We start from the raw sequence: 112,087 nt of genomic DNA on the forward strand, positions 1-112,087 counted from the left end.
AATGTTTTCTGAAAGGCATGCAGTTCACAAACAAACAAAACAGAAGAGAAACCCCCTTTTACTAAAAAAAGATAAAAGGGGGCTACGTAAGGAGAGGCGAGGCGTGGGTGGGTTGTTTCTCCAGTACGGTACAGTACTGTATGTACAGTACAGTGTAAAAGAAAGTTCGGGCATTTTGCCATAACAAACATGGCTGCTTTAGCAGCCGGCCAACGAGGCTGGAGGGATAGACGGGCTCCTATCTGCGGTGGTCATAGCAACCGGCCAAAGAGTCTGCAGGGATAAACAGGCTCATGTCTGCGGTGGCCATAGCAACCAGCCAACGAGTACGGAGGGATAGAAGGACCCACGTCTGTGGTGGCGATAGCAACCAACCAACGAGTACGGAGGGATAGAAGGAAGCGCGCAGTTCGCTCCTGCGCGTGTTTCCTTAGAAATCTGAGTTCGGTCCGGGTCTTTCCCAAGTCCAAGTACTGTACATAGATAGGATCGTAGTTCCTGAGGGGTTGCCGACCTTTCAAAAAGTGGCGTTTGCTGCTGGGAATCTGAAGCCTTCTATCCCCTTCTACAGCAACAAAGGAAGCAAAAAATGCATAATTAGGTATCTCCCTGGGCTGACTGCCTGTGTTGCGCGTGTTGTGTTGTTGTGTGCAGCCCGTGCAAAGAAGGGCTACATTTAAGCCCCCCAGGAGTCTTCTGTTGGGTTATGTGGGCAAACTTTATTTTGCGGCGAATGCTAGCTAGATTCATTGGGGGTTATGGTATATGCATATTCAGTGTTAGCCATTTGTTTTGTAGTGTGCAGCATTGTTGTGTTTAAATGGTTTTATTGTACACCACCATGATGTTCGTGGTTTATAAATATTCTGTTTTAGGCAGAATCCCCCCCCCCCAATTCCCGACAATATGAACACGGAAGATTCATGTTCTTGTGGGACTGCAGCTGTTGTTACTGAGCCACAGTTTACTCAGCTATTCAGGTATGGCTACAGGTATTAAGAGGTGGGGTAGGGGAAATGAAATAAATGCTTACGAAAGGTACATTCATGCATGTGATCAGTAAACTGGAGGTGCTATGTTGATGGAAGTGAGGCTTTTGTAGAAATGAACAGACCTATTTCTCAGTGGTTTAGGATTACCAGTGGCAAAGAGTCAGACTTATTTAGCTCACAATGCCTTGATTTCTCTGAGGGTACCACTTTGCTTTCTCAGTGAGAGTTACCTTTTACTCTTATGTCTGAAAAGGGCAATGCCCATGGGCGGGGGGCCCAGAAGGCACAGTGCGGCGGCCCTAGGCTCGCGCTCCCCACGCGCCTCTGGAGCTTCACGCAGGAGCGGGAGCCTGGAGGCGCCGCGCTGCGCTTCTAAGCTGTTTTTTTTTTTTTGCTTCTAGGGGGGGGGTCAGCAGCCCCCCTAAAAGCAAAAAACAGCTGAGAGGCGCAGCACCCGGCAGCCAGAGGAGAAGGTGGACAAGGTCGGGGCCTCTGCAGCGGCGGCTCCGCGTCCGTCCGGGCTCCCGGCCGGCCTCCTCGCCATGCTCCTGGCCAAGATGCGCCCCTTCCTTGCCGCCTCCTCGTCCCTCCTTCCTCCCCTCCCTCCCTCCTTCCTCCCCTCCCTCCTTCCTCCGCAGGCTCCTCCTCGCGCCCCGCCGCACGCGCGGGCGACTCGGCGGCAGCTGCGGACGCTGCTCCTGCTGCGCTTGCAATTGCAAGCCGAGGGGGCCCATGGGGGTGCCAGGGCGCCTGGCCACCATGGGGGCGCCGTCGCTGCCGTTGCCACGTAAAAAACACAGAGGCCGCCTTAACCGCTTTGCTCCTTTCCCGGCGGCGGAGCCTTAAGCGAGGCGGCAGCGGAGGCTTCGGAACTGCCTCTGTTGAGGAGCGGCGCCCGCTCAGCCCAGCCCAGCCACCCGGCGCCGCGCGCTCCTCAGGGCGCAGATTGCCGCGCCTCCGACAAAGCCGACTGTGCGCTGGGCAGTTGCTCTGCCAGCCAGAACTCGGACTTGCTGGACTCTGAGATTATTCTGTTGTGCCCAATTTCTTCTCCCGGGGGCGGGGAGAGGAAGGCAAGATGAGACTCCCTTGTGATCTCCTGCTGCCTGCAAGGAATTAGGGTCGCGGGAGCCTCCACCCTCAGCAGCGCCCGCGCGCCTTTCGAAGCTGCAGGCAGCAGCTTTTGCGCCTTAGCGGCCAGGCAGCGCGAGTCACGGGGGAGAAGGGCCATTGACAGTAAGAGCTGTTCGGCAGTGGAATTTGATGCCAAGGAGTGTGGTGGAGTCTCCTTCTTTGGAGGTCTTTAAGCAGAGGCTTGACAGGCATATGTCAAGAATGCTTTGATGGTGTTTCCTGTTGGACTGGATGGCCCTTGTGGTCTCTTCCAACTCTATGATTATATGATGCTATGAGTTCGAAGGCATGGGCAACTTTTAAAGTGTGGTGGAAGCGCTGAGCACAGTTCACCGCCCCCCTCCCTCCCAGGAGCCAAGGCTCTGCCATCTCAAGTTTTGAAATCACGGTGCCTAGGTGAAACCGGAGTCAGTTTCACCTGGCTCCGTAGCCCCGCCCACATTCCCACTTTGTGGCCCCTCCCCTCCCGTGCCTTGGCTCTGCCCCTCCCCCCTAGTCTTGATCCTGGCTACGCCCCTGGCAATGCCAAAAGTGAGGGTTTCAACCCAGTGCTGGAGATCCTACCCATTGCTAACGGGGATCTGTAGGGAAAGGAAGAAAGACTTACCGATAAATAAATACAGAGAACTATGCATTTGCCTAGTTATATGTTCATTTCACCAGTGCACTTGCCCTCTTCCCAAATCCTAGTCAAGAGATACAATTTTAGCATGAGAATGAGGAACCTCAGGCCCAGGGACTAAACGCAGCCATTCTTATTCACCCTGGTCATACCCTTCCTAGCTTTCATTTGGCTGGGACACACGTTTGAAATTTAATAATGCCTCTTGATGAGAGATGTGTGTGTAGTAACATCTGAGTGTTGTGTGGCCTACAGCACAAGGCACATTTGTTGCTTCTTGCTCCATGCACCATTGTCATATGGCTCCTGGAAGGTTGCTCATAAGGGAATGTGATCCTCAGTCTGGAAAAGGTCCCCCATCCCTGCAGTCTAGCATCTTTTCTCTCCATCCTCCTCAGCACATACCTGTTTCCCCAATTCACAGTTGTGAAGCACACAGGCCTCATAGAGGCTGTTTGGATACTCAGGCCAGACAGTTCTAGTGCATCTCAGAGGCCAGAAGGTTTTTCATCTTCTGGGCCATGAAGCCCAGCTGCCCCCTCCTTGGGAATCATGGCACGATACTACTTCTGACAGAGCTGACAAAGAGCTTTCCCTGCCCTCCCTCTTGGATCTTCTTCCCTGCAGCAATAGCAAAGAATTCCTGTAGCTTTAGTCGATAGCCTTTTCTGGGAGCTCATCAGGTTGTTGGTTTTACAGGAAAGTTTTACAAAGAGAGGGTTTCCTGGACAGCAGTTACCGTGTGCAGAAGCTTCCTAATGGTGCCATAGCCTTGCCTGTGTTGGGTCAAAAGCTCACAGCAGAGCACCTGCATCAGCTGAAGGAAAGTATCCTGCCTGGGAAGACCTGTGCTCTAACATGGATTCTGGTGAGCCAAGTTATTGTTGGCAGGTTGCTTTTATTTCATGACCAACGGGCTTGTCACTGCACTTGGCAATGACTGTTATCAGGCCTGCCTGCCTGCATCCCTCTTTTCTTGCCTTTGGCTTGTCCTCTTCTCCACTTCCTACCTGCTTCATTTATTTGATGCCATCAGTTGATGTCTGATGCCACAGTATGACTGGGTGGTAGTGGTGGTGGGGCCACATGCTGTTATTATACTTTGGGAATCATTTAGGCTATAAAGTGAATATTTTCCAGGTGTTGATCTGCAAAACAATTTTTTTAGATTTTTTACCATAAAGATGGTGCTTGCTGCCAACTGATTTGTATAGGGTTTGAAAGTGGTGTGTGGCATGTGTATGAAACAGGAAACTGGCTAATCATTTGCACCCCATTTGCAGAATCCCGTTCCTTCAAAAGCTGCCCAATTCCGACCTCCCATCCAGAAACTGTATGATGAGTTGCGGTGCCTGATGTTGAGCCATGGAGTTGCCTGGTCAAAAGAATTGGAGAGAGATCTACCACGCTCCTGGCAACGGCACGGGGATCTGGTTCTGTTCAGTGAGGAGAGCTTCAGAGAACCGCTATGGGGAGAGCTGGGTAAATTACAAACACAGCATTGTGCCAGACCATTCTGAGCTTCTTCCTTTCTCAGCAAACCCATCACAACTGTTCTCTTTCAGGACAAGAGCTCTGGGAGGTGGTTGCTGGTGCACTCGGGGCCCAGCGTTTGGCAAAACGTGGACGCGTGCAGTCAGATTTGTTTCGATCCCCAACAGTGACCTTGTTGCTGGGGGAGGATGGCTGGGTTGAACACGTAGAGAATGGAATTCGGTAAGGGAGAGGTGCAGTGTAATATTTTCTCCACCATACTATCTTCTTTCTTTGAGTTCACTGAAAAATGGAGTCTAATCAAGACTTTTTCAGTTCTAGAGCTTAAGCCTAGAAAGTTGAAGGTGTTTAAGGAGTGTTCATTCACCCCAGTCTTTAGCCAGAGCAGCTTACAAGGGTCAGCAATGAGACCCAGCCCTCAGGCTTGATCTCTCAAAAAGAAAAGGGAGTGGGAGGGAAGAGGAAGAAGAAAACTTATTTTTAGTTACAGAATTCTTATAATGGCTAGCTGCAATGGAAAGAATTCAAGGAGAGGAGCCAGAAGTTGCTGACTTTTCAACTGAGAGGCCCAGAAGTCCCATCCCTACCTCTGTTTTGGCCTGATCTTATGCTGAAGTAAATGTGCCCATCAAAAATATGACAGCTATTTCTTCCAATGAATTCTAAAAAAGCAAAGGATGAATTTGAAGTCTGCAGTAATTTTCATGTAGTAAGATTTTTGAGTTGGCTCTGGAAAACCCAGCTGGTATTGGGTGAAGATTGGATTGGGGTAAGGGTATGGTGAATGTTTCACTTCTCAGGGTGAAAGGTAGATAAGGCTGCAGTCCTATATATACTTATCTGTGAATGAGTCCCATTGCATTCAGTGCTTATTTTTGAGTAGATGTGTAGGCATTGCGCTATAATAGCTTGTTTGTTTGTATATGTGCACAGTATTTAGAAAAGTATCCTTGTATGCTCTGAATTTCCTCCCACCCCAAATAGGGGTTGGTTAAGAACTACAAGTACTTAGCAAGTACAAGCTTGATTCCTTGGGGACATCTTCTGATTCGGTTGCCTCCGCAGGTACATGTTTGAGGTGACACAGTGCATGCTGTCTCCAGGAAACATCACCGAGAAGCTGCGAATAGCATCTCTCAACTGTGCTGGGGAAGTGGTGGTAGACCTCTACGCTGGTAAATACTGCGATACGAGGGAGAAGCAAAGCGGCTGCTGTCTCTTTCTGCAGCCCTATTTGGGGCACAGCCTATTTCTAAGTAGTTTAGCCATCCAGAGATGGGTCTTGAAGCCGGGTGGGCACCTTGGGCCATGCATAGAAGTAGCATGAACTCAGTTCGCTTGATTTCTCCGTGGTGTTCCTTGGTTCCCTCTTCCAGGGGTCTAGCCCTCCTCAAGTTGAACTACATTTCCCATGCATCCTGGGTTGTGATTGGCAGCATGGTTCTCTAGCCCTAGCAAGAAGCATTTGACCCATTGCTTTGCCAACTAAGGCTTCTAAAGAGAGCCCTGCTGGATCACACCCAGAGCTCATTAGTCCAGCATCCTGTTCTCTACATTGCGGCCATGGAGGTTCCTCTGGGAAGCCCACCAGCAGGAGAAGAGTACAGTAGCACTTACCTGTGCACCACAGCTGCTTGTATTCAGAGGCACACTGCCTCTGGTTGGGGAGCTAGTAGCCATATCACCCTATCATTTGTCTAACCCACTTTTAAAGGTATTCTATAAGATAACGAGCGGCTCTTCTCCCCCTTGTCTTCAGGGATTGGCTATTTCACCCTGCCGTACCTCATTCATGCTGGTGCTGCCTTTGTCCATGCCTGCGAGTGGAACCCACATGCTGTGGAAGCACTGCAGAAGAATTTGCAACTGAACCGTGTGCAGGATCGGTGCCTCGTTCACCAGGGAGATAACCAGAAGGTGAGCAAAGAGGGGTAGAAATGAATGAATTAATTATCAACTCCCGTCACCTCTGACCTTTGCCCGTGCTGATGGGAGTTACAATCCAACAATATGGAAGGGTCACCGAAACTGAATGTTGGAAGATTAACAGCAGACAAAAGAAAGTCTTTCTTCACACAGTGCATAGTTAAAATTAGAAAGATGGCTCCCACAGGAGGCAGGAATGACTCCCAATTTGGATACCTTTAAAACAAGTTTGTGGAAGATTGTGCTATCAGTGGCTACTTAAGATGGTTGGATGGTGCCTTGTATGCCTCCTTCCAGAAACTCCTGCAGCCAAGCTGGAGCCAATCATATTGCTCTGCTTTCTTTTGGACCGCAGCATTGAGGCCGATAAGGGAGGTCTTATTGGAGCAGCCCAGAACCTCCCTACATACTGCCCAGGCTTGTGCCCTGGGGAGGTCATTTTGGTGCTGCTAATGCAGTGGTTTGACTTCACCCTGAGAGGCACACTCCATTGTCTCTTGAGACAGACAGATGCCAACAAATGGCAGCATTGATAAATCCTGCAAATACAGTGATAAGACACACTCTCCTCCCTCCCATCACAACTACTCATGAAAACTCTATTTGGGCACACTTTTTCAGAACTTTGCTTTTACTCTGGTTCCAGCTGCTGCTTTTATAGTTGAGTGACATCTACTTTTTCTTTTTTAAATGGTTCTACTTTTTAAAAAAGGTTTTACTTAATTACAAGGTTTTGCTTTTGTATTTTGTTATGTAAGCTTTTTTATGTACTTCAGTAAAGAGTAAATAAGCAGGAAATAAAATAATAATTGTCAGGGCAAAGCAGGCAGGAAGGAGGTCTGGCAGCTGGGTCCAAGGAACAGGGCCTTTTCAGCTGGGTCCTTGCAGCTATGGAACTCTCTCCCCTTGAAATACACTGTCCTTGGTAGTTTTTAGGGAACTTTAAAAAGTCTTGTTTGTTTGTTCCGCATTGCTCCAGATGTGGGTGTCTAATAGGCAGCAGCCTCTATTTTTAGTCTAACACTGGTAGCTGGCTGTGATGTATTGATCTGTAATTTGTTAATTGCTGCTGCTAGGATGGTGATTATGTTGTATAAAACCACTTAATGTAGTTTTAAACGTTACAAGCCACCATAGGAAAGTATTGTCATTTGAATGGTGCCAATTTATTAAGTGCATAAAGGATTCAGGGTCTTCTGACTTCATTGGCCCTGACAAGGGGGTTGATCTCTGCCTCCTGTTTGTATTCATGAAGTAGAGTTTTATTTGTCTCTGATTGTCCAGCAGTTCAGTTTCTCACTTGTTGCCCTCTGAAGCAACAGAGTGAGAATTGCTATATAATCTGTTAGAGCAGCCCAGACTGCCCTTTGCTGCCTTCTCTAGATTACTCTCTGCATCTCAAAAACTTTTTAAAAAAGAAATAAAGTCTCCTCTCACATTTTCCTTCTGTTATGCCTGTTCTTATTCTTCCTCTTCCATTCAGTGATAGATTATGTGCTTTGTACGCCAAAGATCCTCTGTTCAATCCGTGGCATTTCCAGTTAAAACAATTTCAGGAAAGGCGCACAAAAGGCCAGTCTCCTGCCTGAGCTGCGTGACACCCGCTGCCAGTCAGGGAAGGCGATGCGGGACAAATCTCAAACTTGCAAAACACAACTGTCTATGTTTTTTCCTTGTTTGCAGCTGGAACTGTGGGATGTGGCTGACAGGGTGAATCTGGGACTGATCCCCACATCGGAGGCAGGATGGCCAATCGCCTGCCGGGTTTTGCGGAAAGATGTGGGTGGGATCCTGCATATCCACCAGAATGTGGAATCCTTTCCAGTGAATGCCCTTAGGCTGCACCACAAGCCACATCAACCTCGTGAGCAGCTTCCAGTGCAAGTGGTGTCCAACGTACAAGAGGACAAGGTGACCCTTGGGGACCACAGTGTTCTGCAGGAAGCAGGAAGGAAGGACCTGGCCCTCTCAGGCAGGGACGAGTGGCAAAGGTGGGCAGAGGCCACAGCAACCCAGATCAGGACTTTGCTTCAGGATTTGGATGGGAAGCAGTGGAGGACAAAAATCCTGCACATTGAGCAAGTGAAATCTTACGCCCCTCATGTGCACCACCTGGTCTTGGATTTGGGCTGCCAGCCCCTTATGTAGTTAGTTGGCTTTCCTACAGGAGCAGCACTAGGAGAAAGGTCCCCCATCTTTATGGGCCTGGGGGCACATTTGGGAATATGAGGAGCTGTCATAGGCAGCACAAAATACCCATTTTGCAGAAGTGAAGACTGGTGAGGCTCAGAACTTCTGACCTAGACAGGAGAAACAACTGCAACCTTCCCTCCTCAAGCCCCAAGTAAAACACAGACACAAAAGGAGGAGGAAACTGCTTCCCAAACAACAAAAGCAAACAACAAAACAAAAAGAACTTGCCTGATGAGGGCTTCCAGTGTGTTGTGGCATTGGGGAATCTAGCTCCAGAACATGGTCTTTTCTTCATGGCACTAGCAGAGGAAACAGCTTTGGGTTTGGGCAGCAGAAATGCATGTTGTTCTTTTGAATCTGCATGCAATTCTTCACTGCCATCCTCTTTTATCCCTAGTGATATGCTTGCTGTTGTTCATCTTAGGAGTGTTCTGGCAGGAAACGGCTGACGTATCTCCCCAAACCTTGCTGTGAGCACTGGGTTTTCTCCAACTAAATTATACCCTGTTTTCAATGGACCAGCCTGGTGTAGCTTTTCTAGAAAAAGAGGTGCCAGAACTCACCATGAACGCCTCCATTGTTCTCTTAGAATTGCAATGGTGCCCACCTGAGAGGTGCTGGAACTCAGTTCCAGTAAGTTCCAGCTAAATAAAAAAAGCCCTGGACCTGCCCATGAATTTCAGTAGGTCTACTTAGAGTAGGACTAGCATTGGCTATAATCCAATCTTTAGGATGCTGTTGCATTTTCACTCATCTTAACGTGAGGTCACTGACAATCTGTACATCAGAGGTCACCAGCTTTTTTGACCAGGGAAGTTCTTTCTAGGCATATGTGTGCCCATGGGAGCCAGGTTGGCAACCGCTGCCATACCCTGTATTTACAGGACTTGGCAACTGTGAGCAAGGTGAGGTCTACAGATGACCACTTGCTGACCCATTAATCCTTGATGCCATCTACCTGCTTCCTCTTTTCTTCCCATTTTGCCCCTGCTCACCTTTGGAATATCCTGGAAGAAACCTAAAGGACCCCTCTGTCCTGCAAATGGCAGAGGGAAAGTGCTTTCACAGAGGAAGCAAAGGCATGGGAAGTGCAGTGGGGGTGAAATACTTGATTCAATCTAGTGCCCACATTGCTGGTGCTAAGAATACCAAACTTTTATTGTTTTCATTGCCTTGGCAGGGTAGCATATTTTTTTATTTGGCTGCCAGCCAGTTTCTAGTACAAGGATGTCTCTGAGTAGATCAGGGTGAGGTATTTGCCCTAGGGGCCTGTTCAGCCCTCGGTGCTTTACCCAGGCAACACCTCTTCTTTATATTGTTTTTATTTTATCGGGGTTTCATTACTTTTCAACAAGCATCTTTTAACTTTTTGTAGTTTATCTGTATAGTTTTTTTGGTTTTTTAAAAATAATTTTTATTGGAGATTTTCAACTTAAAACACTTATCATAACAACATAACATAAAAATTTAGAAAAATCAATCAACTTTACCAAAAGGGGGGAAAAAGAGAAAAAAGAAAACAAAAACCACAAAAGGAACAAAAGAAGAAGAAGAAAAAGAAATAACATCAATCTTATCTATATCATTATCATGACTTCGACTTCCCCGTCCTACCCTTCCCGAGTCCATTTTGTACCCAACTTCAGCAGTTTTCACCATCATCTAATAATACTCATCTAATACTCATCTAATAATACTTCCTATAGCTTTACATAATTTAATACTTTTAAATCCTAAAAAGCTCTGTATAGTTTTAATTTGTGTAAGTCCTGGTCTAGGAAAACGGTGGGGCACAAATAAATAATAAAAACAAATTTTTTTATTGGCTCTGCTCCATGCCCTCCTTGAGTGGCCACCCCCTTGGCTACGCCTATGCCCCTGGAATAGATCAATCGCATGTGAATGTCTTGGCGCAGCTTTAGAAGAGTGTTTCATTTGTATGGGTTTAAACTAGAGTAACATTTCTGGGAAGTTACTGTGCCTGGAAATTGGGGAGCAAAAGGGAAGTGCAGGTAAGCCCTGAATAAATATAGGCCAGGATTCCTGTTTCTGCTCCGTGAGGCATCGTCTCAATCTGGGATGCACAGCCTTTGCTTTTTTGCTTCAGTCTAATCTGCCTACCTGCCTGCAGGGTAGCAATGGGAGCTGTGAACTCATTGGGTGGGGTGCCTGCCTGCCAACACTAAAGCCTGTCATTTTTGTTATCATAGCTCAGAGATAGAACCCAGAGAGCAAACGGAGCATGAGTCATCATTGGTCAGCTTTCCATTTGTTCTGGAAGCCACCTCCTGGGTAAGGAAGCCTCTAAATCAGTGCCAAGAAGCAGCAGCAGCAAAGGTGGTTGCCAAGAGGAAGATCAGAAAACCTAGAGGCTAGGCTAAAGGAAGCATTTAATCACTGGATACAGGAAGAGACTTGGAAATCCTTGCAGGCAAGAAATAAAAGCCACTCTCAGATCTGGGGCCTGTACAAACCAGTCTGGTCTGACCCCACCTACGTTATCGCCTGTTGAGGTTTTTGTGTATTCTTGGGGAGGAGTTCAAATGCTGTAGCTGGTGATGACATGTAGCCAGATAGGTCACCTGCGTACTTTGGACCAGGACCAGCCCACCTCTCCTTCACACTAGCTTTCTGCGGCAGTGCTAAATTTGACAGTAGCATCTGTGTCACCCTTTGTGCCAAGCAGCAAGCTGGGAGAGATCGTAGTTTTGGTCTGATTCAGCAGGTCTCCTGTCTTCAATAAGGTGCAAGTAGGAGCCTAGGAAGCTAGCTGCCTCATACTGTGCAGTCAGACCCATAGGTCCATCTAGCTCAGTACTGACTAATGAAAGACCGCCTCCTACCCTCCACACTCTGGTGTTAAGATCAGTAGAGGGGGCTCTCTTAGTAACTCCATCAGAAGTTCAGGTGTGTTTGTGGCCGTGTGGCCCAGGAGAGGGCATTATCTGTGGCAGCCGGTGGATTGCTTTCTTCTGTGCCATTCCATCTCCACAGAGATGCATCTGGTACCTTCATAGTAATAGTTTATGCCATATACTGGAGAGTCACCCTGGCTTTGACACTTGAGACGTGTTTTCAGGACCTGCCCTATTCAGGAAACTCTCATTTCTCTTCGATGTTTTAAATATTAGCTAGAGATCATGGGAGTTGTAGGCCAAAACATCTGGAGGGCCGCAGTTTGGGGATGCCTGGTATATATGATACAGATATTCCTTTGCCTGAGAAGCCAGGAATGCCCCTTTTTCTAATAATGCAGTTGTTGCCATCAGTTTTTATAATAGGCTCAAGTTACTCTTAGTAGTACTGCATGTTCTCAAAGCAGTACTTATGTCCAGTAAAAGCAGGGCCTTTATTGTGGTGGCACCGGTCATTTGGAATGCGCTTTCAATGAACAGCAGTAAACACAAAGGTTGCGTACGTTACTCATCATCTAGATAGCCTGATAGGTAGTGCTGGAAAGGTATTGGTGGTCACGGTGCATGTAAGCACCAGTGACAAGGAAATGTAGTCTCGAGGTCCTGGAAGCATAGCTGTCAACTTTTCGATTTGAAAATAAGGGATCAGCAGCAGCCTCACCTGTCCTGGGGAGACTACAATATATCTAACAATACAGGATAGCAGCAGGAAACGGCACTGGAATAAGGGAATTTCCAGCAAAAAAAGGGAAGGCTGATGGCTGTGGCTTGGAATAAGGGAGTTTCCTGCAAAAAAGGGAGGGGTTGACAGCTATGCCTGGAAGCCAAATTTAGGATGCTAGGTAGGGTCTTTTCCAGGGAGTCTTCACTTCTCATGAGGTGGCCAAAGTATTGGAGCCTCAGCTTCAGGATCTGTCCTTCCAGTGAGCACTCAGGGCTGATTTTCTTAAGAATGGATAGGTTTGATCTTCTTGCAGTCCATGGGACTCTCAATAGTCTCCTCCAGCACCATAATTCAAAAGTGTCAATTCTTCGGCCTTTTTTATGGTCCAGCTCTCACTTCCATACATCACTACTGGGGAAACCATAGCTTTAACTATACGGACCTTTGTCGGCAAGGTGATGTCTCTGCTTTTTCATATGCTGCCCAGGTTTGTCATTGCTTTTTTCCCAAGAAGCAGGCGTCTTTTAATTTTGTGACTGCTGTCACCATCTGCAGTGATCATGGAACCCAAGAAAGTAAAATCTCTCACTGCCTCCATTTCTTCCCCTTCTATTTGCCAGGAGGTGATGGGACCAGTGGCCATGATCTTAGTTTTTTTGATGTTGAGCTTCAGACCATATTTTGCGCTTTCCTCTTTCACCCTCATTAAAAGGTTCTTTAATTCCGCCTCACTTTCTGCCATCAAGGTTGTGTCATCTGCATATCTGAGGTTGTTGATATTTCTTCCAGCAATCTTAATTCCAAAGACAACAGGCTGTACAATTAATCAGGGGCATATGCCTTCTCAATAGTGGCACCACAACTGTAAAAATTGCTGAAAGGAACCTAAAGAAAAGCCCTGCTACATCAGACCAAAGTCCTCTTGGGGTACCTCAAGACATTATTTTGTGAGAAGGATTCAAGCACATACCCAAAATTTATTCCCTGTTTTAGGAGACCCTAATCCCCCCAGGTGGCGCTGTGGGTTAAACCACAGAGTCTAGGGCTTGCTGATCAGGAGGTCGGCAGTTTGAATCCCTGCAACGGGGTGAGCTCCCGTTGCTCGGTCCCGGCTCCTGCCCGCCTAGCAGTTCGAAAGCACGTCAAAGTGCAAGTAGATAAATAGGGACCGCTCCGGCGGGAAGGTAAACGGCGTTACCGTGCGCTGCTCTGGTTCGCCAGAAGCAGCTTTGTCATGCTGGCCACATGACCCGGATACTGTCTACGGACAAACACAGGCTCCCTTGGACTATAGAGCGAGATGAGCGCCGCAACCCCAGAGTCGGACACGACTGGACCTGATGGTCAGGGGTCCCTTTACCTTTAATCCCCCCCTCAAAGAGCTATCCTTTTCATAGTGGTTTAACAACCAACCCTTCTTCTCAGGAAAATGTAGCTCTGTGTGGAAAATAGGGTAGTAGTACTAGGAACTCTCAGTCCCCATGATTCTTTGGCCATGACTGTTTAAAGTGGCATACAGGGTAAAGGGACCCCTGGCCGTTAAGTGCAGTCGCGAACGACTCGGGAGTTGCGGCACTCATCTCGCTTTACTAGCTGAGGGAGCCGGCGTTTGCAGACAGCTTCTAGGTCATGTGGCCAGCATGACTAAGCCGCTTCTGGCGAACCAGAGCAGCGCACGGAAACACCGTTTACCTTCCCTGGTAAACTTAAGTTTTAGCGCTTAAAGTGGATTGAAGTGCCCTATTGCCTTTTTTTTTTTTTGCTGTTAGTGATGGAAATGCTCTGAAAAGTGTGGTATGAATGAATAACAGTGCGATGTGTAAGGCACCCTGTAAATCAGAACAAACACTCATTGTTCTGCAACTGTCCTGCAGACAAAACTGGAACGAATGCTTAAACAAAAGCCATAGTCTAATCCAGGGGTCAGCAAACTTTTGCAGCCGGGGGCCAGTCCACTTGTGGGGGGGCGGACTATATTTTGGGGAAAAAAAATAATTTCTATGCCCCACAAATAACCCAGAGATGCATTTTAAATAAAAGGACACATTCTACTCATGTAAAAACATGCTGATTTCCAGACTGTCCGCGGGCCAGATTTAGAAGGCAATTGGGCCGCATCCGACCCCCGGGCCTTAGTTTGGGGACCCCTGGGCTAGAGGTTGTAAGACTACAACTCCCATTGTTCTTGACCATTGGCCTTGTTGGCTGGGACTGATGGATGTGCATAAGCATATGCATGCATACTTCATCAATGGAACCACTGAAAAAGCTAAAGACTGGGAGAAACAAGTGGAACATGCACCCAGAGTCTGCAGCACTGGTGTTCTAGCCAATTGTGCCTTTTCCTAGGGTACTCCATCCCACCCCCAGCCTGATCAGGGCTTAGACATAGACATTCCACATTATGAGCGAATAGAATAGACATTCCACATTATGAGCATTATGAGACTGTCCGTGGGCCGGATTTAGAAGGCGATTGGGCCGGATTTGGAAGGCGATTGGGCCGCATCGGGCCCCCGGGCCTTAGTTTGGGTACCCCTGGTCTAATCTCTGTGTCACCTTTGTGCAAGCAAATCAAGACGAGTGCTCAATAAACAGGTCATCTGGAGGAGCCTAAAGTCCAGCATCCTGTTTCTCAAAGTAGCCAACCAGATGCTTATGGGAAGCCTGCAAGCACGACATAAGGACAATCACCCTTCTGTGGGAGACTTGCCAGACTCCCGCACTTCCTGCCTCTTGAGAGATTTTTTTTTGGGGGGGGGACTTCTAATTTCCATTTGTTGAGGATGCTGGGAGTGATTAGGAAGCCTTGTTCCCCTCGTAGGGCTGCAGTTCCCAAAGTGGTTTAACGACGAACTCTTGAGAATGCTAGATCTCCAAACAGCTCTCAGCACCCATAACAAACTGCAGTGTCCAGGATTCTATAGGAGAAGCTATGACCGTTTAATGTGGCGTGCTTTGTATGCATAGCGCAGATGAGACATAATGTCCAGCTTTATGTCGAGGAGCTTCAGAGCTTGTTGGTTTTAGGATGCTCTTGAAAATGTTTTTACTTCAGTACTGCTGACTATTTAAACGTGCGCGCGCGCAACCCTCCCCCACCCCCGGCAAACACCCCTTTTAGTCCATTCGAAAGTTTGCAGTAGATAAATAGCAACCGATTAAGCGATACTGTGTTTGGAATAAATCCTGATCTCAGCTTTAAGAAGTTGGCAAAAGGGCGCGGTGCCTTTAAGGAAACGGCTCCTCCCAGGTCAGGGAAAATTTCAAGCTGTTCCTGCAGCAGCTGTGGTGGTTAACCGCGACGAGAGCCGGGGAATCTGCGGGGCGCGCTGCGTACAGGTACCTGTACCCCTCTTTTTCCATGCCATTTTCTCCTCCGCCCCCACCACCTCGCCCCGCCACCGTGGGAGGACTCAGCATTCCACCTTCCAGCTCTGGGCCCCTTTCTAAAGTAGTGGTTTTGCACCACCACCAATTCCTGTCCTCGATTGCATCCCCGCCCTAGTTCGCAAGCCTGTTTTGCCTGCTTTTAAAAGGCTAGCGTGGCATTAGTTAACCACCTAGGGGACAGGTGCCATTCCCCATCCCAAAGTCCTGCTTGGGTGGTCTGGCCTGCAGGTCCTCCCTGGTGTGCAAAGGCTGGCTGGGTTTAGAAAGACACTCTGCATGTGCTTTGAGGCAAGGGTTCCAAGTAAATACTGTTTGGGCTTACTTGGAAGTAACGCACGGGAGTCCTCGGTGAGGGGTCTGCCCAAAGTTCTCTCGTGAGGTGTGTACCCATTGTTCTTTCGTCCTAATGTTTTCATGGACTCGCTCTGGTTTATGAACTCTGTGCTTCCTTTATCAGATGCAGGGCCTTGCCATTGTTTAGAAACAGCAGACTTTGCTATTAAAATTTTATGTTAGCTTCAGGGATTTAACTTTTCCCCAAACCTATTTGAATTGTATATGTGAAGGTGTTCATATGGAGAGTCTTCTTGAGCATGTGCAAAGTGTTTCCCCCTTTTATCAATTCATTTAGTTATTAATTGCGTTTATATCCTCCTTTTCCTCCAAGGAGCTTTAGGTGGCACACATGGATCTCCCCCTCTCCATATTATCATCACAACAACCTTGTGGGGTAGACTAAGCTGAGGATTGGTGACCCAGTGAGCTTGGATTTGAACCCTGGTCTTGGCATAGCAGAGTAGTTGCAGCTTGCAGGAGGAAACTTTAAGTTGGTTGGCATAGCCTCAAGGCAGACTCATGTTCTTGGGCGTAAGGGAAAGAACTTCATGCACATTCAAAGGTGTTGCCTCTTACATTGCAAGATCCAGGGCTGATCAGCTGACATTACAAGTGAAGGGCCTCTCCAGTCTGGGTTTCATTTTGCTTTTTTGACAGGTATAAGGTATATTCTGTAGCATAGCAACAAGGCAATCATATTTATTCATTTTTATGTACTTAACAAGATTTGTATAGCACTTGGATGTAAAAATAAGGAAGTTAAAAGCATGCAATATAAATATTTAAAAGATAATTAAAATTAACTGTAAGCAAAATGAGATTTTAAAATGTGAACACCTACACACGTCTAGATAGGCCTGCCTACACAAAAGTGTTCTAAGCAGGCACCGAAAAGACAACAACAAAAGGTGCATGCCTGGTGTCAGGGGTGATATGATAGCCATGTTCAAATATATAAAAAGATGTCATATAGAGGAGGGAGAAAGGTTGTTTTCTGCTGCTCCAGAGAAGCGGACACGGAGCAATGGATTCAAACTACAAGAAAGAAGATTCCAGCTAAACATTAGAAAGAACTTCCTGACAGTAAGAGCTGTTCGGCAGTGGAATTTGCTACCAAGGAGTGTGGTGGAGTCTCCTTCTTTGGAGGTCTTTAAGCATAGACTTGACAGGCATATGTCAAGAATGCTTTGATGGTGTTTCCTGCTCGGCAGGGGGTTGGACTGGATGGCCCTTGTGGTCTCTTCCAACTCTACGATTCTATGATTCTATGGTAGGGGTCCCCAGACCAGACTACGGCCCCCGGGCCGGATGTGGCCCAATTAGCCTCCCAATCCGGCCCGCGACGACCCCCGGCACCCGCTGCCGCCGCCCGCTCTTACGGCGCGCGGCGCCGATCTTCAAAATCGGCAAAAAATCGCCGAAAATCCTTTGTGCGCATGCGTATGGGCCTCTCCCGACCCAGAAGAGGTCATTTCCGATGCACTTCCGGGTCGGGGGAGGCCCATACGCATGCGCACAAGCGATTTCCGGCGATTTTCCCCCGACCGTGTGCGTGTGCGCATGCACACGGGCGCGCACTCCCCCGCCCTCCGGCCCGCCGCGCGCGCACTCCCCTGCTCTCCGGCCCACCGCGCGGTCGGCGCAGCGGGCACCGGCCCGAAGCCCGGTAAGTCTGGGGACCCCTGTTCTATGGTGTCAATGGGCAGGGAGTTCCAAACTGTAGGGCAGCCACCCTAAAAAATTGTGGGTTTTTTCTTTTTAGAATTATGGCATACTGGTCTGCCTATACACCATTCTGCTTTATTAGTTTTCCCGCAGTACTTCCCCAAGGTTGTTACATTATTGGCATCTGGAAGCTCTTGAGCTATTGTGCAAGAAAAGCAGGCACTCTCCCCACCCCCCAAAAAAACTTACAGGATCTCCGCAGGAAGTTGCACTGAGTGGAAATGAAGCAGTATGCCATCTCTGAAAACAGAATCGCATATGACAACCCTGATACCATCGTGAGCATAAATCATTATGAATGCACAGCAAAAGGGTGGCTCACTCATAGGCTGGTTAAGATCAGTATGTTTTGTCAGCTATGTAGGGCAAGAACTATCTCATTTCTCTCAAGGGAAACATTACAAGTACGGTAGTTGTTTGAGGAAAGGCTTCCTCCTTCAGAAGTGGAAGGGTGTGCGTGTGAGAGACCTAACCAGGCATATCAGCTAAGTGGAGCACTTCGCATTGTGTGCTGTTTTTCTATGGTTAGTGCTAAAGAGTCCATGACCATGTGTTGATAAAAGTTTTCGAAAATGTCATGTGTTCTTCCACAGGATCCTGTGGAATGGTATGTTGCTGCTGTTTCATAGGAACCAACTCCTAGGGGCCGAGGTCCCTTCGAACCCTCCCCCCCCAAAAAATATTTGAGGGGTTCTGGTGCCCCCAAAGTTGATGAGTTTTGCCATTCAAAGAGTGTGAATGTGACATATCCTGTTTGACTATGTGGTGTGGGACTTACCTGCCCCCCCCCCAATATTTTATTCAAGCTGGCACCCCTGGCTGTTTTGTGTTTTAATGATTCTTTGCCAATTCAAATATCCCGAACAGCTTTGGAAGCCAGCTAGGGGTCCTTCAGCCTGTGGCATAGGAAGGGTGTGTGTGGTGGGTGCGCGGGTGTCATCACTGGGGTGTGTGTAAAAAAATGTGTTTTTTTAAAAAAGTAAAAATTGGGCTCACGGCACTTTTTTTCTTGATAAAATAACTCCTGCACCTCCCTCCTACATCACTGGTAGCTAGGTGAGGCAGGGGGCACTGGCCGCCACACCGCGGGGCCTATAGCATGCCTGAGCAATGCATCTTTCCTGAGGGGGAGGCGGCGGGCGGACTGCCTGCAAGCTCCACACTGCTTTTTCGAGCAGTGCGGGGCTTGCGTCTGCCCACTGCCTCAGCCACCCTACAGCTGGGGGGGAGGCTGTGGAGATGCTCCACGCTGCACACGCCACAATGGGCATGCTGCTGCTTTCGGCTAAGGCACACTCCTGATCTTGAAACATGAAGCAAAACGTTTGGTGTGGGTGCACTTGTACGCAGGACAGGGGACACCAGGTAGAGTGGAAAATAGGATATTAAAAATCCTATCCTGGTATCCCAAGAGGTATTTGTCTTTCGAATACCAGAGCTGAGTGTTTTTATCAAACATGCTTCCTGTTTGCTGTGGGAAAATGTGGGACAGCTAAGCAGGAAATTAAGTGTGTGTGTTTAAATGCAGGGGAGGGAAGACTTCAAGCTTTGAGGTCTTCCAGCAGGAGCCAAGTGCAAGACAGTGGTTAATTCATTTCCTTAATTCTACATGTATCTTGGCCAAGGGATTTGTTTTCAGTAGCAGAAATGTGATTCCACCTCTTTCACACAAAAACGCAATGCTGTTTCCACCCATGCTTCCTTCATTTTAACAGCCTGGAATATGCGGGGAAAGCCCTACCTGGAGATACAAGGGATTGAACCCGGGGCTTTCTGCATGCATATCAGATGTTTTTATTGCAGAAAAGTGGCAAATTTCTGGGTGGTGGTGCAGTTGCGTCAGCAACGTTTTCTGGCTCCCACTCGAACAACAACAACGAACAGGCTTTGCTTCATCAACTCTTTTAAGGGTCATCAACACTCTGCTTGCCCCAGGCTTTGAGCAGTTTTCTGTTTGCCTTTTCCTGGGAAAAGCTGCTCTTCATCACCGAATCGGAGCAAGCATCTATTTGCGGAAACCCTGATTTATGTTTGCTGCAGTTCAGCAGTAAAGAGTGGGTTTTCCTGTAGAGAAGCATCCAGACAAGAGGAAGTGTGGATGAACACTTAGTCCCCCTTGTCTCAGCCTATCCTGTCTCACAGGCTTGTTGTGAGGATATGATAGGGAGTGGGCAAATTTATGTATACCACCCCGAACCCTTTGCATGAAAGATGGGATATAAAGGTAATAAATAAATAAGTTTAGAAATCTACTCATGATGCCTGTTTTGGTTTGTAGGTGTGAATTTATTCCCCTTTGCATGGCTTATGGGGTGCGCTAGGTAATCAATACTATTCACTGCCTGCCCAAACCATCATTGTGTACCTTCTTCAAGTTTGTAGATCTCAAGAGTCTTTTAGGCCATGTACATACCATGTATTTAAAAGCTTGTTGTCCCCAAAGAATCCTGGGAGCTGTACTCAGGTAAGGGTGCTGGGAACTGTAGCTCTGTAAAGGCCTAAAGTTCCCAAGATTTTTTTACGGGAGATACTGTTGTTGGCATCCTTCTTTCTCGAGATAATGGAGTGTCTCTCCGGGGGTGAAGTCAAACCGCTGCATTAGCAGCACTGAAGTGATCTCCCCGGGTTTGAGCCTGGGCAGTATGTATGGAGGTCCTGGGCTGCCTTGCTAATGTGATCCAAAGGAAAACAGAGCTATTCGTTTGGTATAAGCCTGGCGGCAGGAGGTGACAGAAGGAGGCGTACAAGGCGTCATCCAACCGTCTTGGGGATCTGAGTAGGGTTAATTCCTTAGCTTTTTCTTCTCCCAAAGATATCCTTCAAGGCAGCAGAAGTTTAGGACCAGAGTTTTACTTCTCCTACATGGCCTCCCTTCCCAGGTTGACAACCCCACCTGCCCCTCACTTCCCTCTACACTGCATGTAGAGCATGTATGTTTCCGAGCACAATTCAAAGTGTTGGTGCTGACCTTTAAAGCCCTAAAAGGCCTCAGTCCAGTATACCTGAAGGAGCATCTCTACCCCCATTGTTCTGCCCGGACAATGAGGTCCAGTGCTGAGGGCCTTCTGGCGGTTCCCTCGCTGCGAGAAGCCAAGTTACAGGGAACCAGGCAGAGAGCTTTCTTGGTAGTGGCGCCCGCCCTGTGGAATGCCCTCCCATCAGATCTCAAGGAAATAAACAACTATCTGACTTTTAGAAGACATCTGAAGGCAGCCCTGTTTATGGAAGCTTTTAACGTTTAACAGACTATTGTATTTTAAAATTTTGTTGGAAGCTGCAAAGTGGCTGGGGAAACCCAGCCTGATGGGAGGGGTATAAATATGATGATGATGATGATGATGATGATGATGTGCAAAAACTGCCTTCTTGGCCATTGACATAGCTGTCAACTTCCGGATTGGAAAATAAGGGATCAGCAGTGGCGCGGCACCGGAAGTCGCTTCTGCGCATGTCCAGACATGTGCGGAAGCGACTTCCAGTGCCGGGCTGCCCATGTCCGCATGTCTGGGCACCAGAAATCACTTCTGTGCATGCCCGGGCATGTGCAGAGGCGATTTCCGGCAGCACTTGGCAAGTGAGCAAGCAGCCAGCCGGGAGCCAGGACATTTACGGGGTATTTTACAATCCGAGGTTGCAGCGGGAAACGGATTTAAATTCAGGGGTTTCCTGCCAAAAATGGGAGGGTTGACAGCTATGGCCATTGGACCCACTATTGGCCTCGTCTGCCCACTGCACTGGAGCCTGTCTTCACAATGCAGGTGAGAGCTGAGTGCAGGGTGGGGACCAAAGGTGGAGAAATCACTCCAGAAGGAACACAACATGTCCCCCATCAGAGGTACTACCCCTCTCCTAAGACAACATGTGGAAGATAATGTGCTTCAAATGCATGGTGTGTGTATGCAGCCACCGTGAGGAAAAAAACCCAGTAGATCCACAAGCCTGAAGTCTCTGCCCCCACCCCATGCCATGTTTCCAATATGAAAGGGCTCAGTGGCAGAGCATCTGTTTTGCGTGCAGAAGGCCCCAGGGTTAACCCCCAGTGTCTCAGAGTAGGGTTGAGAACATCTCCTGCCTGAAACCCTGGAGAGCCTCTGCCAGTCAGTGTAGACAATACTGAGCTAGAGGGACCAATGCTCTGACTCAGTGTAAGGCAGCTTGCTATGTTTTGTTATCACGTGCATTGGGCTTTTCACCATTTTTCACTGTTAATTTTATTTTATTAATTTTTTTTGTAGCCTTGTTTTTACTACCTCAACCCTTCCTTCACTGCTTTTGGTTTTTGATGGTGCCCCACTTTCCACACCACGAAACCTCAGAGTAATACTGTCAAAACATAGAGCTGAAATGAAAGTTTGAGATTGGCCGGAATTGTCCAGTTTTGCTGTTCCTGTTTCAAATTTAAAACCTTGAACTCTCAACGTCAAGGTCTGCATTTTGAACATGAAATTTTACTTCAGCATTCCAGTGCTTGATTCTGTCAGGGTAGGATTCACTGAGTCAGGTGGGTATAGGACTTTGGTATAGGACAGTTTCTCGTGTTCCTACAGCACTTCACCAGCTTCCCCTTCACCAGAAAGGCCGAACACATGGTGGAGGCTTAAAAACTATAGGGCAGGTAACTGACACTATCAGCCCCCTCAGCTGGTTCAGCCTCATTCTTCAGCTTCTTGGTGACATAGGACTGTGGAGGATGGGGCCCTGGTCCATACTTTTCATATCTCTCCCAAACGGCTCAGGCTGGTCTGCAGCCTTGTCTCTTTTCACTCTCTCACAACGGTGTAGTCCCATGGCCACAATCCTCTCCTCAGACCTTCTGGGGTCTCTCTTCTGAGGCCTGCTCTGTTAATAATGGGTGTCTTGCATGGACATAGCCAGGATTTTTGTTGGGTGGGGGCAGGCCTTTTGTTGGGAGGGCAGGGTCAGAATCTGCTAGCTATGTCTTTTTATTGATTTGGGGTGGGGGCAGCTGCCCCTCCGTGCCCCCTCCCCGGCTACACCCATGGTGACTTGGCATTGATCAAGTTGGCACCAGGCCAGATACCATAAAGCTCAGTACTGTACATGGGTTTTTTGTTTTTGCACGAATGTTAGTGCATTAACTGCTAGATAATTTTAAAAAAATAAAAAGTAGGATGTTTTTGAGACTTTTGTGAGGATTTCTTTGTTTTGGAGGGCAAAATCAATATGGAATCCCTATCCCTCTGAAGCCCAAGTATTTTTGTGGCGTCTGTTGATTTCACTGTCTTTGCTCAGAGCGATTCCCCCTGGCCTTTGACTTTTAATTCAAAGCCCAGGTATCAAAATGCTAGAGATTTTAGGCTCTTCTCTTCTCTCTTTCTCCTCCTCCCTCTGCTGTGCCAACATTCAGATATTGTCTGCCTGGAATAAGATCCTATGTTTTTCGCCGTAACCTTTATGCCAATTGGATCCCCACTCTAATCCTTTTAGCAAATATTGCAGCTGATCCCACTATACTTCAATCGTCTTTGAGAAGCATTGTTCTGTCTTGTCTTTTTCTTTCTGTTAGTCTTTCATTATAAGTACTTCTAATAAAGAACTGAGTTATGGCATATATATAGCTAAAGCAGAGCTTCTGAGAGACTAGAGAAGAAACTCAAACATCCGCAGAAATAGAAAGAAAGTGTATTGGAGGGAACTTAATGGAGCAGCTTCTCTAGAAACAACCAGATGAAGACTGAGCATGCTCATAATGTGGAACGTCTATTCACTGGGGGTGGGATGGAGTACCCTAGGAAAAGGCACAATTGGCTAGAACACCAGTGCTGCAGACTCTGGGTGCATGTTCCACTTGTTTCTGCCAGTCTTTAGCTTTTTCAGTGGTTCCATTGATGAAGTATACATGCATATGCATCAGTCCCAGCCAACATGGCCAATGGTCAAGAACGATGGGAGTCTTACAACCTCTAGCCCATATGATGTAGCTTAGAATTGTTATTTACAGAGCCTCTGCAGTATAGCAGATACAAGTCAGAGCTATAAGTCAGGGAGTTCCCAATTTTAAATCTCATCTCTCAGGTGGACTTAGGCAAGCCTCAGTCTTTCTTGACCCTGGTTTCCCCACTGCCCCAAACTGCAGTAGAATGCTTTGACCTTTTGTAGGCAACTAAATTTGCAGGAAAACAATGCAAAAAGTGTGTTTTGAAACCAGGCTTACTTTAGCTAATACTGTATAGCAGGTCAGTTGCCTTCAGAGTTTTTGGTTTGCATTGGCTCATGTCAGCAGGTTACATCAGAAATGCCGAGCCTGTGGCTTTCCAAATGTTGGGACTCTGAATCCCATCATCCATTAACTTTGGCTGTGCTGGCTGGGGCTGATGATAGTTGGAGTCCTGCAACATTTCTGGAGGGCCACAGCTTCCTTATCCCTGGGTTAAATGAACCTGTAGTATTCTTGCTCAGCTATGCTAAACTCTTAATCTTCCTTCTAGCTCTGAGAACTCTGCAGCCAGGGAACGGGAGCTGCCTTCCAGCCTGAGGATAACGATGGAGGCTGTTGATTTGTCCTTCCTTTCGGAAGCTGAGAGGGATCTGATCCTCCAGGTCCTGCAACGAGATGAAGCACTGCGGAAAGCAGAAGAGAGGAGAATCAGGTGAGAACCCAAATGGCTCAGGGGTCAAGAGGGAGGCAAGAACACCGCTGCGCTTGCTTTGGAGAACTCAGCTGGCATAGGAATATAGTCCAAACCTTTGCTGCTTGCTTAAGATGACAAAAACAAGGGTGTTTTCAGGTTCCGATTGGTCTGCTTCAGCTTCATGGGTTGTGCATTGTACAGGCCTGCCCTGGAGAAGTCAGTCTGGGTAATAATAAATAGTAAACCTTTATTGTCACTACACCACCTGTGTGCAGTGAAATTAAACGAGCCCCCCTCCCTCCCCATACACTCAGTCTTGTTTGCACTCTGTGTGCTTGTCAGAAGTCAATTTCACCACTATTTTTTTCCATTCAGCAGCCCAACAGCCCACGGATTAAAAAAACCTGTTCTTTAACCTGTGGCTGACTATACTTCTATATCTCCTGCCCGAAGGTAGGAGATTAAAGTCGTCCCCAAGAATTTTCCTCGCTGTTCTGAGGCAGCGGTCTCCTGCGATGTCATCTAGTGAACTCAGGGGACAGCCCATGATATCATGTGCTGTATTCATCACCCTCTGTAGGGACTTCCTGTCCATGGTTGTCAAACCAGCATATCACACTGTAGTACAGTATGAAAGGACACTTTCTATTGTGGACCGGTAGAAAGAGATAATCAATTTTCGTTTGACATTGTTCTTACGCAAGACCCTAAGGAAATGGAGTCTCGGTTGGGCTTTCCTAACCACCTGCCCTGGAGAAATCTGGGTGATTCAGAGTAGTTTTCCCATCGTAGGGATCTGCCTTATACTGCACCAGACCATTTGTCTGTCTAGACCATTTGTTGTCTTGGAAGCTTTCTTCTGTTTGCAACCTTTGGGATCCAAAGCACTGTTTGGGGTTTGGGGTGGGGAGGCACTGTCCACATGCCTGAGATTGCCCATCTCATCATCTCCCTGCTCATTGCGAAACTCTGTAAAATAGTCCGATTTTTATCTTTTCTTCCTCTTATATTCTGTTTTGAGGCTCTGCTGCCTCTGTCTCTGCACTTACATGGGCTAAGCTAGTGAGAAATATTTTGCTGTATTCATCTCTTTGTAAGATTTGTTACCTGCCCTTCACCAAAAGGGCCTACAATGAAAAGTATGATTATAAAAAACAAATTGCAATTATGAAAGATATAAAACAATTCCAAATGAAACAGAACAATTTATTAGCATAGAATCATAGTTGGAAGAGACCACAAGGGCCATCCAGTCCAAACACCATCAAAGCATTCCTGACAGATGGCTGTCAAGCCTCCACTTAAAGACCTCCAAGGAAGGAGACTCCACCACACTCCTTGGCAGCAAATTCCACTGTCGAACAGCTCTTACTGTCAGGAAGTTCTTCCTAATGTTTAGGTGGAATCTTCTTTCTTGTAGCTTGAATCCGTTGCTCCATGTCCGCTTCTCTGGAGCAGCAGAAAACAACCTTTCACCCTCTTCTATATGACATCCTTTTATATATTTGAACATGGCTATCATATCACCCCTTAACCTCTTCTTCAGGCTAAACATAATCAGCTCCCTAAGCCGTTCCTCAGGCCTTTGTTTCCAGGCCTTTGACCAATTTGGTTGCCCTCCTTTGACCAATTTGGTTGCCCTCCTCCTCCTCCAGCTTGTCAGTATCCTTCTTGAACTGTGGTGCCAGAACTGGACACAGTATTCCAGGTGAGGTCTGACCAGAGCGGAATACAGTGGTACTATTACTTCCCTTGATCTAGATGCTATACAGTCATTCCACGGTTTAAGTACGCATCGGATTGAGTACTTTCAGTTTAAGTACTCCGCGGGCTTGTCTGGAACGGATTAATCCACTTTCCATTACTTTCAGTGGGAAAGTTCGCTTCAGGTTAAGTACGCTTCAGGTTAAGTACAGACTTCTGGAACCAACCTCCTTCTTTGGAGGTCTTTAAGTGGAGGCTTGGCAGCCATCTGTCAGGAATGCTTTGATGGTGTTTCCTGCTTGGCAGGGGGTTGGACTGGATGGCCCTTGTGGTCTCTTCCAACTCTAATGATTCTGTGATTCTATGATTCTAATTGTGTACTTAAACCGAGGTACCACTGTACTCTTATTGATGCAGCCCAGAATTGCATTGGCTTTTTTAGCTGCTGCATCACACTGTTGACTCATGTCAAGTTTGTGGTCTACCAAGACTCCTAGATCCTTTTCACATGTACTGCTCTCAAGCCAGGTGTCACCCATCCTGTATTTGTGCCTTTCTCCCCCCCCCCCAAGTGTAGTACTTTACATTTCTCCCTGTTAAAATTCATCTTGTTAGCTTTGGCCCAGTTGTCTAATCTGTTAAGCTCATTTTGAAGTGTGATCCTGTCCTCTGGGGTATTAGCCACCCCTCCCAATTTGGTGTCATCTGCAAACTTGCTCAGGATGCCCTCAAGCCCATCATCCAAGTCATTGATAAAGATGTTGAATAAGACTGGGCCCAAGAGAGAACCCTGTGGCACCCCACTAGTCACTTCTCTCCAGGATGAAGAGGAGCCATTGATGAGCACCCTTTGGGTTCGGTCAGTCAGCCAGTTACAAATCCACTGAATGGTAGCATTGTCTAGCCCGCATTATACCAGATTCTTTACAAGAATACCATGGGGCACCTTGTCAAAGGCCTTGCTGAAATCAAGATAGGCTATATCTACAGCGTTCCCTTCATCTACCAGGCTTGTAATTCTGTCAAAAAATGAGATCAGCATAACTCTTTCTCTCTCTGATATACCAGTTAATTACATTAGACTTGGAGCTCGTAGTGTTTATTTCACAAGGGACATTATCCATTATGTTATTTCTTTTATTCATTGCTTATTACAAAAGAAAGTGTCTCAAGGCAGCTTAAAACAAATTAAAAATGCAGCAAGTAACCTAAGCAAAATAACTACATTATTTATTATTGCATTCCCCCTCCCCCCTCTAAGGAGCACAGTGCTTGCCCCCTACCCCATTTTATTATCACAGCAGCCCTGTGAGGTTGGTAGATCTGGGTTTGGGCAGAGGTTTTCACAGGCCTCCTGCTACTTAACCGAAAGGGCCAGGCTAAGTCCTTCTGCATGCAGATCAGCTTCTGTGACATGGCCCTTTCCCAGTCTGCAGAGGTACAGCCCATGTTCCTTAGCTTCTCACTCTCAGCTCCATGTAATACTCCTGATATATAATTTCCCCTGAGAGGCATTCAAGGTGGTTTACAGATAAAAATAAGAACAGCTTAAAACATGGGGGGGGGCAGTAATTAAACAATGAAACATTAGTAGAATTAAAACTGTGCAAATAATTACAGGTGCCCCCCCTTACATGGGGGTTACGCTCCAGGCCTCCATGCACATAAGGGAAAGTTGTGTAGGTGGGGTGCACCCTCAAAAATGCCGTGTTTTCCTGCTCTCCAGATCTCTCTCCCCACACAACTCTCCCTTCAACTAGAGTTGAAGCTCTGGGACCAGTTGGAGGCTGGAGGCTGTACAGAAAAGCAGCTCCTCCTCCTGCAGCAATGCACACATCGGCTGTTAGGCAGGGAGGCTGAGCAGAGTAAACAAAGCCCCACCACTTTGTTTCTTTGGGGCTTCTTCTGCCCTCACTGATGTTCTCTTTGGACTCTTTGGGGAGAGTCTCCTCGCAAGCCACGAGACTCTCCAGCTCTCTCCTGCCATTGCCTGGTATGGTTCTATTTCTGCATTTACCTCCCAGCGCTGCACATATGTGCGGTTGTGCACAAGTTGATCGTGTGTATGTGTGTGGGACGCCTATACGATAAAAACAGCATGCCATCATTAAAAGCAATCGATTCGCCAAAGCCTGTGGGGACGAGGAGGTCTTTACCTCCTGGCGGAAGGACAGCAAGGAGGGAGCCAGTCTGGCTTCTCCAGGGACGGAGTTGTAGAGTCTGGGAGCAGCCACTGAGAAGGCCCTCTGCTGCGTCTGCACCAAGTGAGGGTGGCGGGACCGAGAGAAGGGCCTCTCGGAACCTGATCAGGTTCAACTGAGGGCATACTCTCTTTCAGATAGATTAGACCAGGGGTCCTCAAACTACAGCCCGGGGGCCGGATGCAGCCCATGCGAGCCAATTGTGCGGCCCCCGCCACCCGCTCTTACTGGTGCGCCGTGGTGTGGTTGCCCATCTCTAGGTCGGTGCGGCACCAGAAATAGCATGTGCACACGCGCGGGCCGGAGGGCGGGGGAACGCGCTCCCATATGCATGCACACAAGCTATTTCTGGTGCCGCCCCGCCCCGGAAGTGCACCGGAAATGACGTTTGTGCATGCGCAGAACCCATGCGCCAGAAAACGCGAGTATGCGCGCATATGGGAGCTCGTTCCCCTGCCCTCCGGCCCACCGTGCGATCGGCGCCAGAGGAACCGTCTCGAAACCAGGTAAGTTTGGGGACCCCTGCCTTAGACCTAAGCCTTAAAGAGTACCATCTTCACGGATGCAAGCCTTAGCTGGACTAACCAGCACCTGGATTTCTGGAGCGGATGCTGTGAGATGTATGGGAACTTAGGCTCAATTCCCTTGTATGAGGTAGTCCTTAGTCATTCCTGCTTTGTGCTCCTTGCAATAGGCGCCTGAAGAATGAGCTGCTAGAGATCCGCAGAAAGGGAGCCAAGAGGGGAAGCCAGCGCTACAGCGAGAGGACGTGCGCCCGCTGTCAGCAGAGCCTGGGGCGGATCAGCCCCAAAGCCAATACTTGCCGTGGCTGCAACCATCTGGTGTGCCGGGACTGCCGCTCCTATAGCGCCAACAGTTCCTGGCGCTGCAAAGTCTGCACCAAGGAGGCGTAAGTTCGGCAGCTTGAGTTTGCCAGTGCTACTTCCTGTCCTTGTACTTCCTGTTCCTTGTCTCTTCCAGCTGCGTCTGTTTCTTGTCTCTGAACCCACATGTTTGAACCCAGTTTTCAATGTACAGCTTAGAACCAGCTTTTAATTTAAAGGAAAACATGCAAGATTCTAGCCCTCAATGTTTATGCACAACTTGTTTTGTCTAAAGGCTTTAGGATTCAGGAGTTTTAACTGTCCTGCTCAATAATTTAATCCTCCATGCATTCTTTTTATTTTCCTTCGTAGAAAAGCGAGGCGAATACAGTTAGCAAGGCTGGGTTCTTGCCACCAAGGCCATGAGACTGGTTCAGGATTTATTGAGCCAAGAATGTTGCTGTGGAATTGTTTGGGCAGAGGGAGGGCCCCATATGAACACGCCCTTGATAACTACCTACAGGGGAGCTTTGCTGTTCCTGCTGCAAACTTGTGTCTACAAAATCCCAAAGTCAGCAACAAAACATCAATAGGTTTCTAGAAAGTGTTTCCCCTGTACATTAATGAGGGCTAGAAACCTGAGGTGTTTATTTTAATGAAACAACAACTCAGCAAGTCAAATTCTATTATACATAGTTATGTAATAATCCATGCTTCAGGAAAACTGAGTGGTGGTAAAAACTAAACATAAGTGATAAAATGGTTACAAATGGTATTTTGCAGCACTCTTCTCTCTCTCTCTCTCTGCAGGGAGCTGAAGAAATCAACTGGTGACTGGTTCTATGACCAAAGAGTAAATCGATTTGCTAGCAGGCTGGGCAGCGACATCATTCGAATGTCTCTTCGGCGCAAACCACAGGGTAGGATTTGACAGTTCTTGGTCTGAAGAGGAGCAAAGAGTCTATAGTTGCTGGTTCTTATGCATGATTTTTGTTTGTATTTTCCAATTAAACATAATCAAAAGTTGCCCCAAATAACTTATTAGCTGGCAATTCATGTCCTGGATGCGAACTCTTTCCATTCTCCACACTCTCTCCACCCTTATAGAAATCTAGCTTGGCTTGCCTACTTGAGCGATTTGTATCTTCTCAATATCCTGTGTATTTTCATTCTTCAGCCATGGTGATGGCATGGGCTGCTGAGAAGGAAAGGAGGCAAGCAAGCAAATGTCTATTTTTCCCCGACTCCCTCCAATAAATATTTTGGACATTAATTGGCCCAACCTACTCCTGATACAGTGGTACCTCGGGTTATGAACTTAATTCATTCCAGAGGTCCATTCTTAACCCGAAACCATTCTTAACCTGAGGCACGCTTTCGCTAATGGGGCCTCCCGCTGCCACCGCGCCATCAGTGCACGATTTTTGTTCTCATCCTGGGACAAAGTTTGTAAGCTGAGGTACTATTTCTGGGTTAGCAGAGTTTGTAACCCAAAGTGTTTGTAACCCAAAGTGTTTGTAACCCGAGGTACACCATACTGCAGGCATCCCCAAACTTTGGCCCTCCAGATGTTTTGGACTACAATTCCCATCATCCCTGACCACTGGTCCTGTTAGCTAGGGATCATGGGAGTTGTAGGCCAAAACATCTGGAGGGCCGCAGTTTGGGGATGCCTGCTATACTGGGTAAAGTGGCAGAGCCCTTAGGTGTGGGGTAAATGACAAGGCCTCGGACCAAGTTTTTCTGAAACAAATTACTATTTCACTTACAGTTTTAAGAAAACACCAAGTTAAACATCATTTGAGAAAATGAATTTTTTGGGGGGGTGGGGTGGGGTTTTAAAATCCAGCAAATAAGCAGAGAGAAACTCTGTCAGCTACTGTATTGTACTCTTTTGTTCAGCTACTGTGTTTTATTCTGTATTTATCCATTTACATTGCTCAGTCCAGCTTCTGGGTCCCTCAGAATCCCCCCCACCCCGGATCCTTTCTGCTGCAAGGGTCTCTTAAAACTATTCAACTTTCTATAACACTGGTTCCACAATAACTGCATTAACCAGTTTTCTAGCTTATAGACAGTGACCTTGTTTGCACATAACACTATGGCAAACGATGCTTTAGCCTGTAAGGCAGGCATCCCCAAACTTCGGCCCTCCAGATGTTTTGGACTACATTTCCCATCTTCCCCAACCACTGGTCCTGTAACCTAGGGATCATGGGAGTTGTAGGCCAAAACATCTGGAGGGCCGCAGTTTGGGGATGCCTGCTGTAAGGTATAAGAATAAGATTTGGAAATTACTAAAGATGATATACAATGCAACACATCTGGAAGGGATATGAGGAAGTCATTAATATTAGACTAGATATAAGTTGAAGATTTTGTATTTTTGTATTTTTTGGTATTTTGTATTTTTGTATTTTGTAGTCTGTATGCTTTTTGCTCTTGTGTTTTTGTTTTGTTATAAAAATAATAAATATATTTGAATAATGATGCTTTAGCCTGAACAAGCAAGTGTGCTGGTGAACTGTCAGAAATCTGTGGTTGTTTTGCTCCTTCCCTGTTTGTATTGCTGCTGCACCACTGGAAGCTAAGCCATGGTTTGGCACACCTGAGCCTGTGCTTATGGTTTGTCTCCCCCAAACAAATTGTGACCGGAAGCTCACAAATAAAATATTGAGCACAGCTTGTGGTATGTCTGGAACGAGACAAACCATAAGCCTGAGTACAGATGTAATGCTAACCCAAACCATGGCTTCATTCCTGCTAGTGTGGCAGCAGGAGGAACAGGGAGGAGCAAAGCAGCTGCAACCCCCCTCCCCCCAATACATCAACTTGTTTGCTTGTTCATTCACTCCTACGTCATGGTTTGCTTTGGTGTTAACAATTAATGAGGCCAAAAAATATATTTGAAAAAATTACTCCCTCACCCAAAGATTCCAGCTTTTCAGAAGTTTCCATTTCCTCTTAATTGCCAAGTTCCTAGGATGATGGGAGTGGCATTTTTGACAATATATGGAGGGCTACAGATTGGCTAACTGTGCACTATATATAGCCACCGAGAGAACTGGGTTTGACGTGGGTGGCGCTGTGATCCAAACCACTGAGCCTAGGGCTTGCCAGTCGGAAGGTTGGCGGTTCCCGTTGCTCAGTCCCAGCTCCTACCAACCTAGCAGTTCGAGAGCACATCAAAGTGCAAGTAGATAAATAGGTACCGCTCTGGCAGGAAGTAAATGGCGTTTCCGTGCGCTGCTCTGGTTTCGGTGTTCTATTGCTCCAGAAGTGGCTTAGTCATGCTAGCCACATGACCTGGAAAAACTGTCTGCAGACAAACGTCGGATCCCTTGGCCAGTAAAGCGAGATGAGTGCCGCAACCCCAGAGTCGTTCGCGACTGGACTTAATTGTTAGGGGTCCTTTACTTTTACCGTTACCTTTATATACAGTGGTACCTCGGGTCAAGTACTTAATTAGTTCCGGAAGTCCGTACTTAATCTGAAGCATTCTTAACCTGAAGCGAACTTTCCCATTGAAAGTAATGGAAAGTGGATTAATCTGTTCCAGACGATGAAAAACACCCCTTAAAACAGCAATTTAACATGAATTTTACTGTCTAATGAGTCCATTGATCCATAAAATGAAGGTAATAATCCATGTACTGTACTATAAAATAAATAAGACAGTATTTTAGATGAAAAAAGTAACTTTTTTTTCTTATGTGTACTGATGATAGTCAGTTTGGATGGGGGACTTTTATCCATTTCTGCAGTCACACAATCAACCAGTAGCTGAACTGGGTTCCACACAGTCACAAAAACAAGTCACAAAAATGAAGTCACAAGCCACAGTCACAGAAGTGAAAAACAAAACCAAATATAACTTCTGTGTTGTGTGGGTGCTCGGGACTCAACAGCTAGCAGACTCAACAGGAAGCCTCTGATTAGCAGCGAGGGACTCAACAAATGAAACACATTCAACAGGAACCAGACGATGAAAAGCGACCCCTAAAGCAGCAAATTTACAGTGGTACCTTGAGTTAAGTACTTAATTGGTTCTGGGGTGCCATTTTCACCCTGAAAAGTACTTAATCCGAGCAGCGATAGCGCGTGGGTGTGAAGTGCGCAGATTACTTCTGTGCATGCATGGCGGAACCGGAAGTAAACACTTCCGGGTCCGTGGAGTACTTAACCTGAAAGTACTCAAACTGAAGCGTGCTTAACCTGAGGTATGACTGTAAATGTTAATTGTTGAATGAACCTATCTCTCAAGGTTGTTGGCTGGGTGGAGGATGCATCCTGTGTACAACCTTGAGCTCCTTGGGGGGGGGGGGAAGGTGAGGTGGAAATGTCGTGAATAAATGGGGACTGCTCCCAGTATGTGAGTGTTGACCCTAAAAGGTTTGTTATTTTTATCCCCTCTCTTTTAGCTAACAAAAGGGAGACAACAGGGCAAGCTCTTCTGCAGAAGGCCCAGCTCACCGATACAAAAGGTTCCCCCAAGGCAACACCAAAGAGTCCCCAGCAGCAACGCAAGGAACCCAGGTGACTCTCTCTCTCTCCCACCCACCCCTTCTTGCTCCACCATGGCTGGGGCTCTTGCAGCAACAGGAGTCTGTTTCATCCCTCTCACTACTGGCAGTGAATATCAAAGCACATGAAGGGAAAATATCAACGTACTTAAATTCCTTCAAGTATGCAGGAAGTGTATATGCCAGAGGTTTTCAACCTTTTTGGGTCCACAGCTCCCTTGGCCAACTACTTTCTTTCTGCGGCACCCCTGCAGGGCTCAGGAGCCCAGTTATATTACCCCTTGCCGACAGAGCCAGCAGCCCCTCACTGCTTTTCAAACACCCTCCCTTGTTGAGTGTTCGCTCAGCCTCTCTTCTCCCTTCTCCTTGGGAGTCCTCCAAGCAGCCACTGATGCCACCCATGATCTCTGAACTGCCCACCCCGCCCCCAAAGAGAGGTGCTTCCTCACTGCCCCACAGGGGCCTGGGAAGCAGTCCCTGGCCAGCGCCAGAGGCACCATTCGCCTGGGGAGCTTGTAGCCAGGGCTGCTGCAACAAACAGCCATGCAAGTCTTTGGGAGGCAGAGATGTGGGAGGGCGTCAGAGGAAGGGAGGGAAGGAAAGAGGGACAGAGGCCAGTGTTGCCACGGCACATTGGTTGAAAACCACTGGCCTATGCATTTTGCATTTGCAGGCAGGCAGTTTTCAGGATGCAATTGCAATTTTTTTAAAAAAGATTTTTATTAAAGTTTGAGAATTTTTACATACATTATATTCTCTCCTTCCAATTTTTAATTTCCCGTACCATTTTTCCTTTCTCTTCCCACCCCTCCCCCACCCATAATCCATTGGAAGGGTTCAAACTGTTGTCCTCAGCCACGGGCACAATATCTTTAATTTCCACTGAATGTCTTCTGATCCAGTAGTTGTTATCCATTGAAGATAGGGGTTCCATCTGGTCCTTATAATAGCAGACTTGGCCCTCCATGTTATTTCCTGTGACGTTACTGCCATAATGTCTGACTGAATAAATTCAAACAAATGATTAGTCCAGACCTCTACTGTCCATTTTTCTCTATCTTTCCAACCTAAAGCTATTGTTGCCTTTCCTGCTAGTATCATTGCTTTGAAGGTGTGCTGGTCACCTTTCTCTATGGCCATGTTTCCTAGTATCTTTTGGATCTTTTGGATCTCTGTTTGGTTTTAGGATGACCGTTATTTCTGCCTTTCTCCATGTTTCTGGGGCCTTTTCCCCTTCTAGTATGCTATTAAAAAGTTGTTGTAATTTAGGGGCCAGAATTTCTACTATTTCCTTGTAGAATTCGGCCGTAAAGCCATCTAGTCCTGGTGATTTGCCATTTTTCAATTCCTTGATTATGTCCTTTATTTCTTTTATTGCAATTTTGCTATCTAGTTTACTTTTCTCAGACTGATCCAGTGTTAAATTTATATTCTCCTGAAAATTTGCTACCTCCCTTTTTTATATAGATTTTTATAAAAGCTTGCAAAGGCCTCTTTAATTTCCTTTGGGTCTTGCATTTTAATACTGTTTATTTTTATACTTTTAACTTTTTGTTTCTCTTTCCTTATGTTAATATAATCCTTATATTAATATAATTTACAAGTCTTTTTACTGATTTTATATTGTTCCTCTGAAAATCTTTTCTGACCATTACTTCCTTCTTCCACAGCAAAGTCAGATCTAATTCCTCTAATTGTTTTTTAATCTCCTTAATTTGATTTTGGGTTTTGGAACAGTATCTAATAATTTGTTTGTTCTGTAATATTTCTAGTTCCTGAATTTTTAGCAATTGCATTTTAAGACTGGAGGCTTAGAATAGCTGTAAGAAGGCAAGTTCTGCTGTTCAGATGTGCATTGATAAAATATGCCACACATTTAATGGAAAATAGCCTTATGTATGAGTGCGTTGTATGTCTCCTCATCCCCCACCTATTACTGGGACAGAGACCCCCAACAGCTTTTCTACTGAGATCATAGAGCCCTTCTTGTGCAATGTTCTCCACATCTGGTGTAGACAGTGATGAGCTGGGTAGATCAATGATTTGACTTTGTATGAGACAGCTTCCTATGTCTTTGTGTTCTGCTGCCTGATCCTTTGAACTAGAGATGCCAGGGATTGAACTTGGCCCCTTCCACCAAGCCCCTTATTGCCGTTCACCTGTCTAGACTGTTTCTTCCAGTTTGACCCCTGATCACTTGGAGCTTCGAGATGCAAGGAGTGACACAGAATCCACTGAGAACATGAGTCTGGATGGCTTCCACACTGTCTCTTCTCCTACAGCTCCTGGCCCCAGGTTAGAAAAGACCAGTTCTGATTCCTATAAGGTGTATATCCCAATCTGTAGGGGAATCTCTGGCTCTCCAGGAGTTGCTGGACCACAACCCTAATAATTTCTGACCATTGATCATGCTGGCTGGAGCTGATGGGAGCTGGAAGTCCAACAACAATGCTCTCTAAAACTAGTTATTTTCTCCAGCCAGTTGATTATCACTAAAACCCCAAAACACCACTTTTCAGAATGAGCAATCATTTTTATGCCAGCAGTTTGTGACATGATGCAATTCACTGGTTTTCTGTAGTGCCTTTTGAATGTTTGAAAAGAGTCTTACGGTGATGGAATCCAAAGGTACTATAGGACAATTCCTGTGCAGTTTGAGCAGTGCTTTCCACCAGAGTTAATCTTTTATTTGCTGAGATGGAGGGTGCACACAGCTTGCCTTTATGTGCCCTTCAGCTTTTTCTCACATGGTTTGCTTGTAGCAAGCTAAACGCAGAGAGATCTATATCAACTTCATGTAAATCTCCTCTGCGATATGACTTGCCATGATAACCTATGAATGTCACTTCTGTTTAGTGAACTAGTGGATGGCCTGGATAATGGAGGTAGCATTCTGCTTTTACCCTATCTGGTTGGATAGCCATCTGTGACGTTCTAGTTGAGATTCCTGCATTGCAGGGGGTTGGACTAGATAGCCCTCAGGGTCCCTTCCAACTCCATGATGCTATGAACTTCTGGTGGGAGGGTGGGGGTGGGAGGGAGCCACAACTTGCCCATTCTTGTTTTAGAATGTGCTACTTTAGAATCACAGGAGCATTCTAGGCAGTTAAATCTGTTGAGTTCAACTGAGGGAAGAGAGAAGAGGTTTTATTAGAGGGAGAGGGAGAGAAAAGGGAGGTAAGTTGGGGAGGATAAAAGCCCTTTTCAGACTTTCCTCCTTAACCCTTCCATAGACCAAATGCCTGGGGTGGGGGTGGCTTGCTGGGAGTTAGAATATTGCCTGCAGAACCTCTGCCTTTGCTTTTGGGGTGGTCCTCAGTGAACTCATGCTGAGAAATAACTTTATGCATGATGCAGAGAAAGAATGCAGAGTTTTATTTTCTGCCTCCAGTAATACTACAAATCAAGCATTGACCAGCCTCCTTTCCCATTCTGACCTAGCCTTCCAGATATTGTTGGACTACAACTCCCATCAATTCCTGATCTTAGGTGGGGCTGATGGGAGCAGGAGTCCAGAAACATCGGGGGGGGGGCACAGGTGGGGGGTGGCTGAAACAGACAAAAGGCAAGATCTATTGACCCAATGCACTTCTCAATTTATGGAATTCGCTGCTGCACAACATGTGGCAGTTGGCTAAGGTTTTAAAAGGGGATCGCCTAAATTCATGCAAGTTTACAGCTGTTGCTAAATGCAAGGGTTAGTGGTTTTTCTTCTGCTGTGCCTCAGCTGATCTCATTCTCAGTGTGACTGCAGAAATTTCCAGGCAGACATACTGTTCCATTTCCAATCCTCGCATATAAGCTTCCTGCTTTTCCTCCCACAAATGTTCCAAGAATTTCTTATTAGTTCTGCTTTGGCTGTGCTATAGAGCAAGAGCACCCTTCAGATAGCAGTCATGTGATAACATCGAGGAAGCAGAGCAGAGCTACTAATAAAGCAGAACAATGTGCACATCACTAATTCCCTATTATTGCGTTGATGATGTATTGCAGAAAACAGTCTGGAGGGTACCCTGTTCGGAGAGATGAATATCCTTGCTCTGCTCCAGGAAAGATGTTCTTATGATCTCCCTGCTTTTTGTTTCTTTGCAGCCCTCAACAAGAGAGGACAAAAGCTACCAGCCCTTCAGGGTCCAATGCATCCAGCCTGACGCTCCCCAGCCGCTTCAGAGAGGCCCTCCCCTCCGATTCAGATGGTGTAGGTTTGCACTACTGCTTTGCATGTGGCTTGCTGAAACAACAGGTTTCTTTGCACGTGCTTGGGCACTGTCATATCGTGGCAGGGTGTCTTGGGAAATGCAGGACTTTCCCTTCCCAAGGCACCCCATCCTTTTTCATGGGAGTATGCACATTGGTCCTTGTTGGTTGTATTGATTGGCAGAGTATGGTATTGGGTGGGCTGTCTTAACTCATCTGCACATCTAAAGCTGCTGGACTCAAAAGTGCCAAAACAGCCTTTGGCGCTTGTCCTAAAGCTTGGGCTGGCTAATGCTTTTGGGAATCAGATTTCCTTACTCTTTCTACCTGCAGTCCAGTGTGTGGGATGGTGGTTGTGTGAGGGTCTTGTTTATGTTTTTGTGATGTTGGCATATTCTTTCCTAGGATGCTCGTTTGGGGATCCAAGGTGCAGCTTCAGCTAATGATAATGAAACCTTGTTCAAGAAGAATCCCAGGAGAGTTCAGAGGCCTTCAGGTGAAAGACGCTTAGATGCAATGTTATGCTGGCCAGGGTGGTGCAGTGGTTAAGCTGCTGTATTTAAACTGAAGAGATCCACATTCAGATCCTAACTCAGCCATGAACCTTCCTCAAAGGAAGTTTGGGCAAGCACCTGTTTGGGACAATCCTCTTGGATTGGGGGTGGGTGGGTGGGTAGTGGTTCTGTGGCCTCTTGGCTCTGTGATGCTGAAAACTGTAGCTCTCTCTTCTCCTGACCTATTTCTGTCACAGAATACACAAAGTCAGTGATTGACCTAAGACCAGAGGAGCCTGTCATTGAAAGTGGGCCTCTAGGAGACAGAAGCAAATCAGTCCCAGGCCTCAACGTTGAAATGGTGAGTCTCCCAAGGGAGTGCTGGGAGCCTTTTTAAGCCTGAGGCCCACATTCCCTTCAGGGGAGCCAGGTGTCAGTGGTAGGTAGGCCCAGAAGCAAAATTTGGCAGAGCAAAAATATATATGTTAATTTTGCCTTTATAGAGTAGGCTAATTCACCAGAGACCCCCCAGAGGACACTGAACGTTTTTAGGTTGGCACGCCTATGGCAGAGCCATGCAGATTTGCCTCCTCCTGTAGGAGAAGCCCCCGACTGGCTGTACCTGTAGCACTCACAGGTGATGCTGATTTAGTGCTTTTAAAGCCAGAACCTGAGATTTTGGTTTTTTCCTTGGGTGTCAGCTCCCATTCCTTCCCTCACGCTGCTGACACTGTTTAGGTAGGAAGGGGGGGGGTTTCCTCAACCTTAAAGGGTGGGGTTTCTTTTCTTCCCCTTAGTGGTGATGCACCTTGTCTCCTGCCTTTTCTTACACCTTACAGAGATTCAGGTTACTGAGTATTCTGCTGGAGTGCACTCCACTGAAGCGGTGTGGCTTGGGGAGAGGAGGTGTGACTTGAGATTTCCCACACCAGTGTTAAGGAAGGTTGTTCCAGAGTCAAATACTGAGAAGTGCTCTCTGCGTCCTAGGGATATTTGATGTAGGGGTAGTATTAGTGGACTTCCTTGAGTCTAACAAAAATAAAAATCATTATGGGACATAAAGGGAGAGGTGGCTCCTTAAGCAGGACCAGCCCAATCATAGAGGCAACCCTCACAACCACCTGGGGTGCTGAACTTCCAAGAGCTCCTGCTGTGGCTATGTCAGTATTTGGTGAAAGAACCTCTGCCTTTGGTTTTGGGGGTTGGTGCATAGAGGCAGCTTGGCAGCTCATTTGGCTGGGTGGTGTGTCATTTCATAGGACACAGTCAAGAGAGCCTTTTGAGCTCCAATGGCCACCTGGGGGCATAGGCACAGCTCTAAAAAGAAGTGATGGTATGCAAAATAAAGATGCACTCAATAGCTCATAATAAAACAAGACACAGGAGGAGGGCGGTGATGAGCTGTGGGACTTTTGAACTTGCCTGGGGCTCCAGATGGAGCCAGCAGTCTTCCCTTTGGGAAGTTGTGCTGATGCTGTTTAGGATGAAGCCCAGCTGTGTGTGTTTTCTTCTCTAGGAAGAGGAAGAGGAGGACATAGACAGCCTGGTAGAGATTCACCGGAGAAGGACAGCCAGATGCAGCATGCGTAGCGGTACATCCTCGGTGGGTCCCGGTACCAATGCCTGTTGCCTAGGACTCTTTTGAACAAGGGTGGGGAACCTGTGGGACTCCAGCTCCCATCAGCACCCAGGCAGCATGACCAATGGTTAAGGTTGATGGGAACTGTAGTCCCAGCAATCTCTAGAGGGATTGGGTTCTCCATACTTGGTTTACAGAGCGTAGTGTTCCTTCTTCTGCATTCCTATCAAGCCCAAGATATTTATTTATTACATTCTACCTTTACAAAAAGAAAAAGTCTATATCATCAGCATTAAAGGGGGGGGGAATATATCGTGGTGGTGAACAGCACAAAAACAACAGTAGAATTTCATTCATAAAGCAAATGCACCGTAACTCAGTGGTTCAGCTTAATATGTCACAGGAAAGCTGAGTCTGACCACTGGTCTATCTTGCTCAGTGTTGTCTACTACACTGACTGGCAGAAGCTCTCCAGGGTTTCAGACAGATATTCCCAATCTTACCTAGAGATGCCTGCAAAGCAGATGCCCTGCCACTGAGCTACGGTTCTTCCCCCGTTAGCGCAGCTGGATTAAAATAGGTGATCTACAGAATAGGGGGCTTCTTTGCCTCCATTGCTGTCAGATAGGACAGTCACTCTACCTATCCATGCAGGAAGTGGTGGAATTCAGTGATGGGATTGAAACTAAAAACGAAAGCTGTGTTGGGACCTTAAGGTTAATGAACAGATTTTTAAAACAGCATAAATTTTCAGGGAACAGAGGCCTTTTCACCTCCTGAAAAAATTGTGCTGTGCCAAATTAATATGATTGTTATTACTATTTATATACCACCCTTCATCTAAGGGTGGCTCACAGGATAAAAATGCAAGGTAAAGACACAAGCAAATAATTAAAACAATACCCCCCCGGTATTGAACGCTGCCCCCACTTTATAGATGGAATTGTAGGTTGAACATTTTGGTTAAAAACCTTCCGGAGTTGGTTACAGTAGCTGGTCTGCACGTGCAGCAGAATCTCATGGTGACATTGGTTGAATCTGGGCCAGGAAGGCAGAATTCAGTGGATGGTAAACAAACGATGCTGCTTCTTTTCTTTTCTCAGAGCACTTTGGGAAGCATGGTCAGTATCTACAGCGAGGCGGGCGACTTTGGCAATGTCTGTGTTACGGGAGAAATTGCTTTCTCCCTGAGCTATGAGCAGAAGTTGCAGACCCTCTTCATCCACATGAAGGAGTGTCGCCAGCTGGCCTATGCTGATGAGGCCAAGAAGCGCTCCAACCCGTGAGTGTGCATAGTGTTGTGCTGGATGTGTGGGGAGGAGGGAACATGGGACAACCTGTAGGACCAAATTAAGTGGGTCGGTTTGGACATGGTACAGATTAGTAGTTGAGGAAGCTTGACTATAGTTTAGAAGTGTAATTGCAGCATCAGTTGCTCTCCCTCCTAGAGACAGGAGGTAGAAAGCAAAAGCAGACAACCAATTGTAAACCATGTGTTTCCTAGATTTATTTGAAAGCTCAACTGTGGGCTAGGTTTGGTTCTAAATTAGGGTGAATGCAAACAATGTGTGTGGTTTTGTTTTTGTTTTTAATGTGATGCCCGAAATTGAGTTCTGGTGTATTCATGTGTACTTTTTCATTTGTATAATTGTATAAATTTTATAATTATATAATTTTTAATTTAGGAGGGATCAAAAGCAGGTGTAAAAACGCTTTGAATGAACGAACATATATTTTAATCAAACACTCTTTTAGCATAGTTAAAGATGGGCTGCTTTTGGGACAAAATTGCAGTGCTGTGCTTCCAAGACAGAATAGTTATGCAAGAGGAAGTGTGTGCAGCACCCTCAAATGCATTTTTTTTAAAAAAAATAAAGGCACTGTATTATATTTTAAAATATGCCAATTTGAATTTATGGATTTATCACTTTATTTTATCCTGCCATTCCTCCAAGGACAGCTAACAGTATTCTTTCTTTCTTCTCCACCCCTTGCCCTATTTTTAGCAAAATAGTTTAGGCTGAGATGGTGAGTGATTCAAGGCCACCTAGTGGTTTTCATGGCTGAGGCTGCAGGGGTTTTAACTCTGGTTTCCCCAATTTTAGCCCAATGTACTACATTAAGAGTAATCATGAGGAGGGCTGCAATCTGTAGTTGAAGTGTTTCACACACCAGTGTGAACTATCTAAAAATATGGGTTTTTTGGGGTGGGTGTGGGTGGGGGTGACCCTCAGCAAATAGTTGTTTTTTGTAAGGACTCACTGTGTGGATACACCCCGCCTCTCAGCATACCAATGCAATTGCACGACCACTTTATCCAAAGCTGCCTGCTTCGCCAGTCTCATCACCATTAAACAGAGGAGTGTGGGACCATGGAAGGAAAGGGAGATAACTGGGCAAGGTGTAACCCTACATGTTTTGTTTCTTGCAGGTATGTGAAGACATACCTCCTCCCGGACAAATCGCGCTCGGGGAAGCGGAAAACCACCATCAAACGGAACACCGTTAACCCACTGTACAACGAGCTGCTCAAGGTGTCTGAGAGTTGTGGGCAGGGGGCTAGCCAGGCTTGTATATGTTGTGCTCCTCTGTGGAACCTATCCTTGCTAAATACACATCCTCTCTTTTTTCATTTTCTTGCAGTATGAGATCAGCAAGGCCCTCCTGCTGACGAGGACCTTGCAGTTCTCTGTCTGGCACCATGACCGTTTTGGCCGGAACACTTTCTTGGGAGAGGTGGAGGTCCCGATGGACACCTGGAACTTTGAGAGCCCGTTGGAGGAGTGCCTCCCCCTGCATGGCAAGGTTTGCCCTACCCCACTGCTTGCTTCCGTGGTCCTCCTGTCATGTAGCTTCAGCTGAAACAGGTTCTTGGGAGCTCCAGGAAGTCTTGCTAAACTCGGTTCTCAAGCTTCTAGTTCTGAACCTCTGTGTTCAGCTGCAGTTTTGGTTTAAATAACAAACAGGGAATCTTGCTTGCCACCCATTTTGTGGCAATTTCAGTTGCAGGTGAAGATCTGTCCCATTTTCACACATTTTCAATCATTTTAATTGCTTCTTTTCTCAATATTTTAGTTCATTGAAGCTGCAGCAGATTTTTTTTGGCCCAGGGATTGTTCTATAATGTGCTTGGTTCGATTACTTTTTAAAATATGTTTTGTTTGTTCTCTTTGAAAGCTGTCCTGGGAATGCCAATTTTGACACTGAAAGGGTGCAGGAATCTGATTGGTTGTACAAACCTTTTATTAATGGTGTGCTAATATCCTAATATTTATCATTGCCCATTTCTGTCCTAGAATGCTGCAGACTCATCTGCTTCTCCTCACTACAAAGGCGAATTGGTGGTTTCTTTGAAGTTCATTCCACCTGCTAAGCATGCCAGTGCAGGAAACGGAAGAAAAGGTGGAGATTCAGTGTAACACAACCAGTTTCCCCCTGAATGCAGCAGAAACCATACACGTGGCACCTGTCTGTTTTTTCCTCTTTATTCGTATCCAAACCTTTCCCCAACTCCATAAGGTCTAGAAACTTGACTTAAATTCTGATAACAATTGGCTTTTTCCAGTTCTGTGTGGTTGGTAGGGTGGCTTTGGGATTGGGGAACTCCTGCCATTCATGCTCACCACAGGGGTCTCTTTGTTAGGCAAAAAGGAAGACGGAGGTGAACTTCAGGTGTGGATCAAAGAGGCCAAGAACTTGACAGCAGCCAAATCTGGAGGGACATCTGACAGCTTTGTCAAGGGGTGAGCAAATAAGAGCTTGCTAAAACTCTGTGATGGGTGGAAAGGAGGCTGGAGACTGAGGGTTTACAGTTAATTGTTGCCCTGCCCAGGTACCACAGGGGTTAGGTGTGCATCTGATTATAGAAATAATAATTTACATTTCATGTGGTATCCTGCACAGTGATACGAAACAAGTGTGCTTGGCTCTGGGTAGCAATTGATTTGGGTCTGTGCAAATCCTTCTGAGTTTTAAAAAGGGCTGGATCTTATTATTATAGAAGAGAAGCACTTTGACTTTGAGCTATGCAATACAGTGCATAGTTCTGCGTTTACAGGTCACAGGAAAAGCACTCGCAGGGTGCCCTCTTCTGGCTGCTGATAATTCTCTCTACAGCTTCTTAAGCACAAGAAATTTGCAGAGAGATCTTCAAAAGATGCTGAGTTTTCTACCCCTCCCCCCCCCCAATTCAAAGCCACCAATTTCTGCAAGTCCTGGTTGCAGGAGCCTCTTTAATAAGAGAGAGGCGTTTCCTCCTCCCTGGTCCACAGGTATTTGCTCCCTCTGAGAAACAAGGCCACTAAAAGGAAGACACCAGTCGTGAAGAAGAGCCTTAGCCCCCACTACAACCACACCTTGGTCTACAACAACATCAGTCCCGAAGAGCTGCCGCACATCTGCCTGGAGCTTACTGTGTGGGACCGGGAGCCTCTTTCCAGCAACGATTTCTTGGGAGGAGTCCGACTCGGCGTTGGGAATGGTGAGGAATCTTCTTAGGGCATGCATATGTGTTTGTGTGCGTGCTCATGGGTGCACCTGTCCCATCAATGGAGATTATATTTTTTAGATGGTTTATTCCTCCCACTTGCTCAAAAAATGGGACCGTGCCAATCACTGCAGACAGTTAAGCTTCCACTTAAGCTAGAGGCATTCCTGAACCCTAGCTCCCAGCTCCAGTCTAGCCTCCTTCGCAGCAGTAGGGTTCTTCTAGGGCAGAGTTTCCCAAATTTGGGACTCCAGCTGTTGTTGCTTTTTTAAACTACAACTCCCATCATCCCTAGCTTGGCAGGGTCAGTGGTCAGGGATGATGGGAATTGTAGTCCAAAAACAGCTGGAGACCCAAGTTTGGGAAACCCTGTTCTAGGGGAAAGACCATAGTTCAGTGGTCGGCGCACTGCTTTGCATGCAGAAGGTTCCAGGTACCATCCCTGACATCTCCTTTATTAAAGGGCTGGGAAAGGTTCCCTGTCTGAATGCCTGGAGAGTGTTCTTTATTTCAAATGGTATTGCCTTCTGTTCTGTGTACAGGGGAAAGGGTCACTGAAATAAAGTTGTGGAGCTAGAGGCTCTGGAATTTAAATATCCACCACTGTGCAGTTTTGATTCCTGGATGAAATACCACCACCTGCCTTGCATATAGAAGATCCCAGTTTCAGTCCCTGGACTATCCTGATATGGCTAGGAATCTCCCCTGCCTGAAACCCTGGAGAAACACTGGCAGGCAATGTAGATATGACTGAGCTAGATGGACCCAATGGCTGACTCTGCATAAGGCAGCTTCCTGCATTCCTAAGTTCTTGCTCCTTCGTTCTCCTTTATAAGGCCCGGTCTTTTCAGCCATTGCTTTCCATCCATGGCTCCAGTCAGTTTTATGTTAGTTGATGGGCTGCTTTTCCACAGTGAACTCAACGCCTGAAGCTGATCCCAATAAAACATTTAACTTAATTATCAAAAATGCATAACGTATGCTTGTTACAGAACACTTCAACCCAAGTCAGACAAAATAAACACTTCAGTAAATGTAGCATCCACTAAACATTACAATAAAACAACCTAAATCTTGATACATAAGAAGCAGAGAGCTAAATTCGAAGTTGATGGGCCAAAAAGTAGATAGGAGAAAATAAATATGCACAACTAGTACTTGTCTTAGAATCATGGAATCATAGAGTTGGAAGAGACCACAAGGGCCATCCAGTCCAACCCCCTGCCAAGCAGGAAACACCATCAAAGCATTCCTGACAGATGACTGTCAAGCCTCCGCTTAAAGACCTCCAAAGAAGGAGACCTCACCACACTCCTTGGCAGCAAATTCCACTGTCAAACAGCTCTTACTGGCAGGAAGTTCTTCCTAATGTTTAGGTCTTGCTGCCCTCCCAAGGGGCCACAGCAGGATAAGGGTGGGTCTTCATAGCGGTTGCCCTCATTTCTGGCCATTTCTCTCTACAGACATCCACAAGGTCTATTTAAAGCACTCTTATGCAATTTTAAACAGTCATAGCTCCCCGCAATGAATGCTGGCAACTGTAGTTTGTTAATGGTGCTAGCCTTGCAGAGCTATATTCCCAGCACCCTTAACAAGCTACCGATCCCAGGACCCTCCATGACTGTTAAAAGTGTTGTAAGATGGCTTTAAGTGGGGTGGATATGACTCTATCTCTATTGTTTTACTGTGAAATTTTGTATTGAAACAGAGTTGAAAAACAGGCAACGAAAGGGAAGAATGCCACATGGCATTAAAACAAGAGGACCCACAATTTAAAGACCCGCAGTTTATCTGAGGACAGCTCTATTAAGCAAAATCCAGTTCTTTCTGAGGGAGTGTTACTTGAGTAGACAACATTTGGGGATGGAGGTGCGACACACGTGGTGGTGATTTCAGCCTTTTCGGTGAAGAAGACAGAACACAGCTGGGCACCCAAATAAAACGCCAGGTTTAGCAACGCCCTCACAGATTTTGTAGCTCATGCTAGCCTAGTGAATTCCTGGTGCACGGCTTATACTAGTGTAAGGTATTACACATGTTCATTCTAGTGGGTTTTTTTTTAAAAAAAGTCTGTAAACATTACACAGAGATGATTTACCTGTCCTGTGACTCTTTTTTGGGGAGGGAGGGGGGGAATAACTAACAGGAATAGCACCTGCTTTGCATTCAGAAAGCCCTATGTCCAGTCCCTGGCATCTCCAGCTAAAATTAATTCGGTAGCAGGTGAAAGGTGAGGAAAGACCATTGCCTGAGTGCCTGGAGAGCTTCTGCCTGCCAGAGTAGACAGTACAACTCTAGATGGGCAGGGCCTGATCTGCAACGAGAAACATGCTCTTGGGACTCCCATTATTCCCAGCCAGTATGGCCAGTGGGGACAGAGTTGATGGGAGTTGTAGCCCGGACAGCACCAGGAGGGCCACAGATTCCCCCCACTCCTGCTCTGTGGCTTTGCTAGGGATACTCGGATAGCCAAATCAGTTCCATCAGTTGGTCAGGATGGTGAAAATGGGCCTTGGCTATTTTGTGCACTTGGCTGACCTCGCCTTTTTTTTCCCCTTTCAACTACTTGTCCTCTCTTCAGGGATGAGCAATGGCCAACTGGTGGACTGGATGGATTCTACCGGAGAGGAGATTAGTCTGTGGCAGAAGATGCGCAAGTACCCCGGGTCGTGGGCAGAGGGAACCCTTCCCCTTCGCCCCACAATGGCCAGGGCAAGACCATAACTTTGTTCCAGCTGGCTTTTGAGATGGGGCACAGGAGGCAAATGATGGCCAAGTTCACTGCACTAGAGAGTTTGTGGGATGCAGCAGCAAACTTCCTGGCTTTGTACCACCTGTACCAATAGAACTAACACTTGAAAGGGCCCTTGAAGCTGGCTTGTTCTGGAGGGAAATTCTTGGCAGTCTGTTCCAAGGATCTTTTGTCTTATGACCAACTTTATTGGACCCTTTCCGGGGGGGGGGGGTGTCCTGCCAAAGTGCCTTTTAAAAATGCCTTCTTTTCCCTTATTTTCTTTATCCCTCAAACTCCCTTTCCTATTTTTTACCACCCCCCTGAAGCCTTCTGCAACATACTGAATCTCTGCATCCTGTTCTTGATTTTAAATGTTAATACCTTCTGTTCTGTTCTGTGCACAGCACAAAGGGTCACTGAAATAAAGTTTGGGTGTATGAAGCTGGAGGCTGTATAATTTAAATATCTACTTTTTATTCCTTTATTAGCAGAATATGAAGGCATGGTGCTCAATGATATGGACAGAAAGGAGGGGGAGGAGGAGGTGCAGTTCAAGTAATGACCAGCCTGCTGTTCCATTGTTTGGTGATTGGCTTTCCCCCATTCAGTGATGATGGTATGGTGGCATGGTGAAATGCATATTTGGGGAAGAGGCATAACTTAATGGCAGAGCATCTGCCTTGCACATAGAAGGTCCCATGTTCAGTCCCAGCATCTCCAGGTAAAGTTGTGAGATACATACTCTATCTAAAAACCTAAAGAGCTGCTGCCAGACAGCATAGACCACTTGCAAAACAACATCAAACCTTGCATTACATGAAATACATTCGACAAACACACAAGATGTAACCGGCTGTGCATTCACATAAACAATACTCTTCTATATTTTCTCATCACAATATCAAATGTTTATCTTGCACATAAACAACACATAATATAATGTTCATATATAGTATATCAAAGTTATGGAACTCGCCCTCCTGGGCTTCATCAGTTGTACATCAGTTGTACATATTCATATATGAAGTATCAAGATAATAGAACTTATAGTAGTTTCTGCATGTACCACTGATGAAGCCCACGAGAGTGGAACAAGGCATTATTCTGGAAATCCTTGTGAACTCTGTGGAACTATAGTAGGCTCCAACTTGTACTTTATGAACAAATGTGGGTCTTTATGAATGAACTGATCTATTGGGACTTCCGTCTATATTATTTCATTTTATGTGTTGTTTATGTGCAAGATAAACATTTGATATTGGGATAAGAAAATATAGAAGAGTTGTTTATGTGAATGCACAGCTGGTTGCATCGTGTGTGTTTGTCGGTTGTAGACAGTGTACACCAGGCATGGCCAAACTTGGCCCTCCAGCTGTTTTGGAACTACAACTCCCATCCTCCCTAGCTAACAGGACTAGTGGTCAGGGATGGTGGGAATTGTAGTCCCGAAACAGCCGAAGGGCCAAGCTTGGCCATGCCTGGTGTAGACAAATGCTGGGCTAGATGGACCGTGACTAGGTATAAGGCAGCTTCCTGCATTTCTTTAACGCTTAGCCAACATCTGTTTTCCTTGTTGTGTCTACCCATTAGCCTCCAGGCCTTCATTCCGTAGCAAAAGAGAATAAATTTGTTCCATCTTCTGTGTAACAGCCATTCAGATTTTTGAAGGCGGTATATTAAGAAGAAATTTGATAAGAACCCTTTCGCTTGTTATATAGAGAGTGTCTTTTGTTTGAGAGCAGGGTTTTTTTTGTGTGTGTGTGTGGAAGAACATTCAGCTATGTGAGCCTTTTACCCCTAGCTTGGAAAGGTTAGAACCCAGAACGCATCTTTATCATCACAGTGGGAACTTAGGACGAGAAGATCTGCACTGCTTCATGAGAAGTCCTGAGAACAGGAGAATAGATACTGCTGTTTCAATTTTGAGCAGGGGATTTGGATATTTTTAAATGCTCCCCACACCACAATAACCACCCTCTCTGCTGGGAAACCAGCATAGCAGGGAGATAGCCTAGCACCTTTGCCTTGATGTTCTCTGAGTAGACCAAGTCAATGGGACTCCCAATACTGAGCTGATCACTGGCTGAATGTGCCTAGCCTTTTGTTGGTTCATGAGCACCATGGAGGTACAGGGGGAGTGGAGACCCGCTGGTCTTACAGGACCATGCCCCCCCAATTGATTTAAACCCATTATTTTAAGGGCTCAGGTATTCCAGGGCAGCCTTTGCCAACCTGGTCCTCTCCAGAGATGTTTTTGGACTGCTTCTCCCACCACCACTGTGGGAGTCCAAAAGTAGCAAAATACCTCTTTAGAAAGTACTGCCCTCCGCAGTTTCAAAGTTTTGGCACGTGTTCTGTTCCTCAGCTGGAAAAAACCGGGGTGTGTGTGTGTGTTGTTAAATAAAAATAGGTTTATATTCATTCCACCTGCTGTAGAGCTTCCAAATTCCTAGGTGTTCCAACTAGGATGCTTTTAATTCTCAGTATATTAACTACTGCATTGACTGAAAGGAGGTAAGGAGTGAGCAGAAACATGTATACTCTTTAAAGGAGAGAAGGTGCCCTCCACTTAACATAGTTGTAACCAGAGCAGGACCTTCTCCACATGGATTGCTGGCTTGCTCTTGAAAAAGAGAGAAGAGCTCTGATTCTGGGCAGTCCTCTGGTTGTGATACCTTTACACACACACACACACACACACACACACACACACACACACACACACACAGTGGAATGTACTTCTTGTCTAGAAACGGGTAGGCACAAATAAAAGACATCCTCCTGGATAATCCCTACAGGAACAGTTGTGATTATTTTCCCCTTTCTTAATGTGGATGTGGCTGTGGCCTGGGGCGCTGCAGGTTCTGCTGTCCTTTCCTGCAATTTCCTCCCTTCTGTTCCACCTCCAGTTCAATGCTGAAAGGGAAGTCCTGGCTCTCCCTTAGCAGGCAGGGCATGTTAGAGGTCAAAAGGTGTCCACTGTGACTCCTGTGGATGGAGCAGCCCATTATCACTCGCATGTGTCCCTGTTTTGTTCCCTCTGGAGCACTTCTTGGTTGCTCAGCAGGTAGGTATCCACAAAGGAAAAGAGCTCGTCCGGTGTCAGAGGTTGGATGTAGCGCTCACGGTCCACGCCTTCTTTGTCGACCAACACTATGTTGAAGCGGGAGCGGGTGATATGCAGGAACTGCCTATAGAAACAGAAAGTTGGCTGGTGGCCAGTTTGCTGGAGACCTTAAGAGCTCATGAAGGGTAGTGGTCTTAGAGCAGGGATGGGAACTGCTTTTGGCCAGAGGGCCAGATCTGCAATTAGCTAACCCTCCGTGGGCCACATTGACAGGCAGTTGCAGCTGCTCACCTGTCAGGTCACCTGACCCTTTATGCCGCCAAGCATTTCCCATGAGATGTAGGAAACACCAAGCCTCAGCTCTTTTAAGTGCGCTCCAAACCTTCCTTTGCAGCAGCTGCAGCAGCAGCTTGAATTTTCCTGCTCCTGACACTCTGTGATGACAGATAAGGGCAAAGCCATACCCAACTTCGCCATATCTAGAGGCCCTGGGGAGCCAGCATGTAACACGAGTGCTTGCACTGACTGACAGCTTATGTGTTTCCAGGCCAGGTTCAATGTTTTTGCATTATTTTATAAAGCCATTGGGAGCAGGATAACTTAAGGGCTGCCTGAGCCCTTCTATCTGCCTGCAATCTTGGGGGGGGGGGTGTCTCTGTTGTTGGCTTCCCCATGGCTCACAACTACTAGAAGCCGCCAGTTGCCAGTTTTTACTTTTGGCTTGCTGTTCCACTGCACCTAAAGCCAAGGTATCTATCCGTATCATGGAGTGAGAGTGTCAGTGGATACAACAGGGTCAGAACTGGAGCAATATAGGGAAAGGGAAATATGCCTCAGGGTCCACCACATTTTATTCCAGACCCCAGTTCACTGAGATGAATGAAGGATCTGGTACCATCTTCACAGCATCAGATCAAAGCTCCACTTAGTCCACCATATTGTTTCCAATAGCGGACACCCAAATGCTTCTTGCAATTTCACAAGCAGGACATGGAAACAATAACAGCCCTTTAATTGTTCCACAGCTACTGTTCCTAAACCTGGAAGATGCATGTAGCCAGATTGGCTTGTACTCACTGATAGTTGGCTTTAAAGATTTTTAAATTCTAAGTTGACCCCACCGCATTTTGTGGCAGCTGAATTAAAAATTACAAATGTGGAAAAAGCAAACTCCCTCTTCATTTTGTTTTGCCTTATCATGCACACTCTTCTCTTTGCAACATCCCAGCAAGTGGTCGCCCAAGGCCAGTAACGTTCGTCACTGAGCAGGGATTTGAACCTGAACCTCTGCCAGCCACTCTGCACCACTAACCTGAGCCCTTCAATGATGTTCTCTGAGAGTCGGTGCTCACGGATCCTCCCCACCTCGTGAGGCGGCAGCCCCACCAGCTCAATGACAGTGATGTGGCGCAAGTCCAGCCCACATGTGGCTTGCTGCAGTGAAGAGAGAAGCAAATGGTTGAAGGAACCCAGTTGCTGGAGATGGGAAGGGTGTGAGTTCTAGGATGGAAATTCAAGAGGAAGGGCTTACCTGCAGCATGCTGTTCTGCATCTTATAGTAGCGGTCAGAAGGATCAGGAGCAGAGATGATGAGCAGCCGGCGCTTTTCATAGAATTGGTCCAGAAGGCCAGCAGCAGAGTTCACATCCACATTGATCTGCATGGCTGACAGCAGAGCATGAGAAAACACAGGGTTTTAGCATGGTTGGTGTTAACATGCTAGATGGGTAGCAATATGAAGAATGGAGAGCAGTAATAGCGGCAACAGAGCCACCTGCCACACTCTAGGAATGGATACTAAGGACATCTCTTGAGTGTCCCCTCAAATGCCCCCTTTCTGCCATCACTGCTATTACTTTTCTGGGGAGTGGAGCCAGATTACTAACCTTGCTCACAATAGGTCAAGGGAACCTGTTGGACTCCACCTCACCTCAGTCCCAATCAGTATAGCTAGTAGGCAAAGGCTGATGGGAGTTGTAGTTCAATAGCATCTGGAGGGCCATAGATCCCTTGCCCCCACTCCTTTGCTAGGGATACCCAAATTGGGTATCTCAGATACCCAAATTGGTTCACATGGTTGGTCACAATGGTGCAAATGGATCTTGTTTACACTTTGTGCTCTCAGCTGAGCACACACACATTTACTTCCAGTCCCTTCTCTTCAGGAACACTAAGGGGAGTTGCCCTACAGCTAGTGAAAAGGCTTGGTTCCCTGTAATCACTGCTCTTAAGCTGGCAATGCAACAATATGCTCAGAAGGCCCATGGTAGGAGAAGATGTTATTCATCACTGCCCCAACAGCCATTTCTTCCAGGTTCTAAGCTGAGGATGAGGAAACACTGGTCCTCCAGCTATTGGACTCCAGTTCACATCAGCCCTAGCTGTAATAGTCAATGGTCAGGGATGATTGGAGTTGGAGTCCAGGAACATTTGAAGGAGCACGGGTTACTCTCCCATGTTCCAACAATGCTGAAATGGGGTTTCCAGTTCACAGAGTTAGAGACTTGCAGCATTGGATTCTGCAGGAATTTGCAGCCATCCCATATGGGGATCAAACCTGCAACCTTAGCGTTATCAGCACCACACACTAACCAAGTGAGCTATCTGAACCAAAGTTCAGAACAAGCCCAATGAAATTTGACAGCCCAGAGTCCACCAGTGCTATTTCCTTCAATATCTATAATAATTTTCTGCCATCAGTAACATTTTCAGAACACTTGTAAAGAACTCCAGATCATATATCTAGAGGGCCAGGAAAGTGTAGAAAAGCATTCAATAGATTCTTACCCCTTGTTTCCTTTTTTGTATAGGGCACTTTCAAATACAATGCCCCCATGCCAATAACAGCAAAAATATGTATAAAATAGTAAGAAACTGGAGTTAGGAGGTTTTCTACAAGCAAGCAGTAAATTTTCCATATATGATTTAGATAATCCCAAATCACACATCTACATATCCAGCAGTGTGAGGTGACATTGAATTGCATCTGGCTCAAAGGTTTCCTTGGGTGCAAGCCCTGTCTAGATAAGTCATGCCTCCTGATTGCGCAGAGGTTTCAAGCATTTGCTTAGAAGCCCCATTCAGATGTTTAGCAGTGGAAGGCCAAAGGAGCATTGAGATCTGGAATACAGTGGTACCTCGCAAGACGAATGCCTCGCACAATGAAAAACCCGCTAGACGAAAGCATCTAGCAATTCTTTGTTGCCTCACAAGATAAAGCTTTCTGAGGCCGTGTCTCGCAAGACTTTTTTTTTGGCCTCCCCCCCCCCCGTCTGCCGTTTGTTTCCGCGAGACGAAAATTTTCGGAAGACGGCACGACCTGCGGAACGAATTATTTTCGTCTTGTGAGGTACCACTGTAGCTTGTGTGCCTGCATCATCTCCTTCGTTTCCATTTCTCTATTCAAAAGGAGAACTGAATGGATACTGCACTGTAAATGTAGCAATGATCTCAGGTCTCATTTATGTCATAAAAGTCCCAGTGGAGGAGAAGCTTCACTCTGTGTAACCTTAGGCAGGATTTTTGAGAATGTTTGGACCTCAAAGAAGCTGATACTTAAGCATCTTTAATCCCTATGAAGGGCTAACACTAGGAAGTGGGATATACCTTTAAAACTAAGACATGCACCTGAGATCAGAGTCCCCCCCCCTCATATTTTATTTCCCATTTTCCCATTCAACAGCATTCAACAGTGGATATAAATCTACACAAATCGAATAATATTTTCTGTGACTTCCTCCCTTTCTGCATTTCTTATTTTTCTGTCATTTTCTTACTGCCTATCTTAATTTATCATTTTTTTTAAAAAAAACAAATTTATCCTTTATAATTCCTTTAAATTTCTTGCTGCTTGTGTTTAGATTAATTTGCGATTTGTTTTCACATATTCAATAAATTCCCCCCATTCCCCCCATTCTATTACATAAAGTCTATCATCTTGATCTATTAATCTTCTAGTTAGTTTTGCCATCTCTGCATATTCCATCAGTTTTAATTGCCAATCGTCTCTTTGGGGGGCCTGTTCCTCTTTCCAATTTTGGGCATATATCATTCAGGTAGTCATGGCTGCATACATAATATGTGAGATCCCACACAGTGATGCTTCTAGCATGACATCACTGCTCTGAGCTCCAACTGACATAATCTCAGTTGTTTCTAATTTCTATCAGCAGTTGGATCAGCTGGGGAATAACTGAATTGCAGAGAGCATTCTTAGGTTCATTGTTAGTTTAGCTAGGCATTGTATATCTATCTATCTATCTATCTATCTATCTATCTATCTATCTATCTATCTATCTATCATCTCCATAGTGTTTTAGGTTGTCCAACTATTAGCAACTTAAAAATGTAAAAGGTAAAGGACCCCTGACAGTTAAGTCCAGTCACAAACAACTCTGGGGTTGTGGTGCTCATCTCGCTTTACAGGCTGAGGGCGTTTGACCGCAGACAGTTTTTCCGGGTCATGTGGTCAGCATGACCAAGCCGCTTCTGGCGAAACCAGAGCAATGCACAGCAACGCTGTTTACCTTCCCGCCAGAGTGGTACCTATTTATCTACTTGCACTTTTTGGCATGCTTTTTAACTGCTAGGTTGGCAGGAGCTGGGACCGAGCAACGGGAGCTCAGTGGTTTAGACCACAGCGGCACTTGTGCCCCCTATTAGCAACTTAGGGAGTTATTTATTATAGGTTTTCTGCATAGATGGTAAGTAAATGCATTTAGGAAAATCTGGATTCTCAGCCCATGTTACACACACAAAATCTGCCCACTAAGCCTTTTGTATCTTCTCTGACAATTCTCCCTTTCTGGGGATGCTCCTGTGATGCTTGCTAATGTTCGTGTCCTGTTTGCTGGTAGGAAACACCCCAAGACACACAAATAATGTCCAACCTCCAACTTCTCTTGCTTGGACATTTACTGCCAGCAAGCCAGGCAATATTCCTGTCTACTAGTTGCTCTGTGTGTGTGTGTGTGTGTGTGTGTGTGTGTGTGTGTGTGTGTGTTCCACACTCTTGTAGCACGAATGAGGCATATACATTTAAAACAAATACTTGGGTTAACTGTGTAAGATCTCAGTGATGCTTGCAAAACAATGCTCTGAGCTGAAGCTGATGTCACCAAACAGTGGCTGCTTGGATGTGTTTGTTTCTAACTGAGCTGTGGGTGGAGTTAGAGAGGGTTTTTGGAGCTGGCTAATTTTGAAACAATTGCTTGCTTTGTCTGTAAATACAATGCCTAGCTAATATAACAATGGGTCCAAAAATGCTCTCTGCAATCTGGTTTCTCCCCAATTGACGCAGCTGCTGTTAGAAATGGAAAACAGCAACTGAGATGATGTCAGTTGGAGCTCAGGGCAGTGATGTCATGGTGGAAGCATCACTGTGATATCAGAGGCATGGCTTAGTTTTAAAGGTATATCCTGCTTTCCCCTCAGCAGCAACCTGTGAGGCTGCTTATAAGCTTGCATCCAGTTAAGTTCTACTTGAGAGCAGACCCCTTTTAAATCAACAGATCTACATTAATCATGCCTATTCATTTCAAAGGGTGCACTCTGAGTAGAACTATTTTGGGTACAACTGTTGCCTCTTACCCTAGCTCTTCTGCCCTCAACCCCAACACACACTTACGAATGCACGTGGGCTGAGAGCCAGACCATTGGCGGCTGGACTGACAGACCCTCAAGGGGGCACCCTGGCGTTCATATCCTCCATCACAGTGGTACTCGCAGGTAGCTCCATAGTTGTTCCCTGCTGAGGTGCAGCTGACATAACCGTGCTCTGGTGGCTTTAGAACAGGACAGCGACTCACTGTGGAAGGGAAGGTTAGGAATCAGAACCCAAAGTCTTCCTCACCTCCAACACAACACAGGGCACACCCACACTTGTGCATTTAAACTACTGTGACGTCACTTTGACAGGCATGGCACCCCCCTAGGGTATCCAAGGGACTAATCTGTTAAAAGTGCTGAGTGTTGTTATGAAACCCCTAATCCTCTCAGAACTACAATTCTCAGAGTGGTTTAACCACCTGTTTCCAAGGAACTGGGAACAATCTAAAGTTATCCCACAAGTGAGTGGATTCTAGAAGAGGTAGTCTGGCGACAGAAGCTTAGAACTCCTCAGGCTGCTCCCAACCTTGCTCACTCAGAACTATCCAAGGTCCTGCAACTCTGCCTTGCCTCATTCCCCATCAGACCCGGCTTCAGAACAGAACATGGCATTTGTAGCAAGTCACAAAACGTCCTGGTCTGGTGCTATTTTAAATGAATGGTTTGAACTTGTATCTTCCAACTCCCTGGCAGGAGTCATGGAGGAATGGGGCTGGATGGGGAGTTGATGCAGATCGGGACTGCTCTTGCCAAAAATATCCCACCTCCACCTGCCAAGCTGCTATTCTCTCCAACTGGAATGTTGTTATTGGCAAACAGAGCTCTCAGAGGAGAGAATTTCCAACGGGACCATGGCCTACCCATGGTTGAAATCTAAACCATGCCTCTCTCACTGCTCCTATTTAAGAGAAGAGGCAAATATGTACGCAGCAACCTCACATTTAATGCCTTATTCAGTTTGGAGATATGAGGGAAGGTCCTATCCTTTACCTTGGATGCGCACAAAAAACTTGCAGCTTGCTCGGTTGTATGCCTGGTCATAGACGGTGTAGCGGATAATGTGTTCTCCTTCAGAAAACTCGGATCCTGGTTCTGGGCCCCGGAGTGTCATCCTGGACTCAAAAGACAGAGAGATATGTCAGGATGTAAATATGAGGGCTGGGTTTGAACTTTTTCTTCCAAAAAGAATCTTTAGAACGGTGCTGAGCAGGGCCGGCTCTAGGTAGAGTCCTGGTGGCGCGGGGCGTCAGGGTGCCGGGCCGGTAGGCAGGGCGCTGCATGGCAAAGCCGCGTGGAAGCCATGCTGCGCCCTGCGAGGGTGGAGCGCCGGAGCGATCTCCACCCCTCAGCGCCAGGGCGCGCGACCTGCTTGAGACTGCCCTGGTGCTGAGACCCCAGTGCAGCCTCCCCCAAGCTTACTGTTTGATGACACCATCAGCAGAGTCCTTTGCCCGAGGTGGATCCCAGTACACAGTGGCTGTCAGCTTGTTGGGTTCTGCCATTCGCTCTCGAGACTCGGGACATTGGATTTTCGGAGGCTCTATGTCTGCTTGAGTAGAATCAGAAAGGAACTCCATGGAAACATGCAGCAACTAGGAGGAAAGTTTCCGTCTTGGGCCTGAATGACAAGTGACTGGCCACATCCAAATTGTCAGTATTTTGCAGGAGGGATTCAAGAGCATTCCAGAAATGTTGGTTTGTGCCATTGAACTGGATTAAAGTGCTCTTTTCCAACAAATCCACTTTTTTAAAAATGGACTTTTTGCAGATGGGAAGGTGACATGGAAATGCACTAGAAACTTTGGGATAAAACTGTTGAGGTTGGACCACTAAGGCAAATGGGAGCCCCTCAGGGCTATAAAGCATGATGTAAGTATTCCTAAATAAATACTTTAGGTTGTGGTTTGAATAATTGTGTAGCTAGCTGTCCAAAAGACATATCCCCAGCTGGTTTAATGGCAGTCTTTGGAAACTGTCTTTGGAAACCCTTAGCAGTCTTTGGAAACTGTAGTTCCACTGTTGTGGCCAGAGAGATTTCTGCACAGAAGATTCTTAGGGAGTTCTCAGGGAGTCCAACAATGGAAAGCCAGTTTAAATATGCCAAGTACATGTACATTGGCAATTCCCCCTCTCGTTTCTGTTTCCATCAGAATTCTCTGACATTCCTGGTAGTGGCAATGGCAACTTCTTCCATGCAATATGTGGTTGGCTCCGGGAAGAATTTACCTACACAAATTGGCTCGCTGCCACTCCAATGTCCGTCTTCTGTGCACACACGGCTGCGATCGCCTTCCCGGTGGTATCCAGGCCGGCAGGTGTAGTCACAGTGAGAATCGACCTTGACTCCATCTGAACACTGGTACGATCCATGGTAGATAGCCGGCAGTGTAGGGCACCGAATCTCTGTGCACAGAAAGAGAACTTGAAAGTTCCCCAGTCTCTTCATGTAGTTACAACCCCCTGGACACCAGCTTCAAAGTGTTTCAAGCTTTGTAGCAAAAATACTAAGGTCACGCCTGCACCATGCATTTTAAGCAGATTTTTTTAAAAAAAAACATCCTGGGAACTGAAGCTTGTTAACATCTCTGAAAGCATCCTGGGAACTATAGCTTGTTAAAGGTGCTGGGAATTGTAGCACTGTGAGGGTGCTTTGGGGGGAGCTGATCCATGCAACTGTGCGCAGCAGGTTAATATAAGAGAGTAGCATGTCACAGAGTCAAACTTTTACTCTCGCAAGATTGAATGTATTGCCCTTGGCTGTACTTGAGGGACGATTCCAACAGATTTCACACAAAAAACATTTATGGCAGTACCGAATCAGTGGTGCATGCCCTTCTGGCTTGCACTCTTTATAAAGACTTGAGGAATGAGATTATCACCCCTCTTTTATTGTCCATTCCAGGTTGCCCAACCACTGCCACAGTGTGCTTTCTCTTGGCAGATCAAGATGAGCAGGTGACAGCAAAGGTTGCAAAGTTTTTAGCTGGGGCAATCAGAATAAGAACCACTATTTGACTACTGATTCAAAACCCTGAAATGTATTTTATATATAATTGCCTTCTTATTTCTATTTCATTACTATGGCCAATGGCTGATGCAAATAAAGATTCATTCATTCATTCATTCATTCATTCATTCATTCATGCCACAGAGTAGCCAATTGAGCAGGAATCCGAATTCAGCTCCCCGCTTCCCCTATGCAAGTCCAATTCTTCAACAATCTGTGCCAGGAACCAGCATGATCCAAAGAGGGAGAGCTTTGCTACGTTGACAGGTTACTCAGACTAAGGAAGCAAGCCTGGAACAACAGCCCCCATTGGCTCCTTAGGTTGCCTGGTCTGCCTGGGCTAACAGAACTAATTCTGGTGTTGCAGCATAGCAGGGATCAGGCCGGACGCTTCTTCTGCCTGAGAGCTGTTCTAATGGTGCAGGATTAATATGCCTGGACCCTTCTGTGAAACCCTTGGTCCTTCATACTCAGTCCTCCCACAAACCTCCTTTTGCACTTGATATAAAGCACTCTTGAAACCAGCGGTGAAAATCAATACAGTTCTGAAAGGTTCAGCCTGCTTTCTTGATTAAAAATGATGCGTAGCTGTATCGAAGCATAGATTAAAATCTCATTGGTCTCTGGAACAACGAGCAGGCAAAGTTTTATGACAATATCTTAAGAGGTGTCAAAATCTACAAGCGAACAGATAGTTTTCCAAAATACGTAGTAGATGTGTATGTCTGTTCTCTGCCATCAATTACTTCTGATACATAGAATCGACCACAAGCATGGGCATAGCCGGGGTTGGGGACAGGGAGGGGCAGCTGCCCCCCATCAACAAAAAACATTTAAAAATACCGTACAAAGCTAACAGAGGTTCTGCCCCCCCCCTAACAAAAATCCTGGCTATGCCCATGACCGCAAGGGTCATCTTGTCCAACACTCTGCAATGCAGGAATCTTTTCCCCCAACATGGGGCTTGAACTCACAACCCTGAGATTAAGAGTATCTTGCTCTACCAACTGAGCTATCCTGCAGGCTCATCTTGGGTTATGTTGATGGCACCCTATGTTGGGTACTTTAATGGGGCTTCCTGAGGATGGCTGTAATGTGGAGCAGCCTCTGGGCACTGGCGTGACACTTACGTCTGCAGTAGGCATGGCCTGACCAGCGACGGTTTAGCAGGCACTGTACGGACCTCTGGCCAATCAAGCGGTATCCACGGTCGCAGGAAAGCTCACAGCGCGTCCCCAGGCTGCTGCGGTAATTACCTCCACGAGGAGAATAGCACGTAGCCTCCCCGTGATAAATGCTCAACAGGTGACACCACTGGGGAACTGAGAGAGAGAAAGAGAGAGAGAGCCTCAGCTAGGTATTCTAGCTATCAAGAGCAAAAGCTTTCGTAACTCAAGGGGCCACCTGCTCTCAAATATACCTGGTCATGCGTTCAGATCTACCATGGGGAATCTGATCTGGGTCGTCCCCCCCCCCATTGTTTGCAATAAGATGAGTGGCTGTGAAAGGATGAGGCTTTTTCACATGAAACGCAGAAGATGTAATACCATCATGGTATTTATAATGGCATATTTATCGGGCGTTTATTTACCCCAAATAAGTTTGTCCCCAAGTTCAGCTGAAATTTAATGCTTCTGTGGCATAATCCCATTACCACTACTTCTGCCCACTCTGGGACAGCAGATAGTATGTTTTTGTCCTTTTCTATCCAACATCTCTTCAGCAGTAAGAAGATTTCTATCATGTCCACCTCTTGACTTCTCTTTCCAAGGCTAAACACCCCCAGTTTCTTTAAACTTTAATCATAGGAATTGCTTTCTGTACCACAGACAATCTTCATCCTCCCCCCACTAAATTCCTTTCAATTTGTACCCTCCTTAAAAGGGTGGCCCACAGAACCAGGCTGAGTTCTCTGGTTAAGGTCTGACTAGTATGGTTAGTTATTTGGCTATGGAAGAAAGCACTCTGTGTGTGCTCAGCGGAATTCTCTTTGTTATTGTTCCTTAACAAGCTCCAGGCTTTGAAAACCAGATTCAGGGGGCCAGCCCTGGTGAACAATAGCACAGCCTTGGAGCTTCCCCAACTAGCTGCCCCCTAATTTTACATTTCAGGCAAACTTCTGAATTCAGGAACTGTGGTAAATTAATTTTGTGCCAGCTGTTTCTCTGTCTTTACATCAATTATTTTAGTCAGGGCCGACCCAGCCACAGAGCAAAACAGCAGCTGTTGGCTGTCCCCATAGGACCCCATGGCTAGCATTATCCAGGCAGGTCAAGGGCCTGTTGTGTGAAAGGGAAAAGAGAATATCTGCCCATGATGGTTGCCTAGCACTGTTTACAAACTACAGTTCGCAGGATTCATTAGGGGAAGCCATGGCTGTTAAAGTGTTATGATACTGCTTTATAGTGCAGGTAGGGACCTAACATTGTGGTGGGCTCTTCTGTTTCTAAGTTTTCCAGTTTGAGCAGGTGAGTTACCTACATGGCCTACAAGGCTCCCCTCACTCTCTCTGACCACAACTATATATTTAGCACTCTTATACCACCTGGGAACTGTGGTTTGCTAAGGGTGCTTAGAGTTGTTAGGAGACCCCTATTCTCTTCCACAGAGTGGAAAGTTCCCAGAGTGGTTTAACAAACAAATTCATTTTCCCAGGGAACTCTGGGAATCATAGCTCTGTGAGGGGAATGGGGGGCGGTCTCCTAAGGGGGTCTTCTAACACCTCTCAGCACCCTTAGCAAATGACAGTTCCCAATACTCTTTGGGGAAAGCCACGACTGTTACAGCGATATTATAGTGCTTGAAATGCAAGTGGGGCCTAGGAGTGCGCAGACACCATACACCAAACATGTGAAGCATGCCATTAATGAGAATATGCTCACCCAATGTTTGAGCATACAGGGCTCTTCCTCACAATTGGGAACCTAGATGCAGTTCCATGTAAGACCCCTATATGCCTACAGTCCTTGCTCACTAATGCTCTATGTTCAGCCCCTGAGAAGTATGGCTAGTGGGTGTATGGTGATTGCAGTGGGGCTAGTAATTGCGGTCCCATTCCCTCCTCGCACCTCCAATCGATGTGTGTATGTGGGTTCCTGACACCCTTACTGCTTGCCTCTTGCATCCCTCAGGCTGCAGGAGGGATGAAGAGCCAAAAAGATGGAGCCTTTCCAAGGATGCCCCAAACTGCCCCTTCCCCCAGAGAATGATGTATGTGTGACCTGGGCACAGCTGGGCCTTCCAAGAGATCACATGAGAATGGCTGGCCTCCATGTGTCAATGGAAACCCAACTCCCATCAGCCCTACTCAGCCTGGCCAATGGTCAGTGCTGATGGAAGTTGTAGTCCAACATCACTTGGATGGCAGTGCACTTTTAAAGATTATTTAGCTCTACCAATCTGAAAATGCTTACCTCGATATTCTGGAGCAAGAACATGGGTGGTTTCTTCAGCATACACCTCATTGGTTTGCCTTTCTGCAGCGGAGTAGCCAGATCCTGGCACAAAGGAGGGGAGAAACAGAATGCTCATCTCCAGATTGTCTATATCAGGGGTAAGCAAACCTTTTCAGAAGGGGTCCCTCAGACCTTGTGGGGGGCCAGACTATATTTTTTTGGGGGGGAATGAACAAATTCCTATGCGCAACAAATAACCCAGAGATGCATTTTAAATAAAACGACACATTCTACTCATGTAAAAACACGATGATTCCCGAACCGTGTGCAGGCCGGATTTAGAAGGCAATTGGGCTGGATCCGGCCCCCAGGCCTTAGTTTGCCTACCCATGGTCTACATCCTTGTCCCCTTGTTCTAGAAAAACAGGTGCCGGAATTCACCATGAATGCCTCCCTTGTTCTCTTATAATGGCAATGGCGCCCACCTGAGAGGTGAGTTCCAATGAGTTCCGGGTGGGGGAAGCCCTGCTTGTTCCTGTCCCAAATCAGAGTAACATCGCCCCCACAATGATGCAGACTCTGCCAAAATGGTTCCGAATCTGTGCCAACAATGCCATTGCCCAGGGGAAGTCTTGAGTTTGGTTCCTCCTCCCTAGAAATCATCCCGGTCCCTGATCTGTCTGTTGGGATTTCTTTTGAAATTTTGCTACTGATTACACAAATGCACAAGACGGGTAGACGTGTTTGTCCTGGGTGGGTGGGAGGGGAGGCAGGTCAGGGGCAAAAATCCAGAAATGCAGGAAAATGTATTTAATAGGACTGACTGAAATGTCACAAGCGTTTGACCTCCAAAGGTCTTCTTCAGGCCCGATGTTAAGAAAAAGAAACAAAGGGTGTCCGTGGTGGATCCTGAGGTCTCACATTTCAGTGGTGCCCAGTGTGAGACATCAAAATTCAGCACACACACACACACACCATGCTCCAGTCTAAATCCTAGCTGCGCCACCCCCAAGGCTCCACGCTCAATGTGACTGAACTGGATGCACTGCTCTAAATCTGCTTCTGGTGGGGTTGGTGAAGGGAGAGAAAGAATTATGGTGGAAATGATTAAGCTTTGGGACTTTTCTTATGCCTGCTTCAGTTCTGCCTGTTCTGCCTGCACATTTGCAAATCAATAGATCATACTAATACAGCACAAGTATCCAGCACTTTTTTCCTCACAACCAAAGTGATCTTATAAATGTCTCCAAAGCCGTCTAGTACTTGAGGAGAGGCATTAAGAAGTTGTTTTATGTTAGGATCCATCATGCAGGTCTTGCAAGTCTTGGTTGCAACTTGTCGTCTTCTGAAACATCCTTGGAAAGGGCACCGAAGTTGGTGAATACGGCACCTAGAGAGGTGAGGCTCTACCTGCTAAAACCTCTTTATGAATAGCATCTGGTGTTGAATTCAGTAGGTCAAGGGAGTGGAGGGGACGTACATTCGTGAATTGGGTCCCCAACCTCAAAACCAATCATTAGAGCATATACTCTCCGAAAAGAGTTCTTGCACAAATATTTCCTCCCAAGAGCAGCCTGGTTAGGGCTGCTGGCATGAACCACCAGACTAAACAGTTTTTTCTGCCAGGTCTGTTAAATGCAGGAAGCAACATGGAGATGGCATGGAAGCAGAGATTGCCAGAGTACAACTTAAATCTATTAAGCCTTTTTACCAGCTTCAGTTGGTAAGGCAGCTGCAACTATTTCCGGGTTGGGCTAGCCTGACCACAGTCAGCCATGCACCGGTAACCTCCAGGTTGGATTATTACAATATGCTCTGTGTGGTACTGCCCTTGAAGCTGGCCCAGAAGCTGCAGCTAGTGCAAAATGTGGCAGCTCAGCTGCTCACTGGGGTAGAATATCACCATCTTACTACCTTGCTGCTGAAATAATTGCACCTAGCTACAAGGCGAGGTTCAAGGTGCTGCTATTGGTGCACAAAGCAACATACAGCTTGGAACCAGGATAGGCTTGGGACCTGCTAGGACCACCTCAGCTGCTACATACCCAACCAATCACTGCATTCTGTAGGAGAGAGAGCCCTGCACTTACCATCCTGTTAGGAGGTCTATTCTGCACAATAATGGAATCGGACCTTTTGCATGGCAGAACTCCCTCCCAATGCATATCACACAGGCACCCCCTGTATTGTCTGTGAAAAAAGTTCACCTTCCAACAAGCCTTCTGAAACCTTTATTCCACTTGGTATCTGAACTTGGAATCTGAACTGATTTTATCTATATGCTGCTGTCTAAAACTTTTTTTTATAGTTAACAATCATTTTTAATAATTGAATCACTTTGGGGTGCCTGCCTCATGGGAAGTGATTCACAAATGCAAAGAAATAAAATTATAGCGAGGGTGTTGATGATGAAATATTCACTGGCTACTGCAGCAGAAGACTGCCCCCAAACCATTCCCTCTACTAGCTCATCCACACGTAGACTTGTCCCACGATTTCTAGGTATGGATTTGAGAGGTTCTTCATTTGTCCTGCCACTTTCCACAGGAAAAACCCACCGTTTTCTGCATATTGACCTTTGTTCTGGGTCAGTGGTAAAAAAAAGTGGGTTTTTCCAGGGAAAGTTGTGGGGCAAAAGGAAAACCTCTCAGACCAATGCCTAGAAATTGTGGGACAAACAGAATGAATCATGGGACTAACAGAAGTGTGGGTGAGCCTTATTTCTGATGTTTAGGCTGTAAAGCTCTTACGCAGTGAAAACTGTATCATCCACTCCCTTGGTACCAGCAGGCTTGGGGATGCCCAAGGTTTGCAGATGCACATTATTATTTTTAATATATATAAAACATCACCCTAAGAGAGAAACCCTCTTCCTGAAACAGCTCATAAGGACTGAGTATGCTGTGCCCCCGGAAATCTGCCAGCCTGTTGCTTTTAGCTGGGAGGAATTGAATGAAGTGACTGGAATCAGCAGCACTTTACACGGCAACATTTTGTTACACGTCTCATTTGTTTCATGAAAAACGGATTCAAATTGCTTTCTTTGAATCAGCATCATGCAACCTGTCTGTGAAGGCACAGACCAAGAGAATAGCACATGGGGCTTTGTGCTACCACGGGGTTTTGTGCTGTCGCTGTCTTGACACCCGCATGCCAATTGAGTTCAAGGACGAGTTTGGAGTGGGGCAGATGGCTGCCTCCCATCGCCCGCCCCATACAATTCCCCAGGAAGGGACTTCACACTAGGATGTACGGTTACTCCCTGGAAGCGTTTTAGAAGAGGCGCTTTGTTTGTTTGCTTTTACTGTCAGGTCAGCAGCTTAAAATATTTTAAAAGTAGAAAAGAAAGGCCACCTTGTAAGTGCAGTGCAAACCATGCTTGGTCTGTGGAGCATACACCTCTCAACCTACAGTTCCAATCCACACACGAGTCTGAGGGGGCCTACATGCCTTCACCCAAAACGTGTGTAGGGCACCTGAACCCTCCCTAACCTATTCCTAACACAGATTCCTGCCCCCCTCTCTTTACACCTCTCCATTATTATTACTACTTTCTGCTCGCTGCTCTGTAACCAGTTACTGATCCATAAGAGGACCCCCTGTCCCATTATCCCATAACTGCTAAGCTTCTCAGGAGCCTTTGCTGAATTGAATCTCCAAGTGTCTAATATCTGCTGGATCACCTTATTCATATGCCTGACCTAGTATAAGGAAGTTTCAAGTGTTCACTATGATGTAATGCTGGGCAGGCTCAGGATGCCTTTTCCAAATGATCCTTTGGGTATCCAACATGTGGAAAGCTTGCCTTGCAATGAGGTGTCTGCGTAAGTTTTCAGCAGCAGCCTCTAAGAAAAATCTGGGATCCTACTTGTAGGATTATTGTCCTTGGAAGAACGGTGATGCTAACATAGGCGTAGTCAGGATTATTTTTGGGGTGGGGGTGTTGACAGAACCAATGTGATTGGTCAGTTAAATATTTCTATTGTTTTACTTGATAGTGGGGTTGGGGAGTAGCTGCCCCCCTGCCCCCCTTGGCTACGCCTATGCATGCTAACCAAACCCTCCCTAAAGACACGTTGGATCATTTTGAAGGCTGTCTTTTCCTGTGTATGTATGCCAGAAGGATAGATTGCAAGCATCTCTTTACTTTCTTTGCTTCAGACAAAACAAACGCAGGGTTGTGTGTGTGTGTTTCCCCAAGTGTTTTCCCAAAGATCAGTGAAAGACAAATGTGGAGACAAAAATAACTTTTATAGTGAATTGGATCCCAGATGAATGAATAAGAGCTGGCATTCCAACCCAGTTAGGTCACATTTCCACTGGGTTCCCTCTAATTCCAAAGGCCACAGTTCATTCCCCCCCCCATCACCCAGGCACTCTCATGAATCATTCCTGTTCCTGTTTGTGAATGGACCCACCTCTTAATTTTAGCACCCATGCTTGAAATGAGGCACAACGTCTGCTGCATTAGTTCTGAAACCACATCTCTGCTAAGCAAAAGGCCAGATGTTTCCGTTGCTCTGCTTGAGAGCATCGCTTCACGTCTATAAGAAGAAGGGCCCTGAGAGCCCAAGGCTGGCTAAGTGCAAAATACCTAGGATGGAAAAGCTGCTCCTCACCCACCCACCCACTCCCACTGCCAATGATGACTGGGATGCAGGCTGCACATGCCCAGAGACACTGCTGCCTTGTATGTTTCAAGAGAGGCGGCCTAGCACTAAAGGCCAGTGTCAGGAATCAGTGCCATTGAGCTTCTGCCAAGGCCCACAGACTTGCCCAGCAGCGTTCTTGAAACCAGTTCCTGGAACCCCCAGTCTTTTTATTTGTGCTCCTTCCTGTTGCTGCCTGTGCAGTGTCTGACCTCTCTCAGTGTGTGAGCACTGATGGAAGTGAGGAGGAAGGAGGAAGAGCAGCTCTTGCTCACCTTCTCCAGGTTTGGATGAGGCTTAGAGGCAAGGGCTAATTGCAGCTCCTGGTATCCTGGGGCAGCTGCCAGGACTCCACTTACTGATGCTTCCTCTGGTCCCTATTACATTTATTTCCTTGGTCCAGTATTTTGATTCCCACTTCATTGGGAATCTTAATGGTGTGTGGACTAAGCTGCTTGAAGCGCTGCCTCTTTCTCTGGCTAGCAAGCTTCCCATTTTTTGCAGTGGGAAGTAGTCAGGAGAGAGGGGCAGGGAGAGGATGAATACTAGTCTAGACAGCATCTCCATGGAGAACGTGTACACACCACACACAATGACGTCCTGTGGGGTACTGCCTTCCCACTCATAAATTGTCCTTCTCCAGTGTCATGTTCCTGCACCACCAGCCTCTAGGGAAAGTCTGATGTATGTCTAACCATCTCCTTACAAGGAAAGGGCTGAGTCAGCCTTCATAGCCCATAGTAGTTGTAGCTCCAGCAATCACAAATGTGGCCACACTTTTCCAAGATGGAAATGAAGAAATCTAAACCAACTCTTTCACCACAGCTCATAGCTGGGGGTTGAGAGATAGACCAGCCTTGTCTGAACCAAACCTAGCATTGGTGTTGCAATGTGGGCAGAGTTATCTTAAATTCACAAGGCACAAGAACTGGCCTGAAACAAATTTGCCTATCATCCCCAGTGTCTACTGGCAATCACGTGCTATCTCTGCTGTCAGAGGCAGGTTGTTTCAGCTGCTGGGAATCATAGAATGGTAGAGTTGGGAGGGACCCCGAGGGTCATCTTGTTCAAACCCCCCCCCTGCAAGACAGGAATATGCAGCTGTCCCGTACAGGGATCGAACCTGTAACCTTGGTGTCACCAGCACCAAGCTCTAACCAACTGAGCTAGTCGACTGCTGTTGCACTCAGGGGTTGTTTTGGTGCTTCCTATGGGCATCTGGTTGGCCACTGTTAAAACAGGATGCTGGATTGATCCAGCAGGACTCTTCCTATGTTCATAATTGTTTTGGGGTTGTTGTTGCTTTTTAGAGAGGGTGGGGAAAACATTGCCTGCTGAAATCCTTTTCTGTCTTGTTGCCATTAAAGGCACAGAAGTCTGGCCCAGGAAAAGGGCCCAAGCTTATACAGGCATGGCCTCTTAAGCCTCATGCACATGTGGCAAAGCACATCTGTTGCAAGGTTTCCCAGAAACATTTAGACGACTGCAATAAGAACTGGGAACTGTGTCTCCTGACGGTATTTGCTTGCCTAACAGTGACCAGGCAATGGATGGACTTTTAGTGGAACACATGAGAGCCAAGATGCATAAGAAACTCAGTGGAGGAAGGAAAGAGGCTTACTCATTGCCAGCCCCTCACTCCCTGTCGACACCCCAACCCCACTGCTTACTGTCTGAAACTGCTCCAGACAAACCATTGCTTGCCAAGTGGTCTCCTCATCAGCCAGAGACAGAGACATGTGGAAAAATTTAGCTCCTGCTATTGCAGGGGGCAGAGGAGTGCGGAATTATATTTACCTAAATCTAGGTATGGCCCTAACCCCAGATGCGTACCTGTCTGCCCTTCCTTGCCCCCAGCAAAGCAGGAACCACAGTTAGTTCCACGATGGGTTATTAGTTGCAATGCTTTTGTGGCGAAGGGGTTGCAGGATGTCTGGCTGCTCCTCCCCCTTTCCCATTGCCTATCCCTTGGGGGCCTCTTTGACAAAGATACCCTACTATGTACAGACTGACTGTGGTCTTGCTCAGATGGCAGCTCAGTGACCAAAAGGAGACCACAGCTAATTACAATGTGTATAAAAATGGATGTGCCTGTCTTGGGCCAAGTCTGCATGACTTTGGTACTGCCTTGTCAGTGCTTACCTTCATACCATGTGGAGGAGACCATTTTGGCCCACAGAAGCAGCAAGAGGGGGAATGCTCCTCGGGGCATCTTAGCATGCGAATGGAGATTCCAGATGGCAGGGTAAAGATGAAGGCAGAGCTGCCTGAGAATTCAAGCTGAAAGCCAGAATAAGAGGCAGGACGTCAACAATCGAAAGCAGCAAGGCCAACCCCAACCCTTGCTAATCCTTAGACCAGGCATCCCCAAACCTTGGCCCTCCAGATGTTTTGGCCTACAACTCCCATTATCCCTAGCTAACAGGACCAGTGGTCAGGGATAATGGGAATTGTAGTCCAAAACATCTGGAGGGCCAAGGTTTGGGGATGCCTGCCTTAGACATACACATGTAGACTCTATATGTTTATTTTTCTTTTTAAAAAAAACCCCTAAATGTTTGGGGGCAGAGGTGCAAAAGAAAGAAAACTATTTTTCTTTTTGAAACTGAAGCACATTTTATTTTATTTTATATTTGTATTTCACTTTGGCAACGGCCAGGCTGAGCTTAAAGCAACTCATTCATTACAGTAACAATGACGAATTAAAAATATTTTCCAATACGAAAGAAACAATCATACAACAAAGCTGCAGTAAATACAACAGAAGAATCAAATCAATAAGGAGCAGGAAAACCACAAGATACACATAAATCACATTGGATATATGTTAAGAATGCCGGCTCACCCTGCTGAAACCACCAAACGAGTCAACTAACGTGCAGGACTCTCGCTCATATTTGTTTGTAAATTTTGACATTTTTTTAGTTTTGATTGAAAAAGTAGTGAATGTGTCTCGATACAGAATTCCTAGGGCACCTGAAGCAGGTTGCATGTGAAAATATACCTGGCAAACAGCTGGTAGACAGAGTGCTGATCACCTGCTTGGAAGGCAGGCAAATACCAGTTCCCTGCCACCACCTGCACAGAAACAACTGGTGCTGCATACAGTGGCATCTCAACAGGGGGGTGGGCGGTGCGCCCCGGGTGCCATGTCTGCAGGGGTGGCAAGAAGTCACCCCATGGGGGCTCGTGGCGGCATGAGCAGCTATCGCACTGCCGCAGCCGCACGTAGAGGATGTTAGAATATTGGGGTGTAAAGCCCTATATTCTTTCTCTTGCCACTGGCTTCGGTAAAGAAGACAGCAAACAATCGTAGCTTTTAACTACGTTTATTAGGGAGCGATGGTTAAGTGTATTCGCCATCACTCTCATTCAATCAGAAGTGAAAGTAGAAACAGAACAAAGAACATCACATGACAGGAGATCAAGTTACACTGTCTCCTGTGTGTGGGAAAGTTACAGCAGTCTTATAATGTAAACAATCAGTCACATGCAGCTTTTTTCCCTTGCATAGGATTTATGCTAACAGAGGATCCTCCGTTTGCGGCTGCAGCTGTGAGCACAGGATCCCGGCACTGTCCGTACGACACTGGAGTGGCGCTGCCGGCAAACCGCTATGTACAGCGCATGTGTGGCATCGCTACGTACGGCGCATGCGTCATATGTAGCGACGCTGCACATGCGCCCTACGTAGCAACGCCCGCCCTGGGGGCCCCGGCGCCTTCCTTTGCCCCTGGCTGCATAGGCTGCAGATGAGGAGTGGTCCCCCGTGCAGGGACCATCTTGGTTTGACACCCCTCCAGGCTGGTGTATTCAGCAGCATGCCCTTTACACAATAACAGTGGATTAGTGGCGGATTTATTCTGCCTTCTATTCTGCTCCATTCAGACAGCACTTTATTTGCTGCTACCTGGCTGTGTACATACTCCTGTTTACTCTGCATCCAGTGTGCTCCCCTTGTTAGTTTGGGAAGCCAGTGTACACGCAGTGTACACAATCAGTATCAATATCAGGTATATATCCTGGTTTTTCTCTTATGCAATACTGTATTTTGGTCTGTTTTCCCCCAGCTTCAATCCAAATTGAGGAAAGGAGCAGCCGAGCTGCATTTTAAGCCAGTACTTCGTACATAGAACCTTCCAACTGGTTGTTTGCATATATGTATTACGCATGAGCCAAAAGTGTCCATCTGTTAACAGGGGAGGAACAGGCTGGAGGCTCAAGAAGGGGGGGAAAGTCTTTGGCAGAGAGGCCCATGACAGGCACTACCAATTAATAGCAGGCAGACCAAAAGAAGCCAATCTTAAGGTGAAGAAGCTTTCCACCGCAGAAGGACAGAGATGTATTTGTGTTGCTTGCATTGCTTCTTCAATCTTCAGGCTCTGTATCATCATCTTATGAGATTCAGTTTGCTTCTCCCTTCCTAATAAACAACACTGGTGATATTTAGTTATAGACAACGGGCACTTTCAGAGGACCTGTGCATTGACCAGTCATCCTGCTCTGTTTCCAGGGAGATTAGATGGCATTGGCTATTTAATGAGCATTTGTCTCAATTTGTTTGCAGGGAGGTTAGATAGTGTTGCATCAAAGCAAGAGTTATTCCATACCTTCCCCATCACTTTCCTTACTGTAAAAAGTCCAATCTTTAGAGGAAGCGGGTTTGTCAGTCACACAAGACCTCACAATCTCCTATTACAAGACCTGAATTTGCCGTTATGTGATTGAATTCCCCTGAAAATAGTGACAGGTCTGGAAGTGTGTTGTATCTCATAACAAAACAGATGCTAACCTTAAGGTTTACTATAGATTGGGAAAAGTGACCTCCAGGTGCCAAGAGAATATAATTTGTACATCGGGGGGGGGGGATGTACTGCTGATAACATTGGGGGACATGTAAACAAGGGACAGAGGAAGGAAGGAAGGAAGGAAGGAAGGGTACGTGGTTGGCCGGGAAGCAGGAATTATTAGCAAATAAACATTGAGTAAGAAATGCCTTGGGGTGCGGGTGGCACTGTGGGTTAAACCACAGAGCCTAGGGCTTGCCAATCAGAAGGATGGCGGTTCGAATCCCCGCAACGGGGTGAGCTCCCGTTGCTCTGTCCCAGCTCCTGCCAACGTAGCAGTTCAAAAGCACGTCAAAGTGCAAGTAGATAAATAGGTACCACTCCGGCGGGAAGGTAAACGGCGTTTTCGTGTGCTGCTCTGGTTGCGGCTTTGTCATGCTGGCCACATGACCTGGAAGCTGTATGACGGCTCCCTCGACCAATAACGCGAGATGAGCGCCGCATCCCCAGAGTCGGTCACGACTGGACCTAATGGTCAGGGGTCCCTTTACCTTTTAAGAAATGCCTTGATGAACACACAGAAGGAGGCTCACTGACAAATTGCCTGATAAAGCACGATTAAAAAAATAAATAAAAACAAATTAGAGAGTCCAGTGGGTAAAATAAAACTATCCAGTGTGTTCAGCTGGCACATCATTATTGGTGCCTGTTTTGCACTGCAGGAGAAAAAACAATAAATTCATATTTACTAACTAGTCTTGCAGAGGGCTTTTCTTTTTATAAAGGGTCATCCCTTTCCTCAATATCATAGAGCACAGGGCAGCCTGTTGAGCTGGAGGTAACTTTTCTGTACTTGGCCCTCTGACTGTGGTCTGCTTGGCGCTCTGACTGTGGTCAGGCAGGTCTGGCAGGATTGGGGTAAGGAATTTGTGGCCCTCTAGATGATGGTAGGCTCTCAACCCCATCAACTTCCAACAGTTTGCTAAACCACTATAGGAAGCACCTCCCACCCCCAGTTAAACAGCTCCCCTGAAGCAGTCTGCTATTCCTCATGCTGCAGTTGGCAAGGCCGCATGAACTTCAGAGTGTTATGATGTTTTACATTTTTATGTATATAGGAACACATAACCTAAGCAAGCCATCAAAATTTGATGCTACCATTACAACTATGTGCTGGGCAAAATAATAATAATAAATACTTCCATTTGCCTGACCTGAATTTCCTATTCTTCAGTTTCATTGGATGATATGGGATTCCAGTATTATGATAGAGGTGTTTTTTTTAAACTCCCTAGCCACTTGCTTGCTCTCCCATTTTAAAGCCAGGGAGTTGAGGCTGAGAGGTAGTAATTTGCCAGAGATTAATCCCATTAATAAGTAAGTTTTGAACTCAGCACTTTACCAAAAGGAGCAGCATGCTAAAAAGTTTTGCAGCATATATTCTTCCCCCCACTCTGTCTCAAGGTGGAAGGACTATTCTACAATCAAATGCATTAATAAGGAGGGAGGTCAACTTGTAGAAAGAGTTTAGCAGGTAATTTTGTGTCTTGTGTCTACCAAATCACCAAAATCCTGCCCCTGCCTTCTACTGGAATGATGTACTGAGCAAGAGACAGTGGCAGCCAACATGGTCTGTGGACTGCAATTCCCATCAGCTCAGCCAATCTGGCTATTGGTCAGGGAAGATGGAAGTTGTATTCCCACAACACCTTAAGGACACCGTGCTGGCCACTCCTGCTATAAGACTGGCAGGAACACCTGTCTTCATCTCTGGCTGTTTCTTCATCTCTGTGTAGTTTTATCACCTTCTCTCCCTCACCCTTGCCTGATGGGCTTGTGTTGTTGTTGTTTAGTTGTTTAGTCGTGTCCGACTCTTCGTGACCCCATGGACCATAGCACGCCAGGCACTCCTGTCTTGCACTGCCTCCCGCAGTTTGGTCAAACTCATGTTCGTAGCTTCGAGAACACTGTCCAACCATCTCGTCCTCTGTCTTCCCCTTCTCCTAGTGCCCTCAATCTTTCCCAACATCAGGGTCTTTTCCTGATGGGCTTACTGTGTCTTGATCATAGTAACTTCTACCAAATGGAAATGCAACAACATGTGCAGCTTTCCCTGCTGCGTTTCAGCCTGTCACATAGGTCTTAAAAGACACAGGACCCTGGCCAGGAGGGACAAGGGAAGATACAGTATCTAAAGGAAGACACCATGTTTTTGTCTTTGGGGTAGAAGTCCAGGATGCCACTCAGAATGAACAAGAGGAACCCTCAAACACATCAGGGCTGGCTTGCCACATTTTGAAGTAAGCGTATAGTCCTGATTTATGAGATCCCAATTAAGTAAGAGGAGATATCAGGGCTTGCACCTGACATCTTTCTACAGGCAAAGCAATGCTTTAGAGATGATACAATTTGATAATGTTAGAATACCAGTAAAAGTAGACAACTCTGAGATAAAAATATCTGGTTTCAGACAGAAATTGAAAACTTCATTTCCCCCCATCCAGAATGTGTTTCCTACTTTTTTTTTTTTACTGTTCCCTGCATTTAAAAATAAAACAAAAGCCGGTATGTGTTACTATTGTCATATGCTGATGTTTACTGTTCTCTACTGTTGTCACATTACGTTTTAATCATGAGCCACTTTGAAAAGCTGGTCTGGGGAAAAACAGGGTACAAATTCTTAAATAAATTAAATAAATAGATAGATGGGCCAGTCATCTGATGCAACTTCTTAAAGCAGAAAGGCAACCCTGTATGCTCAGCATCTCTCTCACACACCCCAAATGACACACAAGTCACCGGTTTCCATTTGTGCAAAACGGATGTAGATTTATAAATATTTATTCATGCCACAATCCTAGGTTTGGCTACTCAGAAGCAAGTTCCAACTCCCCAGAAAAGTGTGTACATAGGATTGCAGCCTTAGGGTTGTAACCAACAAAGTTCAGTATATCCACTGAAATTAATGGGCTTATGTTAGTCCTGCTCATTAATTTCAAGCGGTTTACTCTGGGTATGGCTAACGTAGCATACAGCCCATATCCACACACACACACAGCCCAATTATGTAAGTCGCTTAGAGAATCTCAGCGCAAGAGCGGCTAATAAATTCATTGAAAAAAAATAAAATAAAAAAGCTGCCCGTCTCCCCCATATCTTTTCGGTCTGTTGCAAACAGAGAAGCAAAGGACTTCTTTAAAAAAAAAGAAGCAGGTTCTCTCTTACCTGCCTTGCCCGTGGAAAGGTGTGCAATTGTGCCTTCTGTCTCTCTGTCTCTCTCAGTCCATACAGGAGTCCTCTTCTTTAACTTTCTCAAAACAAGTGGCTTGTTCTTACCGGCTTCCAGACTCAGCTAATGCTGCCCAGATGTGGAGTAGCTTGCAGTTGCCAGATGTTTATTTAAAGCTGCTCTCTCTCTCTCTCTCTCTCTCTCTCTCTCTCTCGTCGATGAGGAAGGGGGGGGGTTGAAAAGAGAGATCCAGGCTGCTTAGAAAGAAATCTTACTCAATGACTCACTGAGTGCCGAACATGCAACCCCGCCCCCCCAAAAAAGCAGGGTTAAAGCAACATAAGCAGCCCCCTCTACTATCCCCAGATGTACGATACTTCAGTTTTCATGAATCGTAAATTCATGGTTTAAAAGGAAGGCAGTCAGTAAACCATGACACTAGCATGTTTTCTCACCAGACTTTGGTAGGGCAAGGACAATGTGCTGGGATTTTAGCATTTTGGTTCTTGTGTGGCTGTGCACACGCCATGCATTTGAAGCACCCCCCCCCGAGTTCTGGGAGTTGTAGTTCTGCGAGGGGTGAACTACAGTTCCCAGGATTCTTGGGCAATAAAGCGCTTTAAATATCAATGTGCCACTCTTAAAACAAACTATTCCTATGGCTTTACCCACACTTGCCTTTGCTCCAGTCTTTCCAGGCACAGTCTGCACTTTAAAGCCCTGTGTCTGAACGTGCCCCCCCCTTGCAGGAGCTTTCTCTGAGAAAACCTGCTCTTTAGCACTCAATTGCAGAAAACCCCAACCCCAACCACGTTGAGGGAACAACTTTGGGGGAAAAGAGACCTCTGCAATTATGAGGCAGTCATGCAAAAGCCAGCATGGGGGTACCCAGGATCAAAACTAGGGGGGGGGCACACCAGCCACACACCCAGCCACCCAATTGGCTGGCTGGCTATGACGTGGCTATGACGTGGCCAGGATCTTCGTGGTCTTCGTGGCTATGACATGGCTATGACGTGGTCTTCTCCATTCCTCTCCCTCCTCCCTGGCGCGCGCTGCCTCTTTGCAAAACAGTAGTGTTTGTAAACAAAGCGTTGTTTTTCGCGGAAGCTACAGTTCGCGTAGTTAAAAATGGACCGTTGGTTAAAAAGTGGTTCGTTAAAACGACAAAGGCCTACAGATGAAGAGGAAGATAATGCATTTGATGTTCAAGCAAGTAAGTCAATTAATGGGGGTCCTTGTCACAATAGCGGCTCAATGAGGGGTCCTCGAGAAAATTTTGTTGGGAACCCCTGCACTACCGCTTGCACTCCTGCCTTGCCCACTCCTTTAATGACAGTGGTGACTAAAACGAGAGCAGCAAAGCTGCCGCCATTGAAGGAAACCTGGACCTGGAGCTGGGCTAACTTCAGTCCACATTCTTTCAAGTCACAGTGAGCACAGCACAGAAAGTGCCTTGACAAAGGCAGCTTCGCTGCCGCTGCTGCCATTTTGCTTCAGCCAAGCAGGCTGAGGCGGAGCACAGCAGGCAGCATCCCTGCCTGTCCTCTCCAGCTGCCCTGCTTCTGGGGGGGGCAGCTACCCCCCACCCCATGCTGGGTACGCCCATGCAACACCCTACAGTTCCCAGGATTCTTGCCGGGATGGTGGTGTTGGAATGTGCTTTAAATGCATGGTGTGTATTCAGCGCGGCATCGTGCGAGGTAGGGAGAAGCTGCACCTGTTTAATTCCTGCCTGACATTGCAGCTGCAAAGGGGCCTTGCTATGCCACGAAATACCGGTACTGTACTGAAATCATTCGCTACTGGCTAGCTGGCGCCACCTGCTGGCACGAATTAGGCATTCCCGGTCCTCCTCCGAAAAAGACCAAAGCGAATGAAGCAGTTTCTCCCAGGTTTCGGTAATCTTCGGCTTTTCTCGAGCATGCTTCGGAGAACTCAGGAAAAGAAGGCGGGGCTGAAGACTCTCCAGGGGGTGGGGTTCGCGACAGGCTGGGGTGAAGAGAAATAACTTGGTCTTCTTTCGGCAAGTTCCGGAAAGGCTCGGTTTTATTTCGGCCGCGGCTTTTGGGCTATGGTCTCCTTTCGGAGATTTTCGGAAACACTCGTGTTTTCTTCCTAACCCCACCCCCAACCCGCGACGCGGATTCGGGAGCTTCCGGAAAAGCCCGGCTCTTTCCGGCTGCGCAAGCGTCAGAGCTAGCCGGAGTCCAGCTGCTCCGCTGTGCGTGGCGGGTTTAAGGGAGCGAGCGAGCAAAGGAGGGTCGCCATCGCAGGGTCTTTCTGGGTCGGCCATGGCGTCCCCGTCGCGGAGGCTGCAGACCAAGCCGGTCATCACTTGCCTCAAGAGCGTCTTGCTCATCTACAGCTTCGTGTTCTGGGTGAGCCCCTCTCGGGAGGAAGACCCCGCCCCGAAGCCCACCTTGCATCTGGCCGTCCCACTGAACAATGGGTCCCTACAGCCCATTGGGCTCACCCTTCTCCAACCCCATAGACAGCAACGGGGCACGCTGCCCGTCCTGTCCTGGGGTGGGGGGGACAGCACTGCATATTGCACGCTCCCCCTTCCTATTCTCATAGGTAACAGGTGGGTAAATGCCCTCCCTTCTGAGACACCCCCACACTAAAACCTCAAACCCACCCTCCCACCCCGTCTTTGCTGACCCCACAGATGTCGCTTGCTGTTCCTGTGTATAGCATGATGTATCGTCTCTGCTGGCCCTACAGAGAACAATGACTCCCCCCGCCCCGCACTCCAATCTCTCCCGTCCCATTCAGTGTTATAGAACAGATGGCAGCTCCCCCCCCCGTCTCTCCCCCTTCTGGCAACCCTATAGACAACCACAGGGCAGGCTGGTTCCATATGCATTTGTGTAAGGGCGTAATGGGTCGGGGGGGGGGCGTAATTGCAAGTTTTGAAAACTTTGTAGCGGTGTGATTAAAGTTGTTATAACCTGCCCTGGAATCTTAGGGTGAAGGGCGGCCAATGAATTAAAAGAATAGCGAGGATGATGTAATCCTGTCCTATGCATTGAGTATAATGGGAGCATAGAGTTTTCTCTTCCGCTCTGCAAAGTCCATAGATACCTAGCAGTTGGGTAAATGCCCCCCCCCCCCGCCTCCAATCCTGTCTCCCTGAATACCACATTTTTCTCTTACTAGAACACTGTATGACAGAAAATGCTTGCCTTGTGCCTCTTTATCCTAAAGAGGACAGAGCCCTTACTCATATAAAGCATTCTGCTATGATTATTTTTTAATATATCACCTCACTCTCTCTTACACCTTCCCCAGTTTCCCTTTGGAAATAACGACTGCTCTCTCCTCCTGCCCCTATGGTTCCCCTAACCTTATATGAGCCGAAACATGTGATATACCCAAATGAAGGGTGGCTCTCCAGATACTGTTGTTCTCCAGCTTCCACCATCTCTGACCATTTGCTTTGCTGGCTGGTGCTGATGGGATTTGGAGTCCAGCATCATCTCGAGGACCACTGGTTAGTCACCTCTGTTGTAGAGAAGAATGGGGCACAATTTCAGCCCTATAAAGGTTTTAAGGTATATTCGTGCAATTCTGCCCTCCCCTCCGAACAATGACCTTTCCTATAGTTGATAACTGTACACCTGGCTCCTCCCTTTCCTATATAGTGCCTCTGAACCTGTAGGAAGAGAAATGAGACACACAGACACACACACACACACACCCTCTGCATCTCATAACTCCATAGAGATTAATGGGGCAGGGCCACTGTCTGTCCTATACTCCAATCTCAGCTCAACCCACAGACTCTTCACCTGTAGGAAGAGACATACTCTTCGCAGCCTCTACTCTTGTTTCTAGCGATCCAATAAAAAACAATACAGAAAACTGATATTAGAAAGGTTTGTCCCCCTAGGAATGTTCCCTCCCTCCAGGCCCACTGAGAAGAACTATGCAGCAGTCAACTCTACGTGGACTTACGGTAGTTGGGGTGGGGGTGGTTGGGGAGAATGTCACCTCCCCAGCTTCTTTTAGCAGTCTGACCCTCACGTTGTAGGAAAGAGCCTCTATCTCTCATAACCCTTCAGTGATATAATAATAAACCCCAATTTTCCAGCACTGCTCCCGGGGGGAGGACGGAGGACTTAGCAGTGTGAGCATTGCACCTGTGTCTGTGGCACAGATGGCATAATGTGTGCTGGTGCGCTGATGTGCCTTTTTGTGCCAATAAACCCTGTGGCAATTGGTTCTCTTTCCCTTTGCTCATTTTTTTTTCATTTGCCTTTTTTGCTTTGTTGGCCCTTTTTGGTTAGTAGCAAATAACATGTGGAATGCATTCTGTAATCCTGTCCTTTCCTTTCATCACTGCTGCTTCAGGCTTCTGAATCAGGTGAGTGTGGTTTTCTCAAGGAGCAGAGCCACTTTTCTCCTTGAGGCATGCAGGTTCCATACTCTCTCTCTCTCAAAAATAATTACAAGGTTTTGTTTTTGTGCAAAGGAATAAAAAGACACGTAAAGAATGCAGAAAAGAGAAAACAAGACCAATTCTCCATGGTTCTGATACAATACTAGAAAAGTTTCTGTTTTAACGAAAGTGAATTTTGCAAGCCCACATAGAGCCAGCCATAGAATTGTAGAGTTGGAAGGGACCCCAAGGGTCATCTAGTCCAACCCCCTGCAATGCAGGAATTGCATGGAAGGGGGGGGAAACCCACCCACTGTCTATAATGCAGTGGTCTGAGGACTCATAGCCCAGGCTATATTTGAACATCCGGCTTATAAAAGTGTATCTGGACATTTGGATGGCTTATAACAATTTATATGCTTGAATTAAGATGTATTCTGAATGTGACCTGATGAGGGTTTTGGCTTTCACTTTCCCCCTTTGTGTTTCTTTGTAAAACTTCTTATAAAAATACGTAAGATTCTAATTTTAACAGTTTGGGCTGCAAAGTTAATTACTATTTTTCTTTTACTCCCGCACATCCTGTGGAGAAAACGATATAGAGGGCAAGGTTCATGTTGACGTAACAGGGATGGATCAAAATAAAAGCCATGTTCAAACATCATTTCTGAGTGCAAATGAAAAGGTCTTGCTGCGGTGGCCTGAGAAACAATCCTCGGCTTCGCTGCTTCAAAAAACAGGCAATGGGAGAAAACCTTATGACAGGGAAAACAAATTCCCTCAGGTTACATACCTTTGGAATTCAGTCTGTGTTTATACATTGCTATGGGAGCTTGAAAGAATTGAGAGGAACCAGCTTGCACAGGTGTTTCTAGACTTGTAGCTTTGTTTTCTTCTGAGACCAGAGAGAGCTCAGTGGTAACTCACCATATCCTTTTCACACAGAAAGTCTCAGGTTCAATTGCCACCATCTCCAGTTTATTCAAATTTATGTTTAAAATGTTTATTAGCTGCTCTTTAGCTAAAGATTCCAAGGCTGCATACAAAGATGTGGATAAAACTGTAACAGCGTATAAATAATACTATATAAAAGCCAGCAAATAGACTTAAAAAATAAAGAAGGAAAAGGCAAAATCCCAACTAAAACATCACCTCAAATAAAGCAACAATCAATAAGGTATTAAAACTGGTGCTAGGACAAAGGATTGGGTTCCAGGTGACTTGAAAGGCCTGTGCTGGAAAACCTCTGCCAATAATAGTAGTTTTCCAAATAGGTAAAAAACGCCGGCTCCCTTGGCCTGAAAGCCAGATGAGCGCTGCAACCCCGTGGTCACCTTTGACTGGACTTAACTGCCCAGGGGTCCTGTACCCTTTTTTACTTAGTTTAGGGATGCAGGTGGCGCTGTGGTCTAAACCACTGAGCCTCTTGGGCTTGCCGACTGGAAGGTCAGCAGTTCGAATCCCCGCAATGGAGTGAGCTTCCATTGCTCTTTCCCAGCTCCTTCCAACCTAGCAGTTTGAAAGCACACCAGTGCAAGTAGATAAATAGGTACCGCTGCGGTGGGAAGGTAAACGGCGTTTCCGTGCGCTCTGGCTTCCGTCATGGTGTTCCGTTGCGCCAGAAGCGGTTTAGTCATGCTGGCCACATGACCTGGAAAGCTGTCTGTGGACAAACACCAGCTCCCTTGGCTTGAAAGCGAGATGAGCAACTAACCCCATAGTCGCCTTTGGCTGGACTTAACCGGCTAGGGGTCCTTTACTTTTTTTTTACCTAGTTTCCCAAATAGTCTGGCTTGGTAAAAGGTAAGAATGAGAAATCTGACCTTTCAGATGATGTTGGACTCAGCTATCAGCCCAAGCCAACATAACCAGTGGTCAGGGATTATGGGAGCTGTAGTCGAGAACATTCTGGGCACATAAGGTTTTCTTTCTGGGTCTCCTCCTAGTGATGTTGCTTATTGCATGCCATCATCACTGAGCGTGTGTGTGTGTGTGTGGGATGTGCCAGTCTTGTTCTGTGGGAAATGGGATGGAAGTTGACATGGACATTGACAAGGGCTGGGACTTGCCTAGTTAAGCTGATGTGAATTTAGTTGCTCATTTTCATGCTTAGATCACAGGAAGGGGCTGGGGGTGGGGAAAGGGTAGATTTCTTCCTGGCTCCTCGGTGTCTGCTTATGGGGCAGAATGGGGAATCATTGCACTCTGCTTTTAAAGCAGTTTTCATACCGCCGTAAACAAGTCATGGCTTCCCCAAAGAATTCTTGGAAGTGTAATTTGTTAAGGATACGGAGCGAAGGCCCTTATTCCCCTCACAGAGCTACAGTTCCCAAAGTTTGCTGGGAACTGCTCAACTGGAAATTGTAGTTCTTTGTGGGGAATAGGAGATGCCCTAAAACTCAACACCCTTAACAAACAACAATTTAGGGGGAGGCCATGCTGTTTAAAGTGGTACGGTACTGCTTTAAATGGATAGCGCAGGTGGGATCTTAGCATGAAGCCTGGTATCGCACGGATAATTAGGATGAATGAGCACATTGCAAAGGTGTGGGCCTTTGTTTCATGCAGTGCCAGTTCTTTGTTAACTGGCTGTTAAAAAGTAAAATGCATCTACAGAAACTTTTTACAAGTGGCTCGTTGTGTCTAATGGAGTCCTTCCTCCCCGCCCCCCTTTCTAGTTCTCTGGCATCATCCTTCTGGCAGTCGGCATCTGGGGGAAGGTAGGCCTGGAGGTGTATTTCTCCCTGCTAAATGAGAAGGCTACTAACGTCCCCTATGTCCTCATTGGCACCGGCACAGTTGTCGTCCTCCTAGGCACCTTTGGTTGTTTTGCAACATGTCGGGGAAGCACATGGATGCTGAAATTGGTAAGTATTAGGGCGGCACAAGGTTGCAGCACCTGCCTTGAAACTCACAGGATTCTTCCAACTGTGACATGTAGTGATAACTGCTATATCTCCCCATTCACCCATTTGAATTTTTTTTTAATGGCGTTTGCATGCTACCCACTGTGGCTGTTTTCTGTCTCCACTATTGGAGGCCCTATGCCTCTGAATACCAGTTGCTGGTAGGGAAGAGCGCTGTTATGCTCAGGTCCCAGCAGGCATATCTGTTGACATTCTACATATAGTATTCAGCAGAATGAAAACAATCCTCTTTGTTTTATTTTGGTCACATATACAAACGTAAATTCCTCAGTCCTCTAGTGCGGAAGCTATTTGAAAACTTAATATGCAATTACATTGCTTTCTGAAGTGCATGTGAAATCTTGGCTGGGAATGGTCCCTCTTATTGAGATGCTGCTGCTGTCAAGAACAGGTGTTCCAAAAGATTTCCATGTCTTACTGGGAATTTTTGTCCAAACGCCTATCGCCTTTTTGTATTCTTCCCAAGTCACCATCTCTGGACATGAATGGACCTTCCCTAGTGGTAGTTCCCCATTTGTGAAATGCTCTCCCCAGGGAAGCATGCCTGGTACCATTGCTGTCTGTTTTAACATTCCTATTTACCAGGGCATATTTTTTAAACTGGGAAGGTAGTTATGTTAACAGCCTCATTGTGCTGATCCTTTAAGTGGGGTGGCTAGGACTTGTTCTTTAAAAGCTGTTTTTAATCTGATTTTAATGTCTTTGTCATTTTATTTCTTACTGGGTAAGTCGCTCTGAGGCACTTGAGTGCAGAAATGCAATGAATAAATTAAATAAATTTCAATGGCAGAGCACATTTTGAAAATATCATCTAGTGTTGCTTTGCCCAGCCACTAGAGACTGGCTGTTCCAAATGGCCTTTCTTGGGTTTTTATCAGTATTCCAGCAGCTTCAGCTACCATAACGTATACCACCTTATGCAATTTTTTTGTTTTTACTAAGGGTAATCCAACTGCTGTCTTTATCTAGATAACTAAACAGAGGAGAACTTTTAACACAAACTATTGACTTGTGCTACAGCCTTCCACCCAAATATGCAACTCTCCTCACACAATTTTGCCACGTACCAGTGGTACATTCTGTGTAGATTCTCTGTGTAAATCATATGGCAGTAGCAGGGTTGTAACTTTGCTGGTCTTGATCCTTCCTTTCTGTCCACAGTATGCCATGTTCTTAACTCTCATCTTCCTTGTTGTGCTTGTGGCTGCGATTGTGGGCTTTGTCTTCCGACATGAGGTGAGTTGGTTGATGCTTTTTTTCTCTCCTTTATATCAGTGGGATTGATCAATACGGAATTGCTTTCCCCCCCTTCCTGCTTCATGCCGTTGACCATGACTTGCTTTAACTGAATACAGGGTCTGTGCCATTGAGGTCAGTGTAATCCCCTAGACCAGCCTTCCTCAGCCTTGTGCCCTCTAGACAGTGGAGGCTGGTTCATTGGGTTAACTGGGGCACTGCCCTGCTGATCCTCAGTCTGGCCTCAGCTTCCCCCACCTTCCTGCCTTCTTACTTACAGCCAGTCCAGGGGATGGGGGATGACATAGCCTGGGGCAGCTTCCTTGTCTTTAGCCTTAGTGTTGTCCTTGTAGAACTTAGGAGAGGAATGGGCTCAAGAATAGAATTGGTTGCTGTCGTAGGCTCTGATTCCATCTCCCTATTGGGCTTCCTGCCTTCTGCCCAAGGGAAGAAGGCCCAGAGCCTGGGAATGAGTGGTCAGAGGTGTGAAGAGGGCGGAGAAAATACAGGCAAGATGAAGGAGCCTCAGATTGCCTGGGAAGGAACCTGGGAAGGAGGAGACTTACAGAGCTGTGAAGAGGGAGGAACCTTCAGTCCTTTCAGCTGTGTCCTCGGGGCAAGATGTACTAGGAAGAGTTGCTGTGCCCACTAGGCCTGGCCTCCTGAGGTGTTTTGTTTCTTTGAATCAAGATAGTTAACTTTCTGACACTGTGTGAGTTATTGCTGGCTTGCTCCTGGCAAAAGCTATCCCTACCCACTGGCCATATTGGCTGGGGCTAGTGAGAATTGCCATCCAAAACACCTGGAGGAAAGATGGTTGGGGAAAGATGCTCTGCGTACCTAAGGAATGACATTTGTAGAAATGTTCCGAGTACGAACAACATTCAACCATGGAGCAAGGATTCTATTTTAACTGAATTACATAGCAGAAGGTGCTTCTTGTAAAAAACAAAACAAAACAAAAACAAAAACAAAACCTGACTAATAAGGACCACTTTGGAGTTCCTTGAATAAGGCTTTTCATTTGGAAATGGATACATAGGTACTGTCCCCGAAATGTCATAACACAGGTGAACCTCTGGCCCTTCATCAAGAGGTTGCTGAACCATTTGCCATGGCTGTTGGGGCTGAGGGGCGTTGTAGCTCAACAGCATCTGGAGGGCCAAAGATTTTCCACATCTGCCATAGTGCAAGTATTGGAGGAGTGCCATCTCAGAACAGGCAACCTCTCCTCTCTAGTGCAGTGTGGAATGGTGGGTAGAGTGTTGGACTGCAACATGGGAGACCAGGGTTAGAATTGCCACTCAGCCAGGGTTGTCATGAGGGTAAAATGGGGGAAAGGATGAAACTATGTGTGCCATCTTCAGCTCCTTGGAGGAAAAGTGGGATATAGATATATAACTATAAGTGTAAGAGGAGCTGCCTCTTCTTAGGGGTTGCCACCCACTGCACATGAATGGATATCTAAAGACAAGTGTGCTTTTTCAATTAAAATGTGATTGATTTATTACTGTGCAAAGTGAACAACAGATTGACCAATATTTCCTTAATTAGGTGATGGCCTCTCTCTCTCTGCAAGCAGTGATCATTTCTCATTTTCTCTGCAGATTAAAGACAGCTTTAAGAATAACTTTGAAGCTGCTGTGAAGTCCTACGATGGGACCAAAGATGAACGCAGCAAGGCGGTTGATACCATTCAGAGCACAGTGAGCATTCACCTGTCTTTTTCCAACTGGCCTAAACTGCTCTTTGTGGAGATGCCAGCAGTTAAAAAGGGGCCTGTGCTACAAAGTGGGGTGCAGAGGAACAAAGAGAACAAAAATGCCTGTCGCAGAGACCCCCTGGGGTATCTTCCCTTTGCCTGATGTCCCCCCTCATGCTTGCAAGAGGTATCCCATGCCCTAAACACAGTTGGAGGTGGAGGTGTTGTTGCTTCTGCCTCAGCAGGTGTTCTGCGCGAAAGGCAAATCTTCAGCTTAGAAAGCCCAAACTTGGCCAATGAGGCCAAGAACGGGGAACTTGCATCCCTGCAGATGTTGTAGGGCTCTTGATTCCCATCAACCCCAGGGATAGCAGCAGGGCTAGGAGTCAAGGATGATGGGAGCTGGAGTCCCGCAACATCTGGAAGGGTAACAGTCTCTGCTTCCCTGCCCTCCATCTTGAGGGATGGAGTCAGAAGTGAACGGGACCAGAGCCAAAGAGAATGGAGCTACAGTTTCTTTCTTTCTTGGCTTCCATGCTGCATAGGAAGGAAAATATATCTTCCTTTTGTGTACAGGATTGCAGTAGGCTGTGGGTTTGGAGCTGCACAGTGGGATCAGGACCAAAGACAGATAGTTTATCCATTTATACCGGGGATGGAGACCTCTAGATATTGCTTGTTTCCAGCTCTCATCATCCCTGATGGCTGGTTGTGGTGGCAGGGGCTGATGTCCACACATACTGGAGAGTTACAGGTTCCTCTGTCCTGAAGCTATACATTTTATTTCTTCCCGCGAAGAAATTCATGTCGGTATGGGGTATAAGTGAAAGACAGCAGAGCAGAAAAGAGTTAGGCTGCTGAAAGATGCAGAATTCCAACCAGACTGGATTTTTTAAAATGGTTATTATATTATTTGTAGAAGTTCAGTACGGTTTAACATACTGCAAATCTAAGCCATTTATGCTAAAACAATAAAAACGCAACTATATTCAACAACCTTTTCTAAAAACAAGGTTTTAAAAAAGCCCACAACTGTAAGACTGTATAAAAATGAATGAATTGAAGAGTCCAAAAGGGCTCGAGGACAAAACAAATTTTTAAGAGACATTAAAGGACTTTACTGTCTCTGCTTCACGACTTATTTGAGGGAATGCATTCCAGAGTGGAGCAACCGGCAGGGAGGGGTCTCCTGGGAAGATTTTAAAGATCAGCTTTGCCTGTCTAGGGGAGGTGATCTGCTAAAGTTGCCCCCTTGCAAATCATTTGTTTAGTGGGTGAACATGTGGAGATCGTCAGAAGCAGTCACGTGTTTGTGTAGCTGTGCAGATTGGGGTGAAAGGGTATTTTGGTTTTATTTCAGAGGAATGTGGGACTGGAGTATGCTAGCCAAATGGTGTCATTCATTATATGTGGCTTCCTCCTATGGCTTTTTTAAAAAATAATAAATATGGGTGTTTTTTAGCTTTTTAATTTATGTTGGGTTGAATGTATGTAATAGGCTTTGAGTTACTTTTTGTTATAACCCTCCCCCCAATCATCATCATCATAATAATAATAATAATCTGCCATCTCTGTCGTCCTATACAGTTGCACTGCTGTGGTGTCTCGGACTTCACCGACTGGAATCAAACTGCCTATTTCAAACAGAAAGGGATTCCTATGAGCTGCTGCAAGTCTCTGGGGAATTGCACGGTAGACGATTTGAAGAATCCAGCAATAGCGAAGGGGAAGGTGTATGAGCATGTAAGCCAACCCAAAGCTGTGCCCTTCTGTGTGGCTTGGACGAAGGGGCTTAACAGGCCAGGAGGAGCTGCTGTAATAACGAAGCTTTAGCCTCTGGCAAAAAAGAAGAACCCAGACTTCTCTAGAGATAGTGTAGGACTGCAGACAAGAAATAGGGAACTAATTGCCTGCGGACACGCATTTCTCTTTGTGGGTTTTTTTTTTTTTGTTATTTTTTAGGATGTTATATATATATATGCAGTCAGACGGAATAAAGACTTAGAGGTATAATTCAAGTTTATGTTGAATTAAGATTTATATATGATTTACAGATGATGTGTATACACACACACACACACACACACACACTTATATATGATTTACTTATAATTTATTTATGATTTATTATATTCGGGTTTAAATTTTTGTTTACTTAAGATTATTAATTTGTAAGTATTATTTTTTGCTTTGTTATTTGAGTTTTGTTAGTATTGTTTTGTTTAATTTTTCTATTTTGTTTGTTGTTTAGATTTTGTATATGTATTTTAACCTCAATAAAGTTTAATTTTAAATTATTTAAAAAGAAGAAAAAGAAAGAAAGAAAAAGAAATAGGGAACTAATTGCCTGCGGACACGCATTTCTCTTTGTGGGGAAGAAATGAAGCACACATGCTAATTATTGTGTTTAATTCAACGTCCCTTAAGTAGAAACTGCAGACTAACACCTGTGATCTATGGGATGTGACAGCGAGAAGCAGGCCAGTATGGTGCAGCAGCTGAGGTTATTTCAAGGCCATCAGAGCTGTTTTGAATCCCTTCCCCCATGATGTTCCACTGTTTTGTACGACTGATAAGGGGATATAGTCTTCCTGCCGTGAACAGGGAGCAATAGTTTGTTTTAAATTACACCGCGATAAAGGACCTGTATTGAGGTCAAAAACATTAATATTGACACAGCCTGTCTCAGATCAGTGGACATCCTGCTGTGAAATCCTTTTCTAACTTAAGATGCTTGGATCCTTTCGAGGGCTGTAAGTGCTTCCTGTTTTTCATGAGTGGGAGTTGCCTGGAAGCTTGAATAACCATGTTACCTCCCTCCCTCCCTCTCTCACTCTCTCTCCCCCCCCCTCCCATTTGTAGGGTTGTTACAGTCTGGTGATACAGACAATGGACTCCAAAATGAGCATTGTAGCAGGGATCTCCTTTGGCGTTGCTTGCTTCCAGGTAAAGTTTTTGAAAGTGGTTCAGCTTGACCCTCTTCTGCCCTAATAGACTTGTATTTGTTCTCTCCCCACCCTGCTGGGCTTTTTGATCCTTCTTATCACTGTATATAAAGCATACATACAGCACCCTTCAGAACTGAGGAGTCAGGCGGCAAATCTGGAGGCAGCCAGTTTGATAAGACCTTCCATTTCCACCCCCTTTCACATAACTCAGACTGTTGGCTCCGTGCCAGGAAACACACTGTGTGTGGCCAGGTTGCCATTCACAGCATGGACATGTGGGTGGCATTTACCAGCCTGATCTTTCCAGCATGCTGGCAACATGAAAATAGTGGTGTTAAGTGGTGCTGTTTGCTGTCGAATCCTGCTGGGAGCTTGGATACTTAGGACTCAAAATCACCTGTCTACAGCAGCTATGAGCAAGCGTTTAAGCAACCCAGGCATAGCATAGTCCGACTTAAAACACTGCATGGCAGGAAATGAGCCACAGCTCTTCACTTATGTGAAGCAGTGGATCACAGAGATAAAATTCCTCAGGGAATTCTGGGAATTGTCGCCCAGTGAGGGGAATGGGCATCTCCTAACAAGTCTCAGCACCCTTAACAAACTACAGTCCCCAATAATAAGCCTCTGAGCAGCTGGTGTCAAATTCTGAGTGGTCTGCCATTCATGTAGTGATGTGGTCCAGCCCTGCTTAGCATCAGTGGTGCTGGATACTCTTCCCGTCAATCTCCATGTGGACTTCCTTTGCTAGGTACTAAGCTGACACATCAGCAAAGAGTATTAGAAGACAAGAGCCCATGAAAAACTATGGGCACAATCTCTTATTGGCTATCATGTTAGCCCAGCCATGCGACTCATTGCAACGTTTGTTCTCTCTGCTTTAGATGGGCTGAAAGTAATTTATGGGGAGCTTTTGCTCTTTGGGTGCAAAATGACTGCAAAATTATATCTGCAGGGCTGCCAGTCATGCCTACCCAGATGTCCACATGTTTTTAGGTTTTAGGTCCACATGATTTGGGTTTTGCCCATCAGGTTTCTTCTTCTGAAAGATTATACTTCTGCAAACCTTGGGTTGATGCATCGCTTCTGCATAGGCCAGAATGGCTCTGTTCCACTTCCCTTGTCAGAGGCATTATGTACCTGAATATCAGTTGCTTGGAATCTCAGGTAGGCAGAGTGTTGGGCTCAGGTCCTGGTTGCAGGCTTTCCGTGGGCATCTGATCAGCCCTTGTGAGAACAGGAAACTGGACAGGATGATGCAGCAGGTCCTTTGTGCTTACGTTCTTCTCTATCAGTGGTCCCATGTTGGCTATAACATTATTAGCACCCACTTAGCTGTGTTTGCTCTTAGTGTTTGGATACTATAGTTTTTCCAAGGATCTTTCTCAATCCAAGACTCAATTGGACACTTCCTGTTTTCCCGTTCCTTTTCCATCGCCTTTGGCAACATTGCTAACAAGTCACAATACCATAAATGTGTGGCCTTTCCCCCCTCTATAATGTTTCAGAAAAGGTTCTGCCTCAGGCACAGATATAGAAAATGCAGTGTCTGTCTCTTCTGACCGCTTTTGCATTGTCAGAAAATGAAGAGGCCACATTGAGAGAAAGCTGTTTGGGTGCTCTGTTTCCATGCAAGTGGATATACTTGGATCACCAGCGAAATACAATTTTAAGGTTTTTTTAAAAAATATTTCAGGAACTCTCTGATGAAATTAGCTCTTGTGCATCCTGCAGTGTTAAGGGTATTTTGATTTCAGATTGCAGCAGGCAGAGCCATTCCGTATGAGGCGGTAGAAGCTAGGCTAAGACACCCAGCATTTTGGTGCTTGTTTAGCCTCAAGTGTCTTTCATAGTTTGGGTGAAATGTGTGTGTGTGTGTGAAGTGCTTTTCTTGGTGCATTATTGGACGAGCATTTTAGGAATTTTGTATTGTACATTTTTAATTTATTTTATCTGCCTGCACTTTCTGTTGTTGTTAAGCGACTTCAAAACGTCAGGCTGGAGTCATCTAAATAGTTGCACTAGCAGGAGTCAGCACAGGTCCTGCTAGCATGGTGGGGCTTTCCCCCCTTCTCCTATCCCTACAACCTCCCAAAATCAGCTCTGTGAGGTTGGGAGAACCCCAGAACCATATGCGGGGTGGGGGCAGAGAGGGGAGACCATTCCACCAACTAACAGATGCAATAAATCATAGCAGTAATAACGATGGTGTGCTGGCTTTTTAGAGCTAAGCATTATGTGCTACTGTCATCAACTTCCAGGGGACTGGCAGATTGATGAAAATGGCATTTTTATCATTGGTAAACATCGCCTGTGGCACATCCTGTACCTTCCCTTTGAAGGGAAGATGGACTTTGCCAGGACAGACAGCCATACTTACACTCTTGTTTCTTTGTGGTGTACATTAGTAGTTTTAAACTGCTTAAGGTTAGCAGCGTTGGCTGAAAAGCTGGATGTGAATCAGAGGTGCAGGAAACTGCAGCCCTCTAGATGTTGCAGGACTTCAGCTTTCAACGTCCCTGACTGGTGCTGATAAAGAAATGCAATCCAACGAAATATACATACCGCAGGTTCCCCACATCCTATAAATGAATAAATACCAGGGTTTTGCCCCTTACCGTGGCGCCAGGTGCAGAAGGTCTCTTGGCGTCTGGCTTCCACGCTCCTCGCAGCCATGAAAGTTCAATTACACAAACAGGCAAAGATAACCATATAATCTCCGTGAAATGCATGAAATGGTAGATTATGCATGGCATGTGGGCTGACAAGTGAGGACACTCAAGAATTCCTATTCCTATTCATATTAAGATATTTTCCCTTATCTACACCAAAGGTTGAACGAAATAGGTTGTTGGGGACTTCTTTCATTTTTTAAAACCTCATCCCACTTTTAGCTTATACAAGCAGCTGCTGCTTCCATTCGATCTGGTCTTTCGCCACAGCAGCTGGCAGAGGGTTGGAGCTCTCGGCTGTGGATTGTCAAGCATTAACTTGTCACTGTCCAGCTAACTCTGCCTCTTCCTTCTGTTTTCAGCTGGGGGGGATTGTCCTTGCCTGTTGCTTGTCCCGGTCCATCACAAATAACCAGTACGAGATGGTGTAACCAGCAATCCTGCAGGCTTGCAACTCACTACAAGGTATGAGCCTCTTTACTGTGATGCCATCCTCGCTGTGTCTTGCCTTATTTGCTGCCCGGCACTTTACTAGCAGTGCTGTGTGCTGCATCTTGCGAGTTCATGCAGCTGTAGATTTTGACACAGTATTGCGTGCTGCCAAAAACCTTAGCTTCCATTTAATTTTTTTAAAAGCAAGTTTCTAGTCCTTATGGGGGTGAAGCTAGGCTAGAAACTGCTTTTGTGATGCTTGGTGAAAACTAGGACCGAGAGCTGGGCAGGTTTCAAAAGGTTTAAGGGCTCCAGGTTTCATAAGGTCTTTAGTGCCCTCCTTGCTGATCTCCTAAATCAGCAGAAGGGTATATGTAGGTTAAGCAGTTCAGTAGCTGAAGTTGCCACTGGACAGCCTAATATGAGCAGCCTTATACAAAGTGAAATTACTGGTCCTGTGATCCCAGTGCAATGGGCTTCCTGTGCCACGGAGGGCTTTTTTTAGTGAAACGCATTTTTCCGACTCAGCACTGCACAGCTTTACTTCACAATGGAAATGCATCTTGCGCTTGTGATTTCTGCATTTGCCAAAGCCCCACAAATGCAATGCCACTATGTAAACCTGTGGTGCAGCTGCGCATTGAGAATGCTGTTCCGGTTGCAGCATCTCAAAAGGCATATTGTAGAGCAGGCAGAAGTGTTAAAAAAAAAGAGCAACCAAAATAATCAGGAGCTGGAGCAACATTCCTATGAGGAAATGTTACAAATTTTGGAACTTACTAAACTTCGGGGGGGGGGGGGAGATGATACAGGTGCATAGAATTATGCATGGCGTATAGAGAAGCTAGAGGATCTTTTCTCTCTCCCTCTCTTACAATACTAGAACTTGGAGGATATCCATCGAAAATGATCACTGAGTGATTCAGTGGAAGTGCTTATTTACACAGTGCATGGTTAAAACTATGGGATTCACTCCCATGAGAAGTGGTGTATTTTCAGGCAAATGCATGGAAGATAGGTCAGCAATTAGCCACAGCAAGTCCCTGAGTGCCAGCCGCTAGGGAACAACATCTGGAGAGGACCATTACTGCCCTGCCCTGGTCCTGCGACTCTTGGAAAGCATCTGGCTGACTACAGTGGGAAACTGGAAGAAGGTCTAAACCAGGCATCCCCAAACTGCAGCCCTCCAGATGTTTTGGCCTACAACTCCCATGATCCCTAGCTAACAGGACCAGTGGTCATGGATGATGGGAGTTGTAGTCCAAAACATCTGGAGGGCCGAAGTTTGGGGATGCCTGGTCTAAACAAATCTCTGTCCTGATGGCTGACTATGATGGATGCAGCTTAGGAACATAGGGTTGTATCCAATGTTGTACTCAGAGTAGACCCATTAAGATGCATTAACATGGCACATTTAGGTCCATTAATTTCAGTTGGCTCTACTCTGAGTAGAACGTAGCTGGATGCAACCCATGACAATATAGGAAGGTGCCTTATCACACAGTTGGCCTATCTAGCTCAGTAGTCTCTGCACTGGTTGGCAGCTGCTCTTCAGGATTTTGGACAGGAGTCACTCCCAGCCCTACCTAGAGGTGTTGGAGATTTGAACCTAGGACCTTCTGCATGAAGATACTCTACTAATGTGCTATGACCCACCCCCAGTTTGAACAAGACTGTACCATGTTGTTGTTTTTACTGCAAAAGACTAACTCTGGAATCTCAACCCTGCAAGTTCTAATCTGTTTCCCCCTCCCTTCCATTCTTTGCTTTCAGGATTTCGGGACACTTTATAGTAAATTATACATAGTTTTGGGAACTCACTCCCTGGCAGGCTCTAGCTGCTGAAATCCTGTTTGATCAGACTGCTCTCAACCTGTTCACTGGAGAGGACCAGATGTGACGGCAGCTGTACTCTGCTTTATGATGATGTTGTGCTGTTCTGAAGGAGTGCTGAAAGGGACAATTTGTGTAGGGTAGATGTTGATCTTTATTTTATTTTATTTTTGGTGTGTGTGTGCGTGCATGCACTGCGAGGCTCTGCAAGAGGATATCTTTAGCCTTCGCAGTCCCTGCCCTACTGGGTTCGTTATGATTTCCATCGTCAGTATTACACGACACTTTGGACACATGTTGTTGTTTTTGTATTAAATAGGGAATCCTTCTTGTCTTGAAAACAGAATAAAAAAATTGTATACTTCCATTCTGGACTTCGTAGTTTGGCCTGGTGATTCTTGAGAAACAGTTTCCGCTTGGTAAACGCTTTGCTTCTCTTGTACTGACCGGCTGTGTGTCTTGGCTGGGAAGTGGCATTTCTGAGCAGCTTGTTGTGTGTGGTGGGAGTGGGTTGATCAGAACAGAATTAGGTGGCTTCTGAACCCCAACAATTGGACTCGCTTTGCAGGCATTTCATCAAAGGACATTGCTGGTGGGAAATTTGGAAAAGCTGAATGGTGCTCGTGTGTGTGTGTGTGTGTGTGTGTGTGTGTGTGTGTGTGAGAGAGAGAGAGAGAGAGAGAGAGAGAGAGAGAGAGAGAGAGAGAGAATGCTTGGGGCATCCTTGGGTATTTTACCACCATTGGGGTATGTAGGTGCATGTAGACACCTGGAAATCTATAAGAGAGCTTCCTTCCATTGACCTTGGAAGACGTTATCCAAATAATGAAAGTAGAAACAAAGCCAGAGCAGATATTTTAATATTTGCCTCACTGGTCATATTCTTTGCATGTTAACTAAAAGTAAACAATAGATGAAGCTAAACACAGAATAACATATGAAAATAAGGCTTAACTTGGTAGCAATTAAGCTAACGGTGAGTTAGTAATAATAATAATAATAAATTGCTAAACCTGAGCAGCTAGGTAGCGCCAGTAATCTGAGGTCTGTGAAGAACCAAGAGTAAAACAGCACCTTGAAACACACTTTTTCATTGTGCAATAAGCTTCCTTGCATAGCCTTCACGGGAAGTCACTTTTTTCATATCTGCTGGAAATTCAGCTGAACTTTGTGTAGCACCCACACACACCTTGACAGTGACAGAATTCAACAAAAATGCATCTCCTAAGGTTGCAAGCAGACGTGCTTCTCAATTGCACTGTTACCCCCCCCCCTTTTAAAAAGCAATACAGTCATACCTCTGGTTATGTTTGGTGCAGATTGCGTACACCATGGGATACGAACGCGCCAATCCGGAAGTACCGGAACAGGTTACTTCCGTGTTCGGCAATTTGCACATGCGCAGAAGTAAAGACTTGCGCGGCGAGCATGTGCAGATTCAGCACTTCAGGTTGCGCACTGCTCTGGTTGCGAACGGAGCTCCGGAACAGATCCCGTTCGCATCCAGTGGTACCACTGTAGTGAAATGGGCAGCCCTGTAGGTTAAGAAATAAGAGATGCAGAGACGCCCTCTTCCAATGGCGGGCTGTATATCTGATGCCTCATCTCTAAAGGGATGCATGGCATTGATGCTATCCTGCAGAAAGACACCCCTTTTCATTTATGTTCCAATGACTGAAAATATTATGAAAGAGCTAGTTCGGCATGTCCCCAAAGGAGCTAATTCCAGTTCACGTGTGTCCAGCTCATGGTGGAATGTGAATGGATTAATTGCACCCCCCCCCTGCCACCGACAATTATAGCCTTTAAGCTCAAAGGCCCAAAGATTCTAAAGTGTAAGAGGAGATGAACTGGAAACTGAAGTTTTATTGGGAAACAAATTTTGTTTACCTGGCAGTTCTGAGAACTACATTCAGGTACAGTTGAGAAATCTTGGACTAATTCGGTGAACTTTGTTAAACTGGACTAGTTCATTCCAAGCCCTGGACTGTACTGCTACGGGGAACTTGTGGGAGTATTGAGCCAAAGCTATAAATGTGGTTGGGCTTGCTTTGCTTCTTCTGAAATTATATCTGAAGAGCTGTCACGCGGCACAAGCTTGTTTACTGCTGCCCCCAAAGGGCAGGACTCGAACCAGTGGATTCAAATGTCAAGAAAGCAGAAGAACTTTTTGGCAACAAGAGTTGTTTGAGACTGTGGTGGGCTCTCCTTCCCTGGAGGTTTTTAAGCAGAGGTTGGATTGTCATCTGTCAGGGACTATTTCGCTGTCATACCTGCATTGCAGGGAGCTGGACTACATGACTGGGTGCATCCCAACTCTCTAATTGTATGATTCTATAATTTAGATATAGACAAGAAATTTCTTTCAAAGGACTGCCCTCGTGTGGCTGTTTAGCAGGCTGCTAGAGTGGAAAATGATTGTGTTTTCTACTTCGTGAAGCCACAGCATGGAACTCTAGCTAAGTTGAGAGGCTGGGAAAATTCGAGTGGCTCTAAGTAATTGTGGTTGTTTTTTAAAATTTATTAATTTAAAAAACACATTTACCTTTTCCTGTAAAATTTTGCAACCAGTCAGAAAAAGAGTTCTGACCTAGGGTTTGAGGCATCAAGCTGTGGCACCTTAGGGTGGCTTTGGCTGTGCTGCCCTAGCACAGTTACACCAGTCACTTTGGCAATCAGCTGGGAGAAGAGAGTCCTCACATTGGAACATGAATGTGTGCAGGGAAGTTACACAGGCTGTGCATCTACAAAGCTGCCTTCAGAGGAGACAACTTTGCAGCATAGGCAAAAGAAGTCGTCACTGGATTGGTTCAACCTGTTGCCAGTAAACACCGTACAGGATGCTGATTGGTAGGTGCGTGGGAGGTTTCTGGTGGGCGGGGTTTCTGGTGTGGGAAGCGAAGAATGTTGGCCTCTGCACAGCAAAATAAAATAAGAGATGCGGCAATTCCAAAACTAACCACTCCAAAGGCTCTGAAAAAAAACCCTTCTTTGCTGAAGCACTCAGGGGAATGTGTAAATATCATCCCTCTTCATCCAAAGCAACAGTCATTTATTATCTCCTACAGGAAATAGGAAATGATCATTTTCTCTGAACACAGAAAGCTGCCTTACAGCAGGCTCAGATTATCTTCCCACTCCAGGGATGGGGAGCCTGTGGCTCTCCAGATGTTATTGGGACTCCATCTCCCATTATGCTCGCCCATGGAGGCCAGGCTGCCTGGGACTGATGGGAGATGGAGTGCAGTAACATCTGGAAGACAACAGGTTCCCTAAGCTGGTGTACTTCCACCGGATTCCCAGAATGTTGGGCAGAATCAGTGTCTTGTCTCAAACTCAATCCTAATCAAAGGAAACCCACTGAAATTAATGGCTCTAAGTTAGCCTGAGTAGTACTGACATCAGATACAACCCAGAATCTTGCTATGTAATTACAGGTATACTTTTTTTTTTAAAGCTGGATGTGGCAAGGACAGTTATACAGCTCCAAGGATGGTGATTACTGTTTACGGTAGACCCACAATTTATGCACATTTAATTTGTGCGCATTCAGCTTTATGCAATTTTTTTAAAAAAATACAATGCAATGGGGGCGCGCATCGGGGGGGGGGGGGAGAACAACCTTGGCAATCCCACAGACCCTTGCATCCAATGGGTCCTGACTATTTGAAATTTTGACTTTATGCACTAACCCCCATGTAAATTGCAGGTCTACTTTACTGGAAACAAACTGGTGACTGCATTTTCAGAAGTACTTCAATAAATGGGTTTCTTAACACATTTTGAAAGTCCGTCCCACCCCCCTCTGCATCCACACACACACACACACACACACACCACACATTAGCTGCCCAAGCTGCTCCTTGATGTCCGATCAGCAAAGTTGGGACATTCTGTGGTGGCCTTTTGATCTCAGGGTGGCTGTCTCAGAGGTGCCTACTGAACTGCAGTAATAGCAACTAGAGCAGTGTTTCCCAAACTCCCTACCCCCCACCCCCATGAACAACTTGAAAATTATTGTGGACGCCCTGATCATTCTTCTTCCTGTTGCAGCAATTGTGTTGCATGATGCAAATGCTGTATGATCTTTAATTGTATTTTTACAGTCATGCCATGGACTACCTGGATGAAGCTCTTGGACAATAGTTTGGGGACCCCTGAACTAGATAAAGAGTACTGGTAGCACACAAGTCCATCCCATAGGAAATTCCCCGGGTGGCGCTTGGACACTGCAGTATATCAGGAGTTACCTTTGGGGGGGGCTGGGTGTGCTTACACTCGCCCCAGCATCCGCGCTACCCACCAGTTGCATGGCATGATTACACGGCAGATGACCCTCCCTCCTTGGTAACAGTAAGGGTAGGGGTAATACCCTAGGAGAGGCTCACACACCCTCTGGCAGTATCGATGGGCACGGCGGCACTGGGCACAGCAATATCCTCTCTCGTCCCACAGGGGATGGAACTCCAGTCCATTCTGTGACTGGAAGAGGAAAACAAAGAGGGCAAACAGGCAGGAAATCAATCTCATCTGCACAGAAGGAAAGGCAGACATATCTGGGAAGGGGCCATCGTTAGTGATGGGCAAGTCTGTTAAGTTCCATGCCTCATTTTTCCAATCTTAAATTCAGTTTTTTCACATTTCCACATCTGTTTGCATTTTTTTTAAAAAGTCCAACCCCCAGTACATACCACATTTTTACTGTTATTTTTGATAATATATGCATCTTCATGCACACTTTACCCTAGTATATACATTTTTGTACACATTATGTGGCTGGAGAATTGAATTGCAACATTTGGAGGAGTGCAAATTTCAGAGGAGGGCTGTGCTTTGGTTCAGAAAGTGCCACTATGCAGGTCTGCCTTTAAATGCAAATTGAGTTTAATTTCTCCTCCATCCTTCACCCATAGCATTTAATGCCTTGTTTCTGGTAAAGCAGAGTACACAGAGACCTATGCTGTGTGGCTGCATATAAATTTAACAAGTCAATAGTCTAGCAACACCTGGAATAGCACAGGTTCCCCATCCTTGCAGTACTGAGTTGCTTCCTCAATATTTCCTCCTCAAGAAGTTCAGTCCCAGAGCTCAGTGATGAAAATGGCTTGATCCTAAAGACTTATGTCGGGGATCACCGAAATGACACCAACAAGCCCCATTGTGCCCACTAGTACTTCTTATGGCACCCTCGAATGGTCTCAGTAAACACCCCCTCAAAAATCCACAACACACAAGGGTTGGTTGGCCCTCAGCCTCTCCTGTATCCAATGTGTCCTCATCATTGGATACAGGGATTGGACACCCACCCTTCTTTCCATTCTGGACAGACGAGAGGTGCAAAGAGCTTCCTTCTGTGATCAAGCTTTTGTGGTGGCTAATATTGGTGCCTTTAAAAATAATAATTGATGGTGATGAGACCATTGTGGCCCTGTCCCTTCCCTCTCTTTTAGGTGTGGCAGCCATTTAGTGTTACTTCGTGCCACGTGTTCCCCAGGTAGCCATTTTGTGACTGCTGCCCACAGCACTATCTTAAAATTCTAGATATGCCCATGGGCCTCAAAAGGTTGGCTGCTCCTGACTTACGTAATCATTCACAGGGAAATCCTCTTCTGTGAGCTGCCGGGCCTGACGTTTGGTACTTGGTCTTACATCCTTAGCCAAGTGTTGCTCTTCCTTTCCCTCCTGATGTCTAGCCCAGTCTTGCTTGTCTCTCAGAATCTGATCCTCTTCCTCTTCCTCCTCCTGACCTTCATTTTCAAAGTCAAGAGGTTCTGGCTCTAAGAGGCAAGTCACCATGAATTACTTTTCTGGTGGAAATTAAAGTGGTTTATGGCTTATCACTGCAACCAGTTGTGTGCTAATTCATGCATAAGAGCACCTTGGCTAACTGCCATTGACAGATCATACAGAACTGTGCTTAAATGGCAACTTTCGTGTCTGGATTTTTGCTTTTAAAAATAATAGTATGGCAAACCTATTTTAATGCCTGTTCCAGATCATAGAAAGCCAGTGTCTCAACACCACCCATTACAGGACTCTAGTATGCTAGCAATCGTAAGCTAGCTCTGTGTTTCGGCGATGCCTCCTTTTCAAGTTGCGAAAGTTTGCTTCTTTTTCCCCTGGAACACACAGAGGCTGATAAGGAAACACAGATGAGCTTTGCACAGGGCAAAAACATCCATACGGCAGTTGACGTCAGTATGTCTGAATTCAGTTTTACTGTGGGCCAAAGAAGGGTGTCTTTATCTACACCATGCTACATTCTACAAAGTCAACATGCTACAAAGAGGAGAAGAATAAGTGGCCTTACCTCTTAATAAGGTCGGGTGGATCCAGTACACAGTCACATTCTTGCAGAGCTCAAAGATCTTGGAACCTTTCAGGAAATCTTTATTTTCAATAGGCTTCTCCCCTGGAATCCAGACTACAGACTGCTCGAAATAGGTATCTGTAATTTCCTCATCCTGCGAGAAATTTTTTTTTAAAAAAAAAGTCTTTCTTCATTTGTTAACCTAGAGAAACTATTTCATAGAGCTGTATTTCCCATACATTTCATAAACGGGGCACTATTATTCTGGACTAAAACTGGAGGCACACCTCACTCTTTACTAAAACCAACAACAACCATATTGGTGTTTTCTTGGTTTGTGTCCAAGAGACTGCGTTGGCATCCTCCTTGCAGCTTTGCAGGTTGCTCAGATAAAGTTGCCACTCGGTGTTCCGCCTTCCACTTTGCCCAGACATAAAGGGCATGAGAAGAAGGTAGCTGACTGAAATGCATATCTATATCCCACAGTGGGCAACTAGATCCCTCCAAGGAAACCTTATAAATCCAATGTTTGCTACTTGGAGGCCCCATTGTTCCCATCATGGCTAAATATGTAGCCTCTCTCCTAAAAGGAGGGCTTCTTTAATACACCATTCAGAATCAAACTGGTCCCATGAAGGTCCCAGATTCAATCTTTGGAATCTCCTGAGAAGGCTACGAAAGAAAGCTGCCCGAAACCCTGGAGAGATGCTGCCAATGAGGGACAACAGAAATAAGCTAGAATCAGGGGTCAGCAAGGTTTACCTCGCCTGGGCCGGTTCACTCCAGTGGAGATTCCTGCATGGGCCAGATTGCACACGTGTGTAAACGCATGCACCCGTATTTTCCAACGTCTGCAAAGACGCAGACGTGATTTCTGGCGCCACGGAAGTGAGTCCCTGCGCCGCGCTGCACGGGTTTAGTGCAGCATGCGGGGACTCGCCGAGGGGGCAGCTCGGTTCGGGGGTTGCTCGTGGGCCGGTTAAATGACCCCTGTGGGCCGCTTGTGGGCCCATGGGCCTTAGGTTGCCAACCCCTGAGTGAGATGGACCAATGCTCTGACTCAGTTTAAGGCAGATTCCTGTGTTTCTGTGCATCTTAACTATTTTGAGAAGCTGTGGCATTTGGGTTAAAATATTTCATTTAGCCCTTCACTTCTGCCACTGGTTTAGCTGGACCAGTTCCATCTCTGGAACTAATTCCATCTGGACTGCTTTCGTTAGGCCCCTGTTTGGCATTTAACATATGCTGTGAGTATATCTGCCTGGTCTGTGAGAAATTTAAAAGCTAATGGGATTACTCTCGGTCTGTACTTTCCATGCTGTTATAAATCTCTGGCTGTCCTGGGTCTTATTTAATTCAGGGAGTTATTCGTTTTTGCATACTTCCAGCTCCTCCATGTCCACGTTGGATGTTTCAGGAATCCCTTTAATCTGGTTTCGGATGAAGCACTTCGGGTCTCCCACAAAAAAGATGCCTGTTATTCCCTAGTGGAGCAGGGGGGGAAAAAGCTTGGTGAAGAGAATTAAATGCATCAAGTCCTGCAGTCATTTTATGGGTATAGTTTTAATTCAGGGTAAGATACACCATTTGATATTTCAATAAGGTGAGCGCTGGATTTTCTTGATGGGGCCAAAAGTCTAGGCAGTATTTAAATACTGGTCATAGTATATGGTTCTTTCCCTACAACGAATATATATATAAATAAAAGCAATGTGAACTAAGTATATTTTTATTGTGTGGTTTCTATGCTATGTTTTCATAGGGCATCAGCACATCATGGTGAGCGATTCCTAAGCTAAAAGTCAGGAAGCCCTGGGTTCAAATCCCACTTATGCAGAAATCTCACTGGTTGGTTTGTCTGACAATCAGTCAGATCTAGTCTGCCTCCCTCTTGCAATACAGTGGTGATAATGCTCAGCTACTTTACAGGCTTATAGTTCACGTGCAAAAGTTCAAGTTTTCCCACCAGTCTTGCAATGGTAAAGATGTGTCTCTAGAAAATATGTGAAGTGCTTTGGAAACTCCGAACGAGTACGCTATATAAATGCTTCGTTATTACTGCAAGTGAGACGTACAACAATGTGGTATTTTAGTCTCAGCCTAGGGAGGCTGCATCCTTGTATACTGAAGGAAGGGGAATTTAACAAAAACCTCATGGCACACTTCTCTACAAGCTCTTCTGGGCTTCATCAGGCCAATTCTCTCTCCCCGCCCCCATTCCTCAAGTTTCTCCCTCCTCCAACACCTCAACATTCTCTAAGTCCTAAAAGCTCATATTTGGTTGTCAGGCTTTTATTTTTAAAAATCACACACATTTGTATACTTAAAACACAGTGATTTTCCACTACCTTATTTTTGGTTGGCACTCAATTCATGTATCAGTATACTATAGTCGTTAAATCATGGGATGTCCATTGAACTGTTTATAACAATTGGCTTTCAGTGTGCAGACCCAGTGAGGTTTTTTAGAGGTGTATGTACTCTTCAGAAATAACCACAATCTGTCCCTAAAGGGTGCCCGAGAAGGTGAAAATGCCTCACTCGGTACTCTGTTATGTTTGATCTACCACAATTGGGGGCAGAAATGACAGTACATACATTTTTGAAGTCATGTATTTCCAGAACCTCCTTGTTGCCCTTTCCAGTTTGAAAGATCTCTGTCCTGCTTTGAGGGTCTATCTTCATCAGTATCTTCTGCTTGTCTCCTTCGCTGAAAAATGTGTGCTCCATGTCATAGATCTGTAATGACAAATTGGGGAGAGGAAAGAGAAATGAACAGGGAGCAATGGCTGTGTATCCCAAAGACCTAGGGTGCCCTTTGCAAACAAGCGAACATTTCTTGCTAGTCTGGTTCTTGAAATATCTCTTTCAATGTAACCTGTTACAAGCCCTCACTTAGTCCTCAGTGTTCAGATATTCCCGGGTAGGCAGAGATACCCTGTTTATTTTTCCTTTGGATGAGAGAAAACTGAAGCCTTACGGTTAGGATACCCCATTGCAAAAGAGGGTGGGGTTTCTGCACCTTTAATAGTTGTGTAGAAAAGGGAGTTTCAGCAGATGTGACTTCCTAGGCAAGCTGCACCGGCTGGGATTTTCTGCACAACTACCGGTATTAAGGAGCATAGGCCTTTTACAAAGTCATTGGTCTATCTGCCTTAATGTTGTGTACAATGATTGGCAGTGGCTCTACAAGAATTTAGGCATGGGGCATCCCAGCATTGCCAGTTAGGGCAAGGAGATTGAATTTGGTCCTGCCTTCTTTTGCACTTGGGCATCTACCGGTAGTTATATCTTTGCAACAACAGTAGAAGCAGCAACAATTCTGTTTACAAATATATGAGCAGGACACAAATGGGAGAATGGTGGATGCTTCTCCAAGGTCATAGTTCTATTTATTGCACTGCACTTGGGTGAAAGACCTTGAGCCCCATGGGAGCAGGAGCAGATAGCAGCTTTCGGAGATGGAAGGTTTAAATGAGGGAAACTGCATGCGGTGAAAAAGCCAAGACCACTTCTAAAGCCATGCTCAAATAGGTAACGAGGAATGGGCAGAACGGTCAATTTCAGTGTCGGTTTCTCATTTCCCCAGTCTTAAATTCTGTTATCCACATTTCTGCATCAATCTGTGGATTGGGGGGGGGGAATCCTCAAGAAAAGTTATCAGTGTTTTCTTACTTATTTCCTCCACTTTTTTGGTATGAAGATTTGACCAGTGTACACATCTTTGCAAGCCTTTTTCCGCAATATGATGCACAGTTGGATGTTGATTTTAAAAAGTATGCATTTTTGTACATATTGTTTGGCTGGAGAACTACAACACGAAATTCAGCATGTTGCTGATGCCAAAGGATAATTGTGATTCAGTTTGCCTGTTGATTTGAAAAGTGCATTCAGGTGTGAACAAAGTTGAGTTTCTACCCCATCCGTCCTGGCAACTACCATTTCTCTCACAGAAAGTGCCAAGCACTCATCTCAGAGACCAACCATGCATGTGACTTGCCCATTCATTGTAACCATTACCACTGTAAGCGTGAAGGTTCTCTCGTGGTGGAAAACCAAAAGTTATTTTGGACAAAACTATAGCAATAGTAACTTGAGCACATAAGGAAAATGGATTTTGCAGTATGGAAAGTTTAAGGTGAGGTCTTGGAAAGGAAGAATGTGCCGGGCATCCTCCAGGAACAAGCTGTGCTTCAGATTACTCGCAGTGGCATCTGAAGACAGTTTGGGAAAAGATCTTGAAATTCCAGTCTTTACACATGACTTTTTAAATGACTTTGGCAGTGTCCACATTTGAAGCTATTTCTTAAAGAGAGAGAGAGACCTCATGCAAAGTTCTAAATCAGATGGAAGGATTAATGATGAGAAATGCCAAAGAGATTACAAGTCTCCTAAAATTGTCATTCCTCTGTAGTTAGCAAAAATCTCATTTATTATTTGTTTGCTCGTTTGCTAAATTTGCATTTTACCTTTTCAATAAATGTCCTCTTATAATAAGGTTCAGATATTCTGAAAAAACAGCCCCCATGGTACTGTTTCATCTTTTTCCTACTCTATGCCATAGGAAATTCATTTATGGTCAGTTTTCTCTAGAGGAGAGAGAGAGAAAGAGAAGGGGGGGCTCTTGTGGTGTGTTTCTGTTTGTTTACAGATGTTCAGGTTGAGCAGGTTTAACTGGAGTTTTTTGGGGGGGCATCGCCACGTCCATAATGGCACCTGACCTGCCTTTACCCATCTCCCAAATTTTCCTGGGTCCCATATCTCCTTAAACTGTTGCCTTCTGGCTCCCCTTGAAAAATCTGTTTTATTTTATCTGTTTCACAAAAAATTATACATCACTTGATTGTAAAAAACAAACAAAGCCTCAATGCAGTTTACAAAAAGAATAAAAAAGTAAAATGTCCAGTAAAAAAAGTTTATAACAAATATTTAAGAGATTAAAAAATAATTAAAATCAATGATAAGCTAAAAACAACAAGACGAGTAAAACACGCATCAACATTCTACATGTCTAGGTAGGCTTGCCTCAACAAAAATGTTTTTAGCAGGTGCTGATAAGAGTATGGTGAAGTCTCTAATTCTCATTCTGGCAGGTGAGTGTTGTGATTCTTATTACAGATGCTTGGAATAGCTCATTGTTCATTCTCATCAATTGATCAGCCACCACCAAGTCTGCAAGCGAGAGCCACTTTGCATTTCAGAATGCTCTGATTCATAGCAGCTCTTTCCATTTGCAAACTGTTGTTGTTCACCTTCTGCACAAATATTGGAGGGAGAACTAAGCTATAGGGCAGGCATCCCCAAACTGCGGCCCTCCAGATATTTTGGCCTACAACTCCCATGATCCCTACCGGTAGCTAACAGGACCAGTGGTCGGGGAAGATGGGAATTGTAGTCCAAAACATCTGGAGGGCTGAAGTTTGGGGATGCCTGCTATAGGGTATTAGGTAGGACTCTGGGCTCAGTTGCCCTACTACACCTGCAGCCCTTTCAAGACAGTACTGCCAAGTCACTTATTCCAGATTTTGCCAAGCACGCCCCTGTTGTTGTTTGGGAACCCTCCTGCTCATTTTGCTGAGACATCTTCTTCCCTCAAGCCCTACCTTTATGGTGCCACTGGCACCCTAAGTAAACTTGGAGTTAAACATCAAAGGTCTGTGCTCTGTCAGCAGGCTAAGACGATGCTATGACAAACTGGTGAATGACAAACATGGGAGCGTATGGCCCTCAGAAGAGAGTCCAGGGCCTTTTCATGTACCCTTGCTTGTTGAAACAAGGATGGAAGTTGTTTTCTTTTCAAGATGTTTTGCTTCTTGTCTTTATTTGGGTTTGCAAAATTGGCATTGCATTAGAAATCAAGCCCTGATGCAAGTTTGTTTTTCCTGGAAATTGCTTTGGATGGCTGGACGAATAGTTGTTTCCTGATATCACAAGGACAGAGGTGAGTGAGAGGAGAGAGGTGCGTCGTAGTTATTTAAAACACCCTCAACCCTATGTATCTGTATGCATTTTTAAAATGCTGTAGGATGTATAATTATTGGTGACATTATGCACATGTGGGATTACTGATTAGTGCTGCTTAATGAGAGCTGTGGGGCTAGAATGCTATTGTGCCCACCCACAATTAATTACAGTGCTTGAGGAAGGGGAGGGTGGCAAAGTCTTAAAATGCTGCTCTTTTGTTAAGTTCTGCCTCTGTGGAAAGAATTCGGTTGAGTTAGGTGGCATTTGTTCAGCTTGTGTTTGTTTAATATCCTTTCCCAATAAATCCCAGTCCCGTCCTTTAAAAAAGAAAAAAGGTTTTATTGTCTGTGTCTTAGTATTCTCTCCCACTCCCCACATTTTGGCTCTAAGGTTTATTTAGCACTGTTGTCTGCTAGGCCTTCTGTGTGTCTTGTGAATACATTGTACATACTGTAGTCTGCTACATTATTATGATTATAGCGCTTTTCTCACTGTTATTATTTCCGCTTGCTAAGCAGCCACCAACTAGCAAGCAATACTACAGCTTAGTTTCGTAGCACATACTTTCATTATCTCATCATTTCTAATAATTGTTGTTCGTGGCATCATAGAGTTGGAAGGGACACAAGGGTCATCTAGTCCAACCCCCTGCAATGCATGAACCTTTTGCTCAGTGTGGGACTCAAACCCAGGACCCCGTGGAAATACGATAGAGGTGTTTGCCACTGACTTCAAAGTGGGACATGTGTGTCATGTGAAATCCTTGCACGCCGAGAGGCAGCGGTGAGGCAGCGCATGGCTGGGAAGAGGTGACAAAGGGAAAGAGGGGGAGACAGAATGAGGGGGTTGGGGAATGAGCTTGAGGCAGAGCCTGAGGCTGAGGTAAACCCTGCGTGGCGTTTCAGCCTCGGACTTGAGGACCTCGCCACCAATGGGAATCAATGGGATTTCCAGAGATCTGATTTTCTGGATTACAATTCGGATTCAGGGCACATTGGATTGTGTGATTGCAGGAGATTCTTTATCCAGGCCTGCAGTTCCAAATGCCCCTAGCCTGGGCTGCAAGCCCATTACCTTGATGGAATAAAAAGATTGTAGGCAAAATTTGAGAATGTTTATGCAGGCTTGTTTATGCAAGTTTATTTTCCTGTTTCTGAATCCTGAAAGATCTTTCAGGATTAATCAGAAGCAGAAGATGACCCCCCCCCCCAAATACAGCCTCTCTCTGTCAATTTGCAGTAGACCCTAATAACTGGGCTCTCAGCTGAGCTTCTAATATGTATCTGCTGCGTGGCAAAAGACTTTGGGGCTTTGATGTGCCTGGAATGAAAATGTCTTCTGCAGACCTAGCTTCTGAATAGCAGCTATTTATTGGAAGCAGATGTCGGACAATGAAGAAAGCAGCGGGCTGGCTGGCAGAAGCCTCCCTAAGAGTTGGGCTGCTTGTGAGATTATGGCTAGCAAAGAAACTTCACTTGCTATCTCCTTAAGCATTTAAAAGTGAAGGCAGGGTGTGATTGCAGACAACTCCCAATTAACATAATGGTTATGTTCCAAGGCACCATTGATGGAATAGGGGCATGCTCCATCCACTCCATGCATCAACCTGGTATTGCAGTACTGTACTTCCAGAAAAAGCCTGCAAACATCTTGCACCACCCCTTTTTGTGACATTTGTGGGTCATTTCTGGGTTTGGCGCGATGCACATATTGCAACACAGGGGTCTGTTTTTTGTATTTTCTTGCCCGTGTACTATAACAAACGAATGCCACTTAAAGACCATTCTGGGATGCATCTGAGTGTGGGACTTGAGGATGACACTGTAACTAACCGAACAGTTAAAGGTAAAGGGGCCCCTGACCATCAGGTCCAGTTGTGTCCGACTCTGGGGTGGCGGTGCTCATCTCTCTCTATAGGCCGAGGGAGCCGGCGTTTGTCCGCAGACAGCTTCCGGGTCATGTGGCCAGCATGACAAAGCTGCTTCTGGCGAACCAGAGCAGCGCACGGAAACGCCGTTTACCTTCCTGCCGGAGCGGTACTTATTTATCTACTTGCACTTTGATGTGCTTTCGAACTGCTAGGTTGGCAGGAGCTGGGACCAAGCAATGGGAGCTCACTCCATTGCAGGGATTCGAACCGCTGACCTTCTGACCAGCAAGCCCTAGACTCTGTGGTTTAACCCACAGCACCACCTGTGTCCCCTAACCGAACAGTTACACGACATAATGCGTTCAACTCTCCATTTGCAAACCCAGTGAACATAGGAAGTTGCCTTATGTCAAATCAGACATCTATCCAGCTCAGTACTGTCAACATTGGTCTCCCTAAGAATCCTGGGGACTGTCATTTGCTAAGGCTGCTGGGACTTGTAGTTCTGCAAGGTATAAACCACAGTTCCCAGGATTATTTTTGGGAAAGCCATGTGCTTTCAATATACGTATATGGTGTGGATGTGACTACTGATTGGCAGCTGGTCTTCAGGGTTTCAGGCAGAGGTTTCTCCAATCCCGACCTGGAGATGGCAGGGATTGAACCTAGAACCTTCTGCATGCAAAGCAGATGCTCTACCAATGAGCTACAGCCTTGCCAACCAGGTTGTATTCCTGTGTTGGTCATTCAGAAGGAGACAGTATGTTCCAAAGGCCATTCACAGCATACTCCTATTACATGTACACTCAGAAGTATACTTCCCACTGTGTTCAGTGGGCCTTACTCTGTAGCACAGGGTGGGCAGTTTGGGGGTCTCTAAGGTCCACATACAAGGGTGGCATTGAGTCAAGAGTTGCATGCCTGCAGTGGATGGAGCTGATGGGTGTGTCTCTCCCCCCTTTATACACTCACACACAGAGAGACCCCCTGCCACCACAATACACACACACACACAGCCTCCCTGCCCCCAAACACTGATCCACCCTTTCCCCACCTCTCGGCTCCATCTTTTTTCAAAACCACTGGATTTATTTCACCTGCCTAGCAGATTAACACCAGAATAGTTGAGGAGCACTTAAGGGCTGGATCTACACTGTTATGTAAAAATGTTTTTAAAGCTATAAAAAAGTTATATATCTCTCAATGCAGTTTCCCTTTGCCAATGAATTGCTGCTCTGCAGCACCCTCTGGTGTTGTTGGAATTTAATAATGCATTTTAAACGTTATAACCGACTAGTGTGGATTCTCCCCAGCACTCTCCAGCAGTTCCCAGTGCTAATCAGTTGGGCAGTGTGGGAGTGTTCCCGAGTGGGCCAGTTCATCTTGATCTGGCCTTGTGCCGAGTAATGAAATCTCTTCGTGTTTTTAGGATGACATGTCCATCTCAGCTTGGAGAAAGCATCTTCCCTCCAGCTGAAAGGAGAGTAGGCAGTCTGTGAGTGTGTGAAAAATAGCAGCCAGCAGTGTGAAGAAAGAGGGGTTGTATTTTGTAATGTTTGTTTTTATTTGCCAAACTAAAACACAAAATCGTAAGTTTCCAGTGTGCTCTCTTGTCCAAAGTAAACCACAGCCAGGTAGTGCTGTTCTCGTTCTTATTGCTTAAGGAAGCAGGGCAGCGACGGCTGGTAAGGTATATTTGAAGCCATAAGGGCCAGAAACTTTTTCAAAAGACAAGACAGTTCAGACTTTAAGTATCATGCTGAATTAAGTGCCTATTATCAGATAATGGAAATGCATAAAACTCTAGGTGACAGTTGTCTGACTCCTTTGTCAATATGCTTAAGGGACGCACTGAGGCTTGTGTGACTGTGGATTCTGCATCTTAATGTAATTTGGATTGCCAGGGTAAATCGAAACTGTTACTGGAGCTGTTAGGTGAATATTTCAGCCTTTGCAAAGCCTCTTTGGCACCACACTTTGACACTGTGAGCCCCACTATGTTCCTCAGAGGTCCAAAGAAATGGCACAGCATCACTATGGTTGGCAAAGTTGCAGTTCCTGGGGAATAATAATTTGATGGTGGTAGGTGGTGGCCTTTTGACATGCCCAGGAGCTTGAGTATATGTTGTCCAATTCAAAGTACTGGTATAGACCTATAAATCCTTAAATGGCTCAGGACCACAATACTTCAAGGACTTTCCATATGAACTTACCCAGACCCTGTGATCATCTTCTGAGGCCCTTCTTCATGTGTCCCTTCCATGAGAGGTCTGGAGGGTGGCAACATGAGAACGGGCCTTTTCTGTGGTGGCTCCCCATTTTTTGAATGCTTTCTCCAGGAAGGGTCGCCGAGCACCTTCATTAGGCACTTTCCCTTCTCCCAGGCTTTTGGCTGGTTAGAATTCTATGTCATTTTAAATGTGTTGTGGGAGTGGAGGGGGGCTTATTGGTGTGTTTTTGTTTGTATTATGTCTTTTGTGTTCTTATCTTTTATATATATGTTGTGAACTGCCCTGTGATCTTTGGATGAAGGATGGTATACAAATTTTAAAAATAAATAATAGACAAAGAAAGAAATCACTCATAGCAAAATTAAATCTGCTAATGGCACCACCCACGTGGAAGAAGCTTGGGAAAACCTCAGTTTAGATTGCAGAAGGGTAATCCCTCCCACAAATGGGCAGAGTGCTAGGGCTCTGCTTGCAGCTTTCTCACATGCATCTGGCTGGCCACTGTGAGAACAGGAGGCTGGACTAGAGGGTCCACTAGCCTAATCCAACAAGTTATTTTTAGGTTTATGCTCTTATGCCTGTTGCTTAGGGTTGTCACATTACCAAAAGTGAAAATCCAGACAAAGCATTTCTAAAGCATTATTATTATTTTTTAATTGCCCTGCTTGCCATATGTCCAGGTTTTCTGATTCTGCAAAACATTTTTCTGATTCTGCAAAAACCCACCATTTTCAGAGCCCAGTTCCCATACGTATGGGAGCCCTACCGTTGCAGTTCATGTCCAGGGAGACATGAGATATAGAGATACCACCCAGCTAACACAACCAATAGCTCTTGATAATAAATTTATCCTCCATGCATTTGGCTAAACCTTTCACTTTGCCCCTCGACCCCCCCCCCACATTATGATGCAATCCCCTGATTTTTCCCTCTCTTCAGGGTATGAATATACAACCCCCTAGTCGCAAACCATGTAATAATGCCATGTCTAAACCACAGGATCTAGGGCAAAAGGGGAGAGGAAGATGGTGTTTGCATCCACAACCCTATGCACAAGGGGGAAAGTCCTATGATAGTATGGCATCAAATTATGGATGTTGTGTTTTTACCTGCATATATATATATATATATATATATATATATATATGGCTGCAACTCAGAGCCAAAGCACCCAGGTAAGGCTGGAAAAGACCACTGTCTGAAACCTCAGAAAGTTACTGTCAGCCAACAGTACTGAACCAGATGGAGCAGTGGTCTGATTTGATATAGGGGAGCTTCCCATATACAGTGGTACCTCGGTTTATGAACACAATTGGTTCTGGAAGTCTGTTCATAAACTGAAGCGTTCATAAACTGAAGCGAACTTTCCCATTGAAAGTAATGGAAAGTGGATTAATCCGTTCCAGACGGTCCGCGGAGTAACCGTTCATAAACTGAAGCGAACTTTTCCATTGAAAGTAATGGAAAGTGGATTAATCCGTTCCAGACGGGTCCGCGAAGTACTTAAACTGAAGCGTTCATAAACTGAAACATGGGTGTAATTGCTTCTGGAAGTCTGTTCATAAACTGAAGCGTTCATAAACTGAAGCGAACTTTCCCATTGAAAGTAATGGAAAGTGAATTAATCCATTCCAGATGGGTCCGCGGTGTCCGTAAACCAAAAATTCATAAACCGAGGTGTTCCACTGTAATTGTATGAGTGAACTCAACACCCCCCCCCAAATGCCCTGCAAAATAGGTTAATACAGTGGTACCTTGGGTTAAGAACTTAATTTGTTCCGGAGGTCCGTTCTTAACCTGAAACCATTCTTAACCTGAGGTACTACTTTAGCTAACGGGGCCTCCCGCCTCCCGCCGCTGCGCGATTTCTGTTCTCATCCTGAAGCAAAGTTCTTAACCCGAGGTACTATTTCTGGGTTAGCGGAGTCTGTAGCCTGAAGCGTCTGTAACCTGCAGCGCCTGTAACCCGAGGTACCACTGTAAAAGAAAATGCAATGCAGCAGCTTTCCCCATTCAAGGGTCTTTTTGGGCTGCTTAATGCTGCAGGCACGGAACAGCACAGGGTGATCAGCCACCCTCAATATTTGGCTCCCTCTCCCTTAAAGTGGTGGCATAATAGGTTTTCCACCAGTTTCTGGCAAGCTAATGGAAACAATATGAAAGCACTTTTTCACAAATTTATTATGAAGGAGATGGAATGCCTCTGTGGAAAGGACCCCATCATTAAAAAGCAAAGCAGAGTGAGCACCTAAAACTTTGCGTAAAATCTACTCGAATGGTCTGTGTCCTTAAAATAATAACAAGAAAGGATAGTTAGAAATACTAGGCAGATTTTAAATAAGTAAGCAAATAAAAAATAATAAAATAAAATAAATATTAAGTTCAATGCACAGAATGCAACTTACTTTTTTAGGTGGCGGATTCAAAAAATAATAGAACCCAAGAAACGTCAGGATGACAGAGAGCACTAGGCTGCAAAGCAACACCCCACAGATCTTGTATCTCTTGGAGAGTTCTTTCGTAGCTTTAGGTGTTTGTGCCTAATAGTTAGAAAAGGGGAAAGTCAGAGAAAAGTCGGTTGTCGAGGCAAGCTGTAATGTGCTGGGCATGTATGCCTTGAAAAAGACAGAATGACAGATCTTAGCAAGTAATTGAAGGCATTCACTAACCCACCCTGTAAAAAGGATAACAAAGCAATCAACTTACATCTTGGACATAGAATTCCTCAGAGATCTCCTGGGGATCTTTTGCCATGGTGTTTCCTCCCTCTGTGTGAAATTTCCTTCTGCGTGCAGAGAGAGATGGAGAGACCTCTGGAGCTGAGGTGGAGCCACACGATGCTTTGGCTCACATGGGTGTGTCGGGGAGGAAAAACTCCCTCTTTCCCTGGCTCAGGGTGATCGTAGTAAATGATGCTTTTTCCAGTGTGTGGAAACTCATAGGGTTGGAGTAGTGGGAGTACATGAAGGCTGCGAGTTCCCATGCTGAGGCTAGCATAGGGTTAAGAGTGTATGTTGGGTGTGTATGAGTGTGTGTGGCTTGCACATTAAAACTGAGACCACAGAGGCCATGCGCTGGCTTTCTCTCTGAACTAGAAATGCTTGTGAA

General features: G+C 45.9%; 5 protein-coding genes across 7 annotated transcripts; 3 read left to right on the forward strand and 2 right to left on the reverse strand.

Annotated features, from left to right (window-relative positions):
* Positions 1-396: 396 nt before the first annotated feature.
* Positions 397-8,591, forward strand: TRMT12 (tRNA methyltransferase 12 homolog). Its single transcript, XM_035113920.2, has 8 exons — positions 397-601; positions 876-980; positions 3,448-3,616; positions 4,032-4,230; positions 4,314-4,464; positions 5,308-5,417; positions 6,002-6,159; positions 7,852-8,591. The coding sequence occupies exons 2-8, from the start codon at positions 907-909 to the stop codon at positions 8,314-8,316; spliced, it is 1,326 nt and encodes a 441-aa protein (XP_034969811.2). The 5' UTR covers positions 397-601; positions 876-906; the 3' UTR covers positions 8,317-8,591.
* A 6,567-nt stretch (positions 8,592-15,158) lies between these two features.
* SYTL4 (synaptotagmin like 4) lies at positions 15,159-47,170 on the forward strand. The gene is made up of 17 exons (XM_035113424.2): positions 15,159-15,282; positions 23,844-24,005; positions 28,587-28,802; positions 29,527-29,636; positions 33,138-33,252; positions 35,421-35,534; positions 37,332-37,437; positions 37,842-37,932; positions 38,188-38,291; positions 39,447-39,533; positions 40,613-40,791; positions 41,941-42,043; positions 42,153-42,314; positions 42,806-42,911; positions 43,153-43,252; positions 43,781-43,989; positions 46,577-47,170. Exons 2-17 carry the CDS (start codon positions 23,899-23,901, stop codon positions 46,717-46,719), a joined length of 2,052 nt encoding a protein of 683 aa, XP_034969315.2. The 5' UTR covers positions 15,159-15,282; positions 23,844-23,898; the 3' UTR covers positions 46,720-47,170.
* Positions 47,171-49,700: 2,530 nt separating this feature from the next.
* On the reverse strand, positions 49,701-74,612 carry SRPX2 (sushi repeat containing protein X-linked 2). 2 transcript variants are annotated; one of them, XM_035113535.2, is made up of 11 exons: positions 74,467-74,603; positions 68,597-68,734; positions 61,824-61,907; positions 59,541-59,732; positions 57,630-57,806; positions 56,823-56,949; positions 56,394-56,515; positions 55,423-55,602; positions 51,328-51,461; positions 51,109-51,230; positions 49,701-49,920 (listed from the first exon to the last, which is right to left on the reverse strand). In XM_035113535.2, exons 2-11 carry the CDS (start codon positions 68,664-68,666, stop codon positions 49,740-49,742), a joined length of 1,389 nt encoding a protein of 462 aa, XP_034969426.1. In that variant the 5' UTR covers positions 68,667-68,734; positions 74,467-74,603; the 3' UTR covers positions 49,701-49,739. The 2 variants fall into 2 exon arrangements, with proteins under 2 accessions (XP_034969426.1, XP_034969424.2); XM_035113533.2 differs by lacking the exon at positions 49,701-49,920 and having other exon boundaries at positions 50,268-51,230; positions 74,467-74,612.
* A 2,034-nt stretch (positions 74,613-76,646) lies between these two features.
* TSPAN6 (tetraspanin 6) lies at positions 76,647-92,978 on the forward strand. The gene is made up of 8 exons (XM_035113427.2): positions 76,647-76,851; positions 81,533-81,721; positions 82,943-83,017; positions 84,625-84,723; positions 86,307-86,462; positions 87,582-87,665; positions 90,702-90,804; positions 92,545-92,978. Exons 1-7 carry the CDS (start codon positions 76,765-76,767, stop codon positions 90,768-90,770), a joined length of 759 nt encoding a protein of 252 aa, XP_034969318.1. The 5' UTR covers positions 76,647-76,764; the 3' UTR covers positions 90,771-90,804; positions 92,545-92,978.
* A 468-nt stretch (positions 92,979-93,446) lies between these two features.
* TNMD (tenomodulin) lies at positions 93,447-111,811 on the reverse strand. Of its 2 annotated transcripts, XM_035113426.2 has the most exons (8): positions 111,686-111,811; positions 111,385-111,519; positions 101,513-101,653; positions 100,297-100,398; positions 98,915-99,068; positions 98,188-98,381; positions 96,997-97,086; positions 93,447-95,518 (listed from the first exon to the last, which is right to left on the reverse strand). In XM_035113426.2, the coding sequence occupies exons 1-8, from the start codon at positions 111,731-111,733 to the stop codon at positions 95,402-95,404; spliced, it is 981 nt and encodes a 326-aa protein (XP_034969317.2). In that variant the 5' UTR covers positions 111,734-111,811; the 3' UTR covers positions 93,447-95,401. The 2 variants fall into 2 exon arrangements, with proteins under 2 accessions (XP_034969317.2, XP_034969316.2); XM_035113425.2 differs by having other exon boundaries at positions 95,394-97,086; positions 111,686-111,810.
* Between the last annotated feature and the right edge of the window lie 276 nt (positions 111,812-112,087).

Source organism: Zootoca vivipara, chromosome Z (genome assembly GCF_963506605.1).
Source record: "Zootoca vivipara chromosome Z, rZooViv1.1, whole genome shotgun sequence".
NCBI lineage: Eukaryota > Metazoa > Chordata > Lepidosauria > Squamata > Lacertidae > Zootoca > Zootoca vivipara.

What these genes read in the sequence shown, in the direction of transcription:
- SRPX2 (XM_035113533.2), bottom strand. Translation starts at nt 68,666, where the DNA reads ATGCCCCGAGGAGCATTCCCCCTCTTGCTGCTTCTGTGGGCCAAAATG. An exon ending in GCTGATGGTGTCATCAAACA is followed by an intron (nt 56,516 to 56,822) that starts GTAAGCTTGGGG and finishes TTTTGAGTCCAG; the next exon opens with GATGACACTCCGGGGCCCAG. An exon ending in CTCTCAGCCCACGTGCATTC is followed by an intron (nt 51,462 to 55,422) that starts GTAAGTGTGTGT and finishes CTCTGCTGTCAG; the next exon opens with CCATGCAGATCAATGTGGAT.
- TRMT12 (XM_035113920.2), top strand. Translation starts at nt 907, where the DNA reads ATGAACACGGAAGATTCATGTTCTTGTGGGACTGCAGCTGTTGTTACT. An exon ending in CAGTTTACTCAGCTATTCAG is followed by an intron (nt 981 to 3,447) that starts GTATGGCTACAG and finishes TTGGTTTTACAG; the next exon opens with GAAAGTTTTACAAAGAGAGG. An exon ending in ACCGCTATGGGGAGAGCTGG is followed by an intron (nt 4,231 to 4,313) that starts GTAAATTACAAA and finishes GTTCTCTTTCAG; the next exon opens with GACAAGAGCTCTGGGAGGTG.
- SYTL4 (XM_035113424.2), top strand. Translation starts at nt 23,899, where the DNA reads ATGGAGGCTGTTGATTTGTCCTTCCTTTCGGAAGCTGAGAGGGATCTG. An exon ending in TCCCCTCCGATTCAGATGGT is followed by an intron (nt 37,438 to 37,841) that starts GTAGGTTTGCAC and finishes ATTCTTTCCTAG; the next exon opens with GATGCTCGTTTGGGGATCCA. An exon ending in TCTGACAGCTTTGTCAAGGG is followed by an intron (nt 43,253 to 43,780) that starts GTGAGCAAATAA and finishes CCTGGTCCACAG; the next exon opens with GTATTTGCTCCCTCTGAGAA.
- TNMD (XM_035113425.2), bottom strand. Translation starts at nt 111,733, where the DNA reads ATGGCAAAAGATCCCCAGGAGATCTCTGAGGAATTCTATGTCCAAGAT. An exon ending in TGAATCCGCCACCTAAAAAA is followed by an intron (nt 101,654 to 111,384) that starts GTAAGTTGCATT and finishes TTGTCATTACAG; the next exon opens with ATCTATGACATGGAGCACAC. An exon ending in TGGACATGGAGGAGCTGGAA is followed by an intron (nt 99,069 to 100,296) that starts GTATGCAAAAAC and finishes AATTTCTCGCAG; the next exon opens with GATGAGGAAATTACAGATAC.
- TSPAN6 (XM_035113427.2), top strand. Translation starts at nt 76,765, where the DNA reads ATGGCGTCCCCGTCGCGGAGGCTGCAGACCAAGCCGGTCATCACTTGC. An exon ending in TTGATACCATTCAGAGCACA is followed by an intron (nt 84,724 to 86,306) that starts GTGAGCATTCAC and finishes CGTCCTATACAG; the next exon opens with TTGCACTGCTGTGGTGTCTC. An exon ending in AGGGGAAGGTGTATGAGCAT is followed by an intron (nt 86,463 to 87,581) that starts GTAAGCCAACCC and finishes TCCCATTTGTAG; the next exon opens with GGTTGTTACAGTCTGGTGAT.